Source organism: Ananas comosus, linkage group 18 (assembly GCF_001540865.1).
Source record: "Ananas comosus cultivar F153 linkage group 18, ASM154086v1, whole genome shotgun sequence".
NCBI classification, from domain to species: domain Eukaryota; kingdom Viridiplantae; phylum Streptophyta; class Magnoliopsida; order Poales; family Bromeliaceae; genus Ananas; species Ananas comosus.
In genome coordinates, this window is record NC_033638.1 from 10,599,960 (window position 1) to 10,738,326 (window position 138,367).

The window sequence follows — 138,367 nt, forward strand, 5'->3', positions numbered from 1 at the left end:
TTCTATCTCTACTCATATATATATATATATATATATAGTTCACATATATAAAATTAACCATCTCGCCTCGAATCTACTAGAGCTAAAACAACACAGTGAGATTCTGTATAGTGCTCATATATATATATATATGCGTTTTATTAGTCTCGGGAATGAGTACGCACAGCTTGTTATATTTGTAAACAAAGTCTCTTTTAACGAGAGAGAGAGAGAGAGAGAGAGAGAGAGAGGGGTGTTAGGGACTCGAGGCAAAAGCCATACGAGTAGTAGTAGTACTGGAACACCCAAGTGTGGTAACCCCACTACATATCTACCACTTTCATTTCCCACTTTCACCTTCCTCATCCGATCTATAAATATCGGAACTCCACTTCCCAATCCACTCTAAGCTCATCGTTTCCAACCTATATACATAAACCCAACTCCTCCTCTCCTGTAGCTTTATATTTCCACTATATCTCGGAGCTCAAGTACTAGCGATATAGCGCAGGAAAATAATTAAGGAGCAGCTTCGAAGGAAATCGCTTCTCTGAGTGAGGAGATATATAGCATGGAGATGTACATGGATGAGAGGTGGAAGCTGTCTAAGACGAAGGGGAGCAGGAACGGGAGCAGAAGATCAGTCATGGAAGATGGCCACGGAAGTGGGCATGGGCCCTTCTTCTTGAGGAGCTCGGGGAGCACAAGGGAATCCACCAACACTAAGCTGAGGAGGAGTTGCAGTACCAGCGCTGCAACAAAGCCCAGGGTTTCGACCACCTTCTCCAGGCGCTGTGCTAGTCTCATAAAGGAGCAGAGGGCTCGCTTCTACATCATGCGACGCTGCGTCACCATGCTCCTCTGTTGGAGAGATTACCCGTGAATTACGACGACGTATATATTAATATAAATTAGTGGCTATATCAGTAATTGTAGTACTCATCTTTTCTGGTATTCGTGCATGGGGAAAAAAAGAAAAAAAAGAGAAAAGCTTTGTGTCTAAGAGAGAAGCGGAGCGGTGCATCCATAGGAGATCAACATAGAGAGCGAGAGAAGCGTAGGAGAAAGAGTCGAAGAGATTAAATGCGTTCTTTTTTGTTGTATATAGCACTGCTTCTTCTTTTCTTCTTTTCTTGTTTTTCCCTTGGGTTTTTGAATCAACACTTCGGAGAAGTTTAAGTTTTGGTCCTCCTTCACTACAAGGAGATATATCAATGGTGATCATCTGTTGTTATTTATTCAATGTTGGAGTTACCAATTAATTCACTAGGGAGGAGAAAAAAAAGGAAAAAGAAAGTTTTTTTCTTTTGGATGCTCAAAATAAGATGCCCTGTGTGATTGTATATTTACTAGCTGTTAAACTGCTTTCTTAAACTATAGACTCTTTGTTTTAGTTTGTAATTAAGTGATTGATTGATTGATTGATGGGGAGAGAGAGAGAGAGAGAGAGAGAGAGGGGGAGGGGAGGGGTTGAATGAATGAGTAGGGAATGAATGGAGGGTGGGAAGAGTGATGGCGATGGAGATGGGAACACTGTTCGGCAGTGTGGCTTCTGACAACATCGTCGTGGCTCCTGACACGCTCCATTATTGATCGCCCTTTGTTTTTATTTCTTTATTATTTATTATTTACTGTTGTATTTTAGGTCCCAAAAAATGCTATGGTTTCGTCACTCCAACGTACTTGAATGTGAACGAATATATAACAGTTATATATATATATATATATATATATATATATAGTTCGGCTATTATCCTATTAATAGAATTAGAGCCATTGTCTTATCAAGTCGGTTTGATTGATCAGAATTTCAAATTGATAATCAGCACCGTTGAAATTGATCTACACAATTAGAAATGTTTAGAAACCAAATTTTATAATATTTAAAAATTATTATCAGATTCATCTTAAGAGCTAAAAAATGAACGGTCGTAAATGAATAACCTTCTTAAAATAGAGGTTAGACTTTCTCAATTCATAATTAGAGTTATCAAACATTATCTAAATAGTATAAAAAATTTTCTATCAAAAATTCAAGTAATTTGGATTGCTCTACACCGTTAAACAAGCAAACGGCTCATATAGGATGTCAAAAATTGTCGATTTTACAATACTTTGATCACCATGTAAATAATTTTTAAAATTTATGAAATTTAGTTTCTAGATATTTCAAATACTCTAGATCAACTTCAACGGCTCCGATCATCGATTCGGAATCTCAATCATCAAAAACAATTTGATAGGACAAGTGCTCATGTCCTATTAATAGGATAGTAGCTCTAGCATATATATATATATATATATATATATATAGGGTTGGACTGGGCTACTATTAGTAGCAAAATCTCATTGTTGCTACCAGGTTTTTAGCTTTTGGATCAACTCTTTTCATTATTTCTAACCATTGGATTAAATACTATAACCCAGTGGGGACCACTCAACTCTAACCGACTATTATCATCCTGACCCTATAATTTTTCATTCAAAGGTTAAAAACTCGATAGCAAAAAGAACGTTTTACAATGTGAGGAGGCTATCTTGTCGATCTCTTTGGCAAAAGATCAGAAAGAGGCAGCTGCATGTGTTGGGCTAGCTCATCCCACTACGGCGTTGGAAATATTAGAGCTTTCCATATATATCCTCTGTTAGGTGTAAAATAATAAGTGTGATCATCACATATAGATTCATCCAGTACTCGTACTGTGCCACTCTTAATTAGATTTTCTCGAGCAAATTAATTTGAGGGGATTTACTAGCTAGTTTGAAAATTATGCATAGAGGGTGTAATTAAACGTGGAATTTGAGCTAAATGCATGCATGGTGTAGGCCTTCCTTAATTTTGTACATTTTGTTAGGGGCAAGGACATGGATGTGGGAGGAAATGCAAAATTCTCAAAATGCGATCTCATGTCCCTGTATGGCGACGTCATGCCGAATGATAAAACTGGGTTGAATCCTATTGTTTTTTTTTTTTTTCAACTTCATTTTATCACTTCTATCCACTCCTTAAACCAAACGAATACGAGTAGCTACTTACGCCTACTAGCTTGGTGTACTCTATTTTCTAACTACTATTACTTCCGAGGAATTAAATAGCCCTTTCAGTAATATAACTTGGTGAGTACAGCTACAGGTCCTCCCTAATATTATTTGTACATGTTGTAAATATATTAATATTGGTTGATACACTGCAAAACAACTAATTAAGCTTCAAACTGAAAATTTCAAATATAAGTCATTAATTAAATTATTAACCAACTGTGCAGATATATACGATCAGTGAATTAACAAAATATCAGTGCAGCGCTGTTGGGGCCTGGGCCCTGGGGAGAGCCTAAAGCATTAATTCTCCTCCTTAAAAACCTGAACTGTACTAGAGTGTTAATTGGTAATTAAGTTTTGGGTCTTCCAAGTGAGCACAATTAATTATTAATTGATTTGTTCATGCACCTCTCATTACAGAGAGGTCTTAATTACTCAAAAGCATTAAGAATTCGCATCACGATGCATCCACTGTGGTTCGTACAGATGCCAGTTGGACAACAGTAGGCCACACACATGGGGGTAAGGCATGCGTACCCCAACTCCAATCACTCCAAACCCAATTAGCTAGTAGGTTCATCAGTAGTCCAAGCCCACCGAGCCCGGAATATACGCGTCCGTGTAGTTTCCGTACGTATTCAAACCCTGTTCCCGCATGCACGTTGTGGTGGACGGATACAGCATAACTATATAATAATTAATTAGTCTAATATTTATTTATAATGTAACTCGATCAGAGTATTGTTCTTCTTAATTAGTTCATTAATCAACGTAGAATGAGGCAAGAGGATCACCAACCTTATTATGTTGCTCATCGTCATCCGTTGGATTGAACGAGGGTATATATGGCTATATTACTAGAGGTACGTAGAGCTGATCCCCCGGCGTAGGAGGCTGAGCACGTGATTCAGGAAAATGCAGCACATTGTGCTTTGAGCTTTTTATTTTTTTATTTTTTTGAGAAAATAATAACATGCTTCGAATTCAAAACTAATTTTATTTTAAAATACAAAATAACTAAACTTTAAATTCAAAACTTGATGGGAAACTAATTATTAAAAGTCCTATCATTTACGCTAGAAACGATCGGTATTATGCTTTGAACCTTGACCATTTTAAGCCTAGTATATATATGTAGATCCAAGGATTCCTTTTGTGGGGGCAAGAAAAGAGTTGGGCTCCATCACATGAAGTCGTACAAAACAAATATAATGATTGAAACTCAATTTTGTCGCTTACCATTTTCGTTTCTTTCATTTGTACATAATTCGGACAAGATTGGAGAGTGTCCTGCTTAGTTGAAGCCTTGAAGGTGTACTAATAAATTCGCCACTTAAAAGTTCAACCTCAGCTGCCCATTACTCTTAATTTTATATTATGAAGAATTGAAATTTTTTCCGCCGTTTATAAGATATATAACTAGATAACTTGCTCTAAATATATATATATACAATACTATTTATACATTCAAAATTGTACATAAATTTTGCACGCTTTTCATCCAAAAATAATCTCTTAACGTTAGTTATATCAATTAAAGAGTAAATTAGAGCATTATCTTTAATCGATATATATATATGTATATGTCAACGACCCACTGCCTTTTTGGAGGTGGAATCCGGCGACGATTATCTTTGGACACCAAATTCTGGGCCGAAAAGCCAGCGACAAGATAATGGTTTCCCCCTAATTAATAAGAGCATTCCAACACCAAATTCTCAAGCGGATTCATCCCAGAGAATCGTCAGCCGTTCGTCGATGAATACGATAATGTTCGCATCCCCGACATCAAATTCAAGCTGATACCGTTTCTAGAGCAAGTGGTAAAGGATTTGGTAGTTGGCATTCGAGACCCAAGTTCGAATCCTAATTGATTCATATTTTCAGCTAAATTTATTTCTGTATAAAATAAACGAAGCAGATAGTGTGCTACCTATCTCTCCAAAAAAATTCAAGGTGATAATCATCGATTAGTTACAACGAAGGCTCGCCGCGACAAGAGGGGCACCCGGAACAAAGAAGAAAAGATGTAAAATATTACCGTTATATTGTGTCACTGGCACTTCCAATCAATCAAATTTGTGTTTTAGAATACATCAAATCATTATAATCTTTAATTATGTGTATACGTTTATTTTTTTAAAAAAATAATATTTAGTTAATTTAAAAATATAGATGTGGTATAAGAGACGCGTGACATAAAAATATCACCCGGTCACGTCGGAGAAGTACGATAAAACAAGATCCGTCCCTCGGGCAAACGCACGTGGGATGGGACCCATTGACATGTGGCCACGTACTCATGTGCCTCATTCGCTCCGTGTAGTCGTGTAGATGGGGAACGGAGCTTTCTTTCACTCCCCTCGTCCCACAACAAAATAAACGATGAATGAACGTTTCACAAAAAATCTTAAAATAAAAAATAGTAATGAGTAAATAAATTTGTTAATCCCGAATATGCTTTTCAATTTTCTTTAACTTAATGAGAACGAAATTCTTTATTTCAAACTGGATTTACAAAGGCCTAGCTCGAAGCATTCACGCGAGTCCTCCTCACACACCTAGAAAAGCCTCACTCTAACAACACAATCACAAACCACAGCACAAGTTTCTCAATGTTTCCTAGTAATAAAGTGCATTTTGTCCGAAAAGCCAAAAACACTGCAGTAAGAAGATTATTATTAGATCGTTACAGCGCAATCCTTCTAAAGCATCAGCGTAGAGAAATACTGTTCGAATTCCTGATCGATCGTCAATTTCTGCGCACCCAATCGAGCTTCTGAATAGGTTAAAATATCATTAACATCTACCGATTAAAAATGCGCCAGCATTTATAGAGTAGATTGATGAGAGAAGCATTCATACCTTGTCCAAGACTCCACTGTCCAGATGGAAGAACAAACGCGTTTGATAATATCTCCGCATCTGAACACTCCATGCCGTTTCTCAGAATTTCTGAAGTAATATCATCATCAAATTCCTCGAATCCCTGAAGCAACGCCGTCATATCTTTATACTCTGGACCAAATTGGAAATCATTCACCAGCCGTCCATTTTCTGCCATAGTGTTTACCACTGCGGAATTATCACTGTGGAAGGAAGTGATACTGCTCCCAGAAGCATTGTCGCTGGAACTGTTAGAAGACGTAGAAGGCCGATCTGGGAACACCAGTCTCCCGGATAATTTCTCAGTGCTACCCTTAAAGTTGGCTTGAAGGGCACTATCATAATCTTCAATGGAAATGATACTGTCCCTATCAGATTCTTCTTCTTCTGGTCCGTCTCTCATGATCTCTTTGCCTCTTGGGTATTTCTCTCCATGCTGTGTAACTTCTTTAGCTGCAGACTCATGATTGAAGCTATTCAAACCATCCCGAAACCTAAATTTGTGCTTCGACACTGGCAATTCTGAATCATTGAGCTCACAAAGTAGCTTCCTTTTCTTATTCACCTCGTTGCCAACCTGAGAAAATTCTTCGGAGGGATTGGAGCTACAATGCAATGATGAAATGAGAGGTCATATAAAGAACTATCAAATGCATTACTACTAATATACCTTATGACAAAAGCATGAAATTGGATCGCATACCGGTCTTGTATCGTCGCCAACAAAGGATAATGTGAAACAAATGAATGTGTTTTTTGGCCCGTATTCTCTGCTAGTGCTATCTCACTAGCATGAGTTTGTTCAGAACATACTGATCGATACACAGGGAGGCAGTTGTTTGCACGTACTCATATTTTGTAAACCAAAATTACCTTCTCAAACCGTTTCCAGATTATTCAGACATCAATACTACAAGCTTAGGAATCTAAGATACCTTTCAAACTATATTCCGAGTATGATCATTCTGTGTTCTCTTCATAAGTAAAAATACACTACAACGATTTAACTTAGAAAACTAAATCAGTTGCCCGCTGATTTCTCTTGTCAAACCACTAGCTCAACTTACACATAGCACATCATAATCGGAAAAATAGGCACAAAACTATTAAAACAGCTTATGCTGCAGTTTACTCTCGATCAGAGAATCTACTGAAGAAGACAAAGCAAGTGTTGATTCGGCTCAAAGAAGCTGCTTGCCACAACGCAGCTGCAAAGGCCCTACTTATTGAGCGCGAGCATGGCAAGTGTATTGTAGCTGAAGGGGATTTGATTGATGCAGATGGAAACTCCTCCTAAAGATGACGTGACAACCGAATCGCCAGATATCGCTTCTTCCTTTGCTAAGAAAACTGCGTGGTCCTCGTCGAACTAATTAATTCAACTTGAAGTAGAAATTAAAGTTCGGAGTTTTAATTGGAACTGATAGAAGAAGTATGGTGACCTAGATGGAACTTAATCATCAACCAATTGGGGAATTCGCGCTACGGCAAGCTCGAGCAACTCGATCAAAATAGCAGAGAACAGTTTGTTCCGCGCGAGGATTGAAGAAGAACGGTGCGCAAATTTCCATTTTTCCCTTCGGTAAATAAGAAAGAAATTAACTGAAAAGAAGGGAGAAATCGCAGCCCCTAACCTGTTGATCAGAGCCTGTTCCTCCATGTCGACTTCATCCATCGGTCCCTCGCATTAGCGCAAAACACCCATCTCGAATCAAACGAGCTACGGTCGACAAATCCCTAGCGCGCGCGCGCGCGAGAGAGAGAGAGAGAGAGAGAGAGAGGGAGAGTAAACTTTCCCCTTTTCTTCTAACTTTTAGGACGAGGATTCCCTCTCACTCTCTCTCTCTCTCTCTCTCTCTCTCTCTAAAAAGCGGAGACGAACAAGCCGATGCGNCCCTCTCACTCTCTCTCTCTCTCTCTCTCTCTCTCTAAAAAGCGATGACGAACAAGCCGATGCGGAGCGCGAATCGTGGCGCGGGGATGGACGGCGGAGATCGCTTTGGGAATCGATCGTACGCGGCGGGGCCTTGGGCACGAGTGGGGGGGAGTGGGACCACCTGGGTAGGGGATTAATCTTATCGGTTCCTTCCCGCAGCATGACCAGCATTCTTATCACTATTATTATAATTTTTTATTATTATTATAACTTACAGAGCAGGGATGCGGATCTGCTGCGTGGGTTCGTGCAGCGAATCTTCTTACAAGTCGATCTCGGAGCCGTGCGGATGGAGGTTCACGTGGACTTACAGCAGGGGAGGAAACCGTTCGGTGCTCGACCAGGTTCACTGCACGCTTTATAAGCACTGTTACTATATAATACGCCTTGTAATTTCTACCGAGAAACGCAGTTGTGTAACGATCTTAATATAGCTAAAATTGTTATGGATTTAATTTAGTTATATTGCACAAATGACAAATTCGGTTAGATTCGGGACGCTGTGATTTTCATCGGAGTGCAAGAAAAGTAAAGTCTACATGCGCGTACACGAGATAGGTGCATCTAACGGAAAAATCATGAATTCAGTTCCCAAAACATGGGTCGGATCTTCTAAAATGAAAATAAACTCCTGGTAACCTTTTTGCAACAGATGCACTTTTGTTGAGTGTGTCATAAGCTATTAAGGCTACCAAGCACAGCCATAGAAAGAACAAATAGTTGTCACGGAACAAACCCCCGCCCCAAAGTTAAAAAAAAAAAAAAAGAAAAAAAAAAAGAAAAAAAAAGAGGAGACAGGGAAGGTTCAACTTTTACATAAAGAATCAGATGTGCAAATTAGAAAGTAAATTTACAACTTCTGTAACACAACATATATTGACTAGCCCACAAATTTCAATGTAAACCCTAATGGTTCAGATGACGAGGAGCAGAGTCCTGCTGATCACCGATCACCGAAATAGACAAATTTGTAGTGTTGCCACAGAGGATTCGCACTTCTTTTATCCTTTTCATAAATTACAGAAAACCTTAAATATCTATAATAAAACTATGTAAGACCACAAATGAAGCCAAAATTGTGGTACACATCAGCTTTCCATCTTGAGAACACATACTTTTGGATTCTGAGCTTTTACCTTGTCATTCGCATTATGATCCACAAAGAAAAGTATGGTATTCATTAATATTAGAGATAACCAGTTTGTAGATGCATAGGCATATTGCTAAATTAATCAGATAGACAGATTACATGCTCGTAGAGAGACCCCCCTGCGAAATGATTTCCAGGCGCTTGTTAGTAACTCAAGTGGGGGCATTCAGCAGTAGCTAAACCATAAAAGAAGCATCCGCTTCACCATTATTACTTTCTTGCCATCCAGAACCTGCCCTATGTTTACATACAGGGCATGTACCTTGTTGACGTAGCCATGGATCGATGCAGTTAGCATGAAACTGAGTGAGAGGAAAAAAAAAGATAGTTGTCGCCATAACAAAGATCGACGCAAAAACATAGTGAATAAGAAAAAACTTTGGCGGAAAAAAGGAATACAGATTTTTGCTGTTTATGCATACCCTTAGTGAGTAGGGTTGATTACCTGATGCAAACATGGTAGACTTCTTATTAGTTCTCCCACATTGACTTGCTCCAAGCAAACACTGCATGTGAGTTCATCTTCTGCTGTTTTGTTAGTCCCATCCTGTTTGCCATTCTCTTGCCTTTTCTGCTCAGTGACAATGAAATCAGTAAGAATTTTTCTCATTTCTCAAGGTAGCTACAGCAGCCAAAAGGGTAGATTGTGGAGCGAAAAATGTGAAGCCCAAGCCCACGCGAAGCAAAGCATACGACGCATGTAGGAACCCGTTACCCTCGAAAGCTAAAACCTTTAGATTTGGGCCCGATGCGTAACTGTGTATCAACCCTTTATTTAATTACTGTCTTTCCCTGTGAGACTATTTTTCACATGTGAACAACCCAACAAAGAGGTTATTTGAAATAAAAGAAAGTGATAACTGATAGAACATTCCACCTCCATCATCTAAATGTCGGTGCATGAACCAGCATTTTCACGATAAGTCATGTGAATTTCAGCATTTCATATAATATGTCTATTACAGTAATTTGTAATAAAATAAGAAGCAACTAAACCTATCAAAAGATCGAGCTTTCTTAAAATTTATAAGACTGGACAACTTTGATACTTCCTATCACTGCAATAGCTACAGCAGCAAAATTTTTATCCATCACCTGAAACTTTAGATATCATATTATTAAAAATGGTCCTGTGCATCATCTATTGTGAGCCATGAAACTGACACTACAAGGGTACTAAGAAATCTTGAAAGGATCCTCCATTCCTTTTCTCCCACAAAGTATATAAAAGGGTCTACTGCACTGTCTTTGCTGATATGCCAGTGGCACATCTTATCTATTGGAACAACTTCATAATCAAGTAAATGATGACAGAATTAAGTTCCACAAGCAACCGTTTGCATTGTGTGCAAGAAAAATAATAATAAGAAGAAAGATAACTTAGCTGCCAGAAAGATCCTTCACTCCATCTATGGTTAAAGAAGGTCCCACAATACATTGCACTACCCAGAATTTCAACCAGACAATAAATTTTCTGGCTACCTATTCGCCATCACCCCTTTGGTGTCTCCTACACTGATGTATTAAGTACGATCCAAGTCTTGAGTTAGGACAAAAATGAGAATAAGACATGACATGGCTCACAGTGGTGGCCTACAGTTTTGAACTACCCAAACAACTGAATAAACTTCTAGCTGATTTACCGTATAACAGTAGGATGATGATGGCGCAGATAAAGATAGAATGATTCATCCAAAGCCACTAAATTGAATTGTTGAGTATTTGTATAGAAGAGAAAAGCAATTCGATTATGCACATTGTATTTATACAGACTATAATTTGCTCATTTCAATAGATCTTTCGTTTTCTTACCTACTTGTATGCGTAGATTATGCAACAGCTAAACTTTTTTGTTTAAAATTCCATGAATTTAAAAGTATATACAGCAATTAAACTACAAAATAGAATGTAATGTCCACAAAATACAAAATAGAATGTAAATTGGTACCTCATTCACAAATCCTGAAGATGAAGGACCCTGTTGCGCAGATGATACATCACTGGCGAAACCAAAAATTCAAATGTAACTATTCAATCAAAATTATGCGGATTCATATACAGCAATCACACTAAAGGAAACCATATAAATCATTTGGTACAATTGCTAGATCAGTGACAATGGTATGTATGCTAATGTGGGAAAGGGTTCGATCCTACCTTTGTCGGGTAGAGGAAGCTCCCCGATTCGACTGACCTTTGTACTTATGAACAGGAAGAGCATTTATCTCTTCCTCGGTCATAGAAGGAGAGTGAGGACTGTTATCAGAGTCTAAGGCTCTCAAAGCATCGTAATCTACAAAAAGAACAAGGCAACCATGGGTCTTAGACAGACAGAAAAAACATTGTCATTCCCTTAAAAAAAGAAAGGAAGAGAAACAGAAAAAAGATAGAAACTTCACAATATGGCAGTACCTAAATCATCAAACTCTCGGTCGAGAAGAGCAAGTTGGAGTCTGAGGCTTTGTAGGCGCCCTCTTGTTGCAAATGCTATTGAAGGTGGAACATGCAACCGAAGCTCAGTATGGCCAAGCAAGCCACTTGCAGCAGCTGCCGCATGAGCTTGGGCTTGTGCTTGAAGTTGCTGACATGTAGCATACATCCTAAGGCCGGTGGCCATTAGAAACACACCCAGCACTAGCCAAAGCTACAAAGTACAATACACCAATAAAAGGTAAATAAATCTTTTCAATCATATAGTTGACATTTTTGATAAGAAAGTAGAACATTTTGCATAGAAGTACCAGAAAGTTTGGCGACATCTGATGCGAGTTGAGTATCATGAAGAGCAGGAGAACTGCCAAATCGACAATTTTCGGCAATATTAAGTATGACAATTAAACTAAATTCTGAAAAAAAAAAAAAAGGAGGAAATCTTTCACACTCAATTTGCTTAAAGAAGTTAAGGTGGGTACCTGTGACGAGAAAAGCCATAGAATTGGTATTAACTGGCCGAGTTCCTGCATGAATTCGCTGCGTAGCCACAGAGCAAATAATAAGAACGCATAGAATGAAGTATAATATCCCAAACCTTTGGAATATGCAAACAAGTACATACTATGGCGCGCCGCTCTGGAACGAAACTTGGTAACCCCATTTCGGGGTCGGCCCTGCTGCCCCGGAAGACAAAGCTCATGGTGCCTGATGCCGACTAGAACGGTCGGAAACACCACAAATTCCGACCCAAGTTTGCTTCTTTTCGCTGATCAGAGCAGCATAGAAGAATGGGAATCTAGTAGAAGAGATGTTCTTCTTCCCTAAATTCGAATCAGAATAAGAAATCATATACATATATGCTCACATATAAAAGGAAATCGTATATAATTGAGTTCCAAATGTGACATTTCACAAGGTTATCGTACCGAAAGCGATTTTTCAACAAAACCCTACCTAATTACGATTACCATTCAGATGATTCCAAACAATTCTAAAGCCCTCTAGTCTCCAGAACTTTCCACCGAAAACCCTAGAATCATCGATTTCGGGGATTATTAACGACCAATTCGAATCCGATCAACTGGGAAACATGAAATCGAAGCGAATGCGAAACAAAAAGTAGAGAAATTTACCAAGAACAAACACTGATTCCCTTGAGGATTACTCGGCTCTCCGTCGAATAAAAGGGAACGAGAGGAGAGGCGCAGGGGGTAAATAAACGGGCGAAGAAGGATAAGCGGCGCTTTTATCCCAGCGGTATAATTAATTATTTAATTATTAAGATTAATTCCGGAGTTATTCGAGGGGTGTTTTCCGAAATACGAGGGAGAACTTATCCGGATGTCGAGCATTATTATGATAGAGCGTGCATAAAGTTATTCGACGTACTAAAATAAGGTCTACGTCCAAAACCAAGTTGTACCTAATTAGCACGGACCACTCAAATTAAGATTTGGATCAACAATTAATAATTACTTAGACTCTTTATTTTTTTTATTAAAACAATCTATATATATATATATCTCTCCGATTTATTATTATCCTTGTTATCCCGGGTGGCTAATGGGTCCAGGCCCGAGCCCAAACGGGTGGGTAAAGACCTTACAATGCCTAAAACCATACGGGCCGGGCCCAAATCAAAGAAGTTTTAAAACTATCCTAAAAAGTTTTAAAACTAGCAATAGATTCTCCGCATTTTTGAGGCCCTAGTTGCCACACTCTATATAGCTAAATTTATATACTTAATAAATGAAGCAGGTAGTGTGTTATCTTTCTCTTTAAAAAAAGAAAAAAAAACAGTGTCGAAGATAGTGGTTCTTATTCTGTTGGAAAAGTTTTTAGATAATGGGAGTTTCTGAAGCCGTAAAGAATCCTAAGCTTGTAATAGATTCATGCAAGAACCATTGTCTGGGGCAGAGTGGTTCTTATTCTGCCGAAAAAGTTTTTTCAAATGGCAGGGGTTCTAAAACGAAAAACAGGGGTTTCATTCAAGAAATTTCGATTTTACTGCAATAAAAATATTGTCGAGAGAATTATAATACATATAAAAAAAAAATTTTTTCCTAAAATATTAATCAAACGACATTTCGTGGAACACCTTGCATCAATAAATCTTGACAGTATATAATAACTCAAAATAATATTACCACGAATAAACACCTCACACACTTGTCTTCTAGTCAATTATCCTCTCTTTTTTTCCTCAAAAAAAAAAAAAGTTAATTATCCTCTTCATTTGTAATATTTTATTTAAATATATACTCTAATCAATCTTGCAATTCTCTTGCACATAAAGAGAAGGTCACCTTCTATCTATCGACTGAAAGAAATATCGACCAATCTAGCATTTGACTCTTTGACATGACCAAATTGCTGGGCGACAAAGTGTAGGACCGCAATTTGAAAAGTAGTTGAAGGACAAGCACTGCTGAGAACACGAAATAACCATTGAAATTATATAATGTTAGCCGAATGGCAAACCATTATGCCATTGCCCTACTATACACCCAAAGAATTACATTAGCAGGACCATCTACAGTCATCTACAATCTTTATAATAAATCATCCACGGCACGCGTATGCGCCGCCACCAGATTAAACACCCTATGAAAATTCTTCTCACTGAGCTGTGACCGGATAATGGCTCTAAGATGTGGATCAGTGCGAGTTTGAAAGGCGGCGTGCGAACAACAACGGATGAAATGGTCTCACTTTGAGGAGGAGATTGCGCTCGGAAGTGCAGGAGTCACGTCATAGAGAGAGGGCCTCGGTGAGGCGCTGGGCGGCGAGGTCGCAGCGGACGGGGGCGAAGCCGACGCGGCGGTTGTCGAGGTCGTATTCGACCCAGAGGTTCTGCTGGTGGTGGTGGCCAATGACGTAGGCCGACATGGGCACCAGGTCGGAGTTCCCGAACGTGGCGCACCAGACCCCGTCCCCACCCCGCCTCTCCCCCTCCACCCGGTACAGTAACCGCTCCCCGCTCACCCTCAGCTCCGCCCCGCGGAGCACCACACCCACCTCCGGCAATCGCGACGGCAATGGCGCCCCCGCCCCCGCCCCCGCCGCTGGGATCCTGAAGCAGAGGTCGAACGCGCCTTGGAAGACGAAGTCGGGCTCGTTGAGCGGCGTGAGGAGCGCCCGGGTTTGGCGTAAAAATTCGACCTTGAGCGCGTCGTAGGCGTCGCCGAGGAGGAAGGTGAACTGGGTCCCCGAGTCCACCATGGTTTGGCCCGCGCCCGTGTGGTCCGGGGCGAGCACGGACTTGGGGATGGGGAGGAGCGCGGCGCCCACGCGGATGCCCTCGAGCTGGACCGAGTAGGCGACGCGGTCGAAGTAGGGGAGCGGGAGCGAGATCTCGATGAGCGGGGTGTAGTTCAAGCGCGGAGCGAAGGGCGCGGAGCCCGCGTCGCCCCCGAGGAGGAGGACCCCGGAGTCGTCGCGGTCGGAGATGCAGTAGGAGAAGCGGCGCGTGGCGCTCTGGGTCACGAAGGAGAGCGCGCCCCTGTTCATGCCCAGGAGCCCGTGGGTGGCCGCGGCGGCGGCGGAGGAGTCGTAGGAGGAGAAGATGCAGCCGAAGACGGTGCGGAGGGGAGGGGGGCGGCCGAGGAGGAAGGAATCGGCGGCGAGGGAGCCCTCGGAGGAGGAGGCGTCGGCGTAGGAGAGGGAGACGCGGCAGGCGTTGGAGGAGGGGTCGCACGAAGGGGGGACGGGGAGGTCGCGGGCCTGGGATTGGCAAGCAGGGGAGGAGCAGGGGAGGGGCCGGTACGAGGAAGAGGCGAGCAGGTTGAACGAGTTGGGCGACGAGGACGTGTTGCAGAGGAGCCACGAGAGCTCGCTCCCGGTGTCGAGCACCATGGACACGTTCTGGGGCGGGGCGCCCACCGCGGGAAGGGGAGAGTATACGACGGAGGAAGAGAGGAGCCCATTACTTGTGGTGTTGCGCACCGTGGAAGAAGATGAAGGAGAGGAGAGGAGAGGATTTCAATAATGCAGTACAAGTGCGAGAGAAGTGAGTGAACATAAAAGGGCAGAGAGAGAGCGAAGAGAAAAATCTGTGCTTTGTGTGGCGACGCGGACGGAGGAGGGAAAGTCTCCTCTCCCTCCCCCCCTCTCTCTGTCGTTTATTGCGATTGTGGAAACAGAACAAGTTGCTCTGTTTCTAAGAGGGGGACCCTCTATGGAGAGAGGATTAATATTTTAGTGGAAATTATTAATTTAACAGACAAGCATGTGGACTAATGTTAGATTTGATTTTATCTCTTGTCGGGCAATTAGACCATTAATTTATAATTAGTGATTGCAACACCTCCCTCCACCCCTCTCTCTCTCTCTCTCTCTCTCTCTCTCTCTCCTTCTCTCTCTCTCTCTCTCTCTCTCTCTCTCTCTACTCCCGAGATCTCCGCCCCTCTTATATACAAGTCACACTAGTTTGGTGAGAGTTTTATGTGTTGCTTAACTCTCTGGCAATGAACGTGTCCAAAATAGTTATTTTAGTCAGACTATTATTCTAAAAATATTAGTGATCGAATATGAAAAGAAAAATTTGGTAATTAGATTTTGCACTAATTTGGTTCTACGAATTCATTTATTTTTCTGATCTAAGATGACCTGATAAGTGTAGTAGTCTTAATTTCCGCATGAAGCAAATTTTGAACCGAAAAATTCACTCACAAAATATAACTATCAATCAATTGTTATAAGCAGTGCATGATTAAACTTTTATATGAAAGAAATAGTTAAAAGTATTATACTAGTAACTAATACGTCAAAAATGGATCGACACGCACACAATTAAGAATGGATGGTGATTGGGCATCATAGACCTCCGAGAAGGTAGAAAGCGAGGCTGCTAGCTACATCCGTAACCACCAGCAGCATCACATACATGGCTCTGTTCATTAGTCCATGTCATGGGACTTTGCCAACCTTGCACGATCCTTTACAGCCGCAGAGATTGAGATAATGTGACCGTCTCCGCGCCAGGACTCGCAGCAAAAGCCACTGTACCATCACGAATGCATAAAGTAGTTGGTTGCTCTTGTCCTCTTCACTAAATTCTATGTGTGGTGTCCTTAGGCATCTTAAATAAAAAAAATTAATAGCTAAAACTTACCGGGACCCTTAAATATATAATTTCTTGCATGTCAATTAAGCAGATGGCATGCTATTTTCTCTTCAGAAACAAAATATTATAAGCGCATATAGAAACTCAATATCCGCACTCCTATATATATTGTGTAGAGTTATGTAACAACCTATAGTATCCGGGGGAGGGAGGGATCGGAGTTGGTAGCATTACCCGTATATGTGGGCCGTGTGACCTGAGGATAACCTAACCCTAGCTGATCCAACTCTCAACCTGAATATCCTAATCCCATCATTATCCTATACAGTGATGATATGTACATATTGATCCATATGTCACCATTCAATAATCAAAAGGAGGACCCTTACGTTTTTCTTTTCTTTTTTTTTTTCACCAACATATATATATAATATATATATATATATATATATATATATATTATACTGATCTAATTAGTACGTGCGATGCAGCTGGATTTTCCGTTTTGAATGATTGAATTCAAATTATTCTATTTTAAAATCCTACTAAAGGAGTATTATTAATTCAATTCCTTTATTGTGTAGATTTGGGATACGCGGTTTCATTATTATTATTATTGATGGCGCTAGTATTTAATTACAAATTTCCACTGGGTTGACGTAAATTAACAATGCTTTTGTATTGTTTGTTCACTGCACAAAAAATTCGTTAATTAATTAATTGTTTGTACAAAAAAAGAGAGTGGTACGGTGAAGTTGGAGCAATTCGGAAAACACGGGGAATCATCACCATTAATAACAGCGACGTGGGCCCCCAACAATTTAGAAAAAGTTTCCACCGGGACAGTGCATAAATGGGCGCAGTCCTAAAAATAGCCTCCCATTTATTAGTATTTCTCCGCACGACTTTTGAAAATGCTTCTATCCAGCTGTAAAAAAATTAATTCCGAAAATTTTACTGCAGCAACAATCACACGCCCTCTTTGGATATCTCTGAAAACGTAGCATAATATAGTTAAATTATACTATACCGATAGAAAAATTATTTTCTGAAACATTTGGGAAAAAGAAAAAAAACGAAAGTTTTAGAGTATAGTTAAGCTATACTTCAAAAAATAAAGTAAAATTATAATTCACTTTAACCAAAGAAAAAAAATTTCACCATTCTTAAACTTCCTTATCCCAAATATGTATTAAGTTCTAAATTTTAAATTTCAAACGAGATTTTAAATTTTAAATTTTATAATTAAATTTATATTAAAATTTTTAATTCCAAATTTTAAATTTTAAATATCAAAAATTTAAATTTTAAATTTTCTAATTTTATAATTTTAAATTTTAATTTTTGAATATCAAAATTTAAATTTTAAATCTTTCAATTTTATAATTTCAAATTTTAAATTTTAAATTTTAAATTTTCAAATTTCAAATTTCAAGCTTTAAATTTTAAATTTAAGTTTTACATTTTAAATTTCAAATCTCAAATATAAATTTTAAATTTCAAATTTCAAATTTCAAACTTTAAATTTTAAATTTTAAGTTTTAAATTTCAATTTTCAAATTTCAAATTTCAAATCTCAAATCTCAAATCTCAAATCTCAAATTTCAAATTTCAAAATCTCAAATCTCAAATTTTAAATTTCAAATTTTCATTTTTAAATATATTTGTTAAGTTTTAAATTTTAAATTCTAAATTCAAATTCTAAATTTTAAATTTAAATTTAAATTTAAAATCTTTGATTTCATAATTTTAAATTTTAAAACTTTGATTTCAAAATTTTAAAATTTAAATTTTAAATCTTTGATTTCAATTTTTTGAATTTCAAAATTTAAAAATTAAATTTAGATTTTTCTATTTTAAATTTTCAAATTTGAATTTTGAAATTTGAAATTTTAGATTTAAACTTCAGTTTATAAATTTAAACAAAAATATTTTTTTTATACTTTACTAACATTTTTGCAGTATTTTTTTTTTAGAAATTCAGCGCGCCACACTGGGCTTAATTAATGAGATTTGTTTTGGCTTAAATAAACTAACATTCTGTCTTGCAGCGAGAGGCTGGATTTGCACGAGTTACGTTCGACATGGCGGAAGGTCGAGTTGGGTCGATTCATATTTGAAATAGTGTGAAATTGATTGGACCAAGCTACAATTGAGATCAATGGGCGTCGTACTCGTAAAGTTTAAGACTCCGTTTGGTTCGGGAATAAAGAAGGAATAATAAAAGTTATCCCCGCTATCCCGTAAAACGAGATGCTTTTGGACTGAAATATTTTATCCCTATCAAACATTACTATTCTCGACTATCTCGGCATAGCTTGGAATTTACTATTCCATTATTTTGGTAGAATAGTGCTATTCGAAAATTTAATTTCAAGTTTTAATAAGATTATAAATTGAATTAAAACTAAATTGTATAGACATAACATGTTATATATTATAATATATTATTTCTATTATAAAATTATAATTGTACTACTTAATTTATTACTCTAATAAATATTTAATTAGCTATTTGAGTAATTAATTTGCTAATCAAATAATTAATTATTTATTAGTGTACTTATTCAATAATCAATATTTATATTGATTAATTAATCAATATTTTGACTAATTTAATTATCTGATTGTTATTAACTAATTAATTTATTAATTTATTAAATTACTTGTGATCAATTAAATTATTAATTACTAATTAATTTATAATTAACATTTAGCGTTATTTAGCAATATTCATGATTAATTAGTATAATATTAAATAAGTTGAATTATTATTTAATCAATATTTTTTATTAATTAATTAGATAAGATATTATTATATTAAAAGTATAATTATTTTTATTCTTACTTTTTCAATTTAACTATCCAAATGCTATTTTGCTTATTTCCGAAAAAAGTTTATTTTTCATTCAAATGCAAAATTAATTTTATTTTTATTTATCTTAATAGCTGCATCTATTTTAGTGGTAGCCTAAAATAGCTAATTTTCGAACCAAACGATAACTAGGTCAATTTATTAAGTATTTCGAACAGTTCGAGCTTATGATATGACAGTTTGGATGCTAACTCATCTTGAATGATTGATTAGAAGTGTCAGCACATTGGATCAAATGAGAAGATCTCGAGCCTGAGCGCTGCTTAATTACCAGCTGGTGACAGGACCAGCACAAATGTCTTTAAAGGCGAACATAATAATTAAACTAACATCATTGTTCGATATATTAATAGCTAGGTTATATATATATATATATATATATATATGTATAATTTTAAAAAGCTTTATTAGTGGATCTGAAGTCTCAACTCTATTATATATTGTACTTGCATGCTCGGTCAACATTTGTTTACATGGTTAAAAGGTTAATAATTAAGCTTCGAGGATGTCGGTTTCCTGGTCTTCAAAGCGGCCTTATATATAGCTAGGTAGAGAGGGTACGTTGTATTGCGTAAGTTGGTAGGTTTAATTAGTTCATGATTAATTTTACTGCTGTGTCCTGTAGCTTCCTTTATTTGCAGAAACGGACAAAATAAAGCACACTCCATATATTTTGTCCTTAATTAGACGTTTTGGCATTTTATATGGCACAATGAGTTTGATTTGAAGCGTATCAAACTTAGTACAATCGTCGTAACCCCGAGTAGTCAAGTTTTTCTAGAGCATGCATGTACGTTGTGCTGTGATGTAGGGAAAAGATTGTAATAAAGCAAGAGTATAATAAAAAGCGCGTATCTGCTAATAATAAAATTGATTATGATAAGAACACCATTTATCGAAATTATATAGGATATGCGAGTAATTCTTTTTATATATATTCTTATTTTTAGGATTAATTTGGATTTCAATTTCATGACAAATTAAATAGAATCCAAGTGTCTTATTAAAGTACGTAGGATTTATGTGGAAATTAGTTAACTATTCACACTCGCACCTTTGAGCTTACTTGTACAGTCAAAAGGGAGGGAAAAAAAAACTTACTAGCAAGCATGTACTATTACAATATATTATGCATTCGTGTTGTTCAATTATACAAGATTTTTGTTTTATGTGACGATTTCCTCACAATACAGGTGTATTTTAACGATGTACAATACACTAATACATAATATACGTACGTACGCTGTGGCATACATTGTTTGGCATCTAGCTCAGGAGAAATTTAGGCATCAAACCGAGTACAGCACTAAAGCCTATGTAACTTGTGATGGTGTTCGTAGATCATTAGTTTGACGTGACGAGATCCACGATTTTGACTAAGAAAGATACCCACACAGCACGTGGAAAGTTAAAGAGACGTGTGTACCTTGGAGCCCATGAAATGGTGCAACATGCATTGGTTCATAATAGCGCCTCGACCTGACACAGACGCGTTTCTGAATTAATACCATAACGTGTTCCCACCCTTTTTACTGGTCGAGATTAAAACGAGAAATATTAACTGTATACTCAAAAATTAACGAAACTTCCATATTTTTTCTATCTAAGAATTACAAACTTAATTCACACTAGTTTTATTATTTGTTTATATTTTAAAACTAAAATTTTAATAAAATTTGTTTAAATTTTTAGATGGATAAAAAATGCAAACTTTATATCATGTTCTTGGTTTACAATCAGACAATCTCTAGCCTTTGACAAAAAAAAAAGAAGTTACCTACATATGAACAGTTATAGGGAACGAAAGATGGTGTTCTTATAGAGTTGTGCTAATTTCCCCTTCTTATAAAAAGAGGATCGTCCATCTTGTGATTCGCATGAAAGGTCGAGTCAACTGCACCAGAGATCATAAACACAGACTAATTACTGATGTAAAGGATCAAACCTCAAATACCAACTTTTCTCACTAAATCCCAACTTACTAAATTTCTCCTCTCGTTTTGCTCTCTTTGGATGATCTTTCAATGTCCTGGAAGATTAATTTCCAAAATTGGGAAGTCTAAAATTTCTACTACAATGAGGAGTTGAAAGGATCGAGGTTTTTAGCCCCAAAAACAGAATCACCAATTTAGCGTGAGCCGGTACTTAATAGCCCGTTAATCGAACTATCCTCACTCAATCAAGGACAAAAGAGCTTCTACACTTTCACAATAGATTAATATAAGTACGCAGCATCCCAAGCATCATCACGAAACAAGATTCCTCTGAACAAGAAAATTTCTAAAGAGCATAATTCTATTGCATGTTTTGCCAATTCAATCAATCGACTTTGTTTAAATAGATCATGCACTCATACATCAAGTGCATCGGGTCGGATCCAAAAGCATCCTAACATAATAAAGCAAGAACAGGATACAATATGGATTGTGCAAAGTTTTCATGTGAAGTTTCGATTGCCTTCTTTTCACAAAAGTTTCTGTGCAAAGACAAATGAAATGAATACGCATACATCTGCATGCACAAGACATTCATATTTTTCGTGCGGGACATAGAATGGGCTTTCTCAGAAAATATAGAAATCAACCTTAACACAAACATACCACACTCGCCACGAAGCACCGAATCACATTTGACCTCGCCAACTAACATCAAAGAGCTTCAAGTCATGAGAAATCGGTGTCGAGAAGCGCATCTCTGTTCCGCGCATCAGGTTGCTTCAAGGACCAATCTTTAAGCTGCAATGACAAAAGTTCCCACATGCCATGAGCAACAGCACAATTATATGATTACCTACATAAGATAACCCAGAAAAAGAATCGACAACACATAGCTTCCCAGTAGTCAGAATATACAGAACTGATAGACGCTTAATAACATTCTCAACAAATCCTTGGAGAGTTTACCATCACAATCAAGTGCCTCTAGCTATTCTCGAGCTCCAACGATGAATCTGCAAAATCAACCGCCTAATAGGTTGAAGAATCCACTCAGTACAAACTATATTCCCGCAACATAACCGACCACACTATTGGCATGAGAATATATACTACAAGGTTAGTGCTCTGAAAAAAACAGAGTAAAAATAGTCTATTTGGGGCAAAGATACAGCCAACGGGACAATAGATGCCGATGAATAGTTTGACCTGGTAACCAAGAAGACGAAAGACAGGATAAAAGAGCATGTGAGCAGAATAAACAAAAAGCACCACGCCTGCATTTAGTTATAGTCCACTTTGCTTATAAGATCCCCTGCTTAAGATGTTATGCTAACCATCAATTTTGGCAAAAACAGGTAATTCATTAGTGCAGAATTAGCAAGGCCCAGTTAACCGAAAAACGAGCAGCCCAAAACTGCTCGTTGGACAGCCTGTCATGAAAAAATTAATTAAATTGTATCTAATAGAGTAGAGAGGAATAATAATAATGATATAGCTAATAATCAATTTATGATAAAATGCATCTTATTTCTATCAATTATCTCCAACATTAACAAAGTTTAATTTGTATAAGCTAGAATCAACCAACTCTCAATGACTAAGAAGAAGACAAAGGAGAAATGAAAACTTCATAGCACGGCCAACCGTCATCAAACAACCCAGCTCACTATATGGAACTATAATAGTAAGCTGCAGGACTACTACAAAGACAGTTACAACTAAAAAAAAAAAATTCATGATTCACGCACTGCACTACACTAATGTCGCTCAACAACCCAGCCAAAAAGAACACACCGGACCAGCAGAGTTAGTGGATTCCATTAGTTCCAAATTATTACACCAACAAATCAAATGAAATAACAGGTAATCACATTGGTAGCATGTTAGATGTGCAAAAACTAGACATCTAATGTAATGAGAGATAAAAAGGACATTATTTGACAATTTAGAAAAAAAACAGAAGAAGTGCGAAACCTTCTAATTCAAACCTGCATCATAGCTAAAAACCAAGCTTCTCTTATTAAAATGTTAGGAGAGGAGCAAAAGCAGAGAGGTACAAAAGAAAACGGCTAAACTTGATGATTAACATTCAGATACAACCCCCATCCACCACGTTGACACAGGTGAACTGTTTTAAGTCATCCAGGAACCATTTTGAATTTGAATTTTATTTTAGATGAAATGAGAATCAATGGTTCAATAATGCAATTACTCGTACAATGATAGCACTCAGCTATCCAGGCACCTAATGTCAATATCAGCGAAAGTGAAATCCCAGTTCCTACCATGTACAGACTACAGAGACGATATATACCGTAGCTGGAATATTGGTCTTGACAAACTCCAAAATGATAACTTCAAAAGTATCAAAGGCTACTTGCATGGCTGACAACAACTGATCTCCTACAACATCATATTTACAGAAAACCAAGAACCACCACGACAATAATGAGAAGATCTACGATCACACCCGTGCATACAACAAGCAGCGAAGATAGTGCAGAACATCCTCAAATATAAGAAGGATGAAATTGCCAATCAAGAATTTTGAGTAAGCACAATACGAAAAGAATCGAATGAATCTCCAACTGAAAAACTTCCTACACAACAAGAGGCTGATTCTAAATCACAGCTGCTTCCTCATTCACCATAAGCAGCACTAAGAAGCTCTAGCAAGTTCCTGCTCAAATGAAATCAGCAAAGGCCGCTGCTTTTTTACCCCCTTTCTGGATATATTCTATTTACACACACAACTTAATAAGCGAACAAAATATTGATCCATCTTTTACAGATCCTCCTTTCTTCCTTTCTAACATTATAATAAAAAAAACAAAACAAAACAAAACAAAATGGACAATAAATGTTGTCGAATGATACAGAATCCAAACATCAAAGATGATCTTTTCTGCTTATTTTCCTTGACCATCTTGTTGCAATGGAAATCACAATCTCCAACTGCTCAACCTCTACTTAATCTCCGTGCACTCCTGCTGAAAACTGAACCTATCCACAGCCTTCGCGACGATTCTGATCTCAACCCAGAAGCCGAGGAGGAAGAAGAGGGCACGCGCCCGAAACAAGCGACGAAATTCCGGAGAAGGCCCCCAATTCCACCCCTTTCCCTCGACCGACTCCCTCGGGAGGTCCACGAGACCCTTCTCGGCGCACCGCTATTACTGAATCCACCGTCCATTTCGGTGTACACGACCGGAAGCTCCCTCCCCGCCGCTCTCCGCTCGCCCGAAAACCTCCCCACCGCGAATCCGCCACCCGGGAGCCTCCAAATGGTCAGCCCCACGGTCTCGTCCTCGTTCCGCTCATCGCCACCGTCCGAATCGGCCGCGCCACCCCTCCGACCCACATCGGAGGGCATCTCGTGGCGGCACACAGGGCACGAATTCCGGAGCGCCAGCCAAGGCAAGATGCAGCCTTGGTGGTAGATGTGCTTGCAGGGCATCTCCCGCGCCTCGGCCCCGAGCTCGAAGGCCTCCTTGCACACCGCGCAGTGGGCGTCCGTCCCGACGTGGGCGGCGCAGATCTCGATCGTGGGCATCGACTCGATCGCCGCCTTCGAGGCGGGCGGGTGCTCGCACCCTCGCCCCGCGCCGAGCCCGTTGATCTCGATCTGCGCGAGCTGGTCGAGGAGCCGCTCGAATCCCGACCCCATCAAGAAATCCGACATGCTCTCCGGCACGGGCCGAAGGCCCGAACCCGCCCCGTCGTCGTAGTACAGCTCGAAGCTGTTCCCGGCGCCTCGATCCGCGTCGCGCCCGCCCCCGGCCCCGGCGCCGTCGGAGGGACCGCGGAGGACGATGACGGGGTTGAAGGGCGAGCGGTGCCCCCCGGAAGCGCGGCGGCTGCGGCGGAGCCTGAGGTCGGGGGCGTTGTGGTGGGGCCGAGGAGCGTCGGGGTCGTCGCCGTTGAGCATGTACATGGCGTCGAGCGGGAACCTGCGGCGGCGCCGGTGCTCGGCGGCCGAGGAGAGGCGGAGCGGGGCCTCGACCTCCTCGAGGAAGCCGCCGTCGCAGTCGGGGCACACGATGGCGTCCTGGGGCCAAACCCTAACGAAGCGGCTGCAGTTGTAGCACCAGTACGACGTCGCCGTACCCGCAGATGTAGCCATCGCCGGAGAAGACGACATCAGATCCAAAAACCTTAGCTCCGATCTAGATCAAATCCCCTTTATAAAAATAAAAGTTTAAAAAAATCCAAAATTTCTAAGGTCTCAACAAGAAACCACCCCCCCCCTCCCCAAAAAAAAAAAATTCCGATTTTTCGTGGAATAACCGAAACCTCCGATCGCCAAATAGAAGAATTAAATTTAAACAACCATAATCTGAAAAGAAAAAAATCTCTCCGTAGGAAGAGACCAAACCCTAGGAGGATCCGGTCCCCAGAGAGAGACAGAGAAAGAGAAAAAGAGGAGAAATTGGGAACGGGATGGAGATAGAAGGGGTTGATCGAAGGAGGGGGGTTTTATCCTCTACGGCGGAAGCCGCGTGCGCGAGCTTGGCGTGCTTTGAACGCTTCGCCCCTCCCAAACAGCGTCCAAGGATTCCCGCCACGTGGAGGATTCTTATTGGGTAGTCTCCGTAACGGCGTTTGCGTGGAAGGTCGAGTGGACCGGTCCGAGTGGAGTCAAAGTAGGCGAGTCGAACCGGAGCCGACCCGTGGCGGCTGCGGATTAAACTCGGCGGGCGGGCGCGTTTTGAATAGAATCGAAAATCGGCGACCGAATGCCGTAGTAATTTTACCAGGAAATGGCCCCTCCTGTAGGGCGGTAGGGCAGTAGACGAGCGGGCGGGGCAGATCCGTAATTGCGGTGGGAACTTTCGAGGGGCGTCGCGGTCGGGACAGCCTGGCGCGGGTTCCGCGGCCCTGACTCAAGCGGCGCATGTTGTTGGGCACGAAATGATGAGGCAATTTCGGGTACGGCGTGGCAAAAGGGCACCGCGCGATCCCGCACCCAAATTTGCACCAGTCGGCGTCTGTCCGCTTCGGATTCGGAGGCGTTATATGACCGACGCGTGGCTCTCCTCGCGAGAGTGGTCCGTTTCCGAAGTCACTTTGCTCGCTTGGCCTTTTCCGGGATTCGTACGGGCCGGGTTTCTGTCACGACGTGGACCACTCCAAAGCCAAAAGGAAAAAGAATTAATTATGTCTAAATAACAAAATGTTGGTTGTAGTAACGCTTATACAACCGCGGTTGTAGAGCATCCGCAGGGAGAGGAAAGGGCGCGAGCAATTCGCCAGTTGGGACCGTGAAATTATTGCATGCACCGGGTGCACCATAAAAATCCTACCATATATATAAAGTTTAATTAGGATAAACTTCAATCCGCTCCCTTTCATTCTCACTTTGCTATCTTGTACTTCAAAAATATTATACTTAATTATCTGTAATTTAGTTTAATCTTATTTGCCATCTCTAGTTCAAAAAATTATATTTAACTACTATGTGATTATCAAAAAATTTTAGTTTGCCATTCTATTTGATAGGAAATTTTTTTAGATTAAAATAGCGATAAAATCGCAGGATAGTAAATGTAAAACTTTTTATCGTGATAAAATAAAAATGAACTAAACCTCAAAAGGGCAAATTAAAGTTTGTCTAAAATGTATTTATGCATTATTTAATATATTGAAATTTATGAAATGAAAAGGTTTGATTGGCTGTTGCATTAGTCCAAGTGCCTCACAGCTTATCAATATATAAATAATATTTGAAGGACATTTGCTTTGGGGAATCCAATGCAGCTTTTTTTTTTTCAATTTTAGATACGTCCTATCATGATAAAAAAAAATTATGCATTAAAGATATACAATTTGTAACATCTTTTTTTTTATATAAATTGAATAGTACGTCAATATATGCTATTAAGTTTTGATACAATCTACTTTTTGATAATAGATTTTAAAGTTTAATATTAGTACCTAATTTTTTTTAAAAAAAAACAATACATTGCATACGTTGGATTAGACCTAATTTTAACACATTGGGTGCATGAGTTGTAATGGTACACCCGGTGCACGGACTATTTTTCCGCTGAGAGGGGCACGGGAGAGGTACGCGTCCCTTTCGGAGATGCCGGGGTTCTCCTTTCCACCAGCGCTCTCACCTCACCGTTCCAAAAAGGAGTATTCTTTTTATCTTTTTATCTTTCTTTTTTTTTTTTTTTTTTGCCTTTATCTTTTTTTTTTTATCTTTATTTATTTTTTTTCTTTTCGTACTATTCCCACTTTCTATGTATGGTGGTGTATGAGACGAGGCTTTTCTTTTCCCTCTCGACACAAGATTGTTGTGTGCACGTGAGACCACGGCGATGACACGTGTGAAGATGCTCTCTTGTTGATGATCAACTACTATTCTCAAGAAGGTGATTGCCACTATTTCCAATTATTTATTCTCCGTGAGATCAAAATTACTTTATTGGTCACAAAACAGATTTTTTTATAAATTTATATTGCATAAATTTAATTTGTTAATACCTTACTTTATTAGGCATTAAACTTTAGTATTTCCTTCAATCAGCTTTTCTACTAAGTTCAGTCTATTTTTTATGAACAATTAATTAGTAAGTATGACGATAATATGGCAACTAATTCGTGTACCATTTTATTTCTAAACTAAGCCGGCTCAGCTATCGAATCATTTTTAGAGAAAACAATAACAACTAAATCGGTAGCTACGTCCTGCATTAATTTCATAACTTAAATCATGTAAAACATGAATTGGTCATAAAGGTAGAGAATTGAGATTCCCTCTAGTTCGGGAAACGGTGTCATTAGACACCCACAATTTTGTTGCATGATTGATCGGTTGAGATTACTCATATCATGATTTATTTTTTTTTGCACAAGTGGTTGCGTATCACGTAATCATCGTAATTCTTTTGCACAAAAATGGACATGGCAACTTGAGCAGAGTGCATGCGTAACTCTTACTCAACACGTGTGATGTGTCCAGTATGGTTGGATTCAGTGGCTGGTTACTTCAGAGATAATGGGAAGGTAATTAACTAGTATTTTAGATGGAGAGAATCAAGAGAACGGCAATGAAAAGGATTTGTGCTTATGCCATAGATAGATTAAATAACTATCAATGTTTTCGCTTTCCTTTTAAGTGCGCAATTACCACTTAACTTCCTTTTGTGTTTCTTGTCCTGCAACGAAGTAATGATCATGTCGAAATTTCCTACGGGCTTCTCTCTCTCGTCTCTGAAAAAAAAATGAAGTTGAAATTTGGGTCAAATCCAAATAGGATGAGAGTAGGAATCCAATAAGCTATTATTTATAAGTTACTCATTTATTTGTGTTGCCATGTGGTGTGTCCATATTGATCAATTCTAATTCAATCCGATCTACGTAAGTTGTAGATTAGTTTTTACCTGTATTTCCCTCGCTACTTTCAAGTTTCAACTAGCAATAACTAATGATCTCTCTGTAATTAGCTTCATTGGGTGAACTGATCTAACCCCTCAATAAAACAGTGATAAAAAAAAAAAAAGAAAATCTAAGGCACAAGTCAACTTTTACTCTTTTCTCCAAGCTTTTTCTTCCGCTTGGTAGCAGGTGCGGCACCAAAGGAGGCTGATTGAATTTGAGACGCAAAAAGGTTTGACTTTGAGTCGATATTTTCTTTGCGAATGTAGTTATCATCCTGGCGCAAGCCAATCAAACTTGATTTTAGAATATCTCTCCGAGTCTCAACAACTACGACTATCCAATATTCATATTATAATAATAGTGAGTCTCAACAACTACGACTATCCAATATTCATATTATAATAATAGTGAGTTTTGACCAACGCAAAAGGAAATGTGAAGTCTCCGTATGAACAGTTCATAGTTTCTTCATAAATTGAGGGACTGCAACTCTCAATCTTGTTCCGCACCATGTCCACTAGCAGTCTATTTCCTGCCTTTGACTGGCCGAACCCCCCCCCAACACCAAAAAAAAAACATCTGCCTTTTCATAATCGATTGATGCAAACCAACAAGCAATAAATTCTCCAAAAATCAATTAATTGAGCCGAATTTATTTATTCCTTGGAACAATGTGTTGTGTGTTATACAACATAACTAATATGACCTACTGCGAACTAGCGCAGTTGACTAAATACTTGATCATTAGTATTCGAATTTTAAGCTCAAAGCCTAGTTACTTCACATTTCTATATGAGTTTATTTCTAAGAAAATGACTTCTCGACCAACCAACGAACAGAAATAATAGTAAATTCAATCTTCAGAGAATCAAAGATATCAAATTAAAAAAAAAAAGGTGAATAGGTATACAGCTTCCGAACAAATAAACTTTCCGCTCCATGAAGCAGAAGAGGGGGAAGAAAAGAAAATTGTCGAAAAATCCAAGTTCAGACTATCCTCGCAAGAACAAGCAGATAACTGGGCAACTGTTGTTCAATATCATACACTCTGCAATTTGGCAGATGTAGAAGCTGATCTAAAATCGACCAAAAGAAAGAAATTGTTACCTGCACACGCTATTAGATCAGAACACTATAAGCTAGTACTAGAAGAAGAAAGATGAAGGGAAGAAAGACGAAGAGAAGAAAGAACTCAATTAAGTTCAATATTATGACAACAGAAATTTGTTGGAAAAGTGAAAATAGCAGAACAAAATGAAACAGGACAAAATTTGAAGTTAAGTACATAGTATGCCTTTAAAGTTAGCTGAATTGGAAAGACATGGTGGTGATGGTTACCATAATTCTCTTTGTTTTCTCGAAAGTAATCAGATACGTGGGTTACTTCTGGTTGAGGGCCATTAAGTCAGCTTAGGTTGTAATAATGGAAGACTACGTCACGTTAATAAGGTTTTCAAAAACAATCAGAAGCCAGCTATGGATGGACTAATTCTTTCTATGGCGCTTAAATTTGGCGGAATATGTATGGGTGTCACAAAGCCCACAAAATCCAACAAAAGCAAACAAGACACAGGTTAACGAGCATCAAATATTATTACAGATGATGCTGAATTTTTTCCTTTTTTTCTTTTTTTTTAATATATGCTAAACCAACTGCCACAAAGCAACAAAAAGTGAAAAAAGATTGTCTCAAGTCAAGAAAACAATTCTATGCAAAGAAAATCCATGCTAAACCAACATTTAATTAGCAGCTTCTACGAGCGATAGGATAACATTTGAAGGCAAGAAAAGGAGGCCACCGAGAAATATTATGTTCCTCATGTTGGCGGATAAGCAAGATTAAATTAGTCAAAATGACAGTATCAACAGCTATAGCAATGCGAAATATGTTTAAGCGAGTTATGCTACTCAAAACACACACACATGAAAGTGCCTAAACCGTTAGAAAGCAGGAAATTTAATAATATTGAGACCCGAGAAGCTGAGCATCTAAAACGTTCAAGTTTTCTTTTAAGTGCCAAGTATGCGAGCTACAATTGAAGGAATTTAAGGCCAACTGAGCAATCCAAGATGATAGTGAGAAGGGCAGTAAGAAGGCGTATTCGTGCACATGCGATTGATATAGATTAGCCAAGCATTGGAGAAAGAAGCATCTCTAAAAGTTTTAATTGTGTACTCCTCGTGAACATGAACACAGCCACTTCCGCACTTTTTGCCTAACTAAAAAGTGAAATCTCATTCGTCAACAATGTGGTCATCCTGATCCTGTTCATGCTTGTTATGAACCATAGTTTGGCAAGGAATAAATTGATAACATGATGCAGGTCATTATCAAAACAATAACTAGAATTTACTATCTGACAAACCAAAATCAGTGAAAAGTAAATAAAAGAAATCTAATTTTACAAGCTGTTAGTTTAGAAGGAGAAATGCTCACCCTTTCTACCATGGGACTACTCTTCCTCTTCCTCAATCTTTTGTCCAAAGCCTCTCGGCCCAGCCCTAGCCTTGACTTTCCCCTTCTTGTCACCTTTCTTCTTCTTATTCTCAGCCTCTTCTTTCTCAAATTTCTCCCTTTCCCTCTTCTGCAGAAAATCTTGCACTCCCAAATAGATTACCTGCTCATCAATCACAATATTAACAACAACTCACACAGCAAAGTCACACCTTTAGCGCAGTATTATCAACCATAAAACCCCCAATCGAACAAACCCAAAAGCCCACTAAAAGGAGAAATTACCCCAATGGTGAGGACGGAGAGACCAATAAAGGCGAAGAAGAGGAGAGCGGAGACAACGGTGGAGACGCTGCCATCGTCGGAAGCAGCGGGAATAACCTGTTGGGCTTTCTCAATTGTGGTCTCCGCCCCGGAAGCGGCGCGAGTTCTCCAAAGATGAGTGCTTTTGCGAGAAGCGCTTCTTCCGCTTCTCCTCCGTTGGGAGTGGCTGGGTCGCAATGGAGGAGGAGGAGGAGGAGGAGGAGGAGGAGGAGAGAGAGTTGGTTTAGAGGTGACGAGGGAGAGGGTTTTGGGGGAAGCGGCGAGGAGGAGGACGAAGGATGGACTCGCCGCGGCTACTGATGCCATGTTCTCCGCACCCGCAGCGTTACTCTTGCTCCTCTCGTTTCGGAGAGGATGGAATGGGAGGGAGAAATCATCTCGGCCGTTGGATGCTCCTTTAGATAATCTCCACCGTACAAAGTTGGAGAAAAATATATAAGGTTGAAATGCAGAGAGGCCCCGTCAACTATAGGCTATTTTGCTCTACACCCTCCATCTGGATTAGCAGTGCAACTAATGCTGGACTAAAGATGTCCGTGGACCGGATCGGATCTCGATAATTAATATATTGTACCCGTACCCTAAAAAGAAATGGTTACAAAAAAATATATATACCCTACCCATTTAACTTCGGGTCGGGTCCGGGTCTGGGTACTAAAGTTTCCAATATACCCATCGAGTCTATTTGAGCGAGTCTGGATAGTAACTACCCGTGTACTACCCGTTCAAAATCGGATATGGATCGGGTCTAAATCGGGTACAGATATCCGTATAAATATATTTTTTTATAAACTTTATTAAATAGTCAATAAACAAACTATATGGTTGACAATGAAATATTGTTGGCGGAAATGAAATGAAAAAAAAGAGTAGAAAATTAAGAGTAAAAAAATTAGAAAAAAGTAATGAGTAAAAGAGACGGCTAGGGTTTCATTAGGATGAAAATACATAGTGACTCATCATCTATAAGTCATATTAAAATTGATCCTTCAACTTCAAAAGTTTATATTTTTTTATTTACTATCGGATATTTTATCGGGTCCGGGTCCGGGTCCAGATCCGGATTTGAAAACTATTCCGGACCCTACCCATTTAAAAGTTAGGTTTGGGTCGGGTCCAAATCGGGTATGGGTATAAAATATTCGGACCTATACCCGAAATTTTAATGGGTAATTTTTTTTATCCGTATATTATTCATTTTTTATCGGGTCCGGTTCGGATCCGGGTAGGGTCCGGATCGGGTATGGGATATCGAATATTTTGGACACCTTTAGCTGAGACATCTGCAATTGCACCAAAGCCAATCTCAAACGGCAGTTCCTAAATTAAGCCACCTGCATCCAGCTACACCCTGAAAACCTTAGTCTCCGCCTCTTCATCAATTTCTTTAGCTTTATAGCATCCTTCTCTCTCCCCGCATCAGCAAGCAAATTCGACAGCAGAGCGCAACCTGCCGCACTCTCAGGCTCGAGTTCTAACAATCGAGAAGCGGCCACCTCGGCAAGCTCAATGTTCCCGTGGTTCCGACACGCACCTAACAGCGCTCCCCATACAAAACGATCCGGCTTTGTCGGCATCTCCTCGATCAGGTTATTCGCTTCGAGAATTTTCCCGGCTCGGCCGAGCAAGTCGACCATGCAAGCATAATGCTCCAACCTCGGTTTAATGCCGTACTCTTCCTGCATTGATCGGAATAAACTTCTTCCGATTTCGACCATTCCGGCATGACTGCAAGCTGTAAAAACTGCTGTAAAAGTTAAGTGATCGGCTCTTACGCCTTCATTGTGCATCCGATGGAAGAGACTCATTGCGTCGTGGCAATGCCCCGAATTCGCCAACCCAAATATCATCGAGTTCCACGTAACCGTACTCCTTATTCCCATCTTCTCGAAAACCCTTTTTGCTTCAAGTATGAGCCCACACTTGGAATACATGTCAATAAGAGAGCTACTTACCGACATGTCTTCTTCGACGCCAAGTACGACAGCATAGCCATGGATTTCCTTGCCATGCCTCACATCCGCAACATTGGCACAAGCCGGTAAGAGACTACTAACCGTAACTGCGGTCGGAGATATCCGTGCACCGACTATCATCTCCCTGAACATTCCCCGAGCTTTATCGTAGCTAAAATTCAGCACCAACCCACATATAATCGATGTCCACGTAACCACGTCGGGCTTAATCCCGTCAATTTGCATCGCTCTAAACAACTCCAGGGCAAATCGATCACAAGCCAATCGAGAGAAGCCGGAAATGAGCGCATTCCAAGTTACTAAATCTGGTTCTATCCCGAAAAATCGCACCTTTACGAACAAAACCATTGCATGGTACGGGAAACCCTGGTGGGCATATCCTGAAATTATAGAATTCCACACTACTAGATCTCTCTCAGCCATTTCGTCGAACACCTGACGGGCAAGGCGGAGTCGGCTGCATTTGGAGTACATGTCGATCAAGGCACTAATGACGAAGGCATCGCAATGCAGCGAATGGCGAACAGCGAGGCAGTGGAGTAGTCGACCTGTTCTTAGATCGGAGAGGTGAGCACAAGCTTTTAGAATGTTTGGGAGAACGAAAGGGTGAGGTCCGAAGCCCTCGGATTGCATTTGGTGGAAAAGACGGAGGGTCTCTTTGTAAAATCCCTGGCGGGAAGATTTGGCGATGAGGGCGATCCAACGGCTGACATTTGATGATCCCGACATTCTCTTCGGACGTCTTAACACGAAGCTTTCGCGGCTCTTCCACAGAACTTAAATAGAAGTCGGTGGCGAAACGGCCGACGCTGGCGATTATTTGCAGGGGGCCACTGAGTCACGTGACAAGCAGTGTTCTGGTTACTTTACCGGATTTGGGGGGGGGGGGGGGGGGGGGGGAACGAGCCGAGCTCGAGCGAGCTTATCTCAGCTCAAGCTTGACTTGAAATTAATTTGAGTCGAGCTCGAGTGAGCCTAATTTCGAGTCAAGCGAGCTCGAGCCCTGAACGAGCTGTTTGAAATTCTTAACACCGTGCAATCTATAGTTTAATTTTTATAAAACATTATCTAAAATTCGATAAAAAAAATGTCTAATAGCTCAACATACAAAATGAATGCATGAAATACAATATTATAAGATTAAAAAAAATAGAAAAAGCGATTCTGTGAGTGAGTGAAAAAGAGAGAAAGAGAGAGAAGTTAGAGTACAATTTTGCTGGTTTGATTTTGTGGGCCCAATAATCTAAATTCTATATACATATAATTAAAATACATAATATATATTATTTTATATAATTAAAATATATATTATATATAATTATATAAAGAGAGAGTTCGGCTATTATACTCCTATTAGTATAGAGCCCTTTATACTCATATAAGTTTTCGATCGTTAGATCTATGCTTTTGACTATTTCCATCCATAAATCATACTATTCAACCAATCATCCACCCAATTCCAGGGGACCACTATCATCCTAATTGCACATCCAACGGCCAAAAATTTATAAGTATAAAAAGATCTACTCAAAAGAGTATAGTAGCCCTAGCCTATATATATATATATATATATAATTAGGTTACTATACTATTAATAGTACCAGCCGCTTGTTATTAAGTTTTCGGCCCTTAGATGAAGGGATGTGTGGTCAGAATAATTATAGCCCCTTAGGGTTGAGGAGGTGGGTAGTTGAATAGTATGATCTAATGGATGAAAATAGCCAAAGGGTAGATCTAATAGTAGAAAACTCGATAGCATCAAACGCTTAGTATAGTAACCGGACTTTATATATATATAGATAGATCTAACGGCAGATAACTCGATAGCACAAAACGATTGGTACTATAAATTGTATAATAGTCGAACTATATACATATAGAGAGAGAGTCCGGCTACTATATTATCGATAGTACGTCGTCCGCTTGGTAGCAAAGTCGTTAACGAACGACCAATCGTTGCCGACTTTATCGTTAAGCCGAGTCGCGGGATAAAAGTATATAACACAACTTGCAATATGAGAATGGTTTGTAAATTCGGTGGTGGCGCGGTTATGATAAAGGCGGTGACGAAACACCTCGATTTGCCGAATTGTAGAATGTAACACGATAAAATGCTCCGCCGCCGCGTCGCCTCGCGTCCTCTTCTCCTCCACCGCGCTTCTACTTCTATCTCCTTCTCTCCTTTCACTTCTCATTACGAGAAGAACCCAAACTCGAACAGGCCAAGCCCACAAACGCGGCTTTCACTACCCCTCGCACCTTACGCTTTCGTGCAAATCCTCTCCTCCGCCACTAAGTCGTTTTCTTTATCCACGGGAGAGCAACTACACGCCGCCATTGTCAAGATCTGCTTCGATACCAACCTCTTCATAAGCACTGCTCTTCTCAATTTTTACTTTTGTCGTGGGCGGTTTGCCTGTGCCCAGAAGCTGTTCGACGAAATGCCTCGCAGAAATGTGGTCACTTGGAACACTATGGTTTATGGCTATTCCCAGTCCCATGTGCCCAATCATGCAGTTAAAGCTTTCGCACAGATGGTATATGCGGGTGTTATTTTGAATCCATCTTCTGTGTCTAGCGTTTTGGTTGCTTGCTCGAAATTGGAGGATATGGATATCGGCACGATGGTGCATTGTGTTGGTCTAAAAAGTGGATTTTGTTCTAATGTTGTTGTTGGGACCGCATTGGTGGACATGTGTGCAAAGTGCCGTGATATGGGGGCTGCAAGAAGAGTGTTTGACGAGATGAAGGAGAGGAATGTGATTACTTGGACCTCATTGCTTAGTGGGTATTCTTTGGAACACCGATCCAATGATGCAATGTTGTTGTTCAGAGAGATGAGACAGCAATGTGTTGAGTTGAATGAAGTTACCTATAGCAGTCTCATTAGCTCCTTCTCGAGGCTTGAAGATATGGTACATGGGAAACAAGTTCATTCTCTTGTAGTAAAAGAAGGATTAGAGGCCCATCACTACATTGCAGTCGCACTCTTGACCATGTACTCAAAATGCGGCAGCTTACAGGATTTCAATAAGGTGTGCCAAACTGTCCCTTTTCAGGATCAAATCTCTTCTAATTCAATTATGGCCGGATTTTCTCATTTTGGTAATGGTAAGGAAGTTCTTGAGAGGTTCTTGCTAATGAGAAGGGAGCGTATAGGCGTTGACTTCTTCACCTTTGTGAGCGTCTTAAAGGCTATTGGAATTCTCCCTGCTTTGGAGGAGGGAAAGCAAATCCATGCTCTGATTTTCAAAACTGGGCATGGCTCTTCTGTGTGCATTCAAAATGGGCTCGTTTCCATGTATGCAAAATGCGGTGCAATATACAATTCGAAGCAGGTCTTCTCTTCAATGGAGGACCCTGACTTGGTTTCTTGGAACTCGCTTTTATCAGGTTGTGCCCAACATGGTTATGGAAAGGAGGCTATTGAATTGTTTGAACAAATGAAAGGGAATGAGATTAGACCGGACCACACCACGTTCCTATCTGTGCTCACAGCTTGTAGCCATGTTGGGCTTGTGGAGAAAGGGCTTGGAATTTTTTATTTAATGAAAGGGGACCCACAAACTTTTGTAGGATTAGAGCATTATGCATGTATCATAGATCTTCTTGGTCGGGCAGGATATCTCACGGAGGCAGAAGCTCTTGTCAATGAAATGCCTATAAAACCGGGAGTATCGGTTTATAGAGCTCTACTAAGCGCATGCCTAATGCATGGGAATTTGTGTATAGCAAAACGTATGGCTGAGAAGCTTTTTCGGCTACGTCCAAATGACCCTTCTACTCATATTCTTTTCTCAAACATCTTTGCATCTGATGGTTGGTGGGACAGTGCAGCCGGTGTACGGGAAAATATGAGGGAGAAAGGAGTTAAGAAGGAGGCAGCTTCAAGTTGGATTGAGAATCGGACACTTGTTGCATAGAGAAATAAGTTTTGCAGATTGAAAGTATCTCAAATAGACACTATGAAAAGATAAGAAAGAACTAGCGGATTTTGGTCAGAAAAAAATCTATTCACAAACAAACTATAATGATAAAATCAGTCTACACTCCCAGGTGGTGAAAATTACTGCAGTTGGTTTGTAAAGAATCTGCTATCAGCTTCAACGCACATAATTTAGCATTGATGTGTAGGATCCCACTCCAACAACCAGGTGAAGAGTTTCAGCATCTTATGGTAATGGCTTGGAAATTCAGAGTAATTCTCATCATTTGGTTCCAATGAAGCAACTAACATAATCAAAAGCTTTAAACATCAAAACCAATTACACTTGTACATAGTTCATAAAAAATCATCTACTCTAGTTCTTTTTACATAATTCATAAGAATCATTACATCCGTAGTTCTATGTATGCAGGCAAGTTCCTTTGTCACTTTTATCTAATGGGTCAAAGTTTGTCGCTGCCGAGTTCAGAGCATGTTCACTCATTGAGCTGCTTCACCTGTATAGAATGTAAACACATCGGCCATTAGAGTAACTAGACTTAAACTATCATGGCAAAAATGTATAGACCTGCCTGAACTGAACTATTGCATATTTTGGAATAGGAACCTCAGCTTTATGTGTTTTTTTATTTCTCCTACCTAACATTGTAATATTGTTCATTTTTGTATCTTAATTTTAGGAGTTTGGATCCTACTGCCTAAACTTGAACTGTTTTAACAGTTCTGATGGATTATTCTGTAATATAATACAATATTTTGTTACTTGATAGAATATTCTGTAAATGCTTAAGGTTATTAAAATATCTGAAGTTTGAGTACTTATTTCTAAATGCGTGATATTTCAGGTAAGTTCTGTATGTGTTTACCAATTAGTAATGATGAAAAGATCATTTTAGTCTTGAAGATGAAGTCAGACCTGCCATGAATTTTAGTATTTAATGGGGTGTTAACCATAGAATGATCCAGTTTTAATAGCGTCCTCATTGGCTTCTCCAAGTGCAGCCTCACTTAAGTACTTGTCAGCAAGTTGTACCCTCTTCACATTCTCCTGCTCCCTCACCAACATGTTACCATACTCCATGAGCTTATCTATAGTCATCTTAGGCTGTTCAAATGTTGGAGGTCCTTCGATCGAGTTCACAAGCTTCTTCCCGACCTTTTCGATCCCGACCTCTGCAATCCACTTCCTCACTTCATCGTCGTAAACCCTGGCTCTCAGGGCACCAAAGAAATCTGTAAATGGAAAAAAATGATCACTCATCAGAGGGTCGTACCTTCCACTCGCCTAAGCATGCAAAAGGAGTCATAAGAGTATCCATGGTAATGTTCGGTATGTCAAAAATGTATAATCATATTACATGCCTCATAGTAGCAAATTCTGAACAGTAATTTTGATGAACTTCGGTGTTTTTTTTTAAAAAAAAACTGTAAATTTGGTTAGAAAAATCCAAAACAGCAGCTTCATAGTTATTTCAGAAGTTTGATAAATCTTACCAATTGATTGGCCAGGGAAGGCATCGACAAGCTTGATGATATCCTCCTTGGGAACATTATCAGTTCGGAATATCCCTGTGCAAACACCAATTCGGTCCTCCCTGGTCGGAGCCCAGTAGAACTTCTCCATACGCCCATCGCGAATGAGTGGGGCATAAAGGGTAGAGAAGTCATTTCCTGTGACAATGATCGGCACGCGCGCATTCTCCTGCTTGTTGTACATTCCAGGGAGCTGCACATTTGTTGGGTTGTCGGCAATGTTCATGAGAGTGGCGTTGACCATTTGGTTGTTGACGGTGTACTGGGTGGTCCCACCCATTCGTCCAGCTCCTGCATCGAGATCATTGATGAAGAGGACGCACATCTTCCCCTTCTGGATGATGTCAGCAGCCTCACGGTAGCGCTGTCTGATCAGCTTTGCAGGCTCTCCTGCATTCCCGCTTTCCAGCTCTCCGGCGCTCATCACGATAGGACTGCCAAGTTCCGAATATTAGAGTAGGAAAGTATGCACAGAAGGTAAAAATCTTAATAAAAATTTTATTGCATCCTTTTTTTTCCCTTTTTCTGGAATAAAAAATTTATCGCATCTTCCTTGAGAAAGTTTTGAGAAAGCCGCACCATTAGTTTATATAGCAGTAGAAGCTAGCATTTTCCAAAGAAAGTAAATTTACTGTTCTTCTTGTTCTCTGAATGGTGAAATTTTCTTGGGTGGACTTGCTTCAAGCAAGAAGGTAAAGTTCTATATACAGATCTTATTAATTTGCATCTCCATTAAGAAATTCTTAGAAACACTGAAGTACTCTTAGTGTAGAGAGTAGTATTCTACAAACAAAATTTTTGGTAGTTATTGCTATTCTCTTAATGGTAAATAATGCTATGGATATATGAGCATGAATCAGATCACTTTTTGATAGTAGTTTGTAATTTATTTTGAGACAGCACATTAGTGAGTAGGAAGAAACTTACTTGATGCCCATCTTGGCAAACACAAGCTCACACTGGAAGGATTTGCCTTGGCCTTTGCCACCCCAAATACCCAAAATGAGAGGAACCTGTCAACAGTCCAATCGCTAAATTTCAGTTTCACCGAGTAATGAAAGAAAATGGAAATTTAACGAAATAAGAGTGAATTTTGAGTTTACGATTGATTCATTCTTTTGTTCTAACCTTGATATTAGGCAAATTCATGAAGTTCTTGGCGATGTGGACCACAAGCTTATCCATGAAGGCTGGAGCTATGTAATAACCATTCATTGTATTGTCAAAGTTGTACCTAAAATTTAATTACCACATCATTATCTTTGATTAAAAATTATGAAGAATTTACATATAAAGGACATTGAGAGTTGTTCTTTTCTTACTGCCGCAGGCCTTGGCTAATATATTCATAGGAACTCATGACGGGGATGTGGGTCCCACTGTCCATGGGAGCTTGGAAGAGAGAATCAACCGATCCCTTCCCTCTAGTGATGTCTTGTTGATCGTCCGACGTATCGTATGCCAATCCTCGCCACCTGTCCTTCTCGGTCTGTTTCGATTCGTCGAGATCGGCGGCCACCACCTTCAAAGCCCTCTTGGAAACCTTCCCATGGCCAATGCTGGACTTTACTTTCTTCAGACTGCTTCCGAAGAATGCGGTGGTGAGCGGCTGGTCCGCCGAGATGGTGCCGCGTAGGCATAACTGTGCCGATGTAACCAGTAAGTGAGCTAAGTTCCATGCAATAATAGTAATCTCATTATAAAAGTCACCTGCTGTCCTCTATTCAGTAAGTCTATTCAGTAAGTCGAGGTAGCAAACAAGAATGAAAAGAAACAAATAGAAGAAAAGGAATTCAACAAGAAAGACAAAACCATGCATGAAAAAAAAAATCAAACGACAGCGAAATAAAAGGTGGTGATTAAGCCAAATGGTGTGTAGTTAACAGTAAGAAAGTACTGGCACTCTGTTGACAGCTCCAACAGTCATTAAAGAAGTGGCCATCTAGACACAGAAGGGTTGAGACGCGGACGGAGAGCTCTGGCCAATAAAAACACAAGATTGCGAACAGTTTCACTAATGCATCTGAATTGGGTGAGTTGTGGGGAGTGGGTGGGTTTTATATACAAAGTGAGAAACTAGGTAGAAAAGTTGGGAGTTCTAGAGTGTGGTATCGGTGAACAGATTGTGGACGGGCTTACGTATTCCATAGCAGCCACAAACTTGAGATTGTGCTGAGAGAGATTGCTTGCGGCTTGATGGATTGTTGAGACACTAGATCCAAAATAGTGTGTTCTAGGAACGTCTACAAGCGGGAGTTAATTTAAGAAGTGGGATGGTTTAAAGTCCGCGGTTGTTCTTAACCACTAATTTGTTTTTGGGGCTCGATATTACTGGGGCAAAGAAAGCATGTGAAGAAAATGGGCTGGTTTTCTACGATAGAGAAGTCAGTAAACAAAATTCCGTTTCGTGAACTTTGGTGCCTTTGTTCCTTTTCTGATCGACGAATCTGTTCATTCACTTATTTTCGGATCTTATTTTGCAATCAGATCTCCTTTTTTTTTCATGCCTAAACTCTATTTTGCTTGAATATGCGTTAGCAAAAATGGAGCTACACTGGATATTGGACATTACTTTTTGTGGCGCCGAAAATTTAAAATGTTTATTATCTTTCTTTTTTTGAGAAAGAATAAAATGTTTATTATCGATGCAGGTATAGAATAGTAGAAGCTTCTCTCAAACGGCAGGCCGTGGACCCAAGCGGCCAGAAAAGTCAATAACTTGTCTACCATCTTTCATCTCGTTAATTTCAGCAACACATATTTGATAAAGGTTTTAGCAACACATTATTGTTTTCGTTTTCTTCTTGCATTCTGCTACAACTTCCAGAAACCTAAAAGCCCAAACCGAAGGAACCTAATCTTAATATCTATCTTTGTTTTGTGGTATTGTAGCTGAAAAGCAGATAATATGCGGCACTTCCTCAGGAGTTTTTACGAAAAACAACTACTGTAATTGTTAAACAAAGTCCATTGTTGGTGGACGAGAGTTTGCAGTTATTTAGCGTTGGTGAGCTCATGCACGCATCGCTCAGGTTCATTACCAACATTCGGAACACCGCAAGAAATATTTCGTACTTTCATTTGTTTCAATCATTTAATCTACATATCTTTGTTAACTAATTTACAATTTCATCTGAATTTTCAGGATTAACCTGAACTGCTTTTAGACTACTGAAGGGGTCGTGGGGAGGAGAATGCAGTTCTACAGGAGAATACCAACAAAGATTTTTGTGGCTTGAGTTGGAATGGTTGGCGTTTCGACCACAATAGAGACTGCAGGTTGGTGAGAGAAGTGATATCAATTCAACTTCTCAGGCAGACCCCATGTGGAAGGAAAAGGACAGGATATGATTCCTGCATCACAGAAATAGAAATAATGTGAGTGGAAATTCTTGTGCAAAAACTCTATATCACAAATCTGAAGAAGCTGCTGGAGTTTGTACAGTGAACTGATCACAGCATGTGGCTGCATCAGAAAAAACCAATCCAAAGAAGAATCACCACTCTGTTTAATAAGCAGTGGTTCTAATAAAAAAAAAGCTCTCGGGCACGCAAAACACGCCGTTGGGCTCTGTTTGAATATTAGAATTAGTTAGTTGGCGCGGCGTGGAGATTTCGCCCGTAATTAGGACTTAGGCTTTGGAATTTTAGCCACCATTAAATCTCTCAATAACTCGGGCGTGTTAGAATCACCCACCTCTATATAAGATGGTTTATCATATTTGACGAAGAAAAAATTTACAATTTACATACACTTTAACTAATCATTATTAATCAACAGATCTTCAAATTTATTTTCAGTGATAAAAGAAAGAGATAAATTGAACTGCAGGTATATGCGAATCCAAAAATGCCAACCTCTTCTACTGTATCGCATCCGGATCCGTTTGCTTTTGCGCATGCGTTGCCGTGCCGAGCTGGGTGGCCGCAAACGACGGTGGTTAGTACGCCACGTGTCCAACCGTGAGTAGCAGTAACCAACCAGCGTCCTACGATTTAATCCAACCGCCGCATGACCCGGGCCGTTCGACGCGCCCGTTGAAACGGTTACGCTCTGAACCAAACAAACCAAACCCCAACCCCACTGTCCCCCGGGAAACGATTCCCTGTGTCGGGTGCACCACGTCGTCCGTCGTGATACCCGGTCCAACCGCTGAAGTCGAGTCGGAGTAAGTTCTCCAAACTGATTGGGTGGTGCGCGGATGACGTGGTGCCCCAGGTGCGGGAGAGGATTATTTTCCTCCCTGGCACGGCCCTACCGTTCGTTTCCCGCGCCGTGTCCGTACATCCCGGGAGAGGGAGAGAGATCGATATCTCCTTTTTTTTTTATTTTTTATTTTTTATTCTCCATGAATGAACGAACAACCCCAGAATTAAAAAGAAGAATTGAGTAGATCTTACATACACGTACCCCATTCCCCCACCCGCGTCGAGAACCCGAGAACGCGACGCCATCGGATGGAGCTCATCGAAGCGGCGGCCGCCCCCGCCGACGAGCGGACCAAAGCAGCCGCGGCTTCGGCTAGTAAGAAGCCGCCGAGCCGGCTCCAGAAGAGCGCGCCGTCCTCGCTCCAGCTGGAGGACGCCGCCGCCGTGGGCGGATGGGGGGAGAGAGGCGGCGTATCATCGTCGGCTCGGACGCCGATTCCGCTGCTGTCGCCGCTCATACTCTCCCCGGCGCCATTGTGGGAGGACGTAGACCTCGGCCGAGAGTCGAAGGAGGAGGAGGAGAAGGTGAGGCCTCCGGTTGCGGGACCGCCGCCGCCGCCGCCTGCTGCCGGGCCGCAGGGGGAGGGGTGGCGCCACCCGGCGTTGCCGATGGTGGTGGCGGTGGAGCCGGGGTCGCTCGTGAAGTTCTTTCACTCGCAGTGCGCGATCGTGAACAACGCGCAATGAACCGTCGTCGTCCTTGACGGGGAATGTAACAATTTTTTTTTTTTTTTTTCTTTTCTATTCTAATTCTTAGATCTATTCTTAGATCTATTATCAATATGTGGTTTTTTTTTTTGGGGGGGTTTTCCTGTCTTCTTTTAAGTACTTTAAAAAATGTTGGCTCCTGGGGTGAGTAGCCAAGGCATGAAACCTTGTAACCTTTTTAAAAATTTTCTGTGAAAAGTTATGTCTATAAGCAAAATTCTGGTGCATATACGTTTTATCGTTCGTATCATAAAATAATTTAAACCTTGGCTGCATGCACCTTTTGAATAGCCAGCTGCTTTTATAACAATGAAGTCACATAAATCACATTAAGAGAAAAGGTAATCACGTCCTTTAAAGCAAACAGCATGATCAAATTTTGTAATGAAAAGAATCACTATATTAATAAAATCCACTGAATTGAAAGGAGATAGCAAAATTAAAACTTGTTTCTAGATGTCGTAACCGTCCAACCCAAGGACGGGAAAAGCACCCTAACAGCTTTATGAAAAACGTCTTAGATCTCTGGAGGGAATTTGCTAATTAATAACAGTACTCTCTCTCTCTCTCTCTCTCTCTCTCTCTCTCTCTCAGATTATGAGACACAAAAGAATTTAAAAGTTCAACAAGTTTAGTATCTTTACAGTAAGACAAATAACCAGCCCTGAAAGTCCATTCGGTGAAGCACCTTTTTTTTTTTTACCCCAAAGAAACACCTTCATTGGATCGGAGCCATGCTCACCAGAATTGTAGTAACACATCTCAACTCCAACTAACAGGCCAGCTTCTAAAAGCTCAACAGAAGCAAATTAAAAGTCAAACTCCCCATTTGCCTGCGAGGAAGGTTAATTTCCACATTAATCACAAGTACAACTAACTTATACACACATATGAAGGATAGTGAGAGGAAAAGACATCAATAGTTCAATATTGCAACACTACTAGACAGTACGTGGAACATGCACACCACAAATGAACCCCGGGCATCGGCGACATGCCAAGTTTTGAACACTTCCATCAAAGTTTTGGCCCAGTTTTGATCGGTTTTAGGAAGTTCAGATATGTTTCAGCTTGTATTTATGGGTTTCATCCAATTTCTTGCGTATGAAAATTCAAACTAATGTTTGTTTTGCTGTTTTCAAAGTTCGGGTGATGATCTCAATTGTGCTAATCCTCAAGTGGGTCTAAACTAGGCATAATTTAATTCCCCAAGGAGGAGACTCAGAAAATCCTTTACAAATTCCTAGATGATACATATATCATCCACATTTCACCTAATTGACAGTCCGTAGTTAAAAGTTTTAAGGAGTTGACCTAATAGCTTCGGTGATCCTCAGACATGACACTAGTTTTCTTCTTTAGTTGTTACCAGCTCGACTTATTAGTGCCTACCTCCACTTATCCACAATAAAACTACACCACAATCTCTGACAAACTTATTTTACAAAAGTCACACAGATGTTAAGATGGTATTCCATTGCCAGATCTTAGCAAAGAGAATAATAAAGCGAAAAAGGAGACTAAATGTTTCCCTTGAAGTATGAATAATGTCACACAAACTGAACAGATCAAAATTTCAACATATATGGACATGCTACTCACCTTATTAAACAGGATATCCCTGTTATTTAGCCGCATTATTCCGTCCTTCAAAGCACACTTCCATCTGTTTTTCGTTCTTGTCACCTACTCCGACAGAACAGCAAGAAGAATAAGGAAGGCAAGCAACCCATCAAGTTTAAATGTCATCCTCCTGAAAAAGAAACATCACTTACCTTGTCAAATTGTGCTAAAACCAAATGCTGCATTGTAGGTTCTTCTTCTCCTTGTTCAAAGTCCTCCAAATCATCGTCGTCATCATCATCTTCATTGAGAGGAGGTTCATCATCCTCACCTCCATTTCTACTTAGTTTCGGTGTGCCAACAGATGGTGTGGGAGCTTGATGTTCCACTAATTAAATTAAAACTATTTAGTAAACGTTGGCATAGGAAAAGACTAATGCATCTCCAGTACAAAATTTACCATGGTCTCCAGGAGTATTGTAATCTTCAGTCGGGACTCCTTGGAAATGAAGCAACTTAAAGAGAACAAAAAAAGAATAAGTAGGAGGGAAAAAACAAGTGCATAATAGAATTGAAGTTGTTAGAAGTTATGTCAATACATCATCATATTCATCATGGATCCCATCCTGCTGAGGTAGCACAGCAGTTGTTCTCACTTCTTTATTGGTTTGCTTTTTATAAATGGCAGATTGGAAGTCATGCCTAGATAAATCTTGAATTTGATCTACCTGATCCATGAAAGAGGAAGAAATATAAGAGTTCCCAACTTCCATGCAATAACAGATAAACAAGCATATTGGATAGTAGAGAAACTTAATTACCAATCAAATCTCTAAATACAATCAAAATATATGCACCTCATGAATGAGGACATATAATGTAAGAAAGATCCCATTATCAACTAAATCCAAGCAATAAATCAAAATAAATACCACGTTAGCATTTACTCAGTATAAATGTTCAGAAGGGTGCAGCACATGCTAATTCATTATAGATGTTTAGAAGGGTGCTGCACGTACTGGATCATTCTGATTTGTCCAGTTTTTTTTTTTAAAATTATTCTTTTTTATTATTTTTATTGAGAAACCATTCTGATTGTCCAGTTGAGTCACATAATCTGTAAGTTCTGCGATTATAGTAGAGTCATGCAATAATAGGACTTTCTCTCTAAGATATCTGGACCAACTTCTATTGAGCCAAATCCCCAGTTAACTCATGGGCTCTCTTGGGCACATACCCAAAAATGATATTGGCATCAGTGACCATCCTCACTAGAAAAGTACTACAATCTTACTCGACTACAATGTTTTGTTAGCCTGGGACTCAATGTTGTTATACTAATTTAAAATTTCTTATTTGATTTCCTCATGCATTTTGTATGCTCATATCGATAAGCCAGAGAACATAAGGTGCAGTTAGGAGTTACTTGATTCAAGTCGAATCAAGGAGGAGAGAATAATAGTGAAAAGGGAATTGCATGGACACAGAGGGAGTTTGGATTGCATAAGAAGAGTAGTACAGTTGCCAATTTAAATGATCATACATGGAAAAGCTATTACGTTCGATCTAATAGCTTTTGAGAAATTATTATATGGGCTATGCTTAAGTGTCCTCTTAAGGATTGTTTTTAAAAAAAAAAAAAAATTGGTTGGCATTCCACGTAACCTGTGTCTACTTCAGGAGGAACTGTTCTTCTTTCAGATAATCATTTGGTTTATGAGACAGATCATTCATGTATTGCAGTCAAAAGTTTTCGCATTATATGGTTTTATCAAGAAATTGGACTTTGGAATCATTGATGCAATCATTGTAGAAATCCACCGCTCAACTGATAATAAAGACAGCTCAAGTCAACCATTAGCTCAAGAGTCAAGACACAAAAAATTAAACTCAAAGAATGGCATTTCCACAGAAATTCAGCAAAAAAAAAAAAGAATAATAACCACAGGAAATCTGTTCAAAATAGCTTTTTAAACATATAAAATCTAAAGAACTATCAATTCAAAATCATTTGAGAAATCAAGGAGAGCAGGCAGAGAAGTGCACTACTAAATAAAATGTGTGCAGACATGTCCCTTGCCTTTGTTTATGATCAGATATATCAGTTTAGACGACTCACTACCTTATGTAATGTTCTCCTCCCTCTCAAAAAGAATATTGAGACAACTAGTACCATTTAGCTAATCAATTGGCCCTGTAGAGATTACACGAGTCTTGATATCTTGCTTATGAGCTCAAAGCACGAGAATATGGTAGAGTTGCAATATGTCCACATTAAGAATCGTATTAATTGCATATTGTTTCCCCCGGTTCTTTCTTGGGTGTGTTATTTCAATTCAAAGCTGACATTGTTTCCCCCATTTCTTTCTTGGGTGCCTTATTTCAATTCCAAATTGGCAAATCCTGAATTACCTTTCGAACCCACTATACGAAATACAAGTACTTCAGCTTATACAGCTCAGACAAGCCAGGCTATGTGGGCTGGTCTAGACAAGTAAGGCCCAGCCATGGGCTAAGCTTTCTTAATAGGATGTGTTCAAATCAATGACTTGTTGAACAAAATGATTTCAGTAAATTGCAACGGGATATTTTAGCCTTAATATGCGCTAACTACATACATAGTATTTTCTTTTTTATGTCCAGCACAGTAGGGATGCACAGTTGTAATATTACAAGTAGAATATCATAGTGTCGAAAACTTTGTTTACGTAAACATACAAAATTTTAAAAAGAAGCATTAGGAAAAAAGGAAAGTAAAGTATTTATAAACAAAGCTATTACCCTGCAATCATTATGGAATTAATTTCAACTTGAAAAAGTGACGTGCTGTCTATATCTCTTAACACCTGGATTACATCTCTTTTAAATGGTTGATGTAAGAAGTTGTTGCCAGAAAGTATTTAGGTTCCTCATATTTCATTTCTTTAATGAAAAACATATCCAAGCCGCAAATTGCTCTTTAAGGCTAGAATATGTTGATGTTAATAAACATATGCAACAAACAAGTAGAGAACTTTTCTTCCATAATCCATTTACTTGATCCTATCATACAAGTGATTGTAGACCAAGAAAACAATTCTGGTCACAGCTACGGGATGTGATGGGTGCACCCAAAAGCATCAAGTTACAACACTTTTTAGATCCACCCAATTTTCATATAATTTGACCATGATGGCATAATAAATTTTGACAGTCCTAGAATGTATTTTTAATAGGTCAAGAAACCAAGCCAATGTCTAGGAATTGGAGCTAACTTTCGGAACCAAACTTAAAGATTGAAGTTGGTCCGTTTAGTTTGAATGAATACATGGCATGATATAAAAAATGACTAGTTAGGGAGCGCTAAGTGAATAATATGATAACCAAATCGCAAATTGCAACTAAAATCAGATCCTTGTACTAGAAACCATTGCAAAATCAACAAAGTAACCAAAAAGAAAGGGTGGCAAATACAGAAGAAAAGTAACTTTTGAAACAGGGAAACAGAAAATAGTGATGGTCCACTAAGCTGGAAGTATAATACCTTCGGCATTGGGAATTCTATCATCACATCTCCACTTCCATCTTGTTGTGGCATGTAACCATCAGAAGCCAGATGAGAAGAATAGTCATCTCTTTTGCGTTTTCCAGAGGACGTGGTGAAGAAGTCCTAAACAGCCAGATGAAAACATGTAAAACTTTCTTAGGCTTAGACCACTCAATATCCTACTATAGAAAGTCCAAAAATGTCGTGGCAATATATCAGAGATATTTGAAAGCAAACATCTGAGAACAGTTTCCCACCAACACATCAAATTTTTCAACATCACATGCATTTAATAGCTACTTGATTCTCAGAGAATCTAAACGAAACAAGTAATTGTGTCCAAGACTTAGACTGTCATTTTCCAGAATGCAGGTGTTTTAATGCAATATTAAGAAACATGAAACTCAGTCGGAAAGTTCAAGGAACAGAAATACCTGAGTCGCAGATTGATGGGGAGGTCCTCTTCTGTCTGCGTCCTCACGTCCTTCCTCATAAGCTGAAAGATAAGCAGCAAATATTATTACTCTTAAAATTCACTTGTTTTGGTTTTCAGAGTGGGCAGGATAGATGGGTATATGCAGTAAGGTGCTAGAGGCCAAATGGCAATTCACCACCATGTGGCAGAATTATAAATATTTAAACTCTTGGTGGCACGCATAAGGCCCGCAACTAGTCATAGATTATCATTAAGTTTCTTACCATAATGAGGTCCTCTTTACTTACCCACATTGACATCAACCCCCAAAGGTTTTTGACCCATCCAAGAAGAAGGCGGTTGCTGCACAGAAAAGGACAAGCATATTCCCTCAGATTTACAAATTACTAATGTTAAATAACCTAAAAGCGGACACAATAGAATATGCTACTCAGCTCAGTCATCAATAAATTGCCATACCATATACGGACTGGGCCTTCCAGCTTTAAGATCAACACTGTTTCTGATTTCAGTGATAGGAGAAGGTGCATAATCCGAGGGGCCGGTGGGGATGTTATAATCAACTGTTCCTGGTAATGGAGTTGGAATGGGAGTTTGCAACGGGGTCTGGGTCCAAAATGCATAAATTGATTAAAAAAATCAATCAAACCCAACCCTAAATAAAAGATTCAGATCTCAATCAAAAAGGAGTGCTCACTGGTGGGAAGAGCATCTCTGCGGTAGGGGTCTCGTACTCCTCGGTCGGCCCTTCGTACGGCACGTTCAGATCATGGACCGGAGTGATTGGGCCAGAGGCCTTTGCGATGTTTGACCTCTCCGCCGTACTACTGATGGCTCCACAGTGTATCATCTTCATCTCCCACAACTAGGTTTTCCAGCAACCGAACGTATATAAATTAAAAAAATCAAAATCAAACCAGATAATAACATATACAAATCAGCAAAACCACCCTTCGATCGATCCAATCAGATCAATTGTACCAAAATATCAAACTTTAACTGAAAATTTTCTAATCAAACGCCAACAATGGGGAACGAAATTACCGCTTGGAGCTCGTTGAGCACGGCTTCACCCGCGCCGCAGTTGATGAACTCATCGCGGACCTTGCTGATAACATCGTCTATGACATGGAGGTAGACACTGGAGACGTTGCTCGTCATGTCGCAAAATCGATCGCGCTAAGAGGGATTTGGCGATCAAAGAAGCCGATGAAGGAACAGGGAGGTGAAGAAGAATAGGGCACGATCTCAATCGAAGCCGATAGCCGAGTGCGATGTGAGGATCCTGAGGAGGTGTTAGGGTTTCGAACTCTGAGAACAGTGGAGGAGGGGGGGTGTGGAGGGGGAGGGGGANGGTTGGGGGGACTGTCGCCGCGGGCGGACGAGAGAGATCGAAATTAAGAGAAGAATATAAATAGGTTTGCATCCGCGGGGTTAGTCGTGGGGCCACGTGTCGCCTCCACAAGCAAGTCGGTTGGAGAGGCGGCGTACGCCATAAACGAGTCAAATAGTTGTCACTTGCATGCGTTTGCTTGGCCCGGTCTCTGGTCTCTGGGTCGTTAGACGACTCCGATCCAACCCGATCCGTTTAGCCGTGCTAGTGCTTTTTTGAGAGAAATAGCCGTGCTAGTGCTTATTATGATAAGCACCACATTAAAAGTTATTTATTAACAATTTATTTGCTATATAGTAACATTTTTCGAAAAAAAAGGGTTCAAGTTGAAGTTCCCTCCTTTTGAAATCTCAAAATGGGCCCAAGCTCAAAGTAATAATTACAAAAAAAAATAGAAAGTTGAAATAAATAGAAAATGTAAAGGCGCATCATTATCGGGCTAAACGTTACAAGGCTTCCAACTCGAAATAAGCCCAATATCCCAAAACGGGCCGAACTACAGCCCGACTCTACAATCCGCCCAGCCCGAATTTGACCCATGGCAAGCCCAAGTGAGCCCATAAAACAGTGAGTTCTCTTACCCACGTACTACAAAACACCCATCCGGCTATCGGGTTGGACCTGCGACATCCATTCGCAGGAAACCCTTGCAGCGAGAGAGCGAGCGCAAGGCGACTCGCAGCTCGGGGCTTCGTGATTTTGTTCTTCTTCTTCGTCTACTCCGGCGCTTCTCCAAACCCTAGACGAAGATGTCGGGAGGCTTCTTCCGGGTGCGCGATGCTGAATCCCTACTGTTCCTTACTTCAATCCCCTCTTCTTCGTGCTCTCTCTTCGCCCGCCTTCTAATTCCTCGCTATTGAAGCGATCTTTTAGGGTTTTTGAGTGGTTTCTTTTGTTGATTCCAGGGTACTTCGGCGGATCAGGATACTCGCTTCTCCAACAAGCAGGCGAAGCTCCTGAAGACGCAGAAATTTGCCCCGGAGCTCGAGCACTTGGTTTGTACCTCTATTCCAGATTTTCATATGTAGATTTGGTATCAACTTTACTACTTGCGCAGGACATTAGGGTTTTTGATGGATTGCAGGGAATTGATCTATTCCTAGGGTTTATGTGACGAATTTTCACTGTTAGGTGATCTAAGAGCAACATAGTCTTCTTTGTTGACGTTTGAATTTTGAGTCTAACGGGTCAATACACAGGTGGATATGACGAAGGTGAAAATGGATGTGATCAGACCGTGGATTGCAACAAGGGTGACCGAGCTCCTAGGATTTGAAGATGAAGTTCTCATCAACTTTATATACGGACTCCTGGATGGAAAGGCAAGATTGTAAATTACTATCTTGCTGATTTTTCAGTACTGAGTGGACCCCATTAACCTCGGGTTTTCCTCTGGTTAAATTTGCAGGAAATAGATGGGAAACAGATACAGATCCAACTGACAGGGTTTATGGAAAAGAATACAGTGAAGTTCATGAAGGAGCTATGGGGTCTTCTTCTCAGTGCTCAGAAGAATGCTAGTGGAGTTCCGCAACAGTTTTTGGATGCAAAGGAAGAGGAGATTTTAAAGAGAAAGGTTTGTGCTCTAGATCTAGGGTTATGTAAACTATGTTCTCTTAGTTGTGCTTGTTTTGTATCCTGTCAGATCCATAAGTTTTTTTTGTAGGCGGAGAATGATAAAATTGCGCTGGAAATTCAGAAGAGAAGAGAGAAAGAGGGAAGGGAGTTGGAGCAAGAAAAACACCAGACACGGGTAAGTTGGATGTTCTGAGCAAGAGATTTCTAGTGCGTTAAAGGATTATTTTGTGACTTCTTCTCTTTCTCATGTCATTCAGCTAGCTTCTCCGATTATTTGGGTTCATATCATTCTTTACCTCAAACTACTGTAGGACGGGGAGGATCACAACCCAAAATTGGCTAATGTTGCTTTTGATTCAAAGGAAGAGAGAGATTCGGATGTGAGACATCATTCAAGAGCAAAGAACCAGTCAGTACTTATAACCTTACGACACTACCACTGCTCCAGTGTTATCTTATGCATCATAAAGTATTAATAGTTTGATATGGATATAATTGTTATTTATGTCGTTTTCATTCCACAGTCACTTGGGATTTGGTATAGTCTAGCTTAATGGTACAATTTTGAGTTAGATATTCTTACTTAGCCTGCTGGTGTTAGGTTACGATGATCTTACCAAGAAAACCAAGGGCTACAAGCAAAGTTACTTGGCTTACACTAATCATACAGTGATTGTCTCATTTTGTTAAATATCTCTTTGTTGAACATTTTGAGCATGATGAGTTTGTGTGGAGGTGGATTATGTGATGTCACTGATGTATCTCTGATTGCTTTGCATTCATTTTTTCCTCCCCTATTTATAATGTAGTGTAAATGTCTCTTCTTGAGTAGTACTCTGGTGCATGCTATCTTTTGCACCATATCTACTTTATCATGAAGCTTATGTTCTGTGTTTTAGTATTGGTAATAAATTTTCTTATGTATGCCTCAAATTTTTTATATTCACTATTTTCTTCAACCCCAGATCACCTTTCAAAACTTGAAACATAGTCAGTTGGCTTTTATGTTAAGGTATAGACTAACAGATTGTTGTCTCCATTTGTGTATTTTCGGACTATCCAATTTGTTAGGCTCTCTTTTGACTCATTGACACCTTTTTGGGGACTTTCAAATTTGTTTGGCCCTCTTTGACTCATTGACGCCTGTTATATGGTTATGCTACTAATCATTGACATAGAAGGTGGCAGAGCAAGTTAATTCATGAAAAGCATTCTTATAGCTCTCTCTCTCGACATTGCATACTAAGTAATCCTAAATTGATGAGCCTAAACTAATAAAAAGAAGGTAAATTATCCTTTTCTCAACTTTCATGGCAAATACATTTATTAGTTAACTTTTCTTTGGTCAGATTCGTCAGAGGTTGATGTCTGGCCTACAGGCGGTTATAAAAAGCTGTTAATCTCTTTTAAGTCATCATATTTGTCAATCCCATATTCTTTTCGGGGGCAGAGGGGGAGCTTGAAATATGATGATGACTTGCTGTAGTCCAATCACTATAACTAATGATTTAAAAAATTCAATGAAAAATTATATGAAAAAGACGATTGGAGGATTGGTTTCCACACGACTAGGGTTGCTAATGCTTCCTTTTTTCCAATGATTCTATTATCTACTATTTTCCTTATCTTCAGCATTAACATTTCATTCTAATGTGGAGTACTTTTTTCACTTACAATTGTTCCATCTTTTAGCTTTTGTTTGTAGGCAGTTTTGCTGCATTGGGATTTTGCACTTTCTTTAACACTGTCCACTGCCTGTAGTGTAGAATTTGTTTGTAAATTCATAATATGTCCTTCTTTTTCTTGCTTTGTTTATAATTTTCAATGTCTAACTGGAGCTTTATCCTGTGTAAAGATACTTCTGGTTAAACATCATCTGTTGTTGACTTGGAAAGAGCTTTTCGGTATGTTTTAATTAATACTCTAGGTTGAAAATTCGTCAATTTTCATGTATATGCTATATCTTCTAATAGATCCTTTTTGGCACGTAGGCATTTTCCACTACTGATTGTAATCTATGATTTTTACCAATGGCCTTGTGAGGTAAAAGACGGTTTAGCATTTTGCTGTTCTAGATTTGCATATTGATTAGGTATCTATCTTATGCTTCATGTTCTAATTAAATAATTTGCAAGTGAGCAATGAAAAGGATTATTGTGTCATTGAATTGCTATGGACCAATTTATTTATGCTTTCCTTAGGCACTCTAGATCTCGAGGTTCAGACGATCGTTCTCCTTCTCACAGGTACAGCTTTTCCTCTCTATAATGTGTTATATTATCTCTTAAATTTTCTGGTTGTTAATTACATTCCTGACAGAGCTACTAATGTATAGTTTTTTCCCCGCAGGCAGTCACCTTTGCCAAGTAGGTCTCACAGCAGATCAATTTCCAAATCTGGGAGCTACTCAATGTACCTTTCTTTTCTTCAACTTTTGCTTTTCTTGTAACTGAAATTGAAACAGTTCAGTTGGTATCCTAGATTTGCAAAATGAGATGCATTTGTGACATAGGATTTCATTATTGATCTATACTATGGAGACTTCCTTTTAACCTTCTTCTAACAAGGAAGTTATCATACGTAATTTCTTTTTACTCGTATAGATGTAGTTTCTTTGCGTTCAAGATTTCCTTTCCCAATAATAACTAAGATCAATTCGCTTTATTATTGTCAGCTTCCATTTATGATCATGAGAAAGGACCCCCTTTTTTTCAAATAGAATGCAGATGAATTCTTGATCTATGTTTTCCAAGTGAAAGTAAGATTCAGGACATATTTTCGTAGAAAGATAACAAGATTAAAGAATCTCTTTCCAACTGGCATGAAGCGTTGCTAGAATGGAGAATAAATTGGTTCTGACCACTTGTGCAGCTACTTACTACTTTGTTGGTGTATCAAAAGCTATCCTTGGTAGTTGCCTTCCTTCTTGAAAGATATTTTGTGACACTTTAGCGATCTTGCTTTGTGACACTTTAACTCACTTTGCAATCATCCTTTATAGTAGTTCAACTTCAACTCAAACTAGCTAACTAATTTTTCCAGGGAAGATCGTAAGTTAAGGAACAGATCTGTTTCGCCAGAATCTCGAAGGCCTTCTGTCTCTCCCAAGAGACGCTCTCGATCGCCTTTGCGACAGCCCATCCCTTTTGAAAGGCAGCACAGATCTCCTCGACGTTCTCTCTCGCCATCTCGCAGGCGTTCACCAAGGAAAGCTCGTTCGCCTGTCAGGAGGAGATCGCCCCATCCAAGGAGGAGATCTCCTTCACTATCAAGACGTAGATCTCCGTCTCCATACCGAGATAGATCTCCTTATGGACGGCGGAGATCTCCTTCATTTCGGCGCCGCAGATCTCCTTCTCCTGCACGTAGAAGATCACCTTCTCCTGCTTTTCACAGGTCTCCAGTTCGACGTAGGCCTTTCACTCCACCTAGACGTAGGACACCATCCTCAGTACGACGCCGGTTGCCATTGCCCCCGTCAAGGTCACCTAGAGTTCGAAGGAGATCACCTGTGTCTTCGCCTAGAACTCGTGGTTCGAATCCCTATCTCTCTCCACGACAAAGGAGGTGATGATAATGCAAACTTTAGAATTACTTACTGGTTTGTTTTATTAGTTGATGTTTCTCTTACTGTGTCATTCAGGAAAAATAATCTTATTGCAAAATTATGTATGTACTCGACAAATACATGTGATAGATTGCCTCTGAATGTTGGATATATCATTGATGCCTGTATATATGTAAAAATACTTAAAAATACCTTAAAAATAGTGGGTGCCCCTGAAAATACAACGGTGGTTTTCTTAAATGCCCTCCAAAAAGGGCATTTTTGAGTATTTACAAATCTTTAGAGGGGTATATGTGGTAGTGCAAACTTCTAAACGGTATATGGAAAAAATGTGATGCATGTAGGGGTATGTTTGAAATTAGCTGGAATATTTTTATTTGATGTTTAATGCATGTGCAGGAGTAGCAGCCCCTACAGGAGCCGTAGTCCATATCCTTATCGGAGGGCTTCAAGTAGGGAGATTGAAAGGCGCACAAATGGTGTACGCATTAGTCGTGATGAACACACCCCTAGAAGGTAAACCTTCAGGCAATCCCTTATTGTATTGTTTCCTAAGTTTTTGCAGCTTCTTCCAATGGGAAACTGGAATTTGTATTACATACACTACTCATACAATCTTTAAGGTATCGAGAAAGAAGATCACCTTCTCAGCATAGTGACGATAGAGAGATGGCAGAGCATCTTGATACAAAGCAGAAAGCTTTAGACTCCACATCACGCAGGTTGCCCATAACTTTAAGATCTCCCCAGCGTGATTTAACTGATCATAATGAGATCCATAACAGAGAGCAGAGTTTGCATCTACAGAATTCTCCAAATCATTCAGAGTCTCCCAGCCTTTCAGGAAAAGTTCCAAGTGATAACAGGTAGGCAGTAGGCTACACAAACTTGTCTAATTTCCTGATATTGGTTAATTGTGCTTGTTGGTTTTTTATACTGAGAGTCATGATAAAAACACTAGGAAACAATTGCCTTGTCATGACAGCCCGGACACAAGTAGAGAAGAAGACAAAGCAAGTCGCGCTAGGTGATATTCTGCTCTTTTTCTCTTTGATTTTCACTTAGGTGCATGACTAATCATAGCTCGCACGTACCCCCTAAATTCAGGAAAAATGTGCATCACGTTGATACCTCAAGCAGGAAGAACAAAGATTTATTAACAGATGTGCATCAGAAGGTATCTACAAATGACTTGGATCGAAAAGAATACTCTCCCAATCAATCAGCTGATGATTATGCTTCAGCTAACCAAACTCGTCATGCTGATTTGAAATCAATAAAGAAGATCGACGAACAGAAAACGTAAGAATTATCTTGCTATTCTTCATTCTTTTTATGCTTATCTACTCTCTTATCTTTGTGTATTTATCTTGCTGCTTTCCTTCCCCTTCAGCTATTATATTCATATGCCTTCACATACTGATATTTAGGCATTTCTTTCCGTCTTTTCTCTTACTCTTTGAATGGAAGGAGATAGACTTATTTATGCTTTCATTAGAAAAAATATGAATACATATTCAGGAGCTCTTCTTATCTGCTGGCTAGAAAGAACCAACCTGTCACATTTTTAAGTTGAGACTAGTTGTGAAATCTTTGTTTATGATGATGGCTCATGACTGGATGCTGAAAAAAATGACCAAGGGATCTTTTCTTTCTCAGATGGGGGTTGGCTGGTTGGATTTTTACTACATTTGTTCTTTTTCTGGTGGTAAGATAGCTGAAATTTATAGGCTTCCTTATCTCCCACAATTTCATGATTTTACATCATGCATGTTGGTCTGCAATCCCTTTTGAAAAGCATGCTGACCTCATGGCCATCTGAAAATATTCAGAAAGTTGGGTGTGTGGCATTTTTGGTTCATGACCTTAATGCCATCTGAAGCAAAAAAAAAATCGTACGTGCTTATTGTGGCATCCATTTCATCACATTCAATATGCCATACCTCTAAAAGGTGTATCTATCAATTAGACGGTTGCAATTCTTATGGTCAGGCTGCCTGCCCCTCCCTCCACTGCTCCCTTGGCAGTGTAGAGTTTGTTATTTTAAGCACATTTTGTATGCACCATTATTCAATACTTTTGACAAAATTTTGCATTGCAGTGACAGGGATCGGCAGAAGAAACTTGAACATCAACCATCACAATCGTCACATGAAACAGAATTTGGTGTGGGAAGAATAAAGGGGCGAAAATTTTATCATGACGATGTATATGAACGTGTTGAATCAGACCATGAAACAGAAACTAGAAAATCCAAGAAAAAGTTGGATGAAAGCAATGAAATAACTGTAGGTTCAGATTCCGAAGAAGCTGAAAGGGGTAAAAAGCGATGGCACAAGAAGTCCTACAAGCACAAAAGACATTTGAATGATAGCTCGGAGTCTGATTCTGAGACAGATAAGGAGACGAAGAGGAGAAGGAAGGATGAGAAAAGGTTGAGAAAGGAGGAAAAGCGTCAAAGGCGTGAAGAGCGGCATCGCAGAAAGTTAGAGCGCCGTGAGAGCAAGCAAAAAGCAAAGCCCGTGGATACTGTTACCCCACCATCTGATCTTGATGAGGACCAAGATGCTGCTCATGAATTAAGCGATGCACGAGAGACGGAATCTGAGCAGAAAAAGCTCGAGTTTGAGCTTCGAGCTAGGGCCCTCGAGTCTCTTAGAGCAAAGAAGGCTACAAATCGCTGAATTTTTAATCATTTTTGGCCCCTTTTTTCTGAAGTTTATTCATGTCTGTTTTCTAGACAGAAAGTAAACCTATTACATGGCATGGTTTTTTGATGTAATCTGTGTTTAATTTGGCAGTTAATATGGCTTAATGAGGATTTCTTGAGCTGTTCTTTTGATGCAATTTAGTTCAGATTTAGCTGGTAGGCATGCGGTAACATTTACTTCACTGTGTAACTTTTGAAGTTATGCCTACTCGTTTAGTTTGATCTTAATGTTTACAACTTTCAACGAGTGATCTTATTGTGCTATTTTAGTATATTTGATAATTCGTACTGGTTTCATGCTGGTTATCTGTAACTACTCACCATTTCCAGTACATGAAGTGACAAAGGAAAACATTAACCTTTTAGGCCTCCGACAATTGCTGAAAAAAGAAACTAAAGAAAGCTTGTTCTGGCAGATAGGTGGAAGTCCTGGTAAAGCTGGCAGTGTGCAGATTTCCATCATTAAAACTTAAAAAACAGGTGGAATGCTGCGCATATTGTTTTGCTTTAAGCTTCTCAGATCGTGAGATAGCGTTAAGTTGCTATTTTGTTTGAATGATTCAGGTTATGGAAGTTGTCCTCCGAGCAATTAATTGGTCAATTAGCTTGCCTGCTTTGTTGGTTTTCTTCGGAGTGAAACATGATTAATACCTTCCTGTTTTTCATTCTTGGGTTCAGGTAGTCCGCAGGTAAGTTGTGCATACAACAAACTGTTCTGATCCTATGCCTATCAGAGAATTGGTCAGGCCTTGGAAAACTGGCGATTCTGATGTTGATTCTCATCTCTCTTCATGGTTGACTAGTCTGTTGCTTTCCGCCGTCCCTTCCGCCCCCGTTCCCCCTGAAATTGACAGAAGCTGCTTAATCTGCGGATTAGTTGTAACGAGGCCCTTGAGCATTTGTCAAATTGCTGTTGTAATTGTGGTCTAAACTGAGCATGAATGCAACCTCCCAACCAATTCAACCGTACTGATATTGAATCTCTTAATCCATCTCCATTCTCCATGTGCATGGAGCTACCAGGGTGGTCCGTCCGGTGCAAGAAATAACTTTCTATTTTTCCTAGTCCACAGGAACTGGTCCAGGATTTTTTTTTTTTTTTTTTAAATAATAATAATTAATCTACAGAGCTCCCTCTTCTTAATTTCCAAAGTCAAAAATCCTGTAGCCTCTAGTCTAGGCAAGTGGGCGAGAGGCGTTCTCCCAAAGAAACCAAATACGCAAGCGAACGAATTCAAAGTTAAAACAAGGACACCCCTTGACAAGTACTCCATTCATTGCTGTCCCATTTGCTAAAGAAGATAAGATTGGTTGCACGGAGGTGGGGCGCACACACGTGCGGTTTATCCCCACACGCGTGGGGAAGTGAACGCCATTAACTATCTTAATTAGGACTAACCCCCTCCCGCACGGGTATGGGTATGGGTATGGCCGTATGGGTATGGGTATGGCACCCAGCTAGCCTAAACAAACCCTTGTTTCCTTTGTTTCTCTATTTACATTTATACTTGGACTCCGACAATTGCCTCTCATTACTCCGTATATACGTAATTTAACTCATGCGACGTAGATCTATGTTTGGCCAAACTTTTTGAACAATTTTTTATATTAGAAGCAACGTACAGTTCAATCGGCAATAAATGAGATTTAGAGCTCACGTTGTGTTGTGCGACTGACTTTTAGAAGCCGAAAGAAAAAGATTGTAATAATAATAATATAACTAAGGCTTGATCAAATGTTATAAATTATATTTATTAAATAAAATTCTAATAAAATAAATCGGCGCGGCGCTTAGTACTGTCGCAGAAACTCTAGCGAAACTCCAACAAGGCTATAGCAGAACTAGGGAGGGAGATAAATGATTGATTAATCCGGGCCATGGCCACCATGGATTCCTTTGTAAATTCAACGCACGCGACGAACGGTGGGCGCAATAAATCCCGGCCATAGTACACACAAAGTTTTCTTTTTGAATTTCTGAATATAGTAAACTAATAAGTGAGCAAGTTAGGCACGTGTTCAGACATATGATCGATGATTGTCCTACATCTGCACATGCGTGCGTACGCACGTACACGCATACGTACGTAAAGAAGGATTAAAGATCATACGTACGTAAAGAAGGATTAAAGATTTGATCAATTGCACGTGATGGCTCTTCGTATTATTGACTTTTTCTTGCTGCGGAGGAATCCCTCTTTGTCTATAATATATCTATATTCGCTCCTTGACCCGAATAATTATAAAATAATGCATTACTTTAGATAAATCGTACCTTACGCGTAACTGCTCCTCTGCGTTCTCCGTGAAAAGCTTGTACACTGATTTTTCAAACAAACTGCATGACCAACGTGGATATATCACCGTGCTTGTGATAAATTTAGGCACCGAAATGTGTAACATAATCGGACGAATTAATTAATTAATGGTAACTCTTCATCAACGTCTCCTATGAACAATAGTCAAACTATTGTTGGCTCACGAGTACTTTTCTTATTTGGTTAACCCTTACCCATTATTGATTGAGACCTCTTAAAAGCTACAAACAAGGAAAGTACATGTTCATACTCAAAAAAGCTCAGCAGAAGATGAAGCCGATCGATGAGCAATTACAGCTAATTATAGTAACCACTAAAATAAAATATCGGCAAGTAGGATCTGATTAGATGGGTGAAATGAAGGAAAGGTGTGTGTGGTTTCTGCTCCTTGTCTCACCCTTGTATATATTCTCCATAGATCGTAGAGTTTACTTTCCTTAATGGGCCAAACTTTCCACACGAAAAAGGATCCATGCAAAGAGTGAACGTCTTATTTTGTTGATGTGAAAGGATGCTCTCCAAACCCTCAACCAAATTAATTAAGGTGTGGAGATGGGATCAACTTGGAGAACAATTCATTGCACCTAACACTTCAATTAACACCTCTACTAAGTCATTGTGTCTCCTTACTTGTTACCCTAGCACCTGCGACTTTTTTCCACAAGAAACCACAAGCACAACCAACACTAGCTGTAAACTATAAAATTCTTTTCCAGTTACGTTTACATATGTATCCAGAAATCAAGTAAATGCATCAAACAAAAAAAGCAAAAAACAAAAAATAAAAAAAACAAAAGCTTCCCTAGCCATCAAATCGGGACAAAACAACTGATTCCGATCGATCGATCATTCACTAAAAAATGGCCCAGATCGATGACAATTAACCCCTATATATAAACCAATCACACCCTACCCCTATAACCCATACATATGCTATACCAAATCAACCCCCGTGTCACTCCAAATTTAAATTATAGTCATCAAAGAATCAAGTGCCAACTTGGATATACTTGCATGATCAGTAATAAGAGGAGAATAATCAATGCTCTTTGTGAAGTAACTGATTATTCTAAGTGCTTGAAATAGCATTTAACAGTTTCTTCATATTTTTAAATTTAACATCTCTATCAGATATGCGGATTAAAGCTCCCAAACACTCCAAAATAGACAAGACAAATACAAAAAAAAAAAAAAAAAAAAAAAAAAAAAAAAAAAAAGGAAGAAGAAGAAAAAGAAAAGGAGAGATTAGATTACAACCACTCGTCCAAAGGCCGACTAGAGTTTAATCCACCTCTTTTTGAATTTCAGTATTTTTTTTAAAAAAGTGAAAACACTGGTTGAAAAAGGTTTTCTCTTGAATATTAATAGAGTTAAAAGTAGTACAATTAATTGCTTTTGGAACGTAAATCTAGCATTTGCTCGAGAGAGAAATGCATGCATAGAAAATATAATCAATAGCAGAAGCTACATGCGCGCGTGAATGGATTGAAATAAAAATTAAACTCGGCATATATGGACAAGCTAGGGGAAAGATCAGAACGGCAGAATAGCTTTTGAACAATTTTAAGTTCTACAACTAGTGATACATTGCTTAATTTGTTTGTACAACTAAGAACCCTGCGGTGACATATTTATAAGGCAACTACAGAGCACGAGCATGAACACGAACATGAACATATAATTCTACTCTGCATCGATCACTCCGCTCCTAAATTTGAAAAGCATGCATGCGCAATACAAGTGAGCCAATGATTATTAACACAGTAAGACACTCAAATGTATACGAAGAAAGAGGAAGAAGAGGAACAAACACTACTACTTAATTAATAAGGCGGCGGCGACGACGACCGGCCGTTCGATATATGCGGATTCGGCGGCAGATTATACAGCGCCATCGAAACCGGCTGCGCCGCCAAATCCCCGCCGCCGTTGTTCCCCGGGATCTCCTGCAGTTGCATTCCTTCGGAAGGAGTAGGCGCCGCCGCGGCGTCTGCTGCTGGATCGGGGTCGTCGTCGGGGAGGGGGAGGCGCTCGTAGGTGGCGTTGGCGAAGGTGGCGGCGACGACCATCACGGGCCCCGAGGCGAGGAGCTCGCCGACGACGCTCCCGCCGACGACCTGGCCCTGGCCGCCGGCGAGGTAGACGGTGAGGCCAGCGGGGGGCGGCGGCGTTGGGGCCGGGAGGAAGGCGCCGGAGAGGGAGAGGATGTCGAAGCGGCCGTGGAGCGCGACGACGGCGCCCGGGGGGGCGGCGGGCTGGCGGAGGGTGACGTTGGCGACGGCGCCGCTGGCGCTGAGGACGGAGACGCCGCGGCCGCGCCGGCGTGCGAAGGCGGCGACGGCGCCGGCGATGTCGGCGCCGCTGGCGATCTCGAGCACGTGGGAGCGCAGCGCGCTGGGGCTCTCGCGGGCGACGACGATGGGAGGCTTGGGCTTGTTCCTGGAGCCCGGGGGTCGCCCGCGCGGGCGGCGCCCTGAGGACGAGCCGGAGCCCGGGGGGTCGGGGTCGGGGTCGGGGTCGGGGTCGGGGTCGGGTTCGGAGGGGGAGAGCGGGGCGTCGTCGTCGTTGTTGTTGGTGGTGGCGGCGTTGGCGTTGCTGGCGCTGCTGTTGGGGGTGGTGGGAGCAGCGCTGTTGACGTCGGAGGGGTCGCGGAGGAGGAGCAGGTGGTGGTGGAGGTGGTGGAGGCGGAGAGAGGACGGGGCGGCGGCGGCGGAGGCGGCGGGGTCGACGCCTCCCATGGCCGCGCCGGCCCACCACCTGTTTGCCAGCTCGATCTTCCTCTTTATTTTTATATATTAGCTTGTTAATTTGGGCTAATTTAATAATCCAATCCAACACACGCAACACGTACTCGACGAAAGAATAAAAAGATAGAATGAATATATAAGCAGAGACAGAAGAGAGAGAGAGAGAGAGAGAGAGAGAGAGAGAGAGAGAGAATATATAAGCAGAGACAGAAGAGAGAGAGAGAGGGAGGGATCGGAGGGGGAAGGGAAAATATATTTTATAAGGACTAGAACTAGAAGAGAGAGAGAGAGAGAGAGAGAGAGAGGGAGGATGGATGGATGGATGGATGGATGCGGTTGCAGCTCAATCTATTAATCCCTCTCTAGCTAGGGTTAAGATGGAAAAAGTAAAAAAAAAAAAAAAAAAAAAAAAGAAAAAGAAAAAAGAAAAAAGAAACGTTGGCAGCCGGCAGCCGACACCGCCCGCACAGCTTAATTGAGGCTTATCATGACTTTTGTCCAACCCTGCTGTGCTCGGTAGCTACGGACGTCCCAGTCGCAGTCGAAGTCACAGTCGGAGATCCACCTAACGAATAGTGAACTGCGTGCGCCAGCAGGATGGCCGTGGCCGTAGCATTGGCTTGGACCCCCCCTAACACGGTGGGCCCTAAGTTGATTTGTGGTCGCAAGCAGAAGACTGATCGATTACTTGTGGTCGCAAGCTACTACTACTACGATTACGATTACGATTACGATTACGATTACGAGACTCTCTCTCTCTCTCCCTCTCTTGTGGCTCCATCCATTCTCATTCTAATACTAATTCTGATTCTATTTCTGTCTCTATATGGAGGAGCTACCCAGCTAGTACTCTACGATCCTCTTCCTTTATTTCTCCTCTCCAGTTCCATTCGAAACAAGCTGTACAACTTTGGAAACAGTAGATTTGTTGTACACTTGTACATTGCTCTCTCTCTCTCTCTCTCTCTTTGTGGCGTTACCTCAATGAATTTAATGGGATCAGAGCGCACCGTGTGGAAGGAAGGATTCTACACTATCACACTTGCACTATATTATTAATAATAAATCAATTACATTCCTTCTTTTCAAAAAAAATATAATAAAAATATTTTTTTATAATCATGATGGAATATATATTTTTAAAAGGAGATTTTTGATTGATTTGTTACGCCACTTCATCAATATATTCGTTGCATTCTAAAATTTTTCGTGTGTAAAAGAACTTCGTGCAGTATAAATTTTTTTTTTTTTAGAGAAATAAATAGCATGCTATCTGTTTCATTTATTTTATTTAAAAATAATTTTAACTAGAAATAATATGATTCAAATTTAGAATCTCGAATATCAACTATTAAATTTTTTGTTACTTGCACTAGAGACTATTGGTCGGTCTAAGTTGTATTGTGTTGTGATGTATTGTGTTATTGGGGGTAACGTGAAAGGGCAGGAGGAAGTGGGGCAGAGAGTGGGAACACAGCGCGGCACAACACGCCACTGTCTCGAGTCACAACATACTGTCGAATGCCTTGGTCGGAATAACAAACGATCGAGCAGATCAATTGATCAACAAAAACTTATTATTAGCAGTACTTTATTTTTTTTAAAAAAAAATAGCACTTGCTTAATTATATACTACCATTTGAAGGTTCTAGATTTTTATACTTATCCTTTTTAAGGAACCAATATAAAAATTATATTTCTAATATTGCGCTATTTTAATAAATATTCTTATAAAGTTTTAAATATTTTTAAATATATTTTCAGAGTTAGACTTTATTAGTGCGCATTTAAAAATTATTATTATCTTCTATGAAATAATTATTTTTTTCATTTAAATATACTATTTACAATCACTCACTTATTTTATTCGTTTTTAGCGGCCTTTTACTTTTTTTATTTGACCTTATAACCGTCATCTTCTCTCTGGAGCCAAAGAAGATGAAATGTTATTTTTTTCTTTCCATTGGTGCCTCCACTTAACCCAAATTATGAAATCAAGTTCTAATCACAAAAAAGTTTATTTCTAATCCAAAAAACTAAAATAATAAAATTTTATACACAAAATGTATTAAAGGATGCATGTCACCTTCGTTCGAAAATTAGAGAAATGGATTATCGGAGGAATTCAAAATTCTCCCTCGGAAGAGAGGCTCCAACTGAGCAGCTTCTAATGCTCCGAGCGATTCTACGACACTATGCTCAGTTGCTCTACTGTTTGGTTCGGCCTTTTCTTCTTCTTCCATCCTCTTGCCAATAAGGATCCAAAAGAGAGAATCCGATAGATATGAAAAAAATACCCTGGAAAGAGAGGAGGGCTGGGAGAAAAGAGTTCCGAAAATGGATTCAATTAACAAGGAACAAAATTGATATTTCACTTTCACGCTAAGACATAATTCAGGTTTAATCTGAGATGAATTAATAGATGCTAACAGTAAGGAAAAAAATTTGAATAACGAAAAAGTTTATAAGAATATTTTTCCAACAAAAAAAAGGAATTTGAAGAATAAATAAACTATATGTATAATAAATTTTAAACTTTATTTTGAGAGAAATGTAGAAGCTATCCACTTAAGTAAATCTGTTTGGAAATAAATTCAACTAAAAGTATAAAGCAATTAAAATTTGAATTTAAAACTCTATTCTGCCCAAGGGATTGCACGGGGTACCAACCATCAAATTCTTAACCAACTTTCTTGAGTAAAATTGATGACTTTTAATTTATATTGAAGTTAAACACGCATATGTACACACACAAATTTGTTTGAGATTTACTCTAGCTACACCAACATCACTAACTCTAGTTGGTCCCCTAGCACACAAAATTTCTTGCCCAATTGTAAAAGATTCCAATTAATTAAGACAAAACATAGGGTGAAACGTTCATTTTTTTCTTGTGCACCATTTAGGTAAGTAAACCAAGTTGGAATTTAAGACCCACTTGTCAAATTGGTGGTACTGTACATTGCCATCTTTTTGCTGTACGAGCTCGATTAATGTAAGCGACTTTTGGCAAAATTGCGTCGTGCATTTGTAAAAGTAACCCGTCCTCGTAATTACCTAATACCACCTGTTCCGATTTGGAAAATGCACCCTCCCCTGATACTGCTCCTTTTGAACTGGTCGCAGATCAAAGTACACAAAACGCCCCTCTATCTACGCTGATGCAGGATTTCCAAATAGGGAAAAGATGTTTCATTTGGTGGGACCGACACACTGACCATAACTGGCCATGATCGGACGCCCCCACTCTCGAGATTTCGACCGTTGATTTGACGTCTTGAATCGATACTTGGTTTGATCCGGTACCAATTTGCGCGGTGCGAAATGACCGTAAGAATCGATCGCGGCCGTCGATGTAATCTACGAATCTATGTCTCCTGCGTATCTACGCCGTCCAAAGGATATATAGAATCGGCCCGCTCGTGGAAATTTCAAATTATCAATCCAACGAATGGAGATAACGCCAGGAGTAATAGTAAAGTCTCCGATCTAAAAGGATTTTGCAAAATTACGATTCTTTTAATTTAAAAAAATATCATTTTATTTTTTGAAAAATTTAATTTTTTTAAAGAAAAAGTAGTAAACAAAACTAATAATAAATTATAGATATTCTAGAACTGTAATTTTATAACGAAAAGAAATTCACACTGCTCTATGATTAATATAATATAATGGTTCAAGTACAGAAAACGAAAACGAAAGAGACTTGGTGTCACGTGGGTATGGAGGGAGCATGGAGTAGACAAGAATCAGTGGTGTCTCTTTGCTTAACTATTGATTAACTATTGTGTAATGCTAAAGATTTAGCACTTTTATAAATTATTAATTTAGAAAAAAATTATTATTTATAAACTCTTTGCTTTAAGAATTTTAAAAAATTTATATTTTAGTAAACAAAATAAATAAAATGAGTACAGATGGGCGCGTGAGCTCTACTCTATTTTATAGATGCATGAGCAGCATTGCTCATTAATTTATAGCTCCGATAAAAATTTTAAATAAATTTATATATATCTAATGTAACTTGCAAAATAAAAGATAACGTGTTATCCATTTTTATTGAAAATGTGAATCAATTAGAATTCAAACTTAAAATCTCGAGTATCAACCACAAATTTTTTTTGCCACTTATACTAAAAAAAAGTTAGTAAATCAATAATATATTAATAATTTAAAATTGCTATGCGTTGATATTCTTGTTACTTTATATAAATATTTCTTTGTACAGGAGATTATGCATTCCTTATATTAGTGTATACTATATTAGTTTTCTTACCAATTCACAACTCACCATGTATTAGCTTGATCTCTGTTTATATAAAGAGGTCTTTTGTAATTTATCAAATCAGAAAGAAATATATTTTCTTCTCCAATTATTCTTTGTTTCATGGTATCAGAGCGCGACTAGCTTAATACGCAAAAGCTCGTCGTCACAAGATCGCCGTCGGTATCTCTCGACCTAATTCTGTCATGACATCCGCACCTCCATCGATGCCGCCTGTACAGGTTCCTACACCGACACCTCCATCAATGCCGCCTGTACAGGTTCCTGCATCGACTATTGCCCAGCTCGATGTTAAACTCTCCGGGCCTAATTATCGTGAATGGTCGGTGTCCATTCAACTCTTGTTTGATGCTCTCGATCTTACTGGACATATTGATGGTGCTGGTCCACCAACCGATGATTCCAAACTCAAGGACTGGCTCGTTGCTGATCGACGTGCTCGTGGAATTATTTCTACATCGGTAAACATAGACATTCGGATGCAGCTTATCAATTTGTCCACCGCTCACCAGATGTGGTCTCTTCTTCGGCAGATGTATGAGCAGTCTAGTTATGCTCAATCATATGCTGAGTTTCAAGAGATCTCCATGGCTCATCAAGGTGAGCGTAGTATCCAAGAGTTTTACAGTTTTATGCAGGCTCGTTGGCGTCAACTGGCGACCATGGATGAACCCTTGTGTCGCACTTGCTCAGCTTGTCAGTGTACTGTCAAGCAAAAGCAGGTGCGTGATCAACAACGATTGTTCCAGTTTCTTATGCGCCTACGACCTGAGTTTGAAGCATTACGTGGCCAACTACTCCATCGAACTCCCTTCCCTACTATTGATGTGGCTCTCGCGGAATTGATTGCTGAGGAGACACGTCTTCGAGTTTTGAGTTCCTCTTCTTCCGCAATGCCTAACGTTCTTGCTGCTCATGGTCCTGCAAGTCCACCTCCCGTGCCAGCGCCTACTTATCATCAACCGCCTTCTAGTTACATTCCAAATCCTGGTACTAGAAAAGACAAACGAAGCATTCAATGTCGTTACTGTCATCTTTGGGGTCACTCAATTCAAGATTGCCGGAAAAAGAAATGGGCAGATCAGCATTTACGATCCTCTCGTAATATGCCTACTGTTGCATCTGCTCCTTCTGTTCCTCCGGTCAACAACGCGTCATCTACAGAGCAGCAACCTTCAACTATTCAATTGAGTCTTCCTCAACTACTGCAGATGTTTCAGCAACACCAATTGACTCCATCCACTTCGTCAGGGCAGTCCTCCTCTATCTTTTCATCTACGCCATCAGGTTTTGGTATGACTGGTCCTGGAGGTACTTCGGAACATTCCTGGATTTTAGACTCAGGCGCATCATTTCATATGACACCACATGCTTCTTTACTTTCTTCACCTTCTCAATTAAATTCACCTTCACATATTTTTACTGCTGATGGTACCTCTCTTTCTGTCAATAATAGTGGCGTTGTTTCACCTAAATCTGATACTTCAGGACGCTTTACTATTCCCTCTGTCCTACATATACCTCGACTCTCTCTTAACTTACTATCTGTCAGCCAAATTACTGATCATGATTGCACAGTGACCTTTGATTCTTCTTCTTGTCTTGTGCAGGATCGTCGGACCGGGACTTTGATTGGACAGGGCCATAGACGTGACTGCCTGTACTACATGGACTATCTGCATCTTCCTCCTAAAATTAATTCAGCAAATATTGCTACAACTTCAAATTCTGATCTCTGGCATCGTCGTCTCGGTCATCTTTCTTCTGATAAGTTTACTGTTTTAGTTCGTAGTGGTGTATTAGGTCCTGTTTTTAATTCCGAATCTGTTTCTTGCATTGGATGCAAACTTGCTAAACATTCCATTAAACCTTTTCCTGTTAGCAATTCTATTTCAAGTGCACCATTTGATCTTATTCACTCTGATGTTTGGGGACCAGCACCTATATCAACTCGTGTTGGAAATAAATATTATGTTATTTTCATTGACGATTACTCACGCTTTACCTGGGTTTATTTTATGCATAACAAATCTGAACTTTTTCAATTGTATCAAAATTTCGCTGCCATGGTTCAAACTCAATTTGGTGCCACTATTAAAACTTTCCGCTCTGATTCTGGTGGCGAGTATCTTTCAAATGAATTTCGCCAACTTCTCGCTAAGCATGGTACTTTGCCGCAACTCTCTTGTCCTTATACTCCTCAACAGAATGGTGTTGCTGAGCGTAAACACCGACATATCCTTGAAACCGCTCGATCTCTTCTAATTGATGGGTCTGTGCCTAAACAATTTTGGGCAGATGCGGTTTCTACCGCAGTTTATCTGATTAATATTATGCCCTCCAGTCTTTTCTCCGGCGTTTCTCCTAGTGAGCGATTGTATGCTAAATCACCATCTTATACTCATTTGCGTGTTTTTGGATGTACTTGTCTTGTTCTTTTGCCTCCGCATGAACGAACCAAATTAACTCCAAAATCGTCAATTTGTGTTTTCTTAGGATATAGTCTTGAGCATAAAGGGTACAGATGTTATGATCCTACTGCTCGCCGCATGCGAATTTCTCGAGATGTCATTTTTCTTGAACATGTATCATATTATGCTCAATCTAAGTTAAGCGTTGATACTTCTGCCGTTTCTTCACCTTCTGTTATTGATCTTTCATTTCTTGTTAATTCTTCGTCGACCACCACATCTTCTCCCGAAGAGCCCCAACGAATTGTCGCTCAGCCCACTGAATCTTCGTCTTCTGCAGAAGTTTCTATAGTACCGGCACCACATGACGACCCACCAATTACTGTTCCTTCCGACGATCAAACGACTGCTGAGCGCCGCTATCCACTACGTACTCGCCGCCCCACATAATTTTTTGGTTGTCTTGCCTCTCATTCTTTTTCTCCACGATATCATGCTTTCTTTGCAGCCATTTCTAATATCCAGGAACCCCGTACATATCACCAGGCCGTTTCCATTCCTGAATGGCGAGATGCAATGACCACAGAACTTACTGCCCTTCATCGTACTGGTACTTGGGAACTAGTTCCTCTCCCGCCGGGCAAGACTCCAATAAGTTGTAAGTGGATTTATAAAGTCAAGACAAATTCTGATGGCTCAATTGATCGCTATAAAGCCCGTTTAGTTGCTCGAGGGTTCTCTCAAGAATATGGCATTGATTATGAGGAGACATTCGCCCCTGTTGCTAAGATGACCTCTGTTCGCATCCTTATTGCTCTTGCTGCCTCTCGTAGCTGGCCTCTTTATCAACTTGATGTCAAAAATGCCTTCTTACATGGGGATCTTCATGAAGAAGTTTATATGCAACCACCTCCTGGTCTTTCCCATTCATCCGGTCATGTTTGCCGGCTACGGAAGGCTTTATATGGCCTTAAACAAGCTCCCCGAGCTTGGTTTGAAAAATTTCAGTCTGCTATTCTTTCCTTTGGATTTCATCAAAGCGAAAATGATCATGCCTTATTTATTCATACATCTTCTCGCGGGCTCACTGCCTTACTTTTGTATGTTGATGATATGATAATTACTGGTGATGATCCTGATTATATTCGTTCCGTTAAATCCTATCTTCAGCAACAATTTGACATGAAGAATCTTGGTCCTCTTCGATATTTTTTGGGGATTGAAGTGGCATATAGTCCTCGAGGATATATATTGTCTCAACAAAAATACAATGCTGACTTGCTATCTCGTGCTGAGCTCACTGATACTGACACTGTGAGTACTCCTTTTCTTACCAATTCACAACTCACCATGTATTAGCTTGATCTCTGTTTATATAAAGAGGTCTTTTGTAATTTATCAAATCAGAAAAAAATATATTTTCTTCTCCGACTATTCTTTGTTTCAATTCTAAATTGTCAAAGCACGTGTTCCTACAAATCTTTTGTGGGTTCTCAGAACGTAGGATTCTCTGTTTTAATGACTACCGGGAAATTAATCCGACAGTCAAACATGGACGGATGGCGCCCCTTCACAGTCAAACATCTCCCGCATCTCTCTCCCCCTCTCCGGTGTGACTGTGTGTGTGCATGATTCCATGCACCGAGTGCACCACATCAGCCCTTATGCAGTCCATTAGCATCTGCAGCATTTGTTTCCAAATTTTCAATCTAATATTTAAGGGTGAGGTGCGTAGCTAACATGGGGTACCAGGCGTAGGCAATAGATGACACCTCTTCCACGCACGAATCTCGATTCCTGTGATTATTTCTGGCTCGCGGCCTACCCAAGCAAAAGTTTCTAGACGGGCAAGGAGAAGCGATGCTTGGGTCAGCTTATTAACGGGTAAGTTCCATCTTCTTTCGGGACAAAGAATTAAGTTGGACTGAATCATATTCAAAGCGGCAGAATATTTTATTGAACTGAATCACAATTAAGATCTATAAAGTATATCTATACGGTTTAATTAAATTAGTTGTATTTTTCTAATAACTCTAATTTTTAAAATTAACAGTTATCGCAAATGATTCCACAGCTTGATGGAAATAGAAGAATGGTGTTATTTCAAGCCCTTCACGCTCTGCAGTCTGTTTAACCCAGCAGCCCAAATCACAAATCACTCTCTGATTCAAAAACTGTTCTTTTGGGTTCGGGTACAGGCACTTGCACCCAAGAAACCCCCCTCACCCAATTTGTCCTCTCTTTGGGCCCTTTTTATTTATGAGTTGAATCCAACACCTCCAGCAGCAACCTGGGATACGCACGGCCTCCGAGGCTTGAACAACCCACGACAGCCCAATAGCCTCAAAAAGTTCCGAAAGCCCAGCTAGAGCTTTAGCCGGCTCGGCCCAATTGTAAGAAAAGGACCCGGAAAAGAGACTCGCCTCTAACTTTTATTACGGTTCTCACTATGGCAAGTAAAATAGCAGCAGTAAATACAGGAGCAATAGTTCTTCGTTCAATCAACGTTCTCATCTTGTCACTGTACACATCTACGACTACGAGCGGTGAAAAACAAAAATACATGCATATGGGGCTAGCATCCGCACCAAAAATTGATATACTCTCACTTGTTAGCTCTATCTATCCTTCTTCCTTTCGACAAAAAAATTCCCCTGTTTTCATTATCAGCATCTTTAAAAGGAGAGAAAAGAGCATCCTAGGGCGGAGTGATGACCTCTCCCGGACTGCAATTATTGATTCGGACCTCCAAAACCCTTCCTCTCTTCGTTCTACTCGTTCTGCAACATTGCCTCCGAGGAGCCTGTTGCGCAGAAACAAAGGTTCAGTTGAGGTGGAGTGAATTGTGCGTAAAAAAGAGTAAGTAATCTCGTTTGAGAGCGTTTAAAAGATCGGTTACAAATTTAGATCACCAACGACATGTGCAGTTTTCCTTTCCTTTTCATAATTATACAGATTTGTTGCAAACTTTTTCCAATTTTTTTAAAAGATTATGACTCAGCTTATTTTAGTCCACCTCAGAAAAAATTTAAAAAAAGTGTTTAAGTAGCGTGATGTTAACACTGAAATCAGAGTACAAGTTTACCAACAAATTGATTAAAATTAGTACTCCGTTGGTTGAATTGTTAAAACGAAGATGATGCGGACAACGCAAACTTACAATAGTAAATTCGAAGGAAAGAACCAAACTTGTATATAGATATAGATTATTTAAGAAAAACCAATAAATAAATAAATATAAAATAGCCGATGCGAGAGAGCCAGAGAGGAGAAGAGAACACGCACCCGTTTCCACGAGTTCGGGTTCATGACGGGCGCGAACACGGTGACCTTGCGGATCTTCGAAGCGGGGCCGAATCCGCGGCCCTCGCACCCGTGGTAGTTGCTCCCCGCCTCGCCCATCACATAGTCCGTGACCGTGCCGTTCACTCCGCCCCAGGTTCGAGCCCGGTCCGGGTAGCTCTCGACTCGGTCCAGGAAAAAGATCAAGGGCCGCTGGCAGGGCCGGTCCTGGGGACCAACGGGTCGGGTGTTGAAGGTGAAGGGCCCGGGGCTGAAGCTGCGCCACGTTTGGAACGTCTCGAGGGCCACTTCCAAAGCCGTGGGGTAAAGCGTCCAAGGATACAGCTGCACAGTGTAGCCCCACGAGACCGAGACGGACCACACGTAGCCCGGCCCACGCTCGTAGCAAATGCTCTGCTGCACGATGCGGGCCGGGTCGAACCGCGACGCTCCGACCAGGGACCGGAGCGCCTCCAATTGCGTGGCGCCGCGCGGGCTTACGGGCTTCAGGTATTCGAGGTGGTGCAGCGACACCAGCGGAGCGATTGGGTGGGCCGCCAGCATCCCGTACGCGTCGCCTCGCACGTCCACCTGCAGGCCCACCACCCCAAACAGACCGTGAAAGGTAAGCGACAGGATAAATAATACTCCTACATTAGTATTTTGTAACCAACTGAAACGAAGTAACTTATTTTTTAAATCAAAAAATCAAAAATATAGGATAAAAGAACATGGGATGAACTATTCAGTTAAAATTTTGTTACGCAATGGTTGCAGGTCTCTTGCTTAGGAGGACTATAGGCAGGTAAAGGTGTCGGTTGGGTGAAGACAAATTGGGAGGCGATGGTTGGAAAAGGTACAGAGGACAAAAGGTGGCCACATAAATGACACCGGAGGATAAAGGAAAGGTCTCAATTATTTAGTTGGAAGGTGATTGATCACCACAGATTTTCCTGACCCCGGGGGTGTCCCAGGTTGAATTTCCAGGATATAGGAATTGCAAATGCAATAAAGGAGTAAAATGCCTAAGTTATTAATTCCACAGCTCAACATGGTTAATTACTGAACCTTCGCATTTCATTTAGTTTGAGAAAACGTCTTAAAACATGATTCGATCTATATAAATAGAAAAATAAAAAAAAAATATAAGTGCACCGATAGGCAGCAACAATTACAGATGGCAGGTGGGATAGGAATATAATTCATGTGAAAAATAGGGACCTCGGAAATCATGATAAAAAAAACATAACACTACCAAACCGATGGGTTACATTTCCTACCTTTCAAATATTTTAATGCGACGATCGTGTGTACGTGTGCGAGTGTCAGGGAGTGAGAGCGAGTGGGAGGCACGATTAACGTGGGACCAGAATATACGGAGTATATTTTGTGTTATTTTATTTCCAAACCTCGTCTCCAGTCGAAGATTTCGCAATAACGCCGGACACGTGTCCCCAAAGATGGTGCTTATTTTATTCTTTTTACAAATTAAATTAAAAAAAAATGACCCTTCGTGACTCAAAAAAAAAAAAGTCAGAAGAGCTCGAGTTCGGCAACCAACAAGTGATTACTCCACCAATTTTATATATGCACCTCAAAGCATCAAATTTCCTCATTAGCACAAAAGCATATCGAACTATTTTTGTAATTATTAGAAAAACATGAAACTTCCCTCAAAAAACAAGTGCCAATGGTATGAAATTAATGTGATCATTTTAATTCTCTAAGTTTACCGACTTAATTCCAGAATAATTCACTCAACTCAAAATCTATTCTGCAATAATAATAATAATAATAATAATAATAATAATAATAGCAGCGGCAGTAACGGCAATGGCAGCAGGCGAAGGATATGATTTATTTTTTTTAAAAAAAAAAAAAGAAAAAAGAAAAGAAAAGAAAGAAAAGCTAAATTTACCTGGTGGAAGCCGGGCTCGAGAGTGAGGGGGATGCCAAGCTCGCTGAGGCAGGAGGAGACGCGCTCGTCGCTGCCGTAGAAGTTGGTGTAGCGTTGGAGGCAGGCGTCGATGATGCGGGCGAGCTCGGCCGCGGCGGGGTAGCTGATGGCGAACCCTGCGCCGCCGAAGGCCACGGCATACGAGTGCATCACGTCCTGCTCCACGCTCTCCGAGGGCGCCCCGATGTAGTACATCTCCTCGTGGTCGTACTTCCCCAGCACCCCCACCAGGTTCTCCGGGAAGAACACCGTGTCGTCGTCGCCCATCACGAACCACCGCGCCGCCTCCCCACCGCCCCACCCCGAATCCGGATCCGACGCGGCGCGGTACGCCTCCGCCGCGATCCGCGCGATCCGCGCCGCCGACGCGCGGTTCCCGAAGCGCGACGCGTCCGCGGAGACGCGGTACGGGGGGGACGTGGCGGGCCAGGGCCCCGCGGGCGCCTCGTCGAGCCACACGTGCCCGCGCATCTCCCCCGGGCGCCACCACAGCTCCGTGTACCCCCGCCGCCGGTCCCACGTGCGCGCGGAGCCCCCGATCCCGAAGACGACGTGGGAGAGGTCCGTCGCGGCGGCGGCGGCGGAGGCGGAGGCGGAGCGGAGGGCGGGGGCGGCAGGGGAGGGGACGCAGTCGGGGCAGCGCCATCGGTAGTGGGCGGAGAGGAAGGCGGAGTAGGCGAGGAGGGCGCAGGAGAAGAGGAGCGCGGCGGCGACGGAGCCCGTGACCCAGCGCCACCGCGCCTCGCAGCCGTTGCCCGCGGGGGAGAGGTGCGCTTTCCATCTCTGCAACGCCTCCTTCATCTTCGCCCACCACACCCCACCGCACCCGATTGTAGTAAACCGAAACCCTAACTGGGAGGGAAAGAGGACGACGAGGACAACAACGGAAAAACAAATCTCGGGCCGTTACTCTGGAATTCGCTGGCTTAATCTATCCGTACCTTAATAAACCTTGTCCTGGCCCCTGGGCGAAAGTGGTGGTAAAAATATATAAAATATATATTATATATATATATATCATCGGGGGGCGACCTAGCGAGTTTTTTCGTTCTTTTCTTTTTTTCTTTTTTTTTTATTTTTTTTCCCAATTGGAATTTTGGAATCAGAAACTCCTAGAAGAAAATACGCGTGAATCAAAGAAAGGTCCTAAATCAAGACTAAATCAATGGAATAATTTATAACGTTATATTATAGACCATTAAATGAAGGAAGAATTTTCAAATGGGCTTTCCAATCGTGGAAGAGTGTGTTGTCCACAAAGAACATTTTCAAATATGGACTATACTGCGAGCTTAGGGATCGAGAACTTATCGACTTTTGGTCGGACAGATGGTGTGGCGAAATTTCTTTGAAAACACATTTTTCATACATATATGATAAAGTTGTTTCAAAGCAAGTTTTATTAAAGGGTGTTTCTTGCCTAATAGATGCAGAGGGCGAAAAAATTTGAGAGGAGTCGGAACATGGTCTCGGAATGGCCGTGTGGGACTTAGGAAATTCAAGAATATGCTTGCTTCCTTTCGGACGACAAATAAATATGGTGAAGTTCGTTGAAGATGGAATGCAGAAAATATGTTCTCTGTTAAATCGATTTATTTGGTGACTTGAAGGGGAGATATCCAAGATACCATACTGATTCATATTTGGAAACTTAAAATACCTTAATGAAAATTTTTTTTTGTGACTATCCCTTAAGAAAAAAATCTCCACGACTGATAATTTACTGAAAAATGGATGGTTGGGCAATCCTCTCTTTGTCCTTTGTGGTGAAGTTACGGAGACAATGGACCACCTCCTTATAGGATGTGTATATACTAGGTTTATGCTTTTTTGAAATTTATAGGATGTGTTTACAGACAGTGAAGGACGTACTGACGATATGGGGTAAAATGATCAGAAATATTAGGTCGGGGAAGATTCTGTAGGATCTTATTACCGTAGCAGCATGTTGGTGGCTAGTCTGGAAGGAAAGAAATAATGCGATTTTTAAAAACCATTTTGATGATCCTCTCTTCGCAGTCGGCGTATCAAGAAATTGGTAAGAGAGTGGAGGGACTTTTGTTGAGCTCACTGTTTGTAGCCAAGTTTTTTTTCGAAATGAATGAAACGAATAGCGTGCTACCTTGAAAGAAAAAGATTACTAATCATGGGCTCCACAATAAAAACCAATTTTCTGTTAAATTAACCAATACGTGCCAGGGCCCTCTTGTTTGTTTGCCAAGACACGACAAAATGACGCGACAAGATAATATTTCTATAATTAAATAAATATATTTATATATATACATTTATGTAGTTTTAAAAGTTAGTTGGGATAAAGAGTAACGATTTGCATATAAGGGTGTATTTGGTTCTACGTAAAATTATGACAATAAGAATTCGTTGCAAAAAAATTTCGAAGAAAAATAAATTTTACGCCCTCTACCGTAAAATTCAATATTACATATACTAGTATTATAATTTATATTTAAAAATAAAATATATTTAAAATATATTATACATTAATTAAGTATGTAATTTAATATGTGATAATATATATTTAATACTATAAAATAAGTTAATATGTATTTATAAATAATATTTATATATAAAATATTACATAATAATATATTTAAAAAATAAAATTATATATATATAATGGAAGAGGGACGGTGGACTATCTCACGTGGTCCATGAGTTGAGGATGATCTCGTGGACCGCATGCTCAAAAGGCACGTGAACCGTGATTTTAGAAGGCTGAGTTTTTGTTTTCCGCGAACAATAGACGGAAAACAAAATTTTTTTTTCAGAAAAACTGTAACCGGATAATCAAATATTGAAAAAAAAAAATTCAATCGAAAAAAATTTTCAGATTAGTTTTACAGAGAATCTAACACACTCTAAGTTAAAGCTCGTTAAGTTTTCACTATAGACCAACTAGAAATTGAGTTTCAAATTCTGTTAATACATTCCGCAGATGCCTTGATGATATATATATAGTACACTTTTCTCTAATTTAGCAGTTATAAAGTTATGGTTGATGCTCTGGAAAAACCTTTCCTCCCTGCTGCTTCTTCCTGGAGAACTAATCAAATATGAGTTCCCAATCGGACCACCGATGTCGGGGGCTATGCATCAGTGACGGTGGCGCGCACTAATTTGGTGCGTTAGGCGTGCGAGGCAGATAGCCAAAAGAAAAAGAAAGTGGCGCACAAAGAGCCCTCGCATCGGTGACCGACTCACGACCAATAGCCCACATTTTGCTCGCGCAACTCGGCCCGGCCCATTTCAAACTGTTAACATCATAACCATTCGGTAGCCCAAATCAACCTCCACCTCATACTATAAGCTTCCTTTGGTTCCAATATAAATAAAAATTGCTTATCTTAAGAATAGAAACAACTTCANGATGAAATTGTGAGTATAAGCTGGAACTAGAAAAATTGTGTTTGGATGGTTTTTGGGAATAAGAAGAATAGTTGGTAGTTATAAATAAAAAATAATAATACTATCCCTCTCATTAAATTTGAATTTGAATTTTGAATTTTTAAATTTTAACTTTTAAATTGTAAAATTCAAATTTAAACTTTAAACTTTAAAATCTCAAATTGTAAATTTTAAAATTTAAAATTTAAAATTTAAAAAACATAGAATTTTAAATTTTGAAATTTGAAATTTTTAAAATTTAAAACTTAAAAAATTATAAAATTTGTAATAAATTTAAAATTATCTCTTTCTCTCTCTCTCTCTCTCTCTCACTCACTCGCTCTCTCGAAAAAGCTGGAACCAGCTTGTTCCACCTAAGGGACGAAAACGCCAGTTCCCACCTCTCTCCTTTTTTTGTTTGGATACAAAGGGAAGGATAAGGTCTTATTCTCCCCTCTTATATCCAAACTAAACAACACCTAAACGTTTTCTCCTTCTTATTAAAGTTATATTTTGAATGTCGTTGTGGAAAACTACCGCCACGAGAGCCACTTCGAGCTTATTGAAAGGTTTTGTTCCAGCTGAGTTATTTGCAAAATGAGCATAAGTGTTCTTTTCTTTTTTTTTTTTTCTTTTTTTGGTACAATCCTCTTTTCTGTTTTGATGCTTATTTCAACTTCTGTGTCATTGATTCGTTCATGTTAATTAGCTAGGTTTGCTAGCATGCTCTTGCTACTAATTGGATGAATTGATTTCTTTGGTCACCTTGGGCTGGGTGGCTCGAAGCCTCGAACGAGAATTGGAGTCATATATGTAATTCGTGTTGGATATTAATTTGGGCTAAACTGTAGACAACAGCAATGCACTAGAAGGTAATTAAGCTTCAGTTTTTGTATATCATTTTTATTTTATGATTAACTGCAATTAATTATAATGCTGATTAATGATCGGGGTTTTGGACAGTTGATTATACTTCTAGAAAAACATGACTTCACCCAAGGAATGAGAATCTCAAAGAGCATATTCAAAAATAACTTGGAGAGAGAAAATTAATTATTCAACGTTAGAGGTTTATATGTTTTCTCTGTTTTAATTTGTTTTCATATTCTAATTACAAGAGAAGTACCATTGAATTGCGGAATTTCAGATCATTTGTTTTTCTTCTTATTGATTAACCCTATATATATATATACATGCTTATGCAAATGATCTGCATACAAACACAAATTTAAATTTTTCTTTTCTTCGATCTTTGCTAAGATGTTGGTTTGATAGATCGATTGGCTATATTTTGTTCGACGTTCGCAATATAAACCCTGACATATTAAATAGATTAATTTGTTCTTCCTCTTGAAAAATGTCATCTAGGGTGTCTATTGGCAAGAAAATAGTACAAATCCCTGCTTATGGAAATTCTTGCATATGAAAGGAAAAAATAGAAATATAAAGAGCATATATGAGATCAAGAAAGCCTTTTATTATTATGTTTTTCCCGGTGAGAAAGAGGAATGTAGTAAATAATGGTACATGCATTTACATGTAACGATATATGTAAAGTAATTAAGTACGTACACGCGTGTATTATAAATCTTATAGGCGCATATGTAAGTACATAAATTTGTGAATTAATTTACTCACAAGTCGACCCCAGCATTCACTGCCGTATTCTGCTCCATACAAATATGTACCAGACGAGAAATTTATGCACATAAAAATGGTTAGAAATAGACTGTTCATAAATGAATAATTATGTACATGTGCTTAATTGCATACGTTATACAATAATATCACACCATTAAAATAATTTGATTCCATTCTTTCTTCGTAACCTTTTTAAACCTTTCTTAAAATTACATAATAAGTAGGCCGCATCATCGATCTCCTAATCAATCCAATAAATATAATATTCCTCTTCTCACTTTTCATAGCCCTAGTCTCCTACCACACCCTAACTAGATACACCCATGTATGTGGTCCTCTATATATATATATATATATATATATATATATCTATCCATACCCACATATATATATATACCTAATTCAAGCTGGCAACTCCCCTACATTTGTACTTCATCACATATTCTCTAGCTGTTCTCACTGAGCAAAGCTTGTCCTTAAGCTAACTCCCCAACACAACACAAGACAAAGCCACCCCCTCTCGTTAATTTTCGTATATACCAATAATATTCATTACTCTTGCACCTCTTAGGGAAAAATCACTTACTCACAACTCTTTCTTCATAAGGTTATATATCTTAATTTGTACGGGCTTAATTTCTTTTCAATTGGATATATATGTTCTTAAATTGCCCTGTGGCCCGTCTCGCAATAACTAATTCATTCATCGCTTCTATCACATGGACATAAAAAGCAGGGCCTAGCAATAGCTAAGGTTTTGGTTTAGGCTTTCCTCGTGTAACTGCAGTAATTCCTCTTATAGGTGATAATCAATAGTCATATAAATATAGGAGGTAATCCCATGCAGGAGAACTAAACAAATTTAATTAAGGAGTGTGTGCATGATGTGCACTACAACAAAATATGTTTTAGACAATACTTTTTAGACGACGCTCTATTCTAGTATCTTCAATATTTGACATGTACCGACACTATGATTAATTAAGTGTCGCTAATAAATATATTTTTATCAAATGTTGATAAACGTTCTTTGACGCTATATTAAAACGTCGATATATTTATTCCGATATGTTTACTTAACGGACTCTTTGCTCGACGCTTGTAAAAGCGTCGACGGGAATATTCTTTTCGACGCTTTAAAACGTTATTAGTTATTGTTTAAAGTGTCATTTAAGTGCAAGATTTATTGTAGTGGCGGCTTGAGCCATTTCTTTTCCCAAGAATCTATGAGCTTATTTACTTACACTGTAATGAAATAACTCCATGCATGGGGTAGTTCGGGTATGGTGCTTTTAGAAAAGAGAAAAAAAAATTTTAAAAAAATTGAGTATTAATATGAACAGGGTATACACAGAGAAGAGAGAGATCTATGTTGGATGTTGGAATATTATTTTCAAAAAGAGATCGAATCCATGTACTGATGCATGGGAGCACATATATTCTTAAACAGTCGACTCACATGGATGTTGTTTGGCCCTAACGCTGCATGGAATATTGTATCAGTGAACTACAGTGAGCTTATTAGTGTACTCACTGGGAGCCGAAGCGAGAAAAAAAAAAAAAAAAAAAAAAAAAAAAAAAAAAAAAAAAAAAAAAACTGCAATGCAAGCCTTTCATTCTTCCTAATTTGATCTAACAATCTAACTTTATTTTTTTTTTATTTTCGCCTTGCTAACATTTATCCTCAAATTATTCTCACCTTTTCTGGCATTTCACCGCCAAACTAATATGTAGGTTTGTTTGGAATAAAGACGTTTCAATTTCATCTTCAGACTCTCGGCTCTTTAATTTGCAGAGTTTGTGAAAAATCACAGCCTAGACTAAAGTCTAGCAACCATATATATCAGCCATAGAACAAATCACTCATGAATAACTAATTAATTAAGGGATAGCATATTTGTATTACACTGTGAACTATCGAAAAGCCTTGTCAAAAATCCATAATACAATGAACTTTATGTATCTTGCTTATTCCAAAAGATACATAGGATTCACTGACCAAAATTATACTTCGCATAATATAATGTATCTGATGAAAAAGCTTATTTCTACGGGCTAAATTTTGGACATTCAGATAATTAAGCACGACAAAGGAGACATAATTAGTTTATTGATCTTGCTATCATTCCCTCACGATAGTATAAGAGAATTGTCATAATTAGAACATAAAGTTCTCTCATCAATGCAAAGTATCTGGGTTAAGGAAAAAAAAATCGCGTACTACATATATAAAGAAAGAGAGTTACATAAAATAAAATTAACTTTGATTGTTGAGATATGAAAGCTTCTGCGGTAGAGAATGTAAACTAGAGAAGAGCAAACAAAAAGAGAAGATTACTGCAGTTTTGAGCTAAAACAGAAGAGATGAACTATTACGATCACTAGCTACGTACTTTTAATCTCCATATTCTTGCACATGAAAAATAAAAAATAAAAAATGATCTCAATCTATGGGTGCTGAATTATGGTTATACTATTTGGTTTTTGCCTTGTTTACTCTCAAAAAACGAAAGAAAGGTATTGCTGTAAGTATGATATCCTACGGTAGTAGTTGTAGGAATCGCAAAGGTTATTAGTGACTCTTCTTCCACCTTTCTCATCATTGTTTACTAATGCAAAATATTATATTTATTTGTTGCAGTGTGAATTTAGCTGTATATCTTTTTTCAGCAAGAATGAATAGAGTTATATATGAAACATTTTAATTATTACAATTTATGGCAAAACAGGAGTTTCTTTGTTGTAATCAATTCACAGATGAACATATAGCCTTTTGGTAGAATAGGATAAGAATAAAGGGAAAAATTAAAAAGGAAACCGAAGCAAAGCGCTTCAAGGAAGCATACAGCAGATGATTCAAAAGCTAGACAAAATATATGCTACTTGATTAAATTTTTGGTGGATCTCCAAGCCTGAGTTCAAGATCTAATTCCTCAACTGAGTTAGAACAAAGTTTGAGTACCTCAGGTTGCAACTGCTGACCTTTTCCTGCAAAAGATCTTGCGAACAAGGGAGATATTGTGTGATTAGTTTTGCTTCTCTTGCTGTTGATTGTCTCCTCACTATCCTCATCTCGATATCTTCGTGGCCGACAACCTAAATTATCTCTTCCGTGCGCTAATTCTTGGATACTACGCGGTGGCTCGATAGTTTTTGGATCTTCATCAGAACACTGAACAGTAAAGGAAAGGGTAGTGTCTTTTTTGTTATGCCGAACATTTGGTAGAGAATAGGGAGGATAGATGAAGATATGCTCACTCCAAATTTCTGTCGCAGCTGATACAACTAAATCCCTATTATGAGAAGAGAGAGGAGAAGCAATATCACCGCAAAGAGAATTAGGGTTAGGTTTAGAACTGCATTCCAGTGTGGCTTGTGGTGCGTTGGGGTAGAGATCACGTCCATGGTCATCAGGACTATCTTGATTGTCGCCGATGGAACTTGAGGATAACTTCAGCCGAGCTCGATCTCTACGGTGGACATTCATGTGACCGCCGAGGGCTTGCGCCGATCGGAATTCTCTTCTGCAGAAACTGCATGCGTATGATCTTGGAGGCCATGTGTAAACCCCCAAGAGCCCTTCAGAGTCTTCTGTGAAGGCTTTCTCTTCCCAGGAAGCTTTGTAGGAGGAGCTGTTGAGGGTGATGGCTCTCATAGGAGGGTGGAAGAGATCAGGCCCCTCATCACTTGGTTTCTTTCTTCTCCGCATCCGATACCCCTCTTCCTGGCCCTCCTTTTCACTGTGCATGGGATCGATGAGGAGAGATGAGTAGGGAAAAAGGAGAACTAATTAATTAGATTGCTAGCTAGATCGGTGCTTGTTATCGGAAGGAGTAGTAGAATAAATTAATGGAGAGATTAAAAGTTGAAAAGGTATCTCTGAAGGGAAGTTTTCTGAGTCTTCTATGAGTCGGCCTTATTAGATGCTTATAAACTTCATTTGTGAAGCTTGCTACCTCTTTTGTTTAGTTGTCTTGGGGTGTTCTCTATCCAATAATTGTGAGTTAGGTATAATCTCAGGCTAAATAATTATTTGTTTGCGCCTCTCTATTTGAAATTTATACATACTCGTTTGTAATTTGTAATAGTAGAGGGTGCTTGGCAGTATTTTGTGCAAACTTAACACTAATTAATTTTAGGCTCGCTCTCTATTTTATTCCGTACCAAAACTCCCGCCCCTCTCTCTCCCTTTCGAGATCTCTCTCTCTCCCCGTGTGCGGCACGCACTTCTCCCTCCCGTTCGTGCCCGTGCTCTCGGACTCTCGATCTTTCCTCGTCCTCTGATATTGTTGCTGCCGTCGTTGGCCACCGACGGTGCTTCATGATCACTTATCAGCGCTATTTTCGTTCATCATCAACGGTACATGGATCACCGTCTTTTTTTTTCACTGTTTTTAAAGAGTTCCGTCAATAGTTTGATTTTTGGCATTTGACTAATTAATACTTTCACTATTTAGCGGTAAGCCACCGGATATCCGTTAGTTTTTCACAAAGCAATATAGAAAAATATTTTAAGTATAAGAAAATCATGTTTTTTGTAGATTTCTAAGAATAAGAATTAAACATGTAATTATGCACTTTTGGAAAAGAGTTTTGGCTTTAACTAATAATTTCATTTAGTAAAATAATTTTTTTTAAAGAATAATATATCCTGTAACTTGGTGGCTGGATTTATATTTTAAATTACTAGTTGAGTGTACGTGCAAATATACGTAACAATTATTTTAGTTTATTTCAAATCAATAGAAATTTATAAATGATATTTATCAAAAAAATTTAGAATAAAAATTATATATTTTTAAATTTATATATTATATTTTATTAGAAAATATCTACAACATACTAAATTGTTCTTTTTTATACATTAAATATTTATAAATATTTTTCGACTCCTGATAAATATAAAATTTAAGTATGTGTTTTAAACTAAAAGTATCAAAATTTAATTCGTATTTATTTCAAAATTTAAAATTTAATTTTGATCCATTATATTATTAATTTTTTTTTAATTGTTAATTCCAATTTGATATCAAAAATTAAATTTAATTCACGATTTAAACTTAAATTTTAATTTAAAATAGTTTGATAAAAGTGCTATTTTTTAACAGATTGATCATAATCGTTCATTTTTATTTGAATTATTTTTAACAAATTATTCATAATCGTTCGTAGAATTGAATTTATGGATGGATGTGAATGCTTTTTTTTAACAGATTGATCGTGATTATAATTGTTCGTAGAATTGAATTTATGGATGGATGTGAATGCTTTTTTTTAACAGATTGATCATAACTGTTCATTCTTAGTTGATATATATTTTAATAAATTGATCATAACTATTCGTAGGAAATATTCTTTTATTCCTTTTGATTCCGTCTTTCATTCTTATACGCTTTTATATATAATATAGATATAGATACTATTCTACTATACTAATGTTATAGAAATTAGCATCGTCTTTATATTGCGTCTCCGGGTGCCTGTGCCTACTGGCATCTCTGTTCTGTATTTTCGCTTTCGAGCGCCACTATTCTGTATATGCACTATCGGGCGTCTCTATTCTGCATTTGTTCTCTTTTCCGTACCGTATAATTTAGCGAATTTTTGTTACTATTTTTCTGTCTATTTTTTTATTGGATTTTATGACTTTACATATTTGTTATTCTAATAGGTATACAACGTCTATTATGTCTAGGATTTGAGGTGTGACATTAGAAGAGTTTTCTTTTAAAACACAATTGTCAAATAAAGTTCTCACTATTCAATTAATGGTGGGCGGGATGGTAAAAGATGAGAATAGCTAGATAGTTATTTGCATATGCATATGCAGCGGGAACATTTGGTCATAGTTTATCTGATGAAGCTAAAATATATATATAGTTTCAGATATATGGCACAGTATTGTACACAGCGAGCTTTAGCCTTTAGGATATACGACAAACTTTTCAGTGATAACTTTAATTTGTCATGCTTAATTAGTCTATCCCAGTGTCTCAAGATAACAAATAACTAAGTCAGTTTAAATATTTTCTTTTCAAATCAATGTGCAATAGGAAATTACTAAGATTTAAATAGTCTTAACTCCTCTTTTTTCTCTTTTTTTTTTTCCCCTGTGAAAAGGTGGAATAGTACTCTTACAATCAACTTCGCCTAAATATGTTTTTTTTTTTTTTTCCCTTCTGCAGTAAATCCTCTTGAATTGATATGTCATGTAGAATAGCACCAGAAATTGGATCTATATATATATATAATTGCTTCAAAATGGGAAACGAGCTAGTGCATGCATGTGCAAGTTAAAAATGTCATGCAACCTACTTGAAAATGAAGAACAAAAGTAGGTCAATAAAATAAAAGTAAGGGCAAATTTCAAATACCACCCATTTGGTTTTGCGCTTTTTTATTTTAGTACCATGTGGTTTAAAGTATAACAATTTAACACTTTATGATTTTATTTTTTCTCTTTTTGTTAGCTCCTTCGTTAACAATTCGTTAAATTATATACAAAAAATCTCAGATATCCAACTAAATTTATCGAATATTCACTTTGGTACATTTTAGTTTTAATTTAGTCACTGATTTAACGAAAAAAAATTAGTAGAGGAAATAATAAAAAGAGAAAACTGAAACCATGAGGTACGTACTAAACTGATCACTTTAAACCGCATAGTACCAAAGTGAAAAAGTGCGAAACTATAGGAATGATATTTAAAATTTTTTCTAAAAATAAATAGCTCTGCGATCTTAATTACTTTAGAGAACTTGGTGATGAGACGTAGAACTTTTCAAAATTGATTCAAAGATTAATTAGTGGTAACCCCGACAATCTTTAAGTACAAATTTTAATAATGGAGGAGGCATGGACATGATGGAGAGAGATTGGTGATAAATTAATCAACATCTCTAGATTAGTCGCATATAATATTATTTAAATTCCACAAGCAACAATTATTCTCCATTCAGGGGCCCATTAATGTCGTCGATCGTGACAGAACCACGGGTTTTCTGTGAAGATTAATAGCTTACATAAACAACATCATCAATGTATTTCATTTAATTTAAACCTAAATTTTTTTTTTTTTAAGAAACAATAGCATGCTACCTACCCCTTCATTCATTAAAATGATGAAATGAACTAATCCACAGAGTGAGGCAACCGGGCTTCAAAAAAAAAAAGAAAAAAAAAAAACTACACACAGAAAGAGTCCCAAAAAGCAGAAAGCGAGCGATGTTCATTAATAGTTGACTCCCTTTGTAAACCTACAAGTTGCTTGATGATTCCTGATTTTTCATGTTTTTGAGTTCTTTTAAGTCACTCAACATTACAGGTCATTGAACAGTCATAGAATCCCCCTCTTTTTTTCTTTTCCTTTTTTTTTTTTTTTTTTTTTTTTTTTTTTTTTTTTTTTTTTTTTTTTTGAGAAATAGATAACACGCTACCCGCTTCATTTAGAAATAAACTTAGCTGAAAATGTGAATCAACTAGGATTCGAACTTAGGTCTCAGGGTATCAACCACCAAGCCCTTTGCCACTTGCTCTAGAGACGATCGGTATAGAATCCCCTTGTTATGCTCCAACTGATACACTTTTTTATTTTTAGTTCTTACAGCACTGTATTGTCAATTGATAATTTATTGGGGGAAGAAACAATACTACCACTTTCTCCTTTTAAGTTCTTTTCCTTCTTTTTTTTTTTTTTTCTTTTTAGTTCAAGAAGCAATTATTTTCATTGATTATTATTTCTTGCCTTTCCTAAGAGTGATGAGTCTTTACATTTAAATATATAGGATTAATTGATCTATATTAAGAGGAAGTTGGATTGAACTCTATTCTCCGGGAACATTCCTTCCTATATGGATGAACAGAGCACATAAGTACATAACACCTACCAGTCTCAATTCCAAATAACTAGATAAACTAATTAACAAAGGTGGATAATCTTTTTACCACTAATTAACTTGCCAACCTGAATGATCGAGGACTGAGTCTTCTACTTCACTCTAACATGCAACAGTCAAAGATTTTGTCATGAGAAGAGAAAAGGTGCCATTCTTGGTCAGAGCATCTGCTCGGAATTCCCATGCAAGAAGAAGAAGAAGAAGATCGAAGAAACCAATGAGGACCCATAAGTGTTGAGAATTCTCATTCCAAAAACAAAACCAAAAAAGTGTGGAAAAATAGCTTATAGAGGCCCAACTATTCATGCATGTGACATTAGCTTTACCAAAATTTAGGCCGGTATATGAAATTAGAATACATTGCCCCAAAAAAGAAAGGAGAAACGAATGCCGCTAGTCATAACAGTCTTAGATCGGCCCTCGCATGTAGTCCCTAATTTCTTTTTTTTTTCTTTTGAGAAAGAGGTAGCAAGCTAGTCCCTAATTTCATAATTGACATAGTTACAACTGCAGGCAATAAATATAACAGATTGACGACTTATTTGGCCTGGCTTCTGTGGCTAGACGACCTTCACTACATTGCAGTTCGATGGATGAAACTCCGACCCAGAGGTGTTATACCAAATAAAAATTACACCACAAACCAAATAGCCAGACCAATTAGGACACAAATAAAGTAATATAACTGTTAGTTATGAATATGCAACTTACTCTGATATCAGATTTATACTTATACTAATTTGTTACGACAAAAAAAAAAAAGATCTAGTTCGTAGGACATGAAAATACCAAAAAAAAGTTGAGACAAAGTGAAAACATTTTTTTTGATTCAGACACAAAAATATCAAAAAATAAAATAAAATTACATATACAAATATTTATATGATTCAGACACTGCCTTACATTCACGGGTGAATACGAAGTGAAAACTTTCACTATAATCAAAGTAGAGTACAACCCATGCCTCCCTCATAAAATAACCTCGCCTCTAAAATACACCGATACTCTCTATATCATCTACCGCATCAAATTAATAAAATAAAGAATATATTTACATTAGTGACTAAAAGTTAATAAGGCTTGAAATAATTTCACAATTAAAGATTAGTTATAACCTAACTTAACTTAATGGTTGGTCGAAACAGAATATATTTAGAAAACCGTACGATTAAAGAATTTGAGACATATCTAACCATAACAAAAACGCTTTGCATCAAGAAATTAAACATAACAAAAATGTGCATGGGCTTTTGTAGTTATTACGAATAATCCTGTTCGGGATTCTCTTTGTTTCCAATTACTTGTACAAGATACGATTTGTCCATGACTTTGTACTGCTGCTAATTTACAAGGCAATATTCTCAGGTACTCTCGACAATTTGGCAAGTACTAGGCATATTTTCTTTCACCACTTGATAATATGAAATGAAACTTTTTCAAAAATTTGCTCTGTGTGTTCTCAAGATTTCTAATGGTGATGATCAGCTTAGAGAACGCCCCGCTTGGGAATAGGATAGATGATGTGACTGCAGTCTGGGATCGCGGGATGATGAGGAAGGGAACACAGTGGCCGTGTACTACTATACCCGGATTGATGGCCCGTTGGTGGATTATTTGGGATGTAAGGAATGGTGTGATTTTTAGGAAAAATAAACCGGACCCCCTCCAAGCAGTCCATAAGATTAAACAGCTGATAAAGCTTTGGAACCAAGTTTTGTCTGACAGAATAATATAGTTTTTTTTTTTTTTTTTTTCACCCCCTCCCGAGGCCGATTGTTGCCTCATCCCTGTAACCTAGCTCATCCTTGCAATGAATAAAGCGGGTAGTGCGCTACCTATTTCTCAAAAAAAAAGAAACTTTTTCGAAAATGTTTGCTCCGTGACAAAGCCACTAAAGCGATCGGTCAGTCCCTGGTTGTGACCACAAAATTATCATCTTCGCAAATTCGATTCTCTGATTGTACATCTGATTGGCTAATGAAGAATAGAATCCTGCTTACTGTTTATTAGATAATTGAGAGAAGTCCTTGTGGCTAATAAGTAATCACAATGTACGGATTCAATAAGAAACACAATATCTTATGTAGGTAGAAGATGGAGACCTTTCGAAATACTTATTCAATTGGTAATTATTCAACTTCCAATTAAGGTTTCACGTGTTTGTTTTTTAAGATTTGTTAAGAAAAACTTTAGCGTTTTGACATTGTCCGATCATAAAATTTGATTTGATGTTCTTTTTTTTTTAAGGGGTGTGACCAGATCGATTGGGCGGAAGTGGCTTATGAGAGAACATGCATGTACTCGAACTGGGCCTATTGGGCTGAACAGGGAGACCTCTTTGACGTACGCTCTTACGTACGCACTCTTTTCCGTGTATGGCGCGCAATACTGAAATGTTAAGACCCGAAGCTTGAGGAGGATAGCAATATTGAAAAGTTTCTGGCAACGTTTGCATGCAACAAGATTAACCATATCAATTTAGAGCTTCTCGCGTGGCTCAGAATAGGTACTACATCCATTGATTAGATTTTTCCACTAGCTACTTAAATTGCAAGGTCGAAAAGGTCACATTTTAATTTCGCACGACTTTCACTGTCACTCACAAGATACTAACAAAATTTGGCATCCGTAGAACATAATTAATGAGAGCAATTTGTTTGACAATAACACAACAAACAAATGCTCCAACCTGTACCTCTGCCTCTTGTCTCCTGCCAAAAATTCCTCTCCTGGCCTTAACAGCAGGCAAAGAAACAGACAATCAGTATTGTCTGGACCTGGTTCATTCGTTGGTTGTGGACCACCCCTAGCTAGCTACATGTATTCTCCATATCATGCATCCCTGTCTCTAATTAATCTGCCGCTTTAAAAAATAATAATAATAATAATAATAATAATAATAATAATAATAATGTTTTAATTTCAAAATGCCTACGTACGTACGACTCATTTTGCTGAAAAAATTCAAAAATAGAGACGGAATAGATATATGGCCGATTTTTTGGCGTTCCAGGGCTGGTCGATGTTATGTGCCCAGATCCGTACAATAATTTCTTCAAAAATTCAACACAAATCTCCAAGCCTGGCTATGAAGGGACAATTAAGAAGTGGGTGGCATAGCCGTCCTACCACTACACAACATGAGATTAACATGGCTTTTCCGTTTGGCAAGGTTTGGAAAAATCTGGACTTAGCCAAATTTGAGATCTCATCAACTAAAGTAATCAAAAGGGCTTTTATTTTATTAGTATTTTATTATATTTTACTTTTTTGCATAACTCCTTGGATATCATACGCCCCCAATAATCCCATTTTTCGCTTGACTACTGTATGCAACAAATCATTTTCTCTCATCAATGTATACCTACGAAGGAAAAGAAGAAGGTTGCTAGGTGTACCCAATAAATTTTTTTTTTGTCTCTTTCATGATCAATTGATATATTTTTAGCTCACGGGGATTCATATATAGCAACTAAGAACCGGACCGATCGTTACTAGCACAAGCGGCAAAAAATTTGATCGTTGGTATTCGAGATGTCAAGTTTGAATCCTAATTGATTCATATTTTCAATTAAGTTTATTTTTTAAAAAATAAACAAAGTAGGTAGCATGTTACCATTCTCCACACACACACAAAAAAAAAAAAAAAAAAAAAAAAAAGAGAGAGCAAGAACTGGGGTTTGTCTAAAGAAACTCCCGCCCCTCCCCCCGGAAGTCAACGACTAATAATTTCGTACAATATAAAAAAGAGCACGTTGTGATTAATTATTTCGTGATATGTTGTAAGAGAATTAATGATGCTAAATTTATACAGCACCATTATATATACATATAGCTCTGGATCTATTCGATCCTCTTCCATTACCCTCACACAAAGCTTGAGAGAGAGAGAGAGAGAGAGAGAGAGAGAGAGAGAGAGAGAGNAGGTGGTCTCTCCAAGGAATGACTGCTTTGGTCACCGGAGGTACAAAAGGAATAGGGTACGTTACCTATATTTATATACACAGTTTCTATCACCTAATAGTAAGTAATTCTACCGATTGTTCCAAATGCAAATGATAAAGAATTCGATTATTAGTATCCGAAATTTTAAGTTCGAATTTTAGTTGATTTATATTTTTAACTAAATTTTTTTCTAAAAGAAATATACGGAACATATAGCATATCATTTTTCTCTAAAAAACAAAAGAATAAACTCTCTACATCTCAGTATGTATAAAATTTTCACTAATGTGTACGTAACATGGTTTGTAATCTAACTTTTTCATCGAGCTAGCGGCGAGAGCTAGCAATCGCAATCGCTGAATCTGTCTTCCAAGCAGACCATCGGCCCGCGTTGATACTGTCTTACTTTTTCGGACGAGCGTCTGGTTCAGCGAGTGCACAAAAAAAAAAAAAAAAAACCTGGTGCACGTTAGAGTGTAAAAAATTACTGAATTTACCTAACTTAAGCGTGTTGTTTGGCATATATATATATTGCACGTGCAGCCATGCAGTTGTGGAGGAACTGGCGAGCCTGGGCGCCGCGGTGCACACGTGCTCCCGGAACGAGGCGGAGCTCAGCACGTGCCTCCGAAGATGGAGCGAGAAAGGTTACCGCGGTGTGACGGGATCCGTCTGCGATGTATCCTCCCCGGAGCAACGTGAGAAGCTCCTCAAAGACATCTCTTCTGTTTTCAATGGAAAGCTTAACATTCTGGTAATTAGTTAAGTAATTTTTCTTCGCTTTGGATCCACGTACGTCTCATGCTTTGCTTAATAGAATAGTCATTTTTCTTCTTTAGTAACATATCGTTGTGTACTATATATCTGACGATACCTAATTATCTAGTATGATAATAAGGATGAGTTAAAATATTGTGTTAACTTTTGTTGAGAGATTGTATAACACTCATCGTATATAAATACTATTTGAAAACAGTAGAGTTTAAAGCTGGAGTGAGTAACTGTTCCATCAATGAGCTTGTAATTAATTAATTAATGGTTGAAGACGATTGTTGAAGGATAGCTGTGCTGGACATATACTCTCGGTATAATGCAAACTACTCAATTCCATGCCTGTTAATTACTTCTCTCGATCTCGTAGGACAATAAAATACACACCGAGTAATTGGTAGAGAACCTACTGCACGTGCATGCCTTAGCCGTTTACTTTCCATCTATAAAAAAATGCTAGGAGTTAGATGTACTTTAGTTCACTGGGACCATAATTATGAATGCGTATTATTATTGATAAGATAAATGAATAAAATATGGGCACTTGTTTTTGCATATATATATATATATATATATATATATAGAGTGCGGCTAGAATGCTTATGGAAGCACGGAGGCTCCGTGCTTCCACTTTGTTTTCGATGTTCGAATTTTCGAATCGACGATCGGCTCCGTTAGACTTGATCTAGAGTATTTGAAGTATTTAAAAAATAAATTTTGCGATTTTTCGATATCATTTGCCTAGTGATCGAAGTGGCTCAAAATCAACGGCTGAAAATAAAAATCTTACAAAATATGATGATATGACATTAAAATTTTAGATCAAAGTTATTGATCTTGTTTTATATAGTATAAAAAATTTTCTATCAAACTTTCACGTGATTTGGATATTTCTACACCGTTAAACTTGCAAATGGCTCACTACGGCCATTGAAATTTGTTGATTTTGAGCCCATTCGATCACTAGGCAAATGATATCGAAAAATCACAAAATTTATTTTCTAGGTACTTCAAATACTCTAGATCAACTCTAACGGAGCCGATCGTCGATTCGAAAGTCCGAATATCGAAAAGAACTTAGAAGCACGGAAGGCTCCGTGCTTCCATAAGCATACCAGCCTACTCTCTCTCTCTCTCTCTCTCTCTATATATATATATATATATATATATATACACGTGAAAAATATGCATAGGGGATTAGGGGATTAGTACACTATATATATATGTTTTAACTTCAAAAGAAAGAAAAACAGAAACTCGTTTTGACAATAACATATAATGTAAAATTTGACAATATTATTATTCAGCTTAATGTATTGTTAATATATCAAAAAAATTTATTTAATTGGAGCATTTGAGTTTTTGTTATTTAAAACAATTCTTGCTCTACGGATATGATCACTTTTTTTTTTCGTTCTACTACAAAAAGGTATATATTTCCACAGGTGAACAACGCGGGCACGTTAACATGGAAACCAACGACCGAGTACAGTGACGAGGACACCAAATTCATGTGGGCTACAAATTTTGACTCGGCTTATCATCTATGCCGACTCGCACATCCCCTTCTCAAGCAATCTGGCTTAGCCAACATAGTCTTCATGTCCTCCATCTCGGGTGTCATCGCCGTGCCTTACTGTAGCCCTTACGCCGCAACCAAAGGTACTAAATGCTTAATCAAGCTCAATATATATGTAAAAATTGTAACGATAATGTGCGTAAGTTTTGTACATACATAGTAGTTAGTTATTACAGTATTATAATTAAGCTGTTTATACAACTAATGTGAGCTAGCAATTGATTTATGATGCTTTGATATAGGGGCACTGAATCAGTTAACTAAGAATCTTGCATGTGAGTGGGCGAAAGACAACATTCGAGCTAACAGTGTCGCACCTTGGCTTACGAAAACGTCTTTAGTTGAACCGGTAAGTTGCTCTCTTAATTATTCACAATGCACCATAAGTTAAAAATTGATATATAGCTTGCATATATTTAATACACTGTCATTGTTAAACAACCTCCTTTGCTCGAGATTAAAGAAAAGTACCTTGGTCATTTGAAAAAAAAAAAAAAAAACCTAGAATTTGAAAGGTTCGATTATTCTACACTCGCGAGCTAGCAAAGGAACCCTTGAAGTACGGATCAAACTTGTTACATTGCAATGATAAAAATAAAACAAATAAATTAAGCAAACGGTTGAAATGAATCTCAAGTTTAGTAAGGGGCAAAGTGGAACGGAAAATCGACACACGCCTAAAGCAGTGTTCGACGCGTTCTACAAACATAAATTAACATAGACACATAACTATATTATTGTATTGATCGATGAGATATGTTCATCGCAGGCGCTCGATGAGAGCCTTTTGGAGGGTATTCGGACTCGAACACCGCTCGGTCGAATAGCAGCGCCAGAAGATGTTTCGTCTGTTGTGGCGTTCCTTTGCATGCCTGCTGCTTCATACATCACGGGACAAACTATCATTGTTGACGGCGGATTATCGGTGAACGGCTTCTTCTTCTATTGAACGTATAGCACCGGTCAAAATCGAACCAAAAAAATTGGACTCTTGAATTTCATGAGTATATTTAGCGCGAGTTGTTTCAGTTTTTGTCAGTACGAGTAACTGTTGAAGATTATTTTCGCCTTCTGAATACAGAGTGGAGTACGTACGTAGAGACAAGTTTCATGGTTACTTCGAATTTATGAGTTAATTAGACCATCTTTCCATTAAAAAAAAAAGAAAATTAAAATCCTTATTTTTATTTTTATTTTTGTTTTCTCATATTCTACATCTTGGAGATTCCTCGTGCTTATTTTACTTATCTATTTATTTTTTTGAAAGGTCTGATGCTAATAATATAGACCTTTTGCTGAATAATTATAGAAAATCACAACTTCAAAGACAGAAAAAAAAAAAAGAAAATTAAAACCGAATAAGGTTCAATATGAAACCGGCCCAAGACATGTACATTATAAATCAGTGAACGGATGTCTCGAAGTTTGGTTTAGACCGAGTTAAAAACAAATCCGGCCCAAAATACTATTCCGGTACCTTTCAAAATCCAGCCCAGGACGAAGACAAACAATAAAACAAGCCCAAATAAGGTTCAGCCCATTTAGACCGGGCACATTTCCACTACCGCCACTTTCGCACACGCTCTTAAGCGACACCTTCACGCGCACACGCACACGCACACGGGCACGCACACACTCTCTCACCCCCAGCGGAGCGTAGAGGATCGATTGAGATCCTTCATCTTCAACGCCGATCTCCATATCGCTTAATATAGGTGTGTATTCTCCACCTCTAATCCTCATTTCTCCGCTCTCGATTGCGATATTGCAGCTGCGGTATTTGGACGTCGCCCCGATTGATGCCTCAATTTGGTTTTCTCTATTCCATGTTAGTTTTAATTTTTGAGTACAATTTCGGCTATTCGAACAGTTTCGTTTTTTTTTTTTTTCCCCCATTTAGATTCTACAATTTGAGGATATCCCTATTGTTTCCAGATGTTTGATGCTCTGATTACAAAAGAATTCGTATGATCCGTGAAGTTTACCGTGTAAATTTAGGTTTCGCGATATCGAACAAGGTGAAACTTGTGATCTCATAGATTGTGAAGGTTATCATGGCGAGAAGAGGAATAAATCCCAACCGACGATTGGTTGACACTGGGAGTATCCCGCTCGTTAGTTCACTGCATCAGAAGTCGCGATCATCGCCGTTGCTATCGATCGGATTAGTTGTTCTGGTAGATTTAGTATATTGAGTTTTTAATTGTATCTGATTTTACTGTTTCTCTCTCTTTGAAACAGCTTTATTAACATGTTTTTGTCGAATTTCAGGGTGCTTTTCTGCTCATCGGTTACTCCTATAGCAGCTCAGGTTGGTAAAATGATGATGAATAGTAAGATGTCAGAACGAAACGAATTGTTTAAGAGAAGTTCATAACTAATATTCGTTTTTGCTCATCTGTGCGGTACTTTTGGAATTCATTAGTCCTTTATCTAATGTACGTAAGCTGATCTTACGGTTTTTAAATATGAATTGTTAGGTGGATTTGGCGGCAATAAAGAAGCTATAACCAGGGGTGAAGGTAGTCATCACTATCGCACATTTAGTTACTGTTTTTTTAGTTCAAGGGCATGTAATATCAAGAGCATGGAGTTTAATCAATATCGTTTGAATTTGTTATTTTTTACCTTTCTTACTGCCTCAAAGTTTATTCTTTTGTTAGTTATGTGACATCACTCAAAATATTCAAAAATAACTCTGGTTTCATTATAGTTACAAATCTCATGGTGTAGATTTCTAAACATTATCTAAGACGCTTGTGTGAGAGCGCTAAACATATATGTGTGCATCAAATTGTCTTGCCTATATTCCATGTAGAAGAATTGTATCACTTCTCAAGATTTTTCTAATATTTTGATTAAAAATACTGTAAACTGTACGGCAGCACTTTTGTCGCATATGTTAGATAGCTGTTATATACTCTTATTTCCCTGGCATCATTAATATATATATATATATATATATAGAGTAGGGCTACTATACTCTGATGAGTATTGGGCCCTTCGTACTCATAAGTTGTTTTCGATGATAGAGCTTCCGAATCGACGATCCACTCCGTTAAATATGATTTAGAGTATTTGAAACTTTTAGAAAATAAATTTCGTAATTTTTCGAAATCATAATAAAGTCCATCAAGCGGGCATGAAATGAACGGTCAAAATCGAACGATGTCTTAAAAATGGATGTTTGGATCCTTCAATTTAAGATCGGAGTTATTGATCTTTATCTATGTAGTGAATATAATTTTCTATCAAAAATTCAACCCATTCCGATTCTTTTTCACCGTTAAACTAGTAAATATCTCATACCGGCCGTTAAAAGTTATCAATTTTGTGAGGTTTTGATCGTAAGGTAAATGATATTGAAAATTATAAAATTTGATTTCTAGAAGTTTTTGATGTTCCAAATAATGTTTAACAGTATGAACCGTCGATTCGGAAGCTCTATCATCGAAAACAACTTATGAGTACGAGGGCGATCGTACTCATAAGAGTATAGTAGCCGGACTCATATATATATATATATATATATATTGAGCTGGANATATATATATATATATATATATATATATTGGTTAGCTCCTCACTAGTTTAGGAGTGTGAGAGTTACTGATATCTCATTCCAAAAGATTTATAGAGATATCCAAAAGATTTATACACCTTTAAATTAAAAAATCTCGAGATATCAAGCATATCTGTTCTGTATGATATTCTCTGTTATGGCTGCAGTTGGTGAAGAAATTTACTTTTCTACCTCATTGCATCATTATAGTCTTGTTTTTAATATAATGATTATTACTGTTAGTAGTTGTAATAATTATTTTGCATAGTCGTTACAAATAGATTCAGCTCTTTTTCCGACTTTTGTCAACTTTTCTCATGCACAGGTGCTTCTTGCACACCAGAAGTTCTCCAAGCAATACCTATTTTAAAGAAAGTTTATGGTGATAGCATGCGGAAAGTTCTACATGTAGGTCCAGATAGCTGTTCAGTTGTTTCAAAGTTGATGAATGAAGATGATACTGAAGCATGGGGCGTAGAACCTTATGATTTGGAAGATGCTGATAGTAATTGCAAGAGTCTTGTGCGCAAGGGCTTTGTGCGTGTAGCTGATATTAAGTTTCCTCTGCCGTACAGACCAAAATCTTTTAACCTTGTCATAGTTTCAGATGCATTGGATTATCTGTCCCCAAAGTACCTTAATAAAACCCTTCCAGATTTGGCGAGGGTATCTGCTGATGGTCTTGTTATATTTGCTGGTATGCCCATCATCTCAGAGATAATTAATAATCACCAATATTTTTGAAAAATGACCTGGTTAATGTGGTTAATGTTAGTACATATCTGTACATTATACATTTTGAAGGGTTGCCTTTAACTGTAATTGAGGGAGGAATAGTGAGGCAAGTGCTAATTAGATGAAGAAATTCAAATGCGTGTATATAGTAGAAAAAGAACTGCAAGTGAACTGCAAAAAGAGAACCGCAAGTGAGCAAGTGATACTTTCTTTTTCAGTACATTGCATGGGGTGACATAAAGAAAGACAACATATTTCTTTGCCATAAACACAATTGATATATTAAAAGCATGACAGCCATGAAATCTATCATCTGGTATATGTTTGGAGAGTTCATTATTTTTTTTGTAATTCTACATGTTCGAAAATTTTATTCTAATGCTCTTTAAGTAGTTCGCATTTGCATTTAATATCTGTAGTTCTCTTTAAGTCTTTACTGGATGAATATAATTGGTTTACTGTTGCCTTCCGATTTGGTAATTCTGGTACTTTTGGGTTCTTTTTTGTTATCCTTCTTACTAAGTACTACAACCTGACAATAATAAATATAGGTGCACACTTTCCTTTTTTTTACGTAATTACTAATTACTGATGCCAATTCTTTTTTAGAAAAAGAGGAATGTTCGTGTAATTGTTCTACTTCTTCCTAGTCTCACTAATTTGATGCCCAAGAACATGCGCAGTTTACAAACTTGTACTTGGGATTGGTTTCTTTAAAGATTCTACTTAAGTTTGAAAATAATGGATCCTTTTTTATGTCATCACCTCCCTATCTGTTATTTTGTTTTTCTTACTTGAAGTTGTAAAACATGGTAGTTATAGCTTTTTTGTTTTATAATCCCCTAAAGTTTTTGACATTATATAGATTTATTCTCTTGCTTAGTTTGTAGATCAGCGATATTCTGGATTCAGTTTGTTCTGCCAAGTTAGTCAATGCTTTTGTTGAAACCTTGTACAAATAAAAACAAGTGAAAGAAACATTTTGCATTTTTTAAACTATTATTTTCAGAACTTCTTGATAATTCAAGTAGCTTTGTGCATGTGGTGTGTGTGTGTGTGTGTGTGCGTGTGTGTGTGTGCATATTATACTCTTAAGGAGTGAATTTTCTTGCTGGTCATCATCTCTTTTCACTGTATTACTAGGTTATCCAGGTCAGCAAAGAGCAAAAGTCTCGGAGCTGTCAAAATTTGGAAGACCGGTACGTCCAGTAGCAAACTTATCTTTTACTTCAGTTTCACGCAGAAAAACAATCCATACTGTATTTCTTATTGTGACTGGTCTTAGCTATGCCATTATAGCATTAATTATAGAGGAAAATGACACTTTTAAACTGTGTTTCATATTCTGAAACCCATTTCAGATAGATTTCAGTGCAAAACCTTTATTTTTTTTTTCTCTCCTTTTTGCGTTAAGCAAAAAACATAGCTTAGAGGCATTCCCTGGTCACCATATGGAATTTTTTCAAACCCAAAGCAGTTGATTTATATTCTTTTTTCATATTATTCTATTTTTGATTTGTGATGGTTCTAAAACATTGGTTATTTTATCCATTCAACATGAATGTTGGCATTATGAATAAATGAATAAATCTTTTCTTGTGACTATTGAATTGTTCTGGATGTTGTCGAACTTGGTGTTTGTTATAGGCCAAATTAAGGAGTTCGTCATGGTGGATAAGATATTTCATTCAGACCGGTTTGGAAGAGAATGAAAATGCAGTGAAGAAGTTTGAACAGACTGCTGGCAAAGGATCTTACAAACCGGGCTGCCAAGTTTTCCATCTTAGTTATAGTTCATAGCGGCTAATTTTCGACCCCTCATATGACAAGTCGGAGTAAGTTGGTTCTATTTTGTAACTTATCATATTGGCCACTTTTTCGCTCGGTTGTGGAGATCTGTCCAACTTGCACTTAGTTTATGCACTTATTATAAGAATTTAGTTCTTCGGAGCTAAATTTACATGCGAAGCTATGTATTAGTTTTTTATTTCTTTTTGGCCAGAGTGGTGTAACTGCAATAGGTTACATTATCTACTTGTTTCAGTCGCTTGTTGGCTTTTATTCAGCAACCAAGGTTTTGTTATCTAAATCCGACTTTTTAATTTAGTCCCTGTTAGTGCTGAATCTGTCCTTCATTCTTTTTTTTCTTTTTTTTTTTTTTTTTTGAGAAAAAGGTAGCAAGACTGTCCTTCATTCTTGATTATTGATTAGCGCGTAAATAAGTGGAATTTGATTGCGTACTTTCTGCCAAAAGCTAGGATGTATGATCACCCCACGAGCTGGCGAAGTACAATAATCTGGAAGATTACAGGTGAGCAAGTTAGTAGGAAATCGATGGTGGATTTAAATTTTGGCTCTTTCTCTTGATCATCACTGTTCAGTTGAATATTTCAGTTATGTGTCTCCTCAGAGCTTTGGCCGTTCTTTGTACTGGAGTTGTAGAAAATACTTTTTCAGTTTAATCTAGCTCCCCGAGTTGAATCTGACTCATTTTCTGTTGCTCCTGAGCAATGCATTAAGCATATTCCTTTAGAAGCGTTACTTTTTTTCTTTTTTTTTTTTTTTGTGCGCGCGTGCAAGGAAATAAAGAAGATGATGCTACTATACTTACAGGTAGTGCGGAATATATTTTAAAGTGTTTGAAATTCAGCACTGTTGATTGGATTGGTTAGGATTTGATTGGGGATATATCTAATAAGTGACTGGGAATAGCAATGGGGCAGGGAGGAAATCTGGAGCTCTTTCCAGTTTCCTACTGTGTCGCATATTTGTATCCTCATCATATGCATTCCGGTCGTCCTTATCTTGTGCGTGCGACTTTATTGATCCAAAATATAAGAACCCAAGCGGGTGAGAACGGGATCCATACGGGAATCAAAACTTACAGATTAGGTAGAAGATGACGAAGCATTCCCGCAGCAGTTAGAAGCCCATTGTATCGTGTTCCAATTTCAAGTATGAACTGTCACGATAGAGACCGAACATTACAGCTTGCTATAACTTATAATAGTCGTCGACTATCTGGGGATGTATATATATAATAGTCTAACTATACTATTAAGGCAATTGAGTAGTACGAGCTAAAAATTCCAAGGTGGTGATGCTGACGAGTTATACTGGGTCCATAACGACAATAAATTACTAGTGAAAATACAAAAATACTATTCAAAAGAAACTAATAAGATCTTTATCGGGTTTGTATTAGCTGTAATTTATATTTTTGTCCGAACATTTTACATGGCCGACGCTATCAAAGAGTCACGCCCGCATCATTTCTTTGTTTGACTAGTGATGTTCCTGGACTGCACATCTGTGTCTTGTGTGGTTAGCATAATTTCCAAAACAATCATAACCAAGGCTAAGGAGTTTGTCCCCAGTAATCGCGAATTTTAAAATCAACGTTCTCTTTTTTCTCCGGGCTAGTGTTAGCAGAATATCTGAGTTTTATTGATAGCCAACGTTATTTAATTTGCTCACATACAGACATGAAACTTCTTGGTATGTTAAAAACTTAAAAATTTTATTAAATTGGAATTGATAAAAAATAATTAGGACTCTGTTAGAAATTGAACGTGTGACCTCCTGCTTAAATACTACATTAAAAAAATAAAAAAAAAATCAACTGTTCGGGAAGCTTAAACTGTGAAAACAATATATGTTTTAATAATTTTATATTTCGCATGATAAGTTAATTAAAAAATTGCAGAGAGAGAGAGAGAGAGATATATATATATAATTGGAGCTGTCAATGTACCAAGAGCTTTATTTTAACATTCTGCCAGTAAGCTGCAGGGTTTGTTTAATCTAAAATTCTGGAGGTATGCTGCACGCACGTCTGGGAAGAGTATTCAGAAGGACCTCTACATTCAAACTAAAGTGCTGCAATAAGTCAAATAAATGAAGGGGAAAAAAACTAAAATGTTTGGACGTGTAATGGAACTTTTCTTGTCTTGTGTGTGCATTAATTTTATACGCGGCATCGGCCTGGAGATTTTCCTGCATGCGTGCACCTCTGGCCAATATCTAGGTTCTCTCTGCTGAGCTCGGTCTTTGTTTTGACCATGGAAGAGCACGGAGTTTAGTTCTTAATTACATTGAAGTTTCAAGGCCTGTAATATATTATATCTTTTCTCAATTTGATGATTTGACTTTTGCAATTTAAGAATATACTTGTAGCAGAATATATTGTATACAGCATTGGTTTTCTTTATAGTATATGTATTCTCCTTTTCTGAGGGAAGAAAAATACTTCATTTCTTGTATCAGCCACCTTTTGTATTTTTCTGAGGACTACATGATATTCTAGTTAATGTTGCTCTAGACATGACAGATATGAATTAACGCTTCTGGAAAGAGCATCTTAATTAATTATGTTCCAAAAGAAGCACATTTGGTCTCAAAGAGCTTGATTAATGGTGACGCAGAAATTTATCAGCCGCACTAGGAAAAGTCGCAATGGATTCCTTTGAAGGCCGCAGCCTATATATGAATATTGCTCTCCATTTTGATCACTTCATCTATGGCACCAACTAGTCAAGCCCATACTTAAACATACTTTAAAAGAGAAAAAAAAGAAGAAGAAGAAGAAGAAAGTTCAGTCCATGCCTACGTGGTGTGTCCCAACCACTGAATTTTTCTGTGCGCCCAACAAGTAATAAGCATCAATATTTCACAAACTGGTCGAATCAGGTTGAACTGGCCGTTGGATTGAACCGATTGGTGATCGATCGGATCTAGTGGAAAATTAATGAACCATTAAAAACAGTGTTTGCAATGATACTACAGGTAAAATCTTAAAGCAATAATATCTTTCAATGTGCATGGCTCGAATAAAGAGATCAATACATCCCTCTCTAGATCGATCATGATAGTAATCTTTACTATCATTCTCATCCTTAATCCTTACGCGTCCTTATCTTAGTGACGAGTGTAGGAAGCTTGCCATCTCTTTACTCTAAGAAAAATAAATAAATAAAAATGAGAGCAAGTAGATATTAATTGAATCGAGAAGCTTAATCAACTAACCAGGTTAAAAAATTCAACAACGAACCCATGAGTAAGCATTAAATATTACTGGATTTGGTAAGATGTGATGTTCAAAAAGAAGGCTACAACAGCAACTGCTAAGATTAATTTTAATATACATTCCTTTTTCCTTCGGGAAAAGTTTAATTGCTTGGATATTTCGTGGTTTTTTACTTTTCTACCAAAAGACCAAATATAATATAAGTTTTTTAACTTTAATTAGTGTTGAAAAGCCACCATTGGCGACCATTTGTATTTTCACCCTTTGGATCTTTTGACAGCTGTAAGCCACGCAGTAGTCCACGTCAGCCTCTCTTTTTTAAACCGATCCTTCTCCCTCTCTTCCGCTCCCCCTCTCTCTCTCTCTCTCTATATATTAATTATATCTCTCTTTAACAACTTATCCCTTCTCAACATCAAACTAAGCAACGAAAAAAAAAAAAAAAACTTGTGCTTTTGCCTCACATTCTTTTTCTTTGCAATGGAGGGTCTAATTCCGTTTGTGTATAGGACCATAATCCACTACACAAATGGCGAGCAAACCCCGATAGGCGGGAACCCGGCCTTCAACGAATCGCCTTCGAATTCATACATGCGGCTCGCCGGAGACTCTGGAAGGTTCCAAGCCTCGGAGATCATCCACATCTTCTCCCCGCCGCCCTCCGGCATGCCTCCGGTAGCTTCCGCTGGGGCCCAGCAGTCTCCGCGGTGGCGGCCTGCTGCTTCGGGCATAGTTGCTGCTTCAGGCGGAGCAGCGCAGTCTCCCCGCCGCCGGCCGAATTCGATGGNGCTGGAGAAACTGGGAAAGGGGGACGGGGAATAGCGATGGGAAGAGGCGATACCTGAGCTTGAAGACGAGGACGAGGACGAGGACGAGGAACGGGATTGTGGATGCGGCGACGTAGAAGAGAGAGCTCGTGGAGGCTTTTTTTTTTTTTTTTTTTTTTTTTTTGGGTTTCATTAATAAGGTCGTTTGCTGCAGGAAAAGTCCTGCAGCTGTGGTGAAATTACGTCCTGATCTGCTTTGTAATGTTTCGATAATTAAGTGTGAAATGTGAATTTGTATAAATAGTATTTTTCTATTTTTAATTAAGGATTTATTATTACTTAAAATGTGTATTAATCATCTGAAAATTGTGTTAACACTCTCGCGCCTCTGTACGTACATGATAAAAGTTCGAAAGTTTTTCTTTTTTTTTTTGAAAATAAGGTAGCATGCTACCTGCTTCATTAAAGGATGAATTAGGCTACAAAAGTGAGGCAACTGGGCCTCAGATCAGAAATCATCAGAAAAAAAAAGAAAAAGAAAAAGGGACAAACTATCGATTCACCGATAGAAAATGTTTCCACAGATTCGACAACTGGTTAACCTTGCATACAACTCTCAGGGGGTCCAGCTGCATCCCTTTGAAGATCGTATCGTTTCGGCACTCCCAGATGATCCACCAGCAAGCCGGTAGTTTTATGATCCAATTAGCTGAACACTGTAGACCCTTCGTACGTACCCACCCACCTATTCCACACCGAATGAACGTTGCCTCCTAGCTCCCCCGCCTGTACGCCCTCAACCGTCATCAATAAGATGAATTTAGATTATACGCAGTTAATGAACAGGTGATCAACAGCTTCCTCATCAGACCCGCATAGCACACAAGCCGTATCACCAATCCACCTCCTTTTTATAAGATTATATGTTGTTAGAAGTCTCTTTTTGAGGACGAGCCAGCAAAAAATTTTAACTTTCAGAGATATACAAAGCCTCCAAAGCTTGATTGTGCGGTCATCCCTCGTACCTCCCTCATTCAGCACCGAGTATGCCGACTTAACCGAGAAGCGCCCCCCAGATCCCCAACGCCAAAGGATCCTGTCGGGACTCTGATCTACAATAAAAACAGAGATCCGATCCTTAAGCTCCGAGATAATAGTGCCCAAGTCCTGCCTAGTATCAGCCCCATTTCCAAATATTTTACGCCAGTCCCAACCGTCGTTCCCCCAATAGTCCGTAACTAAATCGTTCCTGCGTTCCGTCAAGTCATACACCTCCGGATAAGCCCGCTGCAAGGAAATCTCACCACACCATCGATCTATCCAAAAATCAATAGTGCGCCCCTTGCCCAGTTTATAGTGTAATCCTTAATGCACAGATAATATATGTAAAATTAAGCGATTGTATATCTATGTGGATGAAGTGAAACGACGTACGACGCTTGAATCAACTTTGACGAATATGATTTTTTTTTTTTTGATTTTTTCTCGAGGTCCTGGTTATCTCACCCCTATAGCCTAATTTATACCTTCAATGAATGAAGCAGATAGCATACTACCTATTCTAAAAAAAAAAAAAAAAAAAAAAAAACTTTAACGAATATGTTAACTCAAAAAATTAATGTAATTGAGACTAATTAACCTAGAAATGATTTTAATTAGAACGATAACATTATTCTTCTCTTGGTGCGAGAGATTGTTGCGTGGTTGGAATGTTTGATCCCTATATATCAATTTTCGTACGTGTGCGATCCAACGAACAAATGAAAAAAGTTTCTCGAGACAGATAGTGAATTTAAATGTTGGCAAGTCTAAAAAAAAAATCCATAATTAAAAATAAATTGAAAAATTTTTTTCCCTTTTTTTTAAAAAAAGTCGAATTAGCCTTATCTCGGGAAACTACTGGGAAAGCAAGTCTAACTTGAGCTTCGCTTTTAGCTCCCACATTTTTCTCACTTGTTATTTTATACTGGGGTCCATATCTTAATGAGATGCAACACTTAATAATCAAGCGACTTTTATTACATGCATGTGAGAGAACGAGAGGCTTGTGGATGAATGGGCAATTTCCTGCTTCTTTCCTGATGACACACACGTGCTTGATTTTTAAAAAAAAAATAATAATAATAAATTGTTGTTTAAGAGGGTGCTTAAACGAGCAGTTGATTGTTTCTTTATCTTTCCTTAAAGAATGAAAAAGAAAGAAAAATAATAATAGTAGAGTATTGGTATGGCTAAATTATAGAAGTTGATGCCGAAAGAATTGACACCACGGGGCTCTTTTAAGAGTCAAACATCTAATAAGTGGCAAAAATGTACGTATGTATGTATTTATTTATTTATTTATTTATTTATGCAGAAGAAAAGGATGTCGGTATGGATATTTGATGGAGCTTCTTTTAAAATGTATCCCTCACTAGGTCGTTCAATTTTCTCTTTCATTTCCCAATTATTCCATAAGATGATGAGACGTAGGAGCGAAAATTAGTGAAGAAAAAGCCAGCCCAACTTGTCCTGCATCATGCCAAACAAAAAGAGCAGCTGAAACTAGACCATGCATGACCTTAACAGCAGATGATTGTGGGCCATTTCGCTTATTAATCCAATTGCCATCTGCAAGGTTAGGTATATAAAGGGTATGCTTGGTATTGAGTAATGTCAAATACCGAACTTAGAGAAGTTGCACCCAAAATATGTTGAAAAGTAATTTCCGTTTTCCAATGGGATTATAGAAATCATATCATGAGCAAACCAGTGATCTTGGCAATGTCTTATGATAATTTAACAAAATAAATGGAATATTAATTTTCTCATTGCTTTTTAATAGCAGTCAGTAAAAGATTGCTGGGCTGATCAAAAGAAAAGGAAGCAAGCAAGAGGAATTAGATATGCTATTCAATATATAGGTGAGATACCCAAAAACACTTTTGCAGATTCTATAGTAAACCTGTGGGATGCACTAAAAGGTTGATGCGCCTAGATGGTTAGATTCAATGAGCTCTTGTATCTTGACAATTCAATTAAGCTGTTGACTGGTTTCTGGGCCAGGCTACGAGGAAACTTCATGGGCTGGGCTGGACTAAAAGGCTTATAAGTTTTCAATTTTCTCTATGAACGTTTTCCCTCAAAAAAAGAAATATATATTATATTTACTTATTATTTATCAAATAGGGATTTTTTTTTTCTTTGTTTTTTTTTTTTTTGTCATAGATTAACTACATAAGCCGTTCAACAACAAGATTTCTACCTTTGTGCGCCAACTCATTTGGCACTTTTGAGTTGAAGTAGACGACCAGTTGTTTGATCAACTTGGTTCAATTGGTTGTCGAAATAATTTATATAATTTAAGTCCAAATTTTCATTTGGGTGGCAAATTAGCCAACCTCATGAGCCAAAAGACTTGATCTTACAATGAAGAGAAATTTCACAAATTTGCAATAGTATTAACTAATTCAAATCAACTAACTGTGGATCTTATATAAATTAAAACTTCTCTAAGGTGGCCTTTTTGTAGACAGGAAGAAGTAGCAACCATTGGAAGTGCATTTAGTTTTGATAAGTCAACAGGATTGATATCTATCCCATCTTCTTGAAGAGAAACAATTCTGTGTTCCGGGTAATACCTACCAATGCAACCAGATCACTAGAACGGGTCAACCTTCTAGTGACCGACTGGAACGTGCAGCGACAGTAACTTACTACCTCTCTTCCTAACCTTCCCACACTCCGCTTGCTTCTGTAATCTTTTTGCACCATTTTTGTTTTCTTTCCTTGTGTAAGGACTCAACCCACTAGCAATAATAACTCGTTGGGTCCAAACACCAGCCCAAAATGCTTAAGCCCAGTTATTATTACTAGTGTCTAAGTCTTTTATAAACCCAATGACAACCCCATTCTCATCCGATATGGTATTATTAGGGTGTCATAGACTCCCCCCGGTTAAGGCCCTGATGTCCTCGTCAGTCCAATCACACACACAGCCCAAGATCACCAGGCGATGTGAGACTCGTCTCGCTAACCCGTCATCCAAACTCTGGCTCAGTCGAGACTCGCCACACATGTCCAGCTGATAAACCGGCTCTGATACCAAATGTAACGACCCAGCCCACTAGCAACAATAACTCGTTGGGCCCAAACACCAACCCAAAATGCTTNCGGCCTGCTGCTTCGGGCATAGTTGCTGCTTCAGGCGGAGCAGCGCAGTCTCCCCGCCGCCGGCCGAATTCGATGGCCCGCCGACAAGCCTGACGGACTGCACTCGGAAAGCCGAGCATGCCGAATTGATCATCCCGCTTAATTTTCTCTCGAGGTAGAGTTTGTTCCATTTTGATTTGATATTTAGTAGAGGTGATCGATTAAGAACAAATTGTAAATGATATATAAATATATATTTGTGGAGGCTTTTTTTTTTTTTTTTTTTTTTTTTTTTTTTTTTTAGGTTTCATTAATAAGGTCGTTTGCTGCAGGAAAAGTCCTACAGCTGTGGTGAAATTACGTCCTGATCTGCTTTGTAATTTTCGATAATTAAGTGTGAAATGAGAATTTGTATAAATAGTATTTTTCTATTTTTAATTAAGGATTTATTATTACTTAAAATGTGTATTAATCATCTGAAAATTGTGTTAACACTCTCGCGCCTCTGTACATACATGATAAAAGTTCGAAAGTTTTTTTTTTTCTTTTTTGATAATAAGATAGCATGCTATCCGCTTCATTCATTAAAAGAATGAATTAGCCTATAGCTAAGTTTATTTCTAAATCAAATAAACGAAACGGGTAGCGTGCTACCTATCTCTCTCTCAAAAAAAAAGAGAAAAGAAAAAAGAATTAGCCTACAGGAGTTAGCCAACCGGGCCTCAGATCAGAAATCATCAGAAAAAAAAAGGACAAACTATCGATTCACCGATAGAAATTGTTTCCACAAATTCGACAACTGGTTAACCTTGCAGACAGCTCTAAGGGGGTCCAGCTACATCCCTTTGAAGATCGTATCGTTTCGGCACTCTCAGATGATCCACCAGCAAACCGGTAGTTTTATGATCCAATTAGCTGAACACTGTAGACCCTTCGTACGCACCCACCTATCCCACGCCGAATGAACGTCGCCTCCCAGCTCCCCCGCCTATATGCCCTCAACCGTCATCAATAAGATGAATTTAGTGTATATGCAGTTAATGAACAGGTGATCAACAATTTCCTCATGAGACCCACATAGCAGTAGCACGCAAGTCGTATCACCGATCCACCCCCTTTTTATAAGGTTATCTGCCGTTAGAAATCTCTTTTTGAGGACGAGCCAACAGAAAATTTTTAACTTTCAGAGATATACAAAGTCTCCAAAGCTTGATTGTGCGGTCATCCCTTGTACCTCCCTCATTCAGCACTGAGTATGCCGACTTAACCGAGAAGCGTCCCCCAGATCCCCAACGCCAAAGGATCCTGTCGGGACTCTGATCTACAATAAAAACAGAGATCCGATCCTTAAGCTCCGAGATAATAGTGCCCAAGTCCTGCCTAGTATCAGCCCCATCTCCAAATATTTTACGCCAGTCCCAACCGTCGCTCCCCCAACAGTCCGTAACTAAATCGTTCTTGCGTTCCGTCAAGTCATACACCTCCGGATAAGCCCGTTGCAAGGAAATCTCACCGCACCATCGATCTATCCAAAAGTCAATAGTGCGTCCGTTGCCTAGTTTATAGTGTAATCCTTAATGCACAGATAATATATGTAAAATTAAGTGATTGTATATCTATGTGGATGAAGTGAAACTACGTACGGTGCTTGAATCAACTTTGACGAATATGATTTTTTTTTTTTTGGATATTTTCTCGAGGTTTTGGTTGTCTCACCCCTATAGTCTAATTCATACCTTCAACGAATGAAGCAGATAGCATACTACTTATTCTCAAAAAAAAAAAAAAAAAAAAAAAACTTTGACGAATATGTTAACTCAAAAAATTAATGTAATTGAGACTAATTAACCTAGAAATGATTTTAATTAGAACGATAACATTATTCTTCTCTTGGTGCGAGAGATTGATGCGTGGTTTGAATGTTTGATCCCTATATATCAATTTTCGTACGTGTGCGATCCAACGAACAAATGAAAAAAGTTTCTCGAGACAGATAGTGAATTTAAATGTTGGCAAGTCTAAAAAAAAAAATCCATAATTAAAAATAAATTGAAAATTTTTTTTCCCTTTTTTTTAAAAAAAGTCGAATTAGCCTTATCTCGGGAAACTACTGGGAAAGCAAGTCTAACTTGAGCTTCGCTTTTAGCTCCCACATTTTTCTCACTTGTTATTTTATACTGGGGTCCATATCTTAATGAGAAGCAACACTTAATAATCAAGCGACTTTTATTACGGTGCTTAAACGAGCAGTTGATTGTTTCTTTATCTTTCCTTAAAGAATGAAAAAGAAAGAAAATTAATAATAGTAGAGTATTGGTATGGCTAAATTANAATAATAAATTGTTGTTTAAGAGGGTGCTTAAACGAGCAGTTGATTGTTTCTTTATCTTTCCTTAAAGAATGAAAAAGAAAGAAAATTAATAATAGTAGAGTATTGGTATGGCTAAATTATAGAATTTTTTTTTTTTTAGAAAAAAGTAGCGTGCTACCCGCTTCATTCATTCAATAAGTGAATTAAGCTACATGGGTGAGGCAGCAAGGTCTCGACGAAAGGAAAAAAAAAAAAAGAAAAAAAAAAAGAAGTACGGTCACTCTACTGGACTAAGTTTCCTCCACAGCAGGCTAGAAGTTGATACTGAAAGAATTGACACCATGGGGCACTTTTAAGAGTCAAACATCTAATAAGTGGCAAAAATGTATGTATGTATTTATTTATTTATTTATTTATGCAGAAGAAAAAGATGTTGGTATGGATATTTGATGGAGCTTCTTTTAAAATGTATCCCTCAGTAGGTCGTTCAATTTTCTCTTTCATTTCCCAATTATTCCATAAGATGATGAGACGTAGGAGCGAAAATTAGTGAAGAAAAAGCCAGCCCAACTTGTACTGCATCATGCCGAACAGAAAGAGCAGCTGAAACTAGACCATGCATGACCTTAACAGCAGATGATTGTGGGCCATTTCGCTTATTAATCCAATTGCCATCTGCAAGGTTAGGTATATAAAGGGTATGCTTGGTATTGAGTAATGTCAAATACCGAACTTAGAGAAGTTGCACCCAAAATATGTTGAAAAGTAGTTTCCGTTTTCCAATGGGATTATAGAAATCATATCATGAGCAAACCAGTGATCTTGGCAATGTCTTATGATCATTTAACGAAATAAATAGAATATTAATTTTCTCATTGCTTTTTAATAGCAATCAGTAAAAGATTGCTCGGCTGATCAAAAGAAAAGGAAGCAAGCAAGAGGAATATCAACAGGATTTATCATGCCCTGTTTAGATATGCTATTCAATATATAGATGAGATGCCCAAAAACACTTTTGCAGATTCTATAGTAAACCTGTGGGATGCACTAAAAGGTTGATGCGCCTAGATGGTTAGATTCAATGAGCTCTTGTATCTTGACAATTCAATTAAGCTGTTGACTGGTTTCTGGGCCAGGCTACGAGGAAACTTCATGGGCTGGGCTCGACTAAAACGCTTATAAGTTTTCAATTTTCTATATGAACGTTTTCCCTTAAAAAAAGAAATATATATTATATTTACTTATTATTTATCAAAATAATAATCAAATAGGGAATTTTTTTTCTTCTTTTTTCTTTGTTTTTTTTTTTTTTTGTCATAGATTAACTACATAAGCCGTTCAACAACAAGATTTTTACCTTTGTGCGCCTACGTACGGTGCAACTCATTTGGCACTTTTGAGTTGAAGTAGGCGAGCAGTTGTTTGATCAACTTGGTTCAATTGGTTGTCGAAATAATTTATATAATTTAAGTCCAAATTTTCATTTGGGTGGCAAATTAGCCAACCTCATGAACCAAAAGACTTGATCTTACAATGAAGAGAAATTTCACAAATTTGCAATAGTATTAACTAATTCAAATCAATTTGCTGGTAGGTGATTTGGGAGATTAGGAATGGTGATCATTTTTGCGAAGGCTCAAGCAGATCCGATCCGTGGCACTCATAAGATCAAACACCTGCTAGCTCAGTGGAGTAGTGCTGATCTGTAGATCAGTAGTTAGAACTCGTAGACCGTATAGAGATATCAGCTGTACTTTACTCACAACACCTGTTTTCCTGACTTTTACCTTTTTGTCTCCGTCATCCTAGAGGCCGTGATGTCTCATCCATGTTGCTTAATTCACCTTCTGAATGAATGAAGCGGATAGCATGCTATCTTTTTCTCAAAAAAAAAAAAAAAAAAAAAAAAAACTAATTCAAATCAACTAACCGTGGATCTTATAAAAATTAAAACTTCTCTAAGGTGGCCTTTTTGTAGACAGGGAGAAGTAGCAACCATTGGAAGTGCATTTAGTTTTGATAAGTCAACAGGGTTGATATCTATCCCATCTTCTTGAAGAGAAAGGTGGCGATAAAAATGCTTGTTGAAGAACTTACATGTAGTACATACCTAATTAGTGCGTATGTGTGCATGTTCCTCCTTCTTAGGAGCTCTTTAATTAGTTTTTTTTTTTTAAAAAAAAGAAAAATTTATTATTTTTGAACAAATTTACAAAGTAAAATTTTTTATAGTTTTTATTTTTCGGATAGAAAAATAGAAGAACGAATAAAAAATTTTCCATAAATTTTGATTTTTTTTTGGGAAAGAAACTATTATTTCAGGAATTACTAGACGAATAGAAAATACTTTTAAAGCAAAAAAAAAAAAAAAAAACACTTCTTTGTAGAATATCTTGTGGAAAACCAAGCAGCTTCTTAATAATGCATGCTTTTAACATTTGAAGGAGCGCCATAGGTGGGAACATTAATGCGCCACCTAACTTGGTTATGGCTTGATGCAACTAGGAGTGTATTCTAAGAGCAAAATGACACATCATTAATTAGAAAATAACCTCGTTGACTATTTTTAGTTAGGTACCAATCCACTAAGAGAACACATAGATTTGGTTTACTTAGTTCCATTAAGATTTTAATATATGATATATATTCCCGTGTATATTTATATACAAACAAGTTACTAGTTCCGTGCAATTACTGATTACAGGCGATGGGAACTTGGCATCGTAAGTAGCCAGTATAGCAACAAGAGGCATTATTAAATGCGTGAGAAAATGAACGAAACAATATATGGACCTCTTAAGTCTTAACTTAATTGTTCTTGTTTCCTTTTGATGACAACAATTATTTAAAACTATCGATCTATGATTTATTTGGAGTGTCGACAATAATTTAATTTTGTCCATCTATGATTTATTTGATATGCCTAAGGTATCGTTTGGTTCGGAAATAAACTACTTTAGGTTATTTCTGGAATAGATATAATTCTTAGGATAAGCAGAAAAAAAATTAATTTTGAGTTTGGATAAAAATTGGATTTTTCTCGAAAATAGAAAAAATAGCATTTGGATAGTTTAGATTGGAATAGTAAGAATAAGAATNTAATTTTGAGTTTGGATAAAAACTGGATTTTTTTCGAAAATAGAAAAAATAGCATTTGGATAGTTTAGATTGGAATAGTAAAGATAAGAATAATTATAATTTTAACATAATAATACTTTATCTAATTAATTAATACAAAAATATTAATTAAATAATAATCCAACTTATTTAATTTAATAATTAATCATGAATATCGCTAAATATCCTAAATATTAATTAATAAATTAATTAGTAATTAAAAATTTAATTAATCATAAGTAATTTAATAAATGAATAAATAAATTAGTTAATAACTATCAAATAGTTAAATTAGTCAAAATATTATTTAATTAATCAATATAAATATTGATTATTGAATAAGTACACTAAATAATTAATTATTTAATTAGCAAATTAATTAAAATAATAAACTAATTACTCAAATAGTTAATTAAAATATTTATTAGAGTAATAAATTAAGTAGTTAATTATTTATCTTGTTGATTAAAAAATAAATTAATATATAATACATTAATTAGATAACATTTTACTATTGATTTTGTAGAAGTAAAGGAGAGGAATTGTTTTTTTTTTTTTTTTGAGAGATAGGTAGCACGCTACCCGCTTCGTTTATTTAATTTAGAAATAAACTTAGCTGGAAATGTGAATCAACTAAGATTCGAACTTGTGTCTCGAGTACCAAGCATCAAGCCTTTTGCCACTTGCTCTAGGGACGGTCGGTAAAGAAGAGGAATTGTTGTTCCACCAAAATGGTGGAACAACAATTCTACCCTCTTAACGGGTTATCCTAGAATAACCCGTTCCGTTAAGAGGGGAATTGATTTTTTTTCTTTGTTTGGGAATAAAGAGAGGAATAAGGTCATCTTTGTCCTTGAACCAAACAATGTCTAAAAGAGTACATGGTGGAAATTAACTACCTTCTCAAATAGGTACTAACATAGATATTAGGAAACCAGAGCTATTGTAGAATGTAATTTTACTTCAGAGCTCCTCAATGTATTTTCTATTGAGATAGTTTGGTTAAATACATGATTTATTTCATGTTAGAACTTTAGAGATTTGTTTCACGCTAAAAGTTTTTAAAATTTGCATTACAATACTGTAATAAATGACGAATGTAGAGGAGGGCCTAATAAAGTTGAATGGGGAGTTCCTCATTCAAGTTTTTTCGCTGATATTTTATAAATCACCACCAATTGTTATTTCAGAAGAATAACCATAATCATCAAGGAAAGATTTAATCCATCCAATGATTATTTTAAGTTTATTAGATTGTAGTTATTAAATTTAATAACATTTTTAACGACTAACAAATAACAACTAATAAAAATTTTAACATCTACCGGTCATACCTAGCACAGCTGACTAAGAACTTCATGGTTGATAACTAAGATACCAAATTCGATTTGCACGCCTCCGCTGGCCTAGCCCCATAATTGTATGCACCGAGAGTTGTAGGCGATTTGATACCACACATAGGATCCTTAAAAAGTTATAGCACATGTGCCATTGCCAACGCACACTCTTTTTTCTTATCGTACAAATTGGAATAATTATTGACCAAACAATTAGATCATATAATTTCTCCGTACTAACTAAGATTTTAATTACTGGATTTATTTATCCGTCCAGTATAAGATACGGACCCGGTTAAAAATGCGACGGCAAAGGAGCCCAAAAGGCCCAACAAACCCTCAACGAAGCAACGCGGCAGCGCGTGACTCTCAAGTTCTGCGGTGTAACGCTTGTATATCACGCTTCTGACGCCGACCGTCACGTGGACCCCGCATTCGGTGGTCCACGTGGCAGTATCACGTACGTCTATTTTACGACTGGGTCCTTATAGTTTCGGCGGTGTCCAAACGCACGGTACGTTTTCGCGTGCACTTCCATGAGGACCGATTCTGCCAGCTCATTTTAGCCAAATAAAAAGTAATTATTTATTATTATTATTATTATTATTATTATTATTATTATTATGTAATGAACGGAGATAATAATTAGAGAAATATAATAATAATAATAATAATAATAAGTTGCCAAAATAAAAGAAAAAAAAAAAAAGAAAAAACGGGGAGGGGGAAGTGTAACTTTAAATCCGGCGGGTCCTATAAATGACTCGGCCCCTGGAATCGAGTCGTCGGGTCGGAGGGGTCGACAAAAAAGCAAGCTTGCGCTCCATTTCGTCTCTTTGCTTCTCTCTCTCTCTCGATCTCGCGATCGAGCGAACGAGGGTCTCGTTTAGAGGGGAGGAAGAAGCGATCGGATCTCCAAGGTGATTAATCGAATCCATGTGATCTTTTTTTTCTTTTTCTTTTTTTTTTGGCCTTTTTCCTCATTAAATTTGTGTTTTTTTAGGATCTGAAACATCCTCACTACCCTTCTTCTTAAAGCTAGTTTAATTTGTGTTTTCTTTTTTATCCGACGATTTTTCACGCGTTTAAGCGAGATTGAGATGGTGCGGTGAAATGCGTGTGGGATCTTCGGTTCCAGAAGATGATCATAAGCAAGCGCATGCATAGTTACGAAAATAGGATCCTGCGTCTCAGTCGTTTGATCTCAGCTACGTCTGAGTTAAATTGGTTCCCTTTTTTAGAGAAATATATTTATTCCTTTCTATTTTAAGAAAATATGTTTATTCCGTTTAGATCTATCTGTATATAGAATGCATTGAAAGTACAATGTCCTCTATTCCATAACTGATCTTCCTAATTGTAAGAATACAATTGTTAATATCTCTTTTCTTCTGGGGAAATACAGAAAAAGTTTTGATTTTGTACAAAAGAAATTTAGGTACTTGTTCGTTGCGACATGTTGCATGCATGCCTTATATACACATGTGTATATATATATATAAAGCATTTAAGCCTTAGAGCTGAGTCACTGCTAAGAAATTCTCAGGTAAAACCCTGATACAAATGTCTCTGTTTTAGTGTGAAAATTTAAAGAGATTGGCCTCTTTTTTCAAAAAAAAGAAAGATAGAAAAAGATGATTAATCCAGGTTGGTTTTTTAGCTGGATAAATAAATGGGCGACGTCAGATCCAGCTATAACACGACGACAAAATCCTCGCCTCATTTGATAATCCTAACACTTTTGCTGACACCCCCCTCAATTTCTGCGTTATTTCGTCAACTGCTTTACCCACTGAATCCTCCGATTCTCATGAATTTTCCTGTTTTTCGCATCAAAAACGCTCGCCCTTATCTCCTCTTTAACGCCACCATAATAATTGTACTTCGGATTCGAAGCCCGCATCTTGGTATTTACTCAAAAAGCAGCTTTTTTTTAAAAAAAAAATTGTAGTAACACATGTCAGCAGAAGGGACCGGTAATGAAACTTTTGATAATTAGAATTATTATTATTTTTGGGGAGGGGGGGATGGGGGGCATATAAATATGGATCTCTGAGTGAGTCCTCTTCACTATTAAGGAACAGGGGAAGTTGAGAAGAAACCACTATCATCAACACCATGAAGGCTCTAATTCTTGTTGGAGGGTTTGGTACCCGGCTAAGGCCTTTGACGCTTAGTCTCCCTAAGCCTCTTGTTGATTTTGCAAATAAACCCATGATCCTGCACCAGGTACGTACGTGATCTATTTCTCCTACTTATTTCACAAAATGAGAGCTTGATGAAAGAAATAGCAGTGCAGAGTCTAATGTAAGCTCTGGTTGTTGCTGAAAGAAATACCGTGAATTCTATGTCTTGTCATTTGATCCCTTGTTGCTGCAGCGTAATGGCAGGAGCATGTGAGTAGATTCCCCAGAAGCTGCAGGAACATGTGCTGCATGCTTGTCCATATTTAATGCCAAAAAAAAAAAAAAAAAAAAACTATCTTTAACTAGATAAGGATCATTGTTAGCATAGCTCCATATTAAATCATGGTCCCAGTTTCCTTTTCCTCCCTATTTTTGAGTAGAAGTGAGGGTCCCATTTTGAATAATTGATTCCTACTTGTCTGATTGTGATAACCTTATATTCCTGGCCAGATTGAGGCGTTGAAAGCTGTTGGAGTTACAGAGGTTGTGCTAGCCATTAATTACCAACCAGAGGTAAAAAAGAAGAAGGGAAGGGGCAATTGCAATTTAATCTAACACCCATCACTCTTTTTTCCTTTTTCGCCGACCCTCTAAATCTTCATCCACACTTTTATTCTAGGCCCTTTTTCTTTTTCCAGGTGATGCTCAACTTTTTGAAGGATTTTGAGAGCAAGCTTGGAATCAAAATCACCTGCTCCCAAGAGACTGAGCCGCTAGGAACGGCTGGCCCTCTGGCTCTGGCTCGAGACAAGCTTATCGACAGCTCCGGCGAGCCTTTCTTTGTCCTCAACAGCGATGTCATTAGCGAATACCCATTTGCCGAACTCATTGGATTCCACAAATCCCACGGCGGAGAGGCTACAATTATGGTAACCAAGGTAAAACGACATTCTGGTACCGGCCGGTTGTTTCCCCTGAAAGTTTATTGTAGGTGCATGTTAACCGCCTTCCGCTTTTCTGGTTGAATAGGTTGATGAGCCCTCGAAATATGGTGTCGTGGTTATGGAGGAGGAAACTGGAAAGGTAGATAGATTTGTCGAAAAGCCGAAAGTATTTGTGGGCAACAAGATCAACGCGGGCATTTACCTGTTGAACCCGTCGGTCCTCGACCGCATTGAACTAAAGCCAACCTCGATCGAAAAAGAGGTCTTCCCCAAAATCGCGGCGGACCAAAAGCTTTATGCCATGGTCCTGCCAGGATTCTGGATGGATATTGGCCAGCCGAGAGACTACATTACAGGCCTAAGGCTCTATCTCGACTCCCTGAGAAAGAAATCGCCTTATAAACTAGCCGCCGGCCTGCACATTGTGGGCAACGTGTTGGTTCACGAGAATGCGGTCATCGGGGAGGGGTGTTTGATTGGTCCGGATGTTGCGATCGGACCGGGGTGTGTGGTTGAATCTGGAGTTAGGTTGTCGAGGTGCACTGTGATGCAAGGAGCCCGTATTAAGAAGCACGCGTGCATTTCTAGTAGCATCATCGGATGGCATTCGACAGTGGGGCAGTGGGCCCGCGTCGAGAACATGACCATTTTAGGTGAGGATGTGCATGTAGGAGATGAGATTTATAGCAATGGAGGTGTTGTTCTCCCCCACAAGGAGATCAAATCGAGCATCTTGAAGCCCGAGATCGTCATGTGAGCCATGAAGATTAGATTTGATCCAATATAGTGTAGCAAAAAGAGCTACATGTGGCTGTGTGCGCGCGCACGCGCGGGTGTGCTTGTGTTTCATGCGGTTGGTTTATTCCTTCGTTCCCTTGGCAAGTGTAATCAGTTGGTTTTGTGTCTGTTAGCCGTGTGGAGGGTTAGATATGTTCATGTCTGCTGCTGGTGTTGTTCGGTTGATGTAAGTTTGGACAGAGTCTGTAGATAGAAAAGTTATTTTCTTTAATACCTGTTCGTCTAAAAATATTTGCTTGAGTTGATTCTTTATCAGAGTACTCAGTAGTATACGAGAAGCACAAGAATCACTTTCCGATGAAGTTCCAAAAAGCTTGTTTAAATAAATAATTCTTTTTCTCATTATATATATATATATATATATATATATATATATATATATATATATATATATATATAGAGAGAGAGAGAGAGAGAGAGAGAGAGAGAGAGAGAGAGAGAGAGAGCAGGATTGCTGTGCTATCAGGAGCACGGCGGCCTCCATGCTCCTGAGCCGTTTTTGATGATAGAATTTATTGATCTAGCATATTTGAAGTTTCTAGAAAATAATTTTTGTGATTTTTTGATATCATTTACCTAACAATCGAAAGGATTCAAAATCAATAATTTTTAACGGCTGAAAATAAAAATCATATAAAAAGTGGTGATATAGCACTAAAATTTTCGATCAGAAATATTAATCTTGTTGTAAATAGTATAAAGAATTTTGTATTAAAATTTCATCTGATTTGAATACTTCTACACCATTAAACTTAAAAACGGCAGATATCAACCATTAAAAAATATTGATTTTGAATCCTTTCGTTCACTAGGTAAATGATATCAAAAAATCGCAAAAATTATTTTCTACAATACTTCAAATACCCTAGATCAAGCCTAACGGAGCCGATCGTCGATTCGAAAATTTCACCATCGAAAACGGCTCAGGAACACGGAGGCCTCCGTGCTCCTGAGAGCACAGCAGCACTGCTCTATATATATATATATATATATATATATAGAAACAGATTTGCACCAGGCCCTGAGAATTATTGGTAGGTGGAGGCAGAACTGGGTATGAATATGACAGAGACTGGATCAAACATTTGACACATGGATGGATGGTCCGCTGCCACGTTGCTAGAGAGAAATTTTATTTTTTTAGAGAGAGAGAAAGGCAACATGCTATATTTTGTCACTTGCGTTGAGGACGGTCGTCGCTAGAAAGATATTTTAGCCTCGCCTCGGAGATGAGTACCGCACAAAATCCCGCAGGATCCTAACATATTTGATTCAAGCCGCCTAAATTATGATTAAAAAAAGAAAATATCGAGGGATTATAAGTTTGTTGAGAGCCATGAGACCTTAAACTCAAGACTGCAATCCTCGTGTCTATTCCTGATCATGTCTACAATGCATACTACCTGTTTGTCTGGACTTCTAAGATAGCTTGTTATTCAAGAAGTTGTCAGTCCATATCTTCTTTTTTTTTCTTTTTGGGGTGAGAAAGTACTCAATTCATTGGGATATATCTAATTCTAGTACGAGCAAAAACAGGATGAGTCTCAGATCTGACAACAGAGATAATATATATATATATAGAGAGAGAGAGAGAGAGAGAGAGAGAGAAAGAGTGTTGAGTTAGTATACTATTAATAGTATATGAGTAATATTTACTATCAAATTTCTTCACCGGCAGATTATTATTATTATTTTATTAATCCCTACTAAACTCTACACATCTAATAATCAAAAATTGAGAATAAATATTATATTATTATTTCTATCTTATCAATAGTATTCTAGCTATATTATTATTTTTTGTAAGATTTTTATTTTCGGTCTTTAATTTTGAACCCTTTCGATCATTAGGTAAATAATATAAAAAAATTATAAAATTTATTTTAAATATTTTAAATATGCTAAATCAAGTCTAAGATCGTCTATTTGAAAAATCCATCATCACAAACGGCTAGGAGCACGATCCATTATCATAAACGGCTAAGAGCACGGAGGCCTCCGTACTCCTTGGCACACAAGACCTATTACAACTATGTATGTACGTATGTAAGCACAAATAATTTAAAGGAGAACTGAAGGGTGAAACCAAGAGGGCAAAAATTGTATGGGCATCCTTCCCAAACTAAAATTTTGGGAAGGATGCAGATTGGCACTGCGTGGCCCGCGCGCGCCCATCCTCGCCCTCCTCTCCCCTCCGCCAACTTCTTTCTCTCTCTCTCTCTCAATCTCTCTCTCTTTTTAAAAAATGGAGCTCAATTTTTTTTTTTTTTGTGGGTTTCGGAGGGTCGCGATGGGTGCGGCACCCATCGGCATAGTCCCCAAACATCTTGTCTGGGGACGATGCCCAGAAAATTTTTGCCCAAACCAAGAAAGTAGGGATAACGACAAGTGAGGAGCATTTACTACTGAAGATGGGCAGCTCATCAGATCGGGAAACGGTGTGCCAGTTGAGTTGGTTGATAAGCCTTGCGAAACTTGATTTCTTTTTTTTTTTCTTTTTTTTTTTTGGTTTAAAAAAATGCCATCATCGATCATCACACAGAGTGGTCCGCTAAGTATATTAAATTCCATCTCCAACTACGACTACCACGGACTCATTTACTAAAGATGAACTTTGTAACTACACCCCTTCCAAAGGCATCTTCTTAGTTGAGCCTCACAATACAGGTACTACTGCATGGACGTACATTTCGTACAAACCAAATGCATTGAAAATTTCTATACATCGTCTGACTCATCATCCATCCGAAAGGCGAGATCAATCTCGACTAATAGTTGCAACTAAAGTATCACGTTCGCCGATAGCCAATCAAAGCTAAAATAACTTGTTGTACAAAGGGCCTGCCTATATGTCCAATAGCAGCCATAGGTCTGAGAAACAAGGACACAGTAACACCTTTTGAAACATAGGCACCTCATAAGATTCCCTGGTATTTATTCAACAACATAAACCTCAACTTCTATACTATAATTGAATACCTCTTCCACCTAAAAGAAGTGAGATTTATAAGATATCGTCCAAGTAACATCTAATAACGTGGATTGAGATTTTTATTTGAAAGCAAGGTTGTCTTCTTTACACAAGCAACCAACAACCTAATATGCAGATTAAAGAAAGAAAATTGTTGCTTGTTGCAACTCAAGACCTGGCAATGACAGTTCAAATGGTATTATCACTGGGAATAATTTTTAATTAATTGGCTTATGTAGTTCAGAGCTTACATCAAAGACTAATTCTCCAATAAATACCATTACTACCCATCACGTTTACAATTTGTTGCGGTGATACTTTGATCAGGTATATCAATAAAATAAGTGTCAATAGAAAACAGTTTGTTTAGCTTCTATATTTAAGATTACTAACTATCCCAGAGATTATGGAAACCAACTTTATAACATAGAAAATGGTTGGTAGCACCAACAACCAGATGCCAGTAATTGGATGGTCATTAATACCTTAAACCATCAGATCATAGAGGTATATTTTAATTGTCTACAAATAGGTTATATTGTGGAGTCATATCATGTGTTTCGCTCAACAATATTAAGAAATCTTAAGTAGAAGAAATCCAAACTACGGACAAATAATAATCTCATACGTAGTTCATTGAGTTTTTCTCCTCAGGACATGCTCGCATGTCTGCATTAATCCTCAAGCATCTTTGTTGATGTATTAATTTAAAGTGCCAGTTGTGTCGTGTCCTTGCAAAGATATCGAGAAACAGAAAACCTCCATATCCAGTGGATTAATCGCTTCCCATCCACAAAGAATTGTTTGCCATTCCTTTTCAACCAATCATTAACCATAACTTCTTGTGGTTTCAAACAGCAAGCCATTCTCTACATGCAAATTGTAGTGGTTCATTTATACAATTACTTAAAGGGACCTTAGAGTGTTTGAGGGCCATCGATCCTTTATTAAATGATGAATAAAGTATTCTGATTTCAAATTTACCTCAAAATATTCTCACAAATAAATATAAGAAATTTAATTAAAATGGGAAAGAACTGAATATGCATGTTAGGATGCTAAGATTGATCGAGAGCTTCATGCGTAAGCAAGAAAAGATGAAATCTTCCAAAATATGTTCAATGATTCAATCACTTTAGATATGCATTAGATCAGGAACACGAGGAACAGCAATTTGAACTATATTTAATATATAATATCTTCCACATAAAGATAATTCGTCTTACAGACAAAAGCATACACAAAAGCAGTCAAGCTGAAGCCAGTAGCCAAAATGTTATTAACGAAGATAAGGCAACCAACAACCATGTGATAAAAGCTAATACAATAGAGATTTCATATTTACCACATGAGAGCTGAGAAACCTCTCCGCAGAAGGGTTGATCCCTTGCAAACAAGATTGTTACACCTGCTGAAGAGCACGCTGCCGCTAGTGATAGAGTTGCTGTTACCTGGATTGCACATGGCATTTTAATATCCAAAATATTGATAATGACTTTATTTCAGTTCTTCCCATCAAGAGAAAATTAGATGCTCGACACTAAGAAGTTTGGTAGAACAATGTATCTAAACAACTGATACAGTAACAGGAAGAGAGTGCAGTAACTGAAGAAAATACAATTTTAAAGAACAATATGTATTACATATCAAAGTGAAAATTTACGATGTAATGGAAAATTTTCTCTTTTGACCTCAACAGAAGATATATCTCAACATGTGTCAAATAATTCAACAATGCCCAGCCATGTTAGGTAGATAAATAAGCTCCAGGATCCCACTATTGGTTTCATCAACCCCACATAAGATGCAATAAGTGCTGAGTTTTTCAATTTCAGGTTGAGATAGTCTTAAGCTGATGTTGCTATAAGGCAAAGATACAGCTCCCTTCACAGACTAAAGCTTTAAAGTATGCCCACCGAATTGTCCTTTAAAGGCTACAACTTTAGAATGACGAACTATAACAACTCCAACATTTACTTGAAATAAGTGATAGAAAAAGAACACAAGAGACAAAAGGCAAAACAAGTTGACATTTCATGACTTCCTATAGCAAGACCTTGAGTAGCAGATAGTGTTAGCTTGATTCCTTTCAACAGAACTGTTGCATCAAAGTGCAAGACCATTTTATTTGAAAGATCAGTTTCCCAGCTTAACATGCCATAAGTATTGAGCAATTTTCAGGTTATGACAAACTAATAATGAGAGAAAGGATGAGATTATTACCCAGTCACCAACGACAAACAAGCTTACGAGCATTGGATTATGCAGATCTCTCTTCATCTTTATAGCAAAAACATCAAGACATGCTAGTCCCAGACTCCACAAAGCTTGTAGTCCCATAGAAGCAATCAAGAAGCTGAATGCAAGTAGTAGTATAGGTATTTCAGAAAGCTAGTATCGGAAAAATTACTATCTAAGGCAATATAGTAAAGAAAATAATATAAATACCAATTCGGTTGCTAAAATGCATTTAGGCAGAACTAAAACAGAAGTTATAGCCAGCGAATTTTTTTCCTGTCATTATATAAGAATTAAGCAGCAACCCAATAAGCACAATAACATAGTGTGAACTATGTTCGGCCAGATAACCAGAAAACTACATGCAATCCCGTACCTAAATAAATAACAAGCCAAGTAACCTCCAGCTTGAAAAAGGTACCATATTATCATGTTGTCTAGACATTATGCATAAGTGGGCCATGATCCGTCAAACGGATGGTTAAGTATCATTATTCATTAAGTTATGCTTGAGACGAGTACCAGGATTAATAAGTGAATCTACCATAATGATAGAGCAGAATAAGCAAAACTACAGATATTCAAGATTAAATAAGCCCAATGGACAGCCTAATAACAAAGCTGATCACGAAATACGTCCTAAACCATCTATCTTCAGTGATGAAAAGCTTCAACAATGATGTCATGGAAATGTGTAAGCAAGGCAATGACCCAACAGTGCAAAGGTACGCACTCCAACCACCACAGTAAATATAATGCTGAATACCGATGATCCTACGACCCATATTGGTGCTGTTTGCTTCAGGGACCATAGGATATAACACAATTTACTCGTTCATTCAGCAAAATGCAACAGAGAAAAGAAAAAAAGAACAATAATAAAAAAAAAACAGTTGTTCCAATCGAAACATGTTATCCATTTGTTTGAAGAATATATCTTAATTTCTTACCAAACATCACCTCATCAAAATATTACCCATTTATCATCAAGTTATTTTCATAATTTAAAACCAAATGTAGAACTAGTTCTGTTCCCTGTTATACTTAGACAGTTGGATAAACTTATAAAAAACTTATTCCACGTTATATCCTTGAACAAAACGTGCCCTTTTTCTCACTTGTGGGGCAGCTCCGTGCAAGAAAATAAATACGCAAATCATAGTCAATCAGGATTCGACGAAGGGATACAAATAAATGAATAGACAAAAATAAACAAAAAAAATAAAAATAAAAAGGAAATTTGAGAGAAAATCAGAAAATCATGATTAATCCCGTAAAATCGTAGAGCTGAAGAAAGGAAGGAGCAGATTCAAACCAAAAAGCGGTGTAGTTTGGAAACCCTAGAGCGGAGAGCATCACTCCCATGGACGCCGCGGCGGAGGCGCATTGCCCCGTCCTCAACAAGAGGCCGCTCCAAGTACCAGGTCTCCCCACCATTACCTTCATCTCCTCTCTCCTCTCCCTTTCCCCTCGCGGGCACCTCGGAGAGATCGTAGATCCCAATGCCCTAATCGGAGCTCCGTGTCCCCTCACACACTCGTCGAATCCTCATCGTCGCTCGAGCTCGGAGGCGAAGGAGAACACGATGGATACTTGGTTCGTTTCGGGGAGGGACGAGTCTTTCGGAGCAAGGAAGGAGAAAGAGACTGAGCAAAAATTTCACTAATTTTCGGGAGAGTGAACAAAAAAAAAAAAAAAAAAAAAAAAAAAAAAAAAAAAAAAAAAAAAAAAAAAAACACTGTTGGATTTTAATATCTCGAAAAGTTAGTTATGTACTAAAATTTGGCAAAACCGTCCGAGTTAAAAGAAATTTAGAACCCAACTTTGTTTGCTTTTTAATTTGCTATGTTGGCGAACAATAGTTTTTCTAATAACGATTTATCGATAATATTTTTATTTAATTAATTTAGTCAGAATAATCAGCCTACCTATCAATTAATGTGTCGTGAATTGGGAAAAATATGCTCTGCAGCTACCGTCTTATGCCTGGTTGGATGGAGAAAAATCCAATCAGGGAGGGAGTGGATTCGGGCCGGGGCTGGCTCTGCTCAGCATGGGCTCGTCATTTTAGCATCCAAATCTAGACCCGATCATGAGCCGGGACGGAGCGGATTCGGGTGGTCCAGGCCTGACCCGGCCTGGTTCGAGCTCGTGAATTTCAATTTTCAAATATAGACCTGACAATGAATCGGGCCAGAGTGCTCAAGCTCCTGATTCTAATTTTCAAGTCTAGACCTCATGATGAGACGGGCCGTGGCTGATTCAGGCCAGGCCTAACTCGATCCTAATTTAATACTAATTATTTAGGCTCGGAGCCCACTTACTTATGTAGCGGGCTGGCTCTAAAAACCAATTCCAAGCCCGCACATTTTGTTTGTATTTAAACAGGCCTTGCAGAGCTGCCCCGGCCTAGCTGAGCTCGTGTGCACCTTCTTAAACCCTAGTCCCATTCCTCGCAAAAACCCTACATCCCCTCTCCTCTCCTCTCCTCTCCTCTCCTCCTCCCACCTCCCATCCTCTCGTTCCCCGCAGCAACCGACGACGACCATGGCGTTCTCCGCCGCCCTCCGCCGCGCCTCCACCTCCGCTCCTCTCCTTCGCCGTGCCCTCGGTGGAGGCCATGGGACCTTCCACTCCTTCCTCCTCCGCTCCCTACCCTCGGTATCGAGAACCGCTCCCTCCTCCCCATTTGCCTCTCCTTTCTCCTCCTCCTCCTCAGCTGTCGCGAAGAAGCCCAGCTCTGACTCCACCCTCCTCCGCGTCATCGACTCCGAGATCAAGTGCGCCGAAGAGTGCGACGATCACGATCGGGTGAGTTGACCCCCCAATCTCTCATTTCACAAACCCTAGTTCTACGAAGCTACTAGATAACTCGGTCTTCCCCCCCAGGTGGAGGAAATCCCTGAGGGTTTCCCTTTTGAGGTCCAAGATGAAAAGGGGCTGAACATAATCACCTTGAGGAGGAGCTATCAGGGAGAGAGTATCGAAGTCGTGGTGTCGATGCCGAGCCTCGTGACCGGAGAAGAGCCGGATCGCGAGAGAGAGGCCGAGAACGGTGAGGACGGGGAAGGAGCCGGCGAGGAGAACGAGCGCCCGAGCCAGTCAAGCATCCCCCTCACAGTTAATGTAACCAAAGGAGACGGCCTGAGCCTGGAGTTCACTTGTACGGCGTATCCGGATGAGATCGTGATCGATAGCATGTCCGTTAGGGAAAACAAGCAATCCGACGAAGAGATGCTCGCCTATGAAGGGCCTGATTTCAAGTAAGCTTCTCTCCTTCCTTTTCTCCTAATCAAAAATCACTGCGTCAATTGATTGAATTCCTATGTTGTAGTTTGTATCATTCTTTTGTGGACTGTTTGTATTCAAATATTAATAGAATATTACTAATTTCAATTCGTCAGGATTTAATTTAACAAACCGGCTAGAGAGGATGACTTTGCATGTATTTATTTAAATAGGAAGACTGATGCGACTATTTCGAAATGGGATATTTTGGCTTACGGATGTATTATAACTAACAGCAGACGAATTCTCGCCAAAGCCAATCTCATATGACAGGATTTAATTGTACTGTGTGAAATCCTACTAGATCCCTTCAAACCAATTAAAATCTAACAAATAATGGGTTTAAGAAAACTCAAGAGTCCAATTCCTTCCAATTCCACAATGGGAGGCGGCTGAACAGGTACTAAGCAAAATCATTGAGTTGGTTGATAGTATTAATGTTTTTTGTGGTAGTTTGAAGCGCTCTCTGAATACGATGGGTTTTCTCTTACTACTTTGCTTTTGGGTGCAGTGATCTGGATGAGAATCTGCAGAAAGCTTTTCACAAGTATTTGGAGATAAGAGGAATCTCACCGATGACTACCAACTTCTTGCATGAATACATGATCAACAAAGATAGTCGTGAGTACCTCTTATGGCTTAAGAACCTGAAGCAATTCATCCAGAAGTGAGAGATTATAGCATATTTACCTTTATTCCCCATTCAGTAACTTTTGATGGTTCTTGTTGGAAGAGAGTACAACTTTAAACTGTACTAGTGTGGTTGGAACTATACATGTACTGGGAGATGTTCGATTGATTAGATGACATGTTTGAACTCTCAATGTCTAAAGAGTCAATAAAATCTTTTATGTTAAGTTTTGATGTATGGAGCTTTTCTTTCACCTTGTAAAGCTTCTTTTATGTTATTCATTTTTGTTCTTTTAACATTTATATTGTTAGATGTTTATGCTGATTTAAAGGTGACCTGTGTGGTCCTCGCCAATTATTTGTCCTGTTATTATTATGCAATGACTTAAGCCAATGTTTGTAGCCTCCTTCTTTAGGATCATTAATGATTTCATCTTGTCATGTCTACAAAATTATATCAATTTTTCTTGTATTTGATGATTTATATGAATTTCTGTTTATTATCTATTGTTGAGGGCTGCAAAGTGCATATTAGATGATTCATCAGGGTATGTTCTTCATTTCACTGTAATGAAGTAGTTCTGTACAGTGGCTTTTTATTGCTGATGCCTAGAGAAAGCACTGTTGTGTGGGTTGATCTTTCAGCGTCTACCGACTCTGAGAGAAAGAATTGTCATCTGTTGCTGCTGCTATCTTGAATCTGGATGTGGATTTAAGGCCTCTGTGAAACACTAGTTGCCCCGCACCTTCAACCCTTGAAGAGTTCTTCTAGCTACTTCAAGCTGCCATCTGTAGTTTTATCATGCACTGCGTGTTGTAGAATTATTTTCGTTAATTCTTTCTCTTCTTTCTTCAAAAACCCAACTTTTCTGTTATGTTTGGATAGTTGATTTAACGGTTGGTTAGACGGAATTGCTTAGTCGTTTGGTAAGCTAGCGAGAGGGTACTGGTGATTTCTTTTCATGGTTTTCCTAACAATTTTAGGAGGATGCCACGGTTCAACTGTTTTTGTTTCATGATTTCACCAACCACTTGCTGGTAATTGTCAAGTGTATTCCAAATTGCTTATTATTATTATTATTATTATTATTATTATTATTATTATTTTGAGATATAGGTAGCACGCTATTCGCTTTATTTATTTTATTTAAAAATAAACTTAACTGAAAATATGAATCAACTAGGAGTGGAGAAGTGAGAAAGCGCCTTCGCAAGCAAACTCCTTCAGTGTTGTCAGTTGCGGGTTTATGTCCCCTCTGCCCCCCTGTCCACCATATAAGCGATTAAAATTTTCACTCCTGTCTCGTTCTGTTAGAGAGAGAGAGAGAAGAGACGGAAATGAGAATTTAAATTCTAAAATATTCAGTGCTAAAGTTGCAAAAAGGGGAAAGATCGGGATGCTGAAAATATCGAAAGAAGCATTGGAGGAAACATGAGCAGTCCCACGCATGGCGCTTTCCGACGTGTCCGACTCTTAATATTTCTGGGATTGCAGACTAGATTTTACTTTACACGAATTGAAAAGAAACAATCCAATCGGATCCCTTCCAAAGTCTCGACTTTGGGTTGAAGTGTGAACCGATTTTCTGCTTCCAAATGTCCTATTATGAGACCGTAAGTTATGACCAAATTGCTCGGCTATTGGCCTCTCACATTTCAGCTGTTTGAAAGAAACGGTTTTCAGGATGCAGGGTTGCATGTGCCGGAAACTTGCAGCATGGAGGAGCAGTTGCCAGCAAAGAGTGAGGTGATCCGACGATGTTCGTCGGAGTCATAAGCGATCAGCGCTGGACGATTCTTCACAGATGAGATCACTATATTATAGCTACTTTTGGGCTGCGTATCCTGCTCCTACCTAGTGCAAGGAAGATTAAAACCAAAAAGTACAAATTTTGGTGGTTGAGGATGGTCCCTCCTAATGTTGCCCTCCTTTTCCTCTATAATTTCCTATTTAAATTTGGAGTAATTGTAACCGGCATAATTTTCACGAGATAATTGCGTATTATTTTTAAAACTGCTTCCTAATTCTCTCTATTTTTAGATTTTTCTGCTCCTTTTATTTAACTTTTTTAGCCTTGGAGCACTTAATTTTGAACAGTGTTTTGTTGAAACTTAATCTTGTCGCTGAAGCCTCTATCAAAATAGCTTTCGGTGTAATTATTTGCCAAAGTTCGAATCGTATCCAAAGAAAACAACTTCGAATCTAGTTATCAATAAAACTAATATATATATTTTTAAAGGATAAAGCTAAGAAAATTTGGCAAGGAGATAATACCATAGAGATTTAAATCATACAGACATACACACAGAACCAATCTTCTAAATCCATTCTTAAACAATCAACTAAAAAGATTTTTTTAATTAAAAGAATTTTTTTTCCCCAAAGGGAAAAAGATTAGTTATTTGAAAAAAGTCCAATAATAATTTTTTTGGGTAATAAAATCTAATAGTGCACAACTGTTTCTAGTGTAAATGTTAAAAGTCTTGACAGTTGATATTCAAGTTCTGAAATTTAAAATATTGCTTCACATTTTTAGCTAAATTATATTTTTAAAAAATAAATGAAATTTTGCTTCATATTTTTAGCTAAATTATATTTTTAAAAAATAAACGAAATTGTGCTGATGGAATGTAGTTCTTATCCCATAGGCCAATTTGCATAAAAAATCCACTAGTTTTGAGCTTTTGCAAAAGTGGGTCAAATTTTGCGTTTTTTCAAATTCGGTCTGATTTTTCAGCAAACTAGCCAAAATACTTTTTTACCTTTTTCTCTTTCCTCTTTTTTTTCTCGTTCTTTTTTTCTTTCTCTTTCCAGAGAGCGGCGGAGGCGGAGGTGGAGGCGGAGGCGGCCCGTTTTGGTTTTATCCGGCACATCCTTACCCTCGTCCGCGCATCCCCCGCCTTCCTCGCCTCCGACCCCGCCGAGGCCGTGCTACAACTTTTTTTTTTCCCCCTCTCCGATCCTCCTCCACCGCCTCCTCCGACGACGTCTATCTCACCCTCTCTCGCTCTTCCCCCCCTTTCCCTCTCCCTCATTTTTTGCCTCCTTCGCTGCCTCCGACGACGACGCCTCTTCACCGACATTGGTGCCGCGGAGGTTGCTGCGGCGCCGCAACCTCGGAGTGGGGGGTCTGTAGCGGCATCGTCGCCGACGCCGTGGCCGTTGGCGGAGAGGCGTGACAAAAAAAAATTATAGAAGAAGAAGAAGAAAAAAATAAAGACAAAAAATTATATAAGAAGGAAGAAGATGAAATTGCACTGTTAAAATAAGATTACACTATTTTAAAGCAAATTTACAATATTTTAATGAAAATTGTATTATTTGATATAGAAATTATACCATTTTGAAATGAATTTTACACTCTTAAGGCTAACGTNATTGCACTATTTAGGAGAATTTTGCACCATTTCTTTTTTTTTCTTTTTCTCTTACTCTTCTTCTTCTTCTTCTTCCGCTGCTGCCTCCCGTTGTCAGGAGCCTCCTCGAGCTCGGCGATAGCCCCCACAGCGCCTTCGAGGGCCGGGCGGGAGGCAGCAGTGGAAGAAGAAAAAGAAGAGAAAGAGAAAAAGAAAAGAAAAAGAAATGGTGCAAATTTTTTCGAACATAGTGCAAATAGCGCAACGTTACCCTTAAAGTGTAAATAACATTCCAAAGAGTGTAATTTTATATATTCAAGGATAGTACATTAGTTTAATACATATATTTAAAACGACGTACAAATTTTATGTAATAGAAGATAGATGGGATTAAATACTTATTGTTAAGATGTCTGATTCACATGCAATTCTTTCATTCGTTATATATACATACTTATTTTTTTTTACTTTTTCTCTTCTAATGAGATATTTGTTATAAATTTCTGGTCTATAACACCCGTACCCCTCACTCCGTCAAACCTGACTACGCCCGACAAGTTTTCCCTGCCTTGGAGACCATTAGATATTGTATAAATCAGTAGAATTCTGACCCTTTGCTGTTGCTCAAATAATAAAAATTTAATTGATATTGATTGAAAGTATTTGAACTAAATCATGAAGATAAAGGGTCTATTGGGTCGATTTTAGAGTATCTCAAATTCTATAATCTGATGCTAAGATACCAGTTGATGACTCAGTTATAGTGTAGAAACATCTACTATGAATCCCGCTCATAAATGGTATATTCAGATCTCCAGTGTAGTCATATATTAGAAGATTCCTTCTTCACTGCTACGGTAGAGAACCAGTCTAAAAAAGTTGACTCAAATCTTTGATGTAAATCTATGCAAAATTCGTGTATGGCAAAGAAGTAATCGAACTCTTAGAAAATTGTGGTGATTGGTCAATAGTAAGTCTTCACTTGATAACATTAATGAGGCAAAAGTGTGTTTGGCAATTGAATTATCCAAGATTTATATGCATTGATGTTATCTTAGGATGTTAATCCAATATCATTTTCTTCTAACAATTTGTTTTGTTGTCATGTTTCCATATTCAGGTGATTGTCGAGGCGACGATCTATTCGGCATCTAAGCGAAGCACGCCCCATGGGCTTCTTCCTTGAACCGAGACTCCCCATCTCTTACAGCGAGACACGAGAGCAGATCTACTTCCTATGTAAGCATCATGTGAACGACTTCGTACGCGATGGCGACAAATTCCCCTATTGTACCGCGAATTCCCTACTCTGCCCCCCCCCCCCTCTAAGGTTGCGACGGCGCAACGACCTCCGGGGCGCCGATGTCGGTGAAGAGGCGTCGTCATCGAGCGGCGGAGGAAGCGAAAGATGAGGGAGAAGAAAGGCGAGAAGGCCGAAAGAGATGATATAAGCGTCGTCGTCGGAGGCAGTGGAGGAGGGTCGGAGGGAGAAAAAAAAAGTCGCAGCAGTCTCAGCGGGGTCCGAGCGAGAAGAGAGGACGCGTCGGACAAAAAACGCGAGCGGCGCGGCCTCCGCTCCGCCTCCGCCTCCGCCTCCACATTCTTGGAAGGGAAAGAAAAAAGAAACGAGAGATAAAAAAAAAAAAAAAAGAAAAGAGAAAAAATATAAGAATATTTTGATCAATTTGTTTAAAAAATCGAGTTGAATTGTAAAAATAAAAAATGTGACCCATTTTTTGTAAAAGTCAAAAACTAGTGAATTTTTTATGCAAATCGGCCTATCCCTTATTTATAATCGGGATTTTATAGAGAGAGTTTGCGTGCAACTAAAACCACGTCGGTCCCCGCGAAGCTGCATATTTCTTTCGTCCCCAACCTGTCCGTACGGTTGTCATCTTCTTCCTCCTCCTCCGCCGATAGGGTTTCTGCCATGGCGAATCCTATGGCGGCGTCCAGGAGAGGGGTTCGCGTGGTGGGGAATTACTTAATCGGACCCCAGATCGGTTCGGGGATGTTCTCAGTGGTCTGGTTGGCGCGGCACCGCATGCGGGGGACGGAGGTCGCCGTGAAGGAGATCGTCGTCGATCGCCTGAGCGATAAGCTCAAGGAGAGACTCCTCACCGAGGTCTTCATCCTCAAGCGCATCAAGCACCCCAACATCATCGCCCTCCGCGATTTCTTCCAGGTTTTTTCGACTTTCGATCTTTAATTTCGCTTCTTTCGGCTTCCTCGGATCTTTTTACGTTATTTCGATGCTTGTTTACCTTATGCGCACGTAGTTAACGTAGATCATCTCTACATTTACTAACTGATGTGTTCTAGCGAGGTTTGTGATGGAGTCGAACGCGAGGACCTAGATTTCCTAGAAAAGTGAATGATTTTAGTGAACTTGCCTCAACATTTTGTACTAACAAATATTTAAATTATCTATGTGTTGTTTAATATAACACAGATTAGTGAAACTACTGCAGGGACCTGTTATCCAATGCCCTGTTGCCCCTCTATTTTTGTCGCTAAGGGCTTTTCTGATACATTTCTTCATGTCTTAATACATCGGTAATGATTTCTGTATTTATATCAGAATTACAGGAAGAACATGGTATATCAATACGAATATTGGTTCACCGCTATTCGTTTGCTGTAGCCTTTGCGTGTGAGGCTTAAATTATCTAATTTGCTGACGGTGTGATTTTAGTTTATGTGTTTGTAATGAATAAAATAGCTCTAACTTACTTTAATAGAATAAACATAAATCTGATAAATCAATATTGTTAGTTATAGAATTGCTACAATGGCCCTCTTGTTGTTGGACATTTGCTATGCAGTGCATACTGTATGAAATATGAGCTTGGCCTTCCCCTCTATAGTTAGGAACTACTAATACATAAACTAACATAAGGAAAGAAATAGATATCTTGCCGTATAATTATCTATTTTCGTTTTGGGTATGAAATCTAGTCTTCTTTTCCCTTGTTACTCTAGATTGGTGAGAGGATATATCTTGTATTGGAATACTGCCGTGGCGGTGATCTATCGATGTACATGCAGCGTCATGGAAGAGTTTCAGAAGCAATTGCCAAGCATTTTTTGCAACAGCTAGGTACTTGTAGTTTGGTTTTATGTACTGAGACAAGGCCTTTGTAGTTATATTAGCATGGTCTCTAATATGTTCTTGCGATATCTCTAAATATCCATAATAATTTATTCTGTTACAGCATCTGGTCTACAGGTGCTTTGTAAACACAATGTGGTTCATCGAGATTTAAAGCCGCAGGTTTGTTTCCTTGTTATTCTAATGATGAATGACTACTTTTCCTTGTTAGTGTAATGATGACTAAGTACTTTCAGCTTTTTAATCTATATGGCTAGTCTCTGCTTTCCCAAATCAAGCTATAGGTACATCTTATAAATAACACTCCATACCTTGTTCTAACCCATCTGTATCCAGCTCTTATTTTGAAACGAGGAAACTAAAGTTTGTATCGTGATCTATGGCATTGAACCAAGCTGAAAGTTTCCTGCCTAAAAGCAGATGCAAGCATTAGCCTTTCCCTATAATAACCCTGAGAATATGCTAGAATTTGATATTTTGGAATTAGGGAATGCCGCTGGATTTCTAAATAGGTATCCTTTGGAGTATTTTCTCTCCACTTAAGACTATTTAAGTCAAAGTAATTCGAGTTCTAACATTATTGCCTCAATTGTGTGAACTAATTCAGTTTTTATATCCAATTTTTTTGGTAGGATCTTAGATGTGTCTAAGTCTAAAAGCTTAAATCTTTTGATAACATTCATATCAAGATTGATCTCTAACTTCAAGGAGCTATGAATATATTTATATGACAAAATACATATCCAAGTCTAACCTTTTTGGAGTTATTGGTCTAAGTGTTAATACAATGCTTTTATGCTACAAATATTTGTATTAATTCAACTATGTTATGCATTTTGTTTGATTGCTGGTTTGCTGCTTTCTTTTTTATATTTTCAATTCATTATAGCTAATCTCAGATATTATTAAGTTGATTTCAGGTTTTCAAAGAATCTTGATATCAAGTACCAGCATTTCTATTTCATTTGGTATTTCGATTATTCATAAGTTGATGATTGTGTTCAACAGAATCTTCTTCTCTTGACAAAGGAGGAAAAACCTGTATTGAAGATCGCGGACTTTGGTTTTGCAAGGTGAGTTATCTTATTCTATTTGCAATTCTAACTCACACTATATTGTTTTCACTTGTAACATCGAAAAGTTTATTGACCTTTTCTATTTGTTGATCAATGGGAATATGAATACTTACTGATGTTCCATCTAATGCTGATTTTTAACTGCATTACCTGTGATTTACCTGTGTTTTGAAGTGTTACTTTTCTAGAAAATATTACCAGATTTCTTTCCATTTCCTCTGTTTCTTTTCCCCCCTTTTTATAAAAGGGTGTCTGTTTCTTTCAATTTATGTAGAATACTGGCATTTCTCTGTGTTTACTCACGTGGTTGTTTTTTTCTATATTGAGTTACTTTCCCAAGCAGATCTCTACAGCCATGTGGTCTTGCTGAAACACTATGTGGTACACCACTTTATATGGCTCCAGAAGTGATGCAAGTTCAAAAGTATGATGCAAAGGTGACAGACCCATCTCTTATCAAATAAGATTGTCCGACCTGCATTTTTTTCACTCCTTATCCTGATGGAACAGGCAGATCTCTGGAGTGTTGGTATCATACTATTTCAACTCGTAACTGGGCAAGCCCCATTTAATGGAAGCAATCAGATACAGGTTTTTCCCAGTTAATTATTTCTTCCTATCAAACTCTTCTCTTACCTTATTGCCGATTGAATGAGCTTTTCTATTCATCAGTTGCTGCAGAATATTGTTAAGTCAAATGAGCTACCTTTCCCTCGTGATAACAATCTTAGCAACGACTGCATCGACTTATGCAAGAAGTTATTACGACGCAATCCAGGCATGGATTTTTGTATATTTAGCTATATGTTTGTGTTTTTTTATCCTTCTAGCACTTAATTTTTATATGCCTTAACTCATTGGTAGCTTCAGGCCACAAGTATGGCAGAGCATAGACAGTGAGTTGCAGAATGGGATTGTAGTGGCTAATAAATAGTTCTTCATTGTTGATTTAGGTTGTTATGCATGGTATGATACTGGTGGTTTGAAGGGTTGCATAAAAAATCAAGCTTTTGAAGTTAACAAGAGAAATCAATTGGACTTATTTTTTCATTGTATTCTTAAGCAGTTTTAAATATGTGTTAGGAATTATATTTCAAGTGTTATCCTTTTCTTTTCTCTTGCTAATATTTTGCGTTCATATTGTTCTGACTTTATTATGCCACTTTTCTCAACAAAAATGGTATCAAACTTTCTGAGAACTCATGTTATAGTAGGAAAACCTTCTTATGTTCCTTACCTTTCATATGTATTAGTTATTCTTTGAAGATGCGAATTCTTATTTTTCTTTGATGTTTCTAACCCGTCTAATGCTTCTAGTGGAACGCCTTATGGTTGAAGAATTTGCAAACCACAAATTTCTGTCAGTAAACAAGTCAGATGGAGATATAAGGTTAAAGTCATATGTTATTCCAGCCTACCCTGCACAACTTTCCAAAATGCTAATATTTTAATCTTGTATATACAAGTAGCAGTCAAGTATCTACCAGCACAAAAGATGGCCTTACTTTGGTTGATTGCAGTCCGATGAGGTCAATAGGACACAGTTCTCATAAAGATACGACAACTTGCTTGTTAGATAATGATTCCATGCAACGACGAGGAGGCACCCCAAGGCCTTCCTATGGGATTCACTCTACCAAATTACATTTAACTCCGGCAAGTAGCTTATTGAAAAAGACGGGTCTTCGTTCTATGCACAGTTCTAATGTCTGTAGACCGGAAGCTACAAGCCACCCACTTGATTCTCTGGACAGAAGTAAAGGGAAGGAGTATACAACTCCAAAAGGTATCACATTCATCCTTTTTATCTTTTATAAATAGTTTTTTGTTCAAACGAATGGATGGTTCCTGTCCTATCCCATAGTTGCAACTTAATTCCTAAACGTTTCACTTAAACTATTCAGTTTGTGAATTTTCTCATATATTCCATTCCTGGCTACTATAAAACAAATCTGACAGAAGTTGACTTCCTCCTGCAAATTTACCTTCT

At 38.5% G+C, this 138,367-nt stretch overlaps 20 protein-coding genes and 2 long non-coding RNA genes across 35 annotated transcripts in view; 10 read left to right on the top strand and 12 right to left on the bottom strand.

Moving 5' to 3' along the window:
* On the bottom strand, nt 5,480–7,752 carry LOC109723906 (protein FAR-RED ELONGATED HYPOCOTYL 1). The gene is made up of 3 exons (XM_020252412.1): nt 7,542–7,752; nt 5,887–6,512; nt 5,480–5,800 (listed from the first exon to the last, which is right to left on the bottom strand). Exons 1-3 carry the CDS (start codon nt 7,580–7,582, stop codon nt 5,727–5,729), a joined length of 741 nt encoding a protein of 246 aa, XP_020108001.1. The 5' UTR covers nt 7,583–7,752; the 3' UTR covers nt 5,480–5,726.
* Nucleotides 8,637–12,718, bottom strand: LOC109723907 (E3 ubiquitin-protein ligase SDIR1). Of its 2 annotated transcripts, XM_020252413.1 has the most exons (10): nt 12,560–12,718; nt 12,381–12,456; nt 12,049–12,247; nt 11,906–11,963; nt 11,735–11,787; nt 11,406–11,637; nt 11,151–11,286; nt 10,942–10,993; nt 9,439–9,564; nt 8,637–9,295 (listed from the first exon to the last, which is right to left on the bottom strand). In XM_020252413.1, exons 3-10 carry the CDS (start codon nt 12,124–12,126, stop codon nt 9,170–9,172), a joined length of 861 nt encoding a protein of 286 aa, XP_020108002.1. In that variant the 5' UTR covers nt 12,127–12,247; nt 12,381–12,456; nt 12,560–12,718; the 3' UTR covers nt 8,637–9,169. The 2 variants fall into 2 exon arrangements, with proteins under 2 accessions (XP_020108002.1, XP_020108003.1); XM_020252414.1 differs by lacking the exon at nt 12,381–12,456 and having other exon boundaries at nt 12,560–12,677.
* LOC109724027 (aspartic proteinase PCS1-like) lies at nt 13,853–15,407 on the bottom strand (the record flags this gene model as incomplete). Its single annotated transcript, XM_020252628.1, has 1 exon — nt 13,853–15,407. A coding segment is annotated over one exon (1,230 nt), but the record flags the coding sequence as incomplete, so codon positions are not given.
* Nucleotides 23,856–25,778, bottom strand: LOC109724026 (probable E3 ubiquitin-protein ligase RHC2A). The gene has a single exon (XM_020252627.1). The coding sequence runs from the start codon at nt 25,442–25,444 to the stop codon at nt 24,263–24,265; it is 1,182 nt and encodes a 393-aa protein (XP_020108216.1). The 5' UTR covers nt 25,445–25,778; the 3' UTR covers nt 23,856–24,262.
* LOC109724374 (WAS protein family homolog 1) lies at nt 28,360–31,880 on the bottom strand. 5 transcript variants are annotated; one of them, XM_020253170.1, is made up of 3 exons: nt 31,430–31,879; nt 31,127–31,307; nt 28,360–28,521 (listed from the first exon to the last, which is right to left on the bottom strand). In XM_020253170.1, the coding sequence occupies exons 1-2, from the start codon at nt 31,772–31,774 to the stop codon at nt 31,143–31,145; spliced, it is 510 nt and encodes a 169-aa protein (XP_020108759.1). In that variant the 5' UTR covers nt 31,775–31,879; the 3' UTR covers nt 28,360–28,521; nt 31,127–31,142. The 5 variants fall into 5 exon arrangements, with proteins under 5 accessions (XP_020108759.1, XP_020108760.1, XP_020108757.1 ...); XM_020253171.1 differs by lacking the exon at nt 28,360–28,521 and adding an exon at nt 29,315–29,737 and having other exon boundaries at nt 31,430–31,880; XM_020253168.1 differs by lacking the exon at nt 28,360–28,521 and adding an exon at nt 29,315–29,805 and having other exon boundaries at nt 31,430–31,880.
* Nucleotides 32,673–34,265, bottom strand: LOC109724306 (pentatricopeptide repeat-containing protein At5g59600). Its single transcript, XM_020253087.1, has one exon. The coding sequence runs from the start codon at nt 34,171–34,173 to the stop codon at nt 32,794–32,796; it is 1,380 nt and encodes a 459-aa protein (XP_020108676.1). The 5' UTR covers nt 34,174–34,265; the 3' UTR covers nt 32,673–32,793.
* Nucleotides 35,450–38,370, top strand: LOC109724049 (pentatricopeptide repeat-containing protein At1g11290, chloroplastic-like). Its single transcript, XM_020252679.1, has 2 exons — nt 35,450–37,621; nt 38,236–38,370. Exon 1 carries the CDS (start codon nt 35,556–35,558, stop codon nt 37,365–37,367), a length of 1,812 nt encoding a protein of 603 aa, XP_020108268.1. The 5' UTR covers nt 35,450–35,555; the 3' UTR covers nt 37,368–37,621; nt 38,236–38,370.
* On the bottom strand, nt 37,655–40,972 carry LOC109724050 (ribulose bisphosphate carboxylase/oxygenase activase, chloroplastic-like). Its single transcript, XM_020252680.1, has 7 exons — nt 40,821–40,972; nt 40,246–40,565; nt 40,052–40,157; nt 39,851–39,936; nt 38,885–39,357; nt 38,307–38,623; nt 37,655–37,887 (listed from the first exon to the last, which is right to left on the bottom strand). Exons 1-6 carry the CDS (start codon nt 40,863–40,865, stop codon nt 38,337–38,339), a joined length of 1,317 nt encoding a protein of 438 aa, XP_020108269.1. The 5' UTR covers nt 40,866–40,972; the 3' UTR covers nt 37,655–37,887; nt 38,307–38,336.
* Nucleotides 40,448–42,866, top strand: LOC109724053. 2 transcript variants are annotated; one of them, XR_002219809.1, is made up of 5 exons: nt 40,448–40,582; nt 41,575–41,693; nt 41,816–41,955; nt 42,069–42,301; nt 42,756–42,866. It is a non-coding gene; the product is annotated as an uncharacterized LOC109724053 (long non-coding RNA). The 2 variants fall into 2 exon arrangements; XR_002219808.1 differs by lacking the exon at nt 42,756–42,866 and having other exon boundaries at nt 42,069–42,748.
* On the bottom strand, nt 44,218–50,715 carry LOC109724052 (transcription initiation factor IIA subunit 1-like). Its single transcript, XM_020252681.1, has 11 exons — nt 50,410–50,715; nt 50,063–50,230; nt 49,825–49,971; nt 49,653–49,707; nt 49,364–49,425; nt 48,927–49,052; nt 46,003–46,131; nt 45,864–45,918; nt 45,616–45,791; nt 45,443–45,526; nt 44,218–44,673 (listed from the first exon to the last, which is right to left on the bottom strand). Exons 1-11 carry the CDS (start codon nt 50,524–50,526, stop codon nt 44,650–44,652), a joined length of 1,143 nt encoding a protein of 380 aa, XP_020108270.1. The 5' UTR covers nt 50,527–50,715; the 3' UTR covers nt 44,218–44,649.
* On the top strand, nt 51,376–58,861 carry LOC109723965 (serine/arginine repetitive matrix protein 1). Of its 2 annotated transcripts, none has more exons than XM_020252518.1 (14): nt 51,376–51,528; nt 51,664–51,753; nt 51,958–52,080; nt 52,167–52,334; nt 52,425–52,511; nt 52,648–52,745; nt 54,538–54,582; nt 54,686–54,748; nt 55,379–55,903; nt 56,304–56,420; nt 56,528–56,770; nt 56,866–56,931; nt 57,012–57,206; nt 58,006–58,861. In XM_020252518.1, the coding sequence occupies exons 1-14, from the start codon at nt 51,508–51,510 to the stop codon at nt 58,586–58,588; spliced, it is 2,424 nt and encodes an 807-aa protein (XP_020108107.1). In that variant the 5' UTR covers nt 51,376–51,507; the 3' UTR covers nt 58,589–58,861. The 2 variants fall into 2 exon arrangements, with proteins under 2 accessions (XP_020108107.1, XP_020108108.1); XM_020252519.1 differs by having other exon boundaries at nt 56,890–56,931.
* LOC109723837 (AT-hook motif nuclear-localized protein 20-like) lies at nt 62,463–63,796 on the bottom strand. Its single transcript, XM_020252324.1, has one exon. It carries the CDS (start codon nt 63,668–63,670, stop codon nt 62,756–62,758), a length of 915 nt encoding a protein of 304 aa, XP_020107913.1. The 5' UTR covers nt 63,671–63,796; the 3' UTR covers nt 62,463–62,755.
* LOC109723876 lies at nt 67,880–69,701 on the top strand. Its single transcript, XM_020252367.1, has 2 exons — nt 67,880–69,275; nt 69,575–69,701. Exons 1-2 carry the CDS (start codon nt 68,150–68,152, stop codon nt 69,610–69,612), a joined length of 1,164 nt encoding a protein of 387 aa, XP_020107956.1. The 5' UTR covers nt 67,880–68,149; the 3' UTR covers nt 69,613–69,701.
* LOC109724525 lies at nt 72,806–76,998 on the bottom strand. Its single transcript, XM_020253387.1, has 3 exons — nt 75,576–76,998; nt 73,661–74,248; nt 72,806–73,178 (listed from the first exon to the last, which is right to left on the bottom strand). Exons 1-3 carry the CDS (start codon nt 76,413–76,415, stop codon nt 73,074–73,076), a joined length of 1,533 nt encoding a protein of 510 aa, XP_020108976.1. The 5' UTR covers nt 76,416–76,998; the 3' UTR covers nt 72,806–73,073.
* Nucleotides 79,358–80,167, top strand: LOC109724516. Its single transcript, XR_002219949.1, has 3 exons — nt 79,358–79,588; nt 79,729–79,891; nt 79,983–80,167. It is a non-coding gene; the product is annotated as an uncharacterized LOC109724516 (long non-coding RNA).
* On the bottom strand, nt 82,473–84,638 carry LOC109724515 (probable transcriptional regulator RABBIT EARS). Its single transcript, XM_020253366.1, has one exon. It carries the CDS (start codon nt 84,406–84,408, stop codon nt 83,548–83,550), a length of 861 nt encoding a protein of 286 aa, XP_020108955.1. The 5' UTR covers nt 84,409–84,638; the 3' UTR covers nt 82,473–83,547.
* LOC109724343 (tropinone reductase homolog At2g29290-like) lies at nt 92,472–95,947 on the top strand (the record flags this gene model as incomplete). The annotated part of the gene is made up of 5 exons (XM_020253135.1): nt 92,472–92,536; nt 93,045–93,255; nt 94,718–94,934; nt 95,094–95,200; nt 95,621–95,947. Coding segments are annotated over 5 exons (780 nt in total), but the record flags the coding sequence as incomplete, so codon positions are not given.
* LOC109724356 (uncharacterized protein At3g49720-like) lies at nt 96,422–101,272 on the top strand. 3 transcript variants are annotated; one of them, XM_020253149.1, is made up of 7 exons: nt 96,422–96,566; nt 96,850–97,028; nt 97,123–97,162; nt 97,332–97,373; nt 98,739–99,110; nt 100,292–100,347; nt 100,796–101,272. In XM_020253149.1, the coding sequence occupies exons 2-7, from the start codon at nt 96,906–96,908 to the stop codon at nt 100,946–100,948; spliced, it is 786 nt and encodes a 261-aa protein (XP_020108738.1). In that variant the 5' UTR covers nt 96,422–96,566; nt 96,850–96,905; the 3' UTR covers nt 100,949–101,272. The 3 variants fall into 3 exon arrangements, with proteins under 3 accessions (XP_020108738.1, XP_020108739.1, XP_020108740.1); XM_020253150.1 differs by having other exon boundaries at nt 96,454–96,679; XM_020253151.1 differs by having other exon boundaries at nt 96,555–96,679; nt 96,787–97,028.
* Nucleotides 116,607–119,975, top strand: LOC109724245 (probable mannose-1-phosphate guanylyltransferase 1). 3 transcript variants are annotated; one of them, XM_020252994.1, is made up of 5 exons: nt 116,607–116,757; nt 117,916–118,066; nt 118,474–118,536; nt 118,662–118,901; nt 118,993–119,975. In XM_020252994.1, the coding sequence occupies exons 2-5, from the start codon at nt 117,956–117,958 to the stop codon at nt 119,662–119,664; spliced, it is 1,086 nt and encodes a 361-aa protein (XP_020108583.1). In that variant the 5' UTR covers nt 116,607–116,757; nt 117,916–117,955; the 3' UTR covers nt 119,665–119,975. The 3 variants fall into 3 exon arrangements, with proteins under 3 accessions (XP_020108583.1, XP_020108582.1, XP_020108584.1); XM_020252993.1 differs by having other exon boundaries at nt 117,922–118,066; XM_020252995.1 differs by lacking the exon at nt 117,916–118,066 and having other exon boundaries at nt 116,608–116,757.
* LOC109724286 (CASP-like protein 5B3) lies at nt 123,823–126,622 on the bottom strand. The gene is made up of 3 exons (XM_020253057.1): nt 126,230–126,622; nt 124,900–125,032; nt 123,823–124,127 (listed from the first exon to the last, which is right to left on the bottom strand). Exons 1-3 carry the CDS (start codon nt 126,358–126,360, stop codon nt 123,927–123,929), a joined length of 465 nt encoding a protein of 154 aa, XP_020108646.1. The 5' UTR covers nt 126,361–126,622; the 3' UTR covers nt 123,823–123,926.
* On the top strand, nt 126,941–129,110 carry LOC109724285 (uncharacterized protein At2g39795, mitochondrial-like). Its single transcript, XM_020253056.1, has 3 exons — nt 126,941–127,725; nt 127,804–128,177; nt 128,714–129,110. Exons 1-3 carry the CDS (start codon nt 127,462–127,464, stop codon nt 128,871–128,873), a joined length of 798 nt encoding a protein of 265 aa, XP_020108645.1. The 5' UTR covers nt 126,941–127,461; the 3' UTR covers nt 128,874–129,110.
* LOC109724253 (serine/threonine-protein kinase ATG1c-like) overlaps nt 134,004–138,367 on the top strand; it is a 7,025-nt gene continuing 2,661 nt past the window's right edge. For 2 of the 3 annotated variants that reach the window (XM_020253012.1, XM_020253014.1), the window contains exons 1-9: nt 134,004–134,374; nt 135,172–135,289; nt 135,405–135,463; nt 136,310–136,374; nt 136,721–136,814; nt 136,888–136,968; nt 137,050–137,155; nt 137,695–137,767; nt 137,847–138,163. In XM_020253012.1, coding sequence (XP_020108601.1) covers nt 134,120–134,374; nt 135,172–135,289; nt 135,405–135,463; nt 136,310–136,374; nt 136,721–136,814; nt 136,888–136,968; nt 137,050–137,155; nt 137,695–137,767; nt 137,847–138,163 — 1,168 coding nt within the window. In that variant the 5' untranslated portion in view covers nt 134,004–134,119. The remainder of the gene's footprint in view (nt 134,375–135,171; nt 135,290–135,404; nt 135,464–136,309; nt 136,375–136,720; nt 136,815–136,887; nt 136,969–137,049; nt 137,156–137,694; nt 137,768–137,846; nt 138,164–138,367) is intronic. The other variant, XM_020253013.1, reaches the window with a different exon arrangement.

Coding starts and splice junctions, on each gene's coding strand:
- LOC109723907 (XM_020252413.1), bottom strand. CDS start 12,126: ATGAGCTTTGTCTTCCGGGGCAGCAGGGCCGACCCCGAAATGGGGTTA. Junction 10,994..11,150: donor GCTTCCTCTACCCGACAAAG/GTAGGATCGAAC, acceptor TGGTTTCGCCAG/TGATGTATCATCTGCGCAAC. Junction 9,296..9,438: donor GTCTACCATGTTTGCATCAG/GTAATCAACCCT, acceptor CCTCTCACTCAG/TTTCATGCTAACTGCATCGA.
- LOC109724049 (XM_020252679.1), top strand. CDS start 35,556: ATGCTCCGCCGCCGCGTCGCCTCGCGTCCTCTTCTCCTCCACCGCGCT.
- LOC109724286 (XM_020253057.1), bottom strand. CDS start 126,360: ATGAAGGTAATGGTGGGGAGACCTGGTACTTGGAGCGGCCTCTTGTTG. Junction 125,033..126,229: donor CCAAACTACACCGCTTTTTG/GTTTGAATCTGC, acceptor ACTTGCATTCAG/CTTCTTGATTGCTTCTATGG. Junction 124,128..124,899: donor TGTTTGTCGTTGGTGACTGG/GTAATAATCTCA, acceptor TGTGCAATCCAG/GTAACAGCAACTCTATCACT.
- LOC109724285 (XM_020253056.1), top strand. CDS start 127,462: ATGGCGTTCTCCGCCGCCCTCCGCCGCGCCTCCACCTCCGCTCCTCTC. Junction 127,726..127,803: donor AGTGCGACGATCACGATCGG/GTGAGTTGACCC, acceptor CTTCCCCCCCAG/GTGGAGGAAATCCCTGAGGG. Junction 128,178..128,713: donor TATGAAGGGCCTGATTTCAA/GTAAGCTTCTCT, acceptor TTTTGGGTGCAG/TGATCTGGATGAGAATCTGC.
- LOC109724052 (XM_020252681.1), bottom strand. CDS start 50,526: ATGACGAGCAACGTCTCCAGTGTCTACCTCCATGTCATAGACGATGTT. Junction 49,426..49,652: donor GGGGGTTGATGTCAATGTGG/GTAAGTAAAGAG, acceptor CTTATCTTTCAG/CTTATGAGGAAGGACGTGAG. Junction 49,053..49,363: donor CCCATCAATCTGCGACTCAG/GTATTTCTGTTC, acceptor CTGGCTGTTTAG/GACTTCTTCACCACGTCCTC.
- LOC109724050 (XM_020252680.1), bottom strand. CDS start 40,865: ATGGCCACTTCTTTAATGACTGTTGGAGCTGTCAACAGAGTGCCA. Junction 40,158..40,245: donor ATTAGCCAAGGCCTGCGGCA/GTAAGAAAAGAA, acceptor ATTAAATTTTAG/GTACAACTTTGACAATACAA. Junction 38,624..38,884: donor CTTCCCTGGCCAATCAATTG/GTAAGATTTATC, acceptor TTCCATTTACAG/ATTTCTTTGGTGCCCTGAGA.
- LOC109723965 (XM_020252518.1), top strand. CDS start 51,508: ATGTCGGGAGGCTTCTTCCGG. Junction 54,583..54,685: donor GATCGTTCTCCTTCTCACAG/GTACAGCTTTTC, acceptor TTTTCCCCGCAG/GCAGTCACCTTTGCCAAGTA. Junction 56,771..56,865: donor AAAGTTCCAAGTGATAACAG/GTAGGCAGTAGG, acceptor TAAAAACACTAG/GAAACAATTGCCTTGTCATG.
- LOC109724306 (XM_020253087.1), bottom strand. CDS start 34,173: ATGTCGGGATCATCAAATGTCAGCCGTTGGATCGCCCTCATCGCCAAA.
- LOC109724525 (XM_020253387.1), bottom strand. CDS start 76,415: ATGAAGGAGGCGTTGCAGAGATGGAAAGCGCACCTCTCCCCCGCGGGC. Junction 74,249..75,575: donor TCGAGCCCGGCTTCCACCAG/GTAAATTTAGCT, acceptor GTGGGCCTGCAG/GTGGACGTGCGAGGCGACGC. Junction 73,179..73,660: donor ACCCGAACTCGTGGAAACGG/GTGCGTGTTCTC, acceptor TCTGCGCAACAG/GCTCCTCGGAGGCAATGTTG.
- LOC109724374 (XM_020253170.1), bottom strand. CDS start 31,774: ATGGCATCAGTAGCCGCGGCGAGTCCATCCTTCGTCCTCCTCCTCGCC. Junction 31,308..31,429: donor TCTCCGTCCTCACCATTGGG/GTAATTTCTCCT, acceptor ATTGATGAGCAG/GTAATCTATTTGGGAGTGCA.
- LOC109724356 (XM_020253149.1), top strand. CDS start 96,906: ATGGCGAGAAGAGGAATAAATCCCAACCGACGATTGGTTGACACTGGG. Junction 97,029..97,122: donor CGATCGGATTAGTTGTTCTG/GTAGATTTAGTA, acceptor GTCGAATTTCAG/GGTGCTTTTCTGCTCATCGG. Junction 99,111..100,291: donor TGGTCTTGTTATATTTGCTG/GTATGCCCATCA, acceptor CTGTATTACTAG/GTTATCCAGGTCAGCAAAGA.
- LOC109723837 (XM_020252324.1), bottom strand. CDS start 63,670: ATGGGAGGCGTCGACCCCGCCGCCTCCGCCGCCGCCGCCCCGTCCTCT.
- LOC109723876 (XM_020252367.1), top strand. CDS start 68,150: ATGACATCCGCACCTCCATCGATGCCGCCTGTACAGGTTCCTACACCG. Junction 69,276..69,574: donor TGGTATGACTGGTCCTGGAG/GTACTTCGGAAC, acceptor TGTCTTGTGCAG/GATCGTCGGACCGGGACTTT.
- LOC109724026 (XM_020252627.1), bottom strand. CDS start 25,444: ATGTCGTCTTCTCCGGCGATGGCTACATCTGCGGGTACGGCGACGTCG.
- LOC109724245 (XM_020252994.1), top strand. CDS start 117,956: ATGAAGGCTCTAATTCTTGTTGGAGGGTTTGGTACCCGGCTAAGGCCT. Junction 118,067..118,473: donor AACCCATGATCCTGCACCAG/GTACGTACGTGA, acceptor ATTCCTGGCCAG/ATTGAGGCGTTGAAAGCTGT. Junction 118,902..118,992: donor CTACAATTATGGTAACCAAG/GTAAAACGACAT, acceptor CTGGTTGAATAG/GTTGATGAGCCCTCGAAATA.
- LOC109723906 (XM_020252412.1), bottom strand. CDS start 7,582: ATGGATGAAGTCGACATGGAGGAACAGGCTCTGATCAACAG. Junction 6,513..7,541: donor GAACAGGCTCTGATCAACAG/GTTAGGGGCTGC, acceptor ATTGCATTGTAG/CTCCAATCCCTCCGAAGAAT. Junction 5,801..5,886: donor ACAGTGGAGTCTTGGACAAG/GTATGAATGCTT, acceptor TAACCTATTCAG/AAGCTCGATTGGGTGCGCAG.
- LOC109724515 (XM_020253366.1), bottom strand. CDS start 84,408: ATGCACAGTGAAAAGGAGGGCCAGGAAGAGGGGTATCGGATGCGGAGA.